Raw genomic sequence first — 144,179 nt, forward strand, 5'->3', positions numbered from 1 at the left:
CGTGGGTTCGAGTCCTGCCGTGGGCGAAAGATTTTAATTTATTTATGTTCGAATTCAATTTGATTTTATATTAAAACAAACTCAGTGCTTATTTAAAATGTAATATTAACATTAAATGTTAAAATATAAATTATTTCTTTTACTTTTTAATTGAGCACTAAAACAAGCAATATGGCCATTTAGGAGGATAAAGACATAAGTGCGAGAGTGGCAACACTTTGAGCCTTTGTCTTTGAAAATTTTGCAATTTTGTCGGGGTTCGATTCCGGGAACAACTTTTCAGCTGAATTTAAGCTTTTTTTTAATTTTACAATTTATTGAAATTGTTATTTATGAATGTTATACTGACATTTAATATTGAATACATGTTTAAAAATTTCATTTAAATAATTTTACATTGGTAAATTTTCATGTTTATTATAAATTTACTGTGTAAATTTATGTTTTTAGTAAATTTGTCTTTTTTTGGTTTTCAATTATTTTACTATTTGATTTAACATTTAGCATGTTTAACATGCAGTTTTAATTTATTCTCTGTTAAGGTTTCACTTATGCTTAACATAGCCAAATATGCATAAACGCATGTTTATATATATGAATGCTTAGCTAGAAACTTCTTTTGTTTTGGCGCGTGCCAACATATGTATGTATGTGCATAACAGATCTTGAATTGCACATATGGATGTCCTGCTCTTCCTAATGATTAATGCATATGTATGTCTATTTGACTTTAAACTGACTCTTTTCAACTCTTTTGTGCGCTGTGTACAAGTGATTTTGAAATTTGATTTTGTTGTGCTACCAAGTGTTCCATTTTAAGATAATTAGTGTGACTAGTGTTATTAAATAGTGTTAAACATAAGACTCTAAGGCATATATACTTATAGTAATGGCCTCCACGTGGTGTTCCTGGGTGCCGATAAAATTTTAATTATATCGGAAGCAAATTCGAGCGGCGACAAATTTAATATATAAGAGTTTATGGTAATCTTAAATATTATTTAGTTTTAGAAGTGACTGATTTTGGATAGTATGTACAGGGTCTCCGACAGTCGAGTATGCTCGACTGTAGCACCAACCGACTAGTTTTATTAATTTATTTTTATTTAAAATTTTTTAGATTAAACTGAATTTTGTTCGTCACAAAATTGGATATCAGAAATTTTTGGGCTAGAAATTGCTTTCGTCACTAGACTTTTTTTACGTCGTGTAGGTTTTTTTTTTTGTAGGATTTTCTTCACATTGAACACCATTTAATTAATAGTTAATTTAATATTGCTTTTTTTAAATATGCACATATTTTAAAACAACATTAAAATAAATTTGAAAAAGCTTAAATTAACAGATTTAAACATTGATCCAAATATTTTGTATGTAAACTACAATGTTTAAATCTAAGTGTTCTATATTTGTTTCAAATATGAAAGTGGTAGTTTCAAGAGTTAGTATGAAAATATTTAATTTTACACGCAACTTTATTTATCAGTGTGAACAACTTTTTTTCGAGTTTCTTCATGAAACCTTAAGGAGCTATAAATTTGAGGTCGATAGAAAATACGAATATTTGCGAAAAGACTAATAAACACAACTTTATCGAACATTAAATAGTAATGAAAATTGCAGCAAAATCATATTTGATATTGAATATACCCAAGGAGTAATAAAAAAAATCTTTATAAATCCGCTATGATAACTATATTGGAGGGATTTGAAAATGCCCAATCAATATGGGTATTACCATTTGTTGTAGATGTAGCTAGGTCTAACAATGAAGTTTAGAGTTTCACTAAGAAATTAAAAATCCTTCCCCCAACAACCTGTCCTCAAGTGAAGACATAAATTGAAATCTCCTAACACAAATAAGTTTGTATGTTATAGTGATATCACTTAAAATACCCATTTAAACTCTGTTTAGTACTTTACCATTTTTTTTAGAATAGCACTAGCAGATTAGCAACTGTCTTAAGTTCAAATGGCATTATTTTAAATCAAGTTAACAATATAATGCAATTTTTATATGTCAAGTCTGTATAAATTTGGTCTGAAATCTGCAATACACGTAAATGTGAGAATTCCTTTCATAACCATTCGGGAAAGAATATTAATAAATTTTTGTTAAGTCCAACGATATAAAAACTATTGCGTGCATTTCGGAGGTCATTACTGCCGTTCTACTCGTCTGATCATGCTGCAATTTACTGCATTATAACGGTTATTACCACAAGAAACCTATTATCTTAAAAACTGTGGCGTGTCTTAAATTTGAAACAATCTTGAGCTGCGTGGGGCTTATAGAAATCTGTGTTCCAAATTTGGTTACTCTACCTCTTTTAGTCTCTAAAATCCTTTTGTTTATACAGACGAACAGACGGCTTTTTGCGATTTGCGGGGGCGGAAGGGGGCGTGACAAAGATTTCAAACAAACTTGACCAGTTCCAACGCCATTGGGATCTTCGTGCGAAATTTGGAATCTCTATCTCAAATTAACTGAGATCTAGACAGACACACATGGCCAAATCGACTCGGCTGTTGATGCTGATCAAGAATATATATACTCTATAGGGTCAGAGATGCCTCCTTCTTCCTGTTACATACATTCCAACGAACACAATATACCCTTTTACATATTTTTAAGTAACGGGTACAAAAAGCAAAGCAGATGACAACGAGGACTTTCAAGTGGGCTGCAACTAGCTCGAATCGGTTAAGTTCGACTTACGACTGAAGATTATTCAACGACTTGCCTAGCTGCAAGTTTTCGAAATAATATATAAGATCACTGTGCGGCGGCGGCGATAAAAGCTATTTTAAAAGTAATAAATGTAATCGATAGAGAAATGTTTAAAGATTACAAACCCCAAAGGTTTTTGAAATCAGGCTTAAATTGTGGGCGTGACAGCTTTTCAAAGTTGACCAATTTTTCACAGCGCTCACAAATGTTCGAATTTTACAAAAAATTGAAAATTTAAAAGTGGTTGGTTGACAAGTTATAAAACCGATCTTTATGTTTTTGGTTTTATAGAAAAAGTAGGTTAATTTTTAATGAAATATCGGACCAATAAGTTTTTTCACTTGTTTACTTTTTGTATTAGCAATGGTATTAAAAATCACTGTAATTAGGGTATTTTCAACTTTGATGGAATATAACTGAAATTGGACTTATTTGGACTTCATCCACTACTTCAGGAGTCTTTGCTAATCAATTCTCTAACAAAATTATCCCAGTCTTTCATGCATCTGGGTGCGCCTAAGCACACTAACAGTCAAAAGCTGAAGCAGCCTCGCAATAAAATGGTAATAGAAGAAAGAGCGCAGTGCAATTTCATACGTTTTCGCTATGGCAGGAATCATGCAAAATTTAAAAAAAAAAAAAAATGTTATTGTATTTTTTTGTAATAAACTTTTTTAAAAAGATTAAAATTTATATTTCGGACAAAAAAAAAAGGTTTTTTTTTTACATTTTACAATGTAAATATGAAATGAAAATATATTTCAACTTTAACCGAAAACTCTGAATTAACCAGTGGGCCAGTGGAAACTGTATATTAATTTTTTTTTTTTTTTTTTTATTACTTTGTCTTTATTTATTGAATCTTTTCTAAGGGAGACTTACAATAAGTTTATCAAATCTTATATTTAAAGCCTAACTAACAGTCATGTTGACTTAATATGAACTTCGGTGCCCCAAGGGCTTATTGCTGGGCTAGAAGGTCGTTTCGTTTAAGGTGGGTTCGACTGCAAACCCGAGTTAACCGTTAAGCAAGAGGATTTGGGTGCAAAGATAGCTTAATGTTGTAGCTCGCCTTTTGTCTTGCTATCTCATCTTTGACGTATATAACGTTTAAATCTCTATGAATGTTCTCGTTTCGAACATACCATGGTGCCCCAGTGATAGTCCTCAAGATTTTTCATTGTACTCGCTGGATGATATCAATATTGCTACTGCACGCGTTTCCCCACAGCTGCGAGCCGTAGGTCCACACTGGTTTTATGGTGGAATTGTAAAGTAGGACCTTGTAGTCCAAGATAAAAGGAGATCGGGGGTTCAAAAGCCAATAGAGATTGTTGGCTTTCAGTTTAATCTGCGTTTTTTTTGCTTCAAGGTGACGACGCCAGGTGAGCCGCCTATCAAGATGAACGCCAAGGTACGCTACTTCTTTGGCTTGTGGGAGTTGCGTATTAGACATTGCTATCGGAGGACATGATTGAATGTTGAGAGTAAACGTGATGTGTTTACACTTTTGTTCATATATTTTAATACGCCAGTCGGCTAGCCAATTCTCTACTTCCGCCAAATTTTCAGCTAGACGTGCTGTTGCTTTAATGGGGCATCTGGAACGACTAAGAATTGCGGTGTCGTCGGCAAACGTAGATGTTGTTAGCCGCTCGTTTTTGGGGATGTCCGCTGTGTAAATTACGTATAATGTTGGTCCCAATACACTTCCTTGGGGAACTCCAGCTTTTATAATATGATCATCAGATTTAGTAGTGTTGCATCTCACTGCGAAGACTCCATTATAGAGGTACGACTCGAGAAGCTTATGAGTGTACACTGGGAGCGTCGTTTTGATTTTATGCATGAGACCTTCAAGCCACACTCGATCGAAGGCCTGGGAGACGTCGAGGAATATTGCGCTGCAGTATTCCCGATGTTTGTATGCTGTACGTATTTCTGATGTTATTCGGTTAACTTGCTCGATAGCTCCATGCTTTTCTCCGAAGCCAAATTGATGTGTTGGGATTGTGTTGTGTGTTCTCAGATGAGGAATTATGCGCGTCAAGAGGCATTTTTCAAAAAGCTTAGACAAGCACGGTAGTAGGCTAATTGGTCTGTACGATGATGGTATTGTATGATCTTTTCCAGGTTTGGGAATTCCATTTTTTTGGGAAGTAGCCGAGTGTTGTAATCGCGTTGAAAAGTTTACAGTTGAGGGAAATAGCACAGTTTGGAAGTTCAATAATCATTTTTTGAGCTATTAGATCGCAGCCTGGAGCTTTCTTTGGTTTCATCTGTTCTTTCATGACTTTTACAATTTCATTTGGACGAAATTCAGGTGGTTCAGGTTCGCCAGAACTATCAGATACACAGGATGATAGTAAAAACGAATTTGTTGCGGGATTTGGTTGGAATACATTACGTAGGTGAGCAGCAAATGTGTTGGCTCTGTCTTTGTCGCTACGGGCCCAGCAGCCTGAGGAGTTTCTTATAGGCGTTACTGTTTCGATCGGCGCACTTAGCGTAGGGTGAGCCCTCCACAAAGGATGCTTGGTACTGGTTGGTGATAATTGCTCTATGTAGCGGCGTTGGGCATCTGCTTTTTCATGCTTAAGAGCTTTGCTGAGTCTGCGTGAAGCATCTTTAAAGCGTTGTTTTGTAGATGGCGACCGGTGAGACTGCCATTCACGTCCCAATCGTCGCTTTTCCAGAACAAGTTGTTCTATTTGAAGATTAGTTCTACGTTTATTGGTCTGCACATGCGCGCGTTGTGGAGTAGAGATCTTAGCTGCTGCAACAAGTACTGATTCTAATAAGTCCGCAGAGCAGTCGATGTCCGCTTCGATGTTGAACTGCGGGGCAGTATCGAGGTGAGAGCTAACGTATTTCTTGTACTTGAGCCAGTTGGTTCTGTGTGCTGTAAGTCTATTAGAATTTTCTACATATTCCGGGTATTGTAGTAGATTTCATAACACGGGGAAGTGGTCGGATGAAAGATTGCGTGGGATGTTTTTTGTCTTAGCAAAATCTATTAAGTCTGGTTGTTTGTTGGGGTCTGCTGGCCAGTATGTAGGACTACCCGGGGAAACATAGTTGAGTTTGTTGCTTGGTTTTATGATTGCGTTGTATAACTGCCTTCCTTTTATGGTCACAAGGCGAGAGCCCCAGTGCGTGTGTTGTAGTCTCCTGCTGCTATAAATCGCTGTCCCAGTGAATTGCTAAATTGCATGAATTGATCTTCAGAGATTGTAAAGCGGGGAGGACAGTATACAGCGGCAATAGTAAGATAGATGATGTCCGATTGTACAATTATAGAAGTGGCGTATAGATAGTTTGCCATAAACCTTTTGTGGATTTAATGCTTGATGCGGTTTCTTATTAGAGTACCGGTTCCGCCATGTGCTTTTCCATCCGGATGATCTGCGCCGTAGAATATGTAGCCGCGTATTTGAAAGTTCTATTTGTCAGTAATGTGCGTCTCAGAAAGCAGCATTACATCAATGTGATTGTCGTTAAGGAATTGGGTAAGTTCAAGTTTATGCCGTGAAACACCGTTTCAACGCACTTGCGACCTTTTAACGCACTTGCGACCTCGGGAGGGGTTACATCCGGTTCAATACCTTTAGGTACCACCTGCAGGCCCTTCCTGCTTTTTAGTTGGTAAGTGTAGAAGTTTTTCTTAGCTTCATTTAGATACTTGGAGATATTACGGAAATGCTCCTCGTCGTTTGATTGAAGCTTGATTTCGTGAATATTCCCTTTAATTTAAGGAACTACATGAAAATTGTTGTTTCCAGCGAGATCAACAATCTTGTTCACCAATGCGATGGATATCTTTTCCCGAATGTATATAGGTGGGGGCTTGAGTTTCTTTGGTCCATTTGCTTTTGACGCTGCGCTTGCAATCGAAGCAGTAGTTGAAAGAGCTTCTGCTTGGTCAGCAGAAGATGGTACGACGACTGTTGACACAGTTAATGTTGTTGTTGCCGTAGCGTTAACTGCAGCGACTTGTGAGGTCAAGCTTGGTGGAGAGGCACACTCTTCGCTCCAGGTTTTTGAAGTTGAAGTTGGTAAAATCGGAGACCAAGAACGCGCTCTCACATCTTCTACGGCTAAGAGGTTCTGCTTTGATTTATCGGACGTTTGTGGTGTTGCGTCGGAGACATAGCTAAAGTAAGCGTTATTTTTGGCCAAAGAGAGTTTACTTTCCTGAAAGCTTATGAATCTGTAATTCATCCATACACAGTCTAAGATTGAAATTAGTAGTTACACAGCTATTAATTTTTGAATTAAGAAAATGTTGTTTTTTTTTAGCTTTTTTTCTTTAAAATTCAAGGAAAACTCGAAAAAAAAGTTCTGAACTTCGGTTTAAATTTTTTTTTGCAAAGCTGCATTAATATAATTCATCTATGGAGAAACGGCGATATAATACAATTTTATATCTATGATTTTTATGACTTCCTTTTAGAGCGGCATGTCCTTTAGTATGAAATTTTTTTGTGTGCTTTGAGATATCCTAACCAAGCTCACAGAATTTGAATTTGTTATTGTCTTACATTTCACCACATTTGGTTAAAATCGGATTACTATATCATATAGCTGCCATAGGAACGATCGGTCGAAAATACAATCTTAGTAAGAAAAGTTGTGTTATTTCTTTAGATATATCAACCAATCGCACAGGTTGTATATCTGGTAATGTTTTATATATTTCTACCAAATTTGGTTCAAATCGGATCACTATTCAATATAGCTGCCATAGGAACGATTGGTCGAAAATTAAGTTTTAGTATGAAAACCTTTTTTACTTTTTGAGAAATTTTAGCTTAACTGACAGAATATGCATTTATGATAGTCATTCGAACTATAAAATTTGTTTCTATATAGATATTTATATGAATTACCCATCGTTATGTATGTTTGCCGTTAAAATCTATGGTAAGACGGCTAAGTTATTAACATATAAGCAATGAAACAAGTCTTTCGGAAGGGTTGATTTTCGACTGATCGGTCCCATGGCAGCTATATGTTATAGTTTCCCGATCCGAATTTGGACAGGTTGTATAAGACGATACGACATTCTTAATTTTTAAGTTTGGTAGAGATAACTTAAAAAAAAAAAAAAATGGTTTTCGTATTAAGGTTTGCTTATCGACCTTATTTTTCTTTGGAGCCAGATAGTAAGGCTCCAGCTCAACTTTGAAGAGAGGTTGCGGTATTTTTAAAATATTTGTGACTCTCTTAGCGAGAATATCTTTAACTAACTTGCGACCTCGGAAGGGTTACATCAGTTCAATACCTTTAGGTACCACCTGCAGGCCCTTGCTGCTTTTAGTTGGTAAGTGTATAAGTTTTCTTAGCTGCATTTAGATACTTGGATTTTACGGAAATGCTCCTCGTCGATTGATTGAGTTTGATTTCGTGAATATTCCCTTTAATTTAAGGAACGACATGAAAATTGTTGTTTCCAACGAGATCAACAATTTTGTTCACCAATGCGTTGGATATCTTCTCCCGAATGTATATAGGTGGGGGCTTTAGTTTCTTTGGTCCATTTGCTTTTGACGCTGCGCTTGCAATCGAAGCAGTAGTTGAAAGAGCTTCTGCTTGGTCAGCAGAAGATGGTACGACGACTGTTGACACATTTAATGTTGTTGTTGCCGTAGCGGTAACTGCAGCGACTTGTGAGGTCAAGCTTGGTGGAGAGGCACACTCTTCGCTCCAGGTTTTTGAAGTTGAAGTTGGTAAAATCGGAGACCAAGAACGCGCTCTCACATCTTCTACGGCTAAGAGGTTCTGCTTTGATTTATCGGATGTTTGTGGTGTTGCGTCGGAGACATAGCTAAAGTAAGCGTTATTTTTGGCCAAAGAGAGTCGCCGTTCGTCTTGCTCGCGCTGACGTTGGGCACGGGTATCGTAGTGACTCATCGGAGTTAACACTTGCTCAACTCAAATTCTATTTGATTTGCTTATAGTTTATATATTTGTTTAATTACACTTTCAAAACTAAGTGGATGATCGTGCGCATCGCACTAGGGTGCTCTTGGCCTAATTTTAGATTTTTACCGCACTTGGGTACTATTTAATTTTGATTAATTCGGAGCGCTTTAAAGAAACACGACTGCACGGTCCGAAGGTAGGTATTTTATTCATTTTAAAGCTTAAGAAGTTTTTTATCAAATGGTTTTTAAATTTTTGAAATGTCTTTGTTGGTTCAAAAGATATGATTTTTGTACAGCAAAATCCCAAATTTCCCACTGTGCGGCGCGTCAGAAAAGGCAAATATCGGCGGCGGCGTAAACGCACGCCGAAGACTTTACGCTCTTGCAGAGCGCTATATTAAATTTTCGACTGATTCTCTTAATGACACCTGTACAATATAGTAAACCGATTTATTTAATCAAAATTCAGCCAGGAAATTCAAAATCTGCTAGTTTTATTATCTCCAGAAACAACAAAAAATTCCATACTCATTATATTTAACTTTACTTTGTTCGTCACAAAATTGCATTTTGGGGCTGAAATATGCTTTCGTCACTTGACTTGTATCAGAGAACTGCAACGGGTATGAAATGTTCGATCCGACTCGAACATTGACTCGAACTCGTTATGATTTTTTAGTATTGGTTGAGCGATCGGAGCGGACCGTTCGAACTAAGCGTTCGATCACATCGCCCGTTTGTGTTCATAACCGTTTGTGTTCGTTTGTTTTTGTTCTATCACGAGTATAAATCGAACCTGCTGACTTGATTTGATGCATAGTCGTTTTGTTCAAACGATCAGATCGTTCATGGTACACGAGGCTTGAGCCTGTTTTGAATATGCGAACGAGTGACGGCTTTTGGATATGCAATCGGGTATGGGTATGGGTATGAGCATGGGTATCGGTTTTGGGTATCTAAATGGGTATGGGTGTGGATATGAGCTCGAGTGCCTGTGTTTAAGAAATGTGCGACAGAGCGCGCAATAGCGAGCACGCGCACTGTTTACTCTTACACTGATATGTGTATGTAATTGAAATAGTATGTCTACTCGTACTTACATTTCAATATTAAGTCGATCCACGCATTTTTACGTATTAATACATAAATCATATATTTGACTCCTAAATAAATAAATAAAATGTAATAATATAAATATAAAAAAAAATAAGTATTTATTTAAATTACAAATAAGTGCAATGTATAAATGCAAAAGAAGTTACTATATATTTATACTTACACGATGTAAAAATAATATTTTTCCAAGTTTTCATATTTCACAATCACTTTGCAAAGGCGTGCGCACTCGACGGCAGCTTCTTCTTTTTTGCGATAGAAAAATTAAAAGTATTTGAAGATCATCCACAAAAGAATAAAAGAAACTAAAAGAAAAAAAAAACAGTAAAAATTGCGCAAATTATGCTATGCCCGCTCTTTCGTGGTAGTTAACAGAGTTTGTGCCTGTTTTTGCGAAGACAACGGCGTGACAAAATGCATAGCAGAGCAGCCAACGTTTTGAAAGGCCTGGCCTTTTGCAAGGATATTTTGAGCTCTTTTAGCACCCTGTCAAGCCATGTACTACTCATTTTGCATGAATCATAAGGTTGTCAGAAGGAATTGCTTGGCGGAACACGTTGCTCCGGGTTTTACTGGGTAGCCATGCGCATACCCATACCCATACTTATACGTATACCCATACTCATACCCATACTTATACCATTACCCATTTAAATACCCAAAACCTGACACTCGTTCGCATTCCCATACCCATACCAATTAAGATACCTAAAACCGACACTTGTTTGCATACCCATACCAGAGAACTGCAACGGGTATGTTCGAGTATGATTGAGCACCAGAGCGACAAGTTCGATCAAATCAACTCAGAGACTCGGTCGCAACGGGTTCGATCGAGTCACGGGTCTCTTTGTTTACGATAGAGTCGCGGGTATGATTTTTTTTGCTTTCGAACAATTCGGGTCGAGTGGCGTTCGAGTCATACGATCTGATTTGATTGTGATTGTTTGTGAGCGTTCGTTTCGATCAATCACGTTCAGTAGCAATGAACGAAATGATTTTTGAGCGTTTGTGAGCGTTCGTTTCGATCGAGTCACGAGTCATGATCGAACTTGCTGACTGATTTGATTTGATTGTGATTGTTCGAGTACGATCGAAAACGACACTGTTGATTTTGTATTTTTTTTCCGGCTTCTTCTTCTAAGTAAATGTGCGCACACATGTACGTACATTTATATTTATGTAATTATATTATATTTATGTAAATGCATATTTATATGAACGCAATTATGTACACACATTTTATTAAAACTATTATTTATAATTTATTTATTTATTATTAATTATTTATTTAGTCTTAAATATTTTTTTATTTATTTAATGTCAACTTAGAATAGTTTATAAAATATAAAATAAAATGATGAAAAATGTCTGCTAAAAATTTATATTTTAAATTAAAAGTAAAATGAAAAAATTAAATTAATTAATATTATAAAAGTATAATTTATTTTAAATAATTTAAAGTTTGATAGTTTTTCCAGTCTTTAAAAAAATTACAACACTATTATTTTATTATGGGCATGTGTAATTGCATGTATGTATGTATATGCATATGTATGTACGTATGTATACGCAGCCCGTAATAAATTTTACTATAAACTTCTTAAGCATAAATACTATTGCATTTATATATGTACATATTTACGCGCATAAATACATATCATTGCAAGCGCAAACGCTGCCACGTGCGCGCTCTGCCTCGCACATTTTCTAAACGAGTCAACTCGAGTATGACTCGATGATTGATCCGATCGTTTGAACAAAACGGGTATGAATCAAATCAAATCAACCAGCAAGTTCGATCATGACTCGTGACTCGATCGAAACGAACGCTCACAAACGCTCAAAAATCATTTCGAACTGACCGTTCGAATCAAACGCTCAGTTCGAACGATCCGCTCCGATCGGTTGAACAAAGTGAAAAAATCACAACGAGTACGAGTCAATGTTCGAGTCTGATCGAACATCTCTTACCCGTTGCAGTTCTCTGATACACACCAAGTTTTGTGTCTCTAGCTTTTATAGTCTCTGATATCTCAGTGTTCATACAGACGTCAGGACAAACTGACAGACGGACATGGCTATATCGACTCGGCTGATCAATAATATATATACTTTATAGGGTCTGCCACTCCTCCTTCTGCCTGTTACGCACAAGTTAATAGACCTCTGTACTTTTTCTTAAGTACGGGGTCTAAGCAAGAAATAAAAAACAAAGGAAAAAGAAAAATTAAATAAAAAACAATGTAAAGAAAGCAATAATATAAAAAAAGCAATATATTTGTTTTTGCAATTTATTGCAAATACAACAGGTACTCTGTACTGAATGTTGATTTTCGACTGATTGTTCCTTTGGCAGCTATATTATATATGAAACTGAATTAGTTAAACCAAATTTAGTCAGAATGTACAAAACCAACTTAAATGCATATTCTATCACTTTGGTTAAGATATCTCAAAAACAAAAAAATTTTTTTATACTAAAAGTTGATTTTTGACCAATCGGTCCTATGACAACTATTTGATATAGTCGAGCGACTTGAATGAACTTCGGACAGGATGGACAAAACCAAGTTAAATGCATATTTTATTAGTTTGGTTAAGATGTCTTAAAAAACAAATGACTTTTCAATACTAAGACTTAATTTTCGATTGAGCGTGTCTATTGCAGCTATATGATATAGTGGACCGATTTGGTCAGATTGTATAATACCAGCCCAGATGCATATTCTATCAATTTGGTTAAGATACCTCTACAATCAAAAAACTTTTTTACTTTGTACTTTTTTTGTACTTTAGGTAATTTGCTTGTGCTACAAACTTAACCGTTGCAACTTATGGAAATGTTTTTGGTTGGCATTCTTCTGTACTCGTATGTATGCAAAAATAAACAAGTTTTGTCATAAATATGCATAAGCCGATATCAAGTGTCCTGCCCAAATAGAAAATGCCATAAATGCCCCGCATGTGTCCATCAACATCAATGTGTGTTCTGCACTGTATGCCCAGTTTCAAAAAATTACTATTTTCATTTGTTAGGACTCTGCTGCTGCTACTTGGCCATTTGACTAATCACAAATGGCCACTCATAGATACACACGCCCACACATACATGTAAATGCAGAAGGCGTCCAGGATACACTTGTGCATTTATCGTTTTGCATTCGCATTATTTATGAATGCCGAGAGCAAAGGATGATTTGCATGCAGAATTAAGTTGACCTGTAGACTGAGCGTCCTGTCAAACAACGACAAGCTTTAGTTCTATGCCTCTCTTTCTCTCTCTCCTTCCTACTAGAACAGTAGTGAAGCAGTTGGAGAAACTTCTATGAGTGATTAGCATGCAAAATGTTTGGGTTTATTGTTTAAGCAAAACTAATTAGTTTGAGCAGTAATTGAAACTTGAATGCAACCCCGGTATAAGTATATTTCATTTGCGGAATCTCAAATGATTTTCATGAGTTTTGCAACAATTTACATTTCTTTTTGTGATGGCCTAAGCTTTGATTTACTTGCCTTTCCAATTTAAGCTATTTAACCCACTTAAAATACAATTGTTGTAAAGCTGCCAATGACGACATACACCTTGACGTACATGTAAATGTAAATAATTGCCTCACAGATATCGACAGCTTCAATGTAAAGGCTACAAGGACCCCAACTTAGCTAAGACTGCCAACTAAAAGCCTTCTGGTGTTTTGGTCAACTTGGACAAAATCAAATCTATTTTCAGGATCTGGCAAACACTGTGAGCTGACGCAATGAGAAATGGCAAACAATAGATGTTTCTACTAAGCTTATACTATACGGAATAGAAACATTGGGCACGTTCACCAGGCTGAATTGCTCTCCGATAATTAATACGATTGCTCTGTTCTGATTGAAAAATTTTACAGCATGTAAATTGTACATATCATAGAAATACAATGCTACTTAAATGTGATTCTGCTACGTTCAGTTGCTTTCATATAAAAACTTCATAAAAAGTAGACAATGAAAGAAAAATGTATCAGAGCTTCCACCAGAAGGTAACATTTTTGACATACTGGATCAGGGAGCATGTTTATGGTGAGCGTGCCCATTAAAACTCATCTAATCAATTTACTTACTATAATATCTGATGTACACAAATACCATCAGTGTGCTCTTTTATAGAAAGCTGTTTCCCGGATGCATTGTTGAATCCACAACGTCAAATGAGATATTCGTGCCCATACCAAAACCTATTTTTAAGGCCGTTCCCAGCTCAAGCCCTGTTTTTTAAATGATTTTGTTTTAATTCAAAATTTTGTAACAAAAAAGCTCAAGGGTCTATTAACTAAAATACAGGCAGAAGGAGGCGTGTCTGTTCGAACACCTAGATCTCAGAGACTATAGGAAATAGATATACCAGACTTGGTATGTTGGTTTCTCTTAATGCAGATCAAGTTTTAATAATTATTTTTAGACCCCATAATTAAGTAAAGTACAGGGGTCCATATAGTTTGCTTTAAAGAATATATGCGTAACAAGCAGAAGGAGGCGTGGCAGACCCTATAAAGTATATATATCCTGGATCAGCATCAATAGCCGAGTCGATATAGGAATGTCCGTCTGTCTGTCTGTCTGTATGAACAACGAGATTATAGTCTTATAGCTGGAGACACCAAACTTGGCATCGTGTTTTTTACATCGTGTAGAGGTTTTTTTTGTGGGATATCAGATATTTTTGGACGCTCGACAGTAGGATACTCTGAGCCCAGGCACTCTTTTATAAAAGTTGATTTTCGACCAATTGTTCCTATGGCAGCTATATGATATATGGAACTGATTTGAACCAAATCTGGTCAGAATGTACAAAACCAACATAAATACGTATTCTATCAGTTTGATTAAGAGATCTCAAAAAACAAAAAAATTTTTCATACTAAGACTTAACTTTCGATTGAGCGTCTCTATTGCAGCTTTATGATACAGTGGACCGATTTTAACCAAATTTGGTCGGGCTGTATAATACAAGTGCAGATGCATATTCTATTAGTTTGGTTCCGATATCTCAGCAAACAAAAAACTTTTTCACACTAAAACTTTATTTTCGATGTATCGTTCATATGGCAGCTATATGATATAGTGGTCCGATCCAAAAATAATAACAAAACTTGATCTGCAGACATGACTCAATCGACTCGGCTGTTGATCCTGATCAAGAATATATTTACTTTGGGGGGTCTACCACGCCCCCTTCTGCCTGTTACATACATTCTGCCAAACACATTATACCCTTTTTTTCCCCATTTTCATGGGCTCAGGGTATAAAAAGAACAAATAAATTGAATATGAGTTGCAGAAAGACACAACAAGTTTAGGTCAATGAATCTAGTTTAAGCCCGAATAGTCAAAAAACGGAACTAAACTATCTGGCAACACTGACTTTTCTGCAACACAAAACAAAATTTTCTGGCGCAAAAGCTGTCTGCTACATAGGTTTGCTGATACGCCACTTTATTGCTGATGTCATCTTTGAACTCATAGTAATATGTATATATATACACTTAATCAATAATATCTTGCCGAAACAAATTTTTACAGATAAGTGTGATATACCAAAAATTTGACTATAATGAATAATAATAAATAATTAATATTTAATAAAGATGTCATGTGTCAATTCAAAAAAAATCGGTATAATGTAATCTAAAAAACTTTATTTTACCTGTAATATGTTAACTGAGTACTTAAGAAAAAAAAAGTTTAAATGAACGCCCAAAAGTCCTAAAACGCACCTTTTCCAATGATATATAGGACACATCTGTAGCTTCTATGGCTTGGATTACAGATACTATTAGGGCTTAAATTTTAGCGGGATTAAGCGTTTTCCCGCTAAACTAGAGGTTTTTTCAAAATGCCGTGAAACAAACTTTTCTAGATTCTCGAAAAGAAATAAATCCCCATCATTACATCTAAGGTTTCTTAGCGCTTTGATGCAAACATACAAACAAACAAACAAACTGATTTTTCATCTCATTTTGAGAAGGCCACTAAAAATTTCAAATATATATATATTTTGAACCAATTGTCGGATTTGGGTGATCGAGGTATCAATCGACGCGTATTTTTGATAAAAATTTAAAAAAATATAAAAAATTTTGCACAAAAAGCCCCAACGGCCCCATTAGCTGCGATCTTTTAAATGTTGACCCTGCCACTAACACCCCCGTACCTCATGAACCAGGTGAGCTAGAAGAAGTTTTAGTATGCCATCTTGTACCGACCTTTAGATCGGTGTATAATTCGATCTGACCGGACAGTCATAACAAATTTTGGTCCGCAGGAATACATCAAGCAGATCAAGGCCACGCCCCCTTAAACCAAAGTTTGTTCAAATCGGTCCACTATATCATATAGCTACCGTAGGACCGATCCTTATCGAAGTTAGTTTAAAACGGTCTACTATATAATATAGCTACCGTAGGACCGATCCGGCTAAATTAAAGTTTTAGTATGAAAAACTTTTATGTTTTATGAGACATCGTAACCAAACTATTTTTTAATTTTTTCCTGTCCTAGCTTTTGCCATAGTAAGTACGGGTAGCACCGCTAGCGAGGCGAGCAATCGAAGCAAGCAGGGGCCGGAGCCCCATTTTTGTTTGGTTGGACCACAGAAAATTATTTATAAATCTAGATTTTATATAAGATATTTTAAATATATGTAACTGGATTGTTGTTTATAACGATGCCAAATTTGGTTCGGTTGACTATATCATATACCCATTGGAATAAATAGTCAAAAACAGAACATAAGTGCTTGTGTTTAGGACATCCTTTGCTTTTGGCATTGTTAGTACGGGTTCAACAAAAGTCGAGTGTACTGGGCTGAAGAACTGCAAGCGAATACAGCAGGAGGCGAAGTTGGATTAAATCTAAAAAAAACTTTATACTATCGTATTTAACAAATGATTTACAACAAATTCATACTTTTTATTTTAACGCCTCACTTTTTCTTCATCCTATTCACGCATTTTTTAGGTATGTAAAATTTAGCTTGATAAACATATCGATGCATATCGATAGAAGATCAATATGGAGCAGCTGTAAGGGGCTGATCGCTAATTCCAAATTATTTTCAAAAATCTTATAAAGTGCAAAATTGCTTATATTATTAATGACAAAGTGTTCTCTTCTTTTTACAGGATCTTCATCACTTAGAAACAACAATAGCTAAGGCTACAAGGCACTGCCATATAGAGCTGCATACAAATATAATTGAACAATTCCAGCAACAACAAGAGGAACTATCACTTATATTGCAAATATAAATAAATAATATAATCATAACATTAAACAACAATAGAAAAGCAAATTTTACAAAAATCTAACTTTGCGGCAAATCATCGTTGCAACTGAGTACTTGGTAAAAGACTTTAGTTTAACTAATTTTTAAATGAATAAAATAATAAAAATGATTTACAAGTCGCTCTAACTAGTGGAAAGTGGAAACTTAAATTATAAGACAAAAATAAAAAGAATAAAACTCTTTGGGTTGTAAATGCAAACGCAAATAAACCAAAGTAAGAAGGAAAACAAAATAAAGCAAAAACCATAATAATATTGCAGCTAAAGGCACAAAAAAACATATACTCGCCATATTGAATAAAAGAAAATAAAAGCAAAATAAGCAGAAAAAGTTGAACATTATTGTTAAATTGAGAGCAATTACGAAAAGTTGTCGAAGCATAAAAAAAACTAAGGGAGCGAGTGAGACAGAGAGTGAGAGAAAGACAATGTAAGTCACAAAGAAAATTGAGAAAAAGGGAAAACAGACAAAAGAAATTAACAGCAGCTCCAGCAGGAAAGGTGAATTTAAAACAGATATACGCAACGTCAGCAGCAAGCACCGAAGAGACTATGAAAAATGCGCAACAGAAGCTGAGTGAAGTTGATGATGATGAGCTATGGCTGCAACAACAATATCAACAACAACAACATCAGAACCAACAACTCCAAAAGCAACAACCAGCGATTAGATTAGCACACAACAGAAACAAGAGCAACCAACCAACTCAACAGCAACAAAAGAGCTTAAGTACAAAATACCACAGCAATAATTCAGTAGGAGCATTAACAACAGCAACAACAGCAACTATAAAAAGAAGAAGAACAAAAACAACAGATCATGTAGTCTGTGTGTCAAGCAATAGCGGCCAGCAATATGTTGAACGAGCCTTGCAGCCAAAGCGACAGGAACAGCAACAGCATTTAGACAGCAACATGTTGAGCCCGGCCGAGACAGCCGGTGGCAATCAAGCAACACAAACAAACATAAGACTGTGCGTACGCAAGCGACAAAGATTACGTCGGCGACGAAAAAGAAAACTAATAGCATCAGCACCAGCAGCAACAACATTTAGCAATAGCAACATCAGCAACAGCAATCAAATCACCAGCACAACAGCAACAACAACAACAGAAACATATTGCTTAGCTCGCAGCAATGACAACAGCTTCAACACATTTAATGGCATTTTGTCTATAAGTGCTGGTATTGTTCTGCATATGTTGCTGACGGCACTGAGGTTGTGGCAATTGCAGCTGCAACTACAACAGCAAGCAGTAACAGTGATCAGAGCTTTTGGTAATAGCACCACCGCTATCATTTCCTACGCAAATGCAATTGCACTACAACTGCAAAGTTGTAAGCGCAGAAGCAGCAGCAACAGTTGCAGCAGCAGCAGTACCCAAATAATCAACGGACTTAATAAACATTCATGGATATTTTTATTGATTTATTTAAATTTATCTGCTAAAGGTAAGTGGTGCCCATAATTATGCGATTATCAGATCTACAGAAAGTGCAACACTTGAGTGGCAGCAACAGCAACTCAAACACCGTCTATCGGTGTGGTGAGTGTTGCAATTGTTGTTGGTACAACCACTTGGCAGCAACAGTTGCTTCACAAGTCCTCATATTGTTTAGCTGCACGCCAACAGCAACTTTATAATGCACGCCGCCAACATATTGTCACTTTGACACATAAAACCACTTAAGGGTGGGACAATATTCTTTTCTTTATTTTTCTACCCGTTACTTAATAAACAAGTAAAAGGGTATATTGTGTTTGTTGGAATATATGTAACAGGGAGAAGGAGGCTTCTCCGGCCCCATAAGATATATATATTTTTGATCAGCATCAACAGCCGAGTCGATATAGCCCTGTGTGTCTGTCCGTCCGTCCGTCTGTGTGAGACAGATAAAAGATAGAGATACCAAACTTTTACCCACAGACTCCAAAAGCGTTGGAGCAGGTCAAGTTTGTTTTAAATTTTTGACCCGCCCCCTTCGGACCCCGAAAATCGCGAAAGCCCGTCTGTTCTCAGGGACTAAAAGAGAAGAGTTACCAAATTTGGCACACTGATTTCTATAAGCGCCATGCAGATCAATTTTGTTTCAAATTTAAGCCATACCTCCCTTCTGCCCCCGCAAAGTGCGAAAAACCACGTTTTTTATGGTTATTAACGTTATCTATTAGTATTATCTCTTGTCCTACTAGATCGCATCAAGATCGGACAAGTAGAACGGTCATTTGGTGATTTAATGTTTTTAAAGTAATACCTGTAATTTCTTTAAAGTACTGTTATATATATTAAAATAAGTAGCGGGTATCCTATGGTCGGGATCTCGACTATAGCCTTTCCCACTTGTTTTTTTTTTTTTTTTGTTTGTCAGTTGTGGCATTTACGACAGCTTCAAGTGAAGCATGTCGACAACTACAACAGACACGACAACAGCAACAGCAACAATCCCGACCTCACTCTCAAAGGCAACCTCAGCCGCAACCTCTGTCTCTGTCTCTGCCTGGCTGTCTATGGCACTTGAAAGCGTCTACTCCTAGGGTTGGTTTTTTGTAGGCATAGTTGTTGTTCCTGCAGTCATTTTTGTTGTTGTTATGTTTATGGTGGGAACTAAATCGAGGCAAGCCGCATAAAAGCCACGTTGGGGCGACTGCCATCTGAATGAATTGTGTAGACAATTTAAAGCCTCTTAAAAGTTAAAGATAATGTACTTTATATAAGACAATTTTTGCCAAGACGGTGTCATCCCTGCGGACGGCAGTCTGCGCTAGTGACGAAAGCAGCACGAAGGGTGCGAAAGGCGACTAGCAAAATATACAGCTCATATGGAAAATATGCTATGACTTTCCGATCAGATCGAGTTATATATCAATCTGACATCTAGTTCAAAAGATAAATAAACTTGAAAATGTTAGTGGACTTCTCAAAATGAAATGAAAAGTCAGTTTGTTTGTTTGTTTGTCTGTGTGCATCAAAGCGCTAAAAAAAAACCTTAGATGTAATGATGGGGATTTATTCCTTTTCGAAAATCTAGCTTAATCAAGTTAATTAATAAAGCTTAATTTGACATGCCTATTACAAGAAGAAAATCTAAATTGCTAAAATTAGCACAGTAAAATCATGTTTTTACAGATTAACAAGTATATATAAAATTGGTTAAATTGGTAAATTTAAAATTTAAAAAAAATAAGGAGATTGAAAAAATCATTTAAAAATGTATTATTTTATTCATTTTGAGCAAAGCTTGGGCCGGCCTGCCCATTTAAAAAATTTGACCGGGCCGGGTTTTATAAATTAATTTTGTGACCGTGCCGGGCCGATCCTCAAAAAGAAGGTCCGTGCCATTTAACGCCTTGGAGCTTCCGAGCCTAATTCATATTTGTTGCTACGAGAATATATTAGATGTGTATCTCCATATGAATTAAGCTCGTGCTGCCTTCATCTGTGGGTTCTGGAGAAAGGGCTTTCAGCAAATTAGCTCTAATAAATAAATAAATAAAGAACTACGATGAGCGACGACAGGCTAAATTATTTAATGACTGCCTCCATAGAGCACGAGAAAGCCAGCACAATTAGCTACGAGGAGATCCCTAAAAAATTAAGTTCCATGAAGGTCAGAAGTCCATTATTTTGAGATTTTGTAGTTAATTTAAGAGAGGGAGTAAACAAATAAAGAAAAAAGGGCCCCCAATATTTTTATGACCCGGGCCCCGAAATGGCTAGCTGCGCCCCGAGTAAAAGGGTATATTGCGTTCGTTAGAATGTATGTAACAGGGAGAAGGAGGCTTCTCCGACTTTTTAAAGTATATATATTCTTGATGAGCATCAACATGTGTCTGTCCGTTCGTCTGTGTGAGATATATAAAAGATAGAGATACCAAACTTTTACCCACAGACTCTAAAAGAGTTGGAGTAGGTCAATTTTGTTCTAAATTTTTGAAACGCCCCCTTCCGCCACCACAAATTGCGAAAAATCACCCCATCCACAGTTTTAAAGATTATACGTTTTTTATGGTAATTAACGTTATATATTAGTTTTATCTCTTGTCCCACTGAATCGCCTCAAGATCGGACAAGTAGAATGGTAATTTGGTGATTTAATGTTTCCAAAGTAATACCTGTAATTCCTTTTACCCGAATAGCCCCAGCGTTATCATATGGTAACACGCAATATACAACTACTACAGCTTAATTTTTAGACAACATATTAACATTAAACTAACATTAAACAATCTCTTGAAGCTAGCTAATCGAAAAATGGGCATTAAGTTGCTCACTATATTCTGCAGTGCAAAACACGGCATTTAGCAATTCGTCGCAAGTAAATTTAAATCGCTTAACTAATTTTAGTACTGAAAAATGCACACATCATTAAAAAGGTAAGAGAGTGCTCTTTTTAATTATGAAAAAAATCAGAATAATAAAACACTTTTTCTCGGTAAATTTACGCTTTTCGATTTTTTGTTACCATACGGTAACGCTAGTTCCGACAGGGTACAGGATTTTTCCCATACAATTTGTTAGCATTTGGGTATTGTTTTGTTCACAAAATATGATTGTTCCTATGGCAGCTATATGATATAGTTAACTGATTGGAACCAAATTTGGTCAGGTTGTACAGAACCTATACTTATATGCATATTTTGTGAGTTTAATTAAGATATCTCAGAAAACAAAGAGATTTAAATACTAAAGGTGAATTTGACCCCGATAGTTCCTATGACAGATATATGATATAATGCGCCGATTTTAAATTTAGTCACATATACCAAGGAGTAGCCCCCCTGATGGATAAAGCTTTGTTCATTAGACTTTTTCTCAAATATTTGTATTTTGTAGTATTAAGAAAACCTGTTCCCTGTTGGTAAACATATGGAAACAGCCGATGGTCCTGTCTATTATCCTGACAAGGACGAACAAAAATAATGTTTTTTTCGGATTCAGTGACCTCAAAGTTATCAGTCCTGAAAGTTTCATAAAGAAACTTGAAAAAAATTTCCTCAGGGCTATTCGGGCTAAAGTACTTTTATGTATATTGAAATAAGTAACGTGTTTCCTATGGTCGGGATCTCGACTATAGCCTTTCCCACTTGTTTATTTTCAATATGTTGGAATAAGTAAAATTTCGCGTTTTTTGGTACATTTTTTGATCGGTCGAAAATCACGTTTTTTTTTTTGTTTTTTGGGATATCTAAACCAATTTGACAGATAGTGCATTTAAGTTGTTCTTAAGCTTCCCGATCAGATTTGGTTCAAATCGGTTCACTATATAACTTCTGTTGGCCGCTGTATCGGCCAGTAAAATTGCTGCCGATCAAATTCAATAAATCCAGCACAGCCCAATCAGTTGGATACCAAGATAAAAATTAGCTCCAAAATATTCTTGCGTTTATTCGCTTCGTATGCTTGAGTAGCACTGACTTTCAATTTTTACATAGCATGGCTCTCTGGCCAGATAGAAAACAAGAATGAGAATACAAAGGTAGTACAATTAGAGAGAGAGATGCTGGCGTTGCCAGACTATTGATTTGCGTTACGTTAAAGGCAGTTACGTTTGAATTGATTTTAAGTGATTAATACTGCTAACATGAGCTTGTCCTCCAACAGCTTCCATAAGAACTATCGGTAAAAAATCACTATTTAGTATGACCACCTTTTTTTGTTTTTTGAGATATCCCAACCACTCTTTACGATAATGCATTTAAGTCAGTTGTATAATCTTGGTCAGGACAATGAGCTGAGTCAATATAATCATGTTAACGTCCGTATGTCCGTCTGTCATTCTGTTCGCATGCTTATATGCAAACTAATCGCTCAGTTTTGAAGCTGCTTTTTTTTAGAGATCTAAGCCAATCTCATGAAATATATATTTGGTACACTCAGAAAATACGCCATCTTAAAATAAGGTACGAGTAAGAACATATAAGACCTTGGCAAATACAGGGTGGCCCATGAAAAAGTTGCGTTTTAAAATAGCTATAAAACAAAAACTAACATTGCGGTTTATTTGTGGAAGGTCTTGCAGTAGGCCATCGACAATTTCAATAGTGGCAATGGCAATGTCAATGTCAATGGCCTCAATGGCAACTTCAATCTCGTGCTTAAGGTCGTCAATCGTCTCTGAATGGTTGGCTTAACACTTATCCTTATTATAGTCCAACGGGGTCGAATCGAGGCGCCCAGTTGACATCGCCTTTTCGGCTGATTATTCGATTTTTGAACGGACCGCGCAAAATTTACACTGTAGCGTTGGGTGTGTGGCACGTAGCGCCGTCCTGCTGAAACCATATGTCGTCGATGTATTCATCTTCCATTCGGGTGAAGAAAAAGTCTTTTAACATGCCGCGATAGCGGTCCCTATTGACGGTTACGGCGGCTCCTGATTCGTTTTCGAAGAAAAACGGGCCAGTAATGCTGCCTGACCACATACCGCACAGAACAGTCACTCGATGTGGATGCTTTGGCTTCTCCAAGACGACGTGCGGGTTTTAGGAGCCTCGAATGCGGCTATTCTGCTTATTGACGTCACCGAGGAAATGAGTTTCATCTGAAAAGATAGTTTTTCGATAAAAAATGCTCATCTTCCACCAAGCGTTTTTGGCCCGTTGCACGAGCTGAATACTTAATCATCACTGCGGACGGCAGTTCGCGTTAGTGACGAAAGCAGCACGAAGGGTGCGAAAGGCGACTAACAATATATACAGCTAAGTTGGAAAATTTGCTACGACTGTCCGATCAGATCGTGTTATATACCGATCGAAAGGTTTAGTTCTAACTTACAAAATGGCGTACTACAACTTTTTCTAACCAACCTGGGTCATGAGATACGGGGGTGTAAGTGGGAGGGGAAAAATTTAGATGATTGCAGCTTATGGGGCCGTTGGGGCTTTTCGGTAAAATTTTTTATTTTTTAAAAATTCTACTTAAAAATACGCGTCGATTGATAACTCAATCACCCAAATCCGATAACTTGTTCAAAAGATAAATAAATTTGAAAATTTTAGTGGACTTCTCAAAATGAAATGAAAAGTCAGTTTGTTTGTCTGTTTGTATCAAAGCGCTAAAGAAGCTTAAATGTAATGATGGGGATTTATTCCTTTTCGAAAATCTAGAAATGTTTGTTCTACGACTTTTTGAAAAAACCTCTAGTTTGGCGGGATAACGCTAAATCCCGCTAAAATTGAAACCTCAACAGTTTCCAAACCATAAAAGCTACCGATATTCTATTGGATTGGAAAGGTGTGATTGAGGGCTCTTATGCGTACCTTTAAACTTTATTTCCAAAGTACTCAGGTAACATTTTACAGGTGAAATAAAGTTTTTTGGCTTACATTTTGGCGATTTATGACAAAACGGCTCTAACGATTTCTGTTAAATTAATAATTATTAATTAATTAATATGTTGTAATACGTACAATTTCGCGTTTTTCGGTATATGAAACATACATTTTGGTTGAGGGGCTTGGAAGATATTACCTGTTAAGTGAATAAATACATTTTTCCATCGGTCGAAAATCACGTTTTAGTACGAAAAACTTTTTGGTTTTATGAGATATCTCAACCAAACTGATACAATATGCATTAAACTTGGTTTTATATATCCTGACCAAAGTTGGTTCAAATCGGACCACTATATCATATAGCTGTCATAGGACCGATCGGGTCAAAATTAGGTTTTAGTATGAAAAACTTTTTTGTTTTACTAGATATCGTAACCAAACTAATAGAACATGCATTTAATTTAGACTTATATATTCTAACCAAAGTTGGTTCTAATCGAACCACTATATCATATAGCTGTCATAGCACCGATCGGGCGAAATTCAAATCTTAGTATGAAAAACTTTTTTTTCATAGTAAGTACGAGGTCTCCGGCAGTAGAGTATGCTCGGCTGTAGCAACACGAGCAGGGGGCGGAGCCCACTAGTTTTCTTTATAATTAAAGAAACAAATTTTTTTAAATATGAAATACGTTCAACAACTAAATTTTTATATTTTACTATTTGCCTGCATTAATGATAAAGTTACATTGTCAAAAGCAAAAGCAATTGCAAAAATTTCTGATATCCCACAAAAAAAAACCTGTAAACGAGGTAAAAGCTTAGTGACAAAAGCAATTTCTAGCCTTAAAATTTCTGATATTTAATTTTGTGACGAACAAAATTCAGTTTAATCTAAAAATTTTAAATAAAAATATAAATTAATATAAAAAAAGCGAAAATTGGCATTCGGCACTGCGCAAAAAGTAATTTGTATGTACAAAGAAGCTCACCTTTTTGCTCACAGTGCACAATGCCAATTTTCACTTATATTATATTTTATTTCAAATAGATTAAACTGAATTTCGTCATAAATTGATATCAGAAATTTTGAACTAGAAATTGCTCTCTAGACTTTACCTCGTTTAGAAATTTTTGAGATCAAACCAAACCTTTACTAAATATTTGCCATTCGAGCTGTCAAAGTCGAAATAATATTTAGTTCAAAAAGCAACCGCTAGATGGCCACCCTGTAAATAATACGTGAGTGGTTTCCAGAAACCACTGAGTTATTTGTACATACCTAGTTTAAGATTTTTTTACTAAAAATAGTTTTTTTCGCGATTGAAAGGAAGTTAAAAATAAGAACGTTTCGTACTAATAACAAGAACATTTTGGAATAATTATTTTTCACTGTCGCACCTTAGAATTCTGCAGTGGTTCTATCGACGCAAAGATGACGTTAAGCTTGGATCGCTAGTAAACTCAGCACCTATTCCGATAGGTCGCTTGCCAACAAAATACACCATTATTTAATAAAATTTAATTTTGGTATTTCTTAGAATACATACTAGTGTATGTTTAAGGACTACAATTAATTAATTATGACAATGTTTTATACTAAAAACAAGTACATTTTGGATTTATTTCAAGATTTTTGTGTGCTTAAAGTAGTATGTTTTCAATTTTTACATTGTAAGATTTCCGTACTTGCGAAAACCGATCTTGAAATAAGATTTTTGTTCTCAACTTTGGAAATTCCGAACTTGGACAGTTTTTGAGATCGTTTAGGGTTTTCGAATATTTTTAAAATATTGTATTGATAATATTTTTTGTTTTTAAAAAATATCAAAATGATAGTTAATATTTTGCTTTGAAATAATGATATATTTGATATAATTGATATTTTAAATTTTTAAAATTTTTTTTTCTTTTTTCTAACAAAAAGTGATACTCTGCCCCACAATAAAAGATGAAAAAATTAACGAGCTTTTAATTCTAATATTTAGATTTAACAGACTTTAAAAATATGCGTTGCGTTATGTTTAAATCTGAAGAGTTGTGTCGTTTCGTTCTGAAAAGTTCAAATGAATGGGTCATTAATATGAAAGAGTATCATGAATAGTCCATTTTGTTCAGTGGACCGTTGTTTGTCAAATATTTTGTTTAATCTGTTTTAACGGTGGAATCGTTGAATTCGAAGCAACATTTTCTTAGATATAAACATTGTATTTATATTAAAATGAATGAAAAGGCAGGAAAGACCGCTCACTGCAAGGCTAGTTTGAGTGTTGCAGGGGGCTCTCAGGGCAATTGGGCGCATCACATAAAGCTTAAGTTCCTTTTTTGAATTCGATCTCATCTAAGAGTTACAAACATATGATTTATTTTCCAATTAAAGGCTTTAAAAAAAACTTTACAATAAAGGAATGGTTGTAATATTATCTCAATGAATGAAATTGACCGGTGTTAACAACCGATTTGCAACGTTCAAAATTCATTAGCAACTGACTAACCTAGCAGAATGACTTATTCATCTTTCATCTTCCATGACAACTGAATAGAAACCAAATCGTTCTAAGTTCATGAAAACTGACCAACTGAATAATGAACTAAATGACAGCTGAATAATGAACTTTATGACAACTGAATAGAAACCAAACCGATCTTAGTTCATGACAACTGAACAATAAACTAAATGACTGATTTAGTTCACGACTGAAAAATGACCGAGTGAACATATTCAGCAAATTGAACTAGTAATGCCAACTCTAAAAATCTGTAATTCAGCTACGGGAGTCACAAATGACACATTTTATAGCGGACGCTAGCCGCTCCGAAGCCACTGAGCTACCAGGGCTGATGAGATATCATAAGGCTATTTTATAAAGTCCCGGCATGGACACCTAATGCGAATTCCAGAATTTCAAGGGATCACTTTTCCACTTTTTATTCCACTGTAATTAGATTTAACTTATTTTTGATCCATTTTGCTCGACTTTCCGCTCGCTACACAGATTACAAAATGACCAACGCACAAATATCATAAAATATCCCAAAAAAATATCGCAATTTCGATATCACGATATAAATAAATCAGTTTTTTTTAAATAATATCTATATTTTGATATATTATCAACAACCCTATTTATTTGTCCCTGTGTAAATATGAACAATGCGATCAAATTTTCGGGGTACCTAAAATATCCTGTTCTTAAAATTCTAACCAGTTGAAATACTTCCCATGACTTCTTAGCAGTTTAAGAATTCTTTTCCTTGACAACGATATTGTGCCGCGAGTCTTGTGAAATAGAATATAAATATAATGGCCACGAACAAACCTGTCGACGATGTCGCCCGTCACTTACACGAATTGGGGTTAGTTATGGACATGTACTATATAGGCGGCACAAGGATGGAGACTAAATGGAAGAGGCAGCAGTTGCAAAGTGCTGCCTTGTTGATTTACCTTCCCCTCTCTTCTGCAACTACTGTGCATTGGCGTTGAATAAGTCGGTGGGCTTTGCGTGTCGTGGTTGTTGCCAGCAATGAAAATACATACAAACTTATTATACACACATATGTACATAGGTGAGAGGGAGCAATATCTATGTCTCTGCAGTCGAAGTCGTCGTCCTTTCGTCCTGGCCTCCATTTCTACAACCGCTTACTGTGTCTGTCGCTTTGTTCAGTTCATATTTCATGCAGGCAACGCGTTGCAACGTCGCTGTCCATGTGCGTGTGTGCATGTTTATGATTTTATGGCAACACTTCCGTTTCCGCTATGCAATATTGCACTGTATATGTAACTACCCGTGTAACTACACACCCCTACCGCATTCTGCTTTTCCAACGATAATCAGATTTAAACTTTACACAACGTCGCTGCATATGCAGCTGTATGCATGTGTGTGTGTGTGTGTGTGTGTGTGTGTGTGTGTGTGTGTGTGTGTGTGTGTGTGTCATGCGATTGTGTTATAGCTGCCCTATAACATCGCTCATACGCCCCGTTGGCCAGCCAAGTGCCCCTGTTATGACGTTTATTGCTTCGGAAAGCTTTTTAGAATGCTTAAAGACATGAAGACTTCAAGACTTTGGCCATTTGACAGCCAAATAAAGCGACGAAGTTTAATGCTTTTTGTTTGTGCTTGTGTCAAAGGAGCAAGTCAATTGTGGATGTGAAGGAAATTGCTTGCTTTCAAATAATATTTTCTGATGTACATCAGAGTTGTGCCTTAAAGCAATATCATTAAAATTTCATTATCATTAAAAAAAAGAATGATAATGAAATCAGATTTCACTGGAATTGAAAATTCTACTGCTAAATGAAATGTTATTTTAGTAGCATTGAAATATTTACTACCAATAAAATTTTTTTTCACTAGCATTGAAAATAGTAGCTAATGAAATTTTATTTTACTACAGTTAAAATTTGAAAGAAAATTTAAATAGAATTGAAATAATGACAAATAATGATAATTTTTGTTTAGCCATTAAATAGTTTTAATTACAAGTCAATTAAATAGCATTGATATTTATTTGTAAATTAAAAATTATATTTATTAAATATTTGCTTGATGCAAACTCAATATAGGGTCCACATTGGTGTCTATAGTTCATTTAATAGAAAAGTCCATTCTGAGACTTAACAGAGTTGACTACAATATTTCAACTGGACGCACAAGCTCCAATATCATTCAAATAATGATGAACGACTATATTCGCATGCTTTCTACAAGAGCAAGTGGCCAGAAAAGCAATGTCGCGACAAGTCATGTCTTCGGCGAATGCAGTGGTATTCCCGAAGTTTTTACTCTTCTGCTATAAGGCTGAACAATTGACCTTGCCAACGGAATGGCCCACGTCCAATTTCTTTTGCTGCTTACAGAAGTCATAAACTCATGGGCTATACCACCGTGCCCAATGGATTCTCGATTAATTCTGTTATGTTGTAAAAAGGAACACCAGTTTGGCTCTAAGAAGCCATTGTATTTTAAGAAATCTATAAGAAAGTATAGATTTTAGGAATTAGGGTTATGAAATTATGAATATGCTTTCGTCACTAGACTTTTACCTCGTGTAGAGGTTTTTTGTGTAATATCAGAAATTTTATAATTGATTTTTCTTTTGACATTGTAACTTTATCATTAATGCATTCAGATAGTAAAATATGTAAATTTATAAGTATGTTGAATTTCTTTCAGATTTAAATAAAAGAGAAAATAACACATAAATTTAATGTGCTTTGCTGAAAGGCTCAACTAGTTTAATTTATTTAAACTATTTAAGTCCCGAAGTGTCAAAAAACAAAACTCAACTGTGTGGCAACACAGGATATTTCTGCAACGAAAAAAAACTCTCTGGAAACACTGGTTACTCTGCTGCGCAAAAGCTGTCTGCTACAAAGGTTTGCTGATATGACACTTTATTGTTGCAGTCATCTTTGAAGTCTAAGTAACATATATACCATATATACACTGAATTGGTAATCTCTTGCCAAAACGAATGTTTACAGACATATGTGCCATACCAATAAAACGCGGAATTTTATTGACAGTAACATACTGAAATTTGATAAGCTTGTTGGCTGTCAATTTTTCAAATATCGCCGAAATGTAAGCTACAAAACGCTCTTTTTCATCTAAAATCTTACCCGAGTCTTTTAGAAAAAATATTTACAGGAACGCCTAAAAACCCTCAATCATATCTTTTCAAGATGTATGGTAAGAAAACTGTTGGGGCTTAAATTTAAGAGGAATTTAGCGTTTTCCCGCTAAACTAGTGGTTTTTTTTTTTAAAGTCGTAGAACAAACATTTCTATAGTTTTTTAGCGCTTTGATGCTAGTGCTGCTTTCGTCACTAGCGCAAACTCCCGTCCGCACTAAATGTCCGTACACTTTCTCCCACTTGGTTGTTGGTGCCTCTATTACATAACCTAGCAATTTCTGGGTTTTCTGGCATATGCTCACTAAGCCACATATATTTTTCCAATACCATTGAATTTGGCTCTCTATTAATCTATATTCGTACTGTCTCTCCCTCTAAATGTCATATGTCTTTTCATCATTAGCTAAAGGGTTACACAAGAAAGAAAAACAGAATGTCATGGCTGCCAATTGCATTAGTCGACACAGATATACACACACACAGCAGATATCTGCTGCATAAACAACCTACACATACTCCTATTCGCTTCACTTCACTCATTCACTTCCAACTGCCATATAATGAAAACAGCAGCAGCAACTTTTCTGTGCTGAAATCAATCACTAAATATGATAGCATTCATATTTTTCAATAGTGGACATAGGCATTTGATTGATAGCCTGCCCAGGAAGTTGCCAGCCTTCAGGTGATCTACCCATTACTTGGCAGCTTCCAAGCTCCCATCCTCATCGAGGTTTAGTCTTCCTACTCCCCCTGCTGTTTAGTTTTTTGTTTCCATTAAAGAGTAGCATAAGATATATCGCAAAATAAAACAAGTGGGCAATTACAGTCGAGCACGCTCGATAGTAGGATACCCTGTACCCATGTACTCTGTGCTGAGGTTGATTTTAGACCAATTGCTATATGATATATGGAACCAAATTTAGTCAGAATGTACAAAACAAACTTAAATGCATATTTTAACAGTTTGGTTAGATATCTACAAACTACAACTTTGCTCAGACTGCATTCTAGCAGAACTTATTTTCCTCTCTCACTCTCTTTTTCTCTCTCTCCCTCTCACGCAACGAATCCGAGCCTGCCAAAGGCTGCTGCAGTGCGCGCGGAATTTGAAATAAAAGACAATGTCTAATTTTATGAAATTTTTAAAGCGGAAAATGTTAAGTTTTTTTAACAATGATAATAAGCAGAACCTCTTGAATATATGTGTGAGGAATCGGAATTATTAATAATTAAAATTATTAATTTGCAGCTTTAGTGCTTGGCTACGTAAAAGTAGTGCAAAAGTACTGCAAAATGATCGCTTGTCCTCTCATGCAATTTTATGCATAGCAATCATCTTTTTTCCGACTTTATTGAAAAATGTGACGTCATATGGAATTTTGCCATGAAAAAATACATATTTATATATTTACACAATTATATTTTAATCTAATTCTATATTTGTATGTACATAAGGTTTACATCAACATTTTCATTACATGATATCGATAGTACTTTTGTTCGATCTTTAGCTTGGTACTCAAAAAAAGGGATACTAGTTCGAACTCTCTTTGTGAGCTTACTTTGCGCGTGCCCTGCATATAAACGTATGTATGCTGTCTATTAGGCTTACTTCTCAATTGATTGTTCAGTTAGGGATTACTACCATAAAAATTTCTCCTATGAATCCTTTTGTGCGATTTGTGGGCGAATGGGGCGTGACATCCAAATTTGGAAACAAACTTGACCTGCGTATGGTATCCAGGAGCCTGCATAACAAATTCGAAGTCTCTAGCTCTTATGGTCTCTGAAATCGACGCGTTTAATCAGACGGACAGCCAGACGGACAGCGCTAAATCGACTTGGCTGTTAATCCTGATCAAAAATATATATACTTTACGGGGTCTGCCAGCCCCCTTCTGCCTGTTACATTCTTTCTGGCAAACACTTTATACCCTTTTTTGTCCATTTTCAATAAGCTCAGGGTATAAATATCGAAAATTATACAGAGGTGGTCAAAAGTACACTCAGAAAAATATGCCATCCTAAAATTGGGTACGACCGTACATGAATTTATACCGTTTCGTTCTTAAAATTTTAAGATTGCTGTATACTAAAAATCTTGAATTAAGTATGAATCGAGCAAATATATAATCAACGCAAACAACTCAGTTATTTGTACTAAACTAGTTTGAGATTTTTTTGTACTTGAAACAGTTTTTTTTCAAGATTGAAAGGAAGTTAAAATTATTTTTATTATTTTATGATCCTTTTGTACTAAAAACAAGTACGTTTTGGATATTTCTCTTTCATTGTCGTACCTTAGAATTCTCAACTGGTTCTAGCGACGCAAATATGACGTTAAGGTTGGATCGCTGGTAAAAAAAAACCAAGAAAATACACCATTATTAAATGGTATTTAATTTTGGTATTTTGCTGAATTTTAGTACACATACTAGTGTATGTTTTAAGATTAAAATTAATAAATTATGACAATGTTTTGTACTAGAAACAAGTACATTTCGGGATTAGCTCAAGATTTGTTGTGTACTTAAAGTAGTATGGTTTCAATTTTTTTAGACTTGATCCTAAGACTAAATCCAATCCTAGACTAAAATCCAAACGTACTTAAAGTATCCCCGATAGTTCTCATTTTAAGATTTCCGTACTTGCGAGAACCGAAATTGAAATAAGATTTTTGTTCTCAACTTTAGAAATTCCGAACTAAGACAGCTATTTAAAGTTACTCCATTTATATTTTGGTATCAATGGAAAGGTCTTCGAAATGCCGTTTGAATGATACAAAACTTTCCTTTTTCCATTAGGTACCCATTAAAGTTTTTAATTTTTTGTAAAAATCTACTTATTTGACTTTTTTCCCAGGGCTTAAGCAAAAAATGTTTTGATGCAAAAAGTTTTTCTAAGCAATTCTAATAGTGACTGCAAAAAATTTATTTGAAACTTGCTAAAAATTACCTATGTTATTTTGCACATTTTCCTCATTTTTCTACAAAATTTTTTTTGAGATCATCCCATACAAAAATCTTAAAAAATATAAGCGAATATATTTTTGAAACATTTTTTTTGCAGTCACTTTTTAAATTGTTTGGACAAACATTTTGCATCAAAACATTTTTTGTTTAAAAATCAAAAAAGTAGATTTTAAAATAAGTAATAATAAAAAATTTCAATGGGTACTTAATGGGTTAACTAAAGTTTTGTATCAGTCAAACGGCATTTCGAAGATATTTCCATTGATACCAAAATGTAAATGGAGTCACTTTAAATAGCGATGAGATTAAACTTTAGTTTTGTGTAAATACTTTTGACTACTCCTGTATAGTATGTATACTAAGCGAATCTTTATCACAAGTTTAAGCGCCTTGACTCGAAGCTGAGCATTTGCTATACACTTTTTTTTTTTTTTATCGTCATAAACTACTTTTATATATATTTCGGTGCGATCCCGATGATGTTATTGAAAAGGCAACATTGTGTCACCAATTTGAAAAACGGTTTGAGCCTGGTGAGTAAATTGAGCCGTTGACTGCTCACCACTGCTAAACCAGTTAGGGTACATATTTTTGTACGATCTCTTGAAATATTTTGTGCATCCCTTAGATAGCTATTCGTATTTTTATTGCATAAATTATGCTTTAAATGTTTAAGCGTCATCTTGACGCTATTAAAATTCTGAGCTTCATCTTGCCCTCTCCCATTCCCATTTCCACTTCCAATCACTCCCACTTTCTCGTCGCAGCCATTAGCAGGTGCTCCTCGCCGAGCTAAGTTGAGGTCAGCAGCCACATGGCCTCTCAGACAGCCCATCAACTTCAACGAGCCTAGCTGTGACCATCCCCAACCACCCTCCCTTACGTTTTATAACCCTGTCCACTCCGTTGTATCGGTTTTAGCCGCTTAAGTGGTTTGGCGCCGCGTCAGTTTTTATTTCGCTTTCAATTTTTAATATCGACGGACAGAACGAGTGCCAACTGGCGGAGCTGTCAGAGCTTTCTCGATGAAGAGTATTTAGATGGGCATTTCTCCTGAATTTTCGTGCATGTCAAAGAGTCAAATATGTTATGCTTATTTTTTTTTTTTTTTGTCTATTTTGTATAGTATATGTCAAATGTGCTTACTTATTTTTTAAGGCTATCACAAAATTCACAGTCATCTATAGTGTATTTTTTCGTAGGACTTAAAATTTAACGGTTTAATGATAACATATGTATATGTATAATAAAATCATCAGTATTTTCTTCATATACGTGTTAGAGTACTCGAAGTTCGACTTTTATGAGTTGTTGTGCTTTATCCTTCCTTGCTATTTAGTTGTTGCTGTTGCTTAAGCTGTTGTTCCTATAATTGCTTCTGCCTTTTGTAGTAGGCTGAATTTCAAACCAAATGTGTTTCTTTTTATTTTGGGCTTATTAAATTGTCTTCTGCTATGTGGTCGCTCCATGTAACTGACTTTGTCTCCTCATCCTCCTCCTTATGCAAAGGCACGGTCACGGTCTGGCTATTGTCTTGCTGTCGCAGCTGTTGCCGAATTTTGTTAGTTTGTTGTTGTGGTTGTTGGTGCAGTGTGAGGCAGCGCTGACTTTGTGAAATAGCAATTACTTTTTCATGCTTTACTGCAATAAAATTGCAATTTTTTGCGGCCTGCCGCAAAACAAGCGAAGCCAAACAACACGAAAAAAGAAAAAGATTTGGGGAATAAGTATAGACGGCGAACGGAAGTGGAGCCATTGAATAGGCATTTAAAATGAACGCAATTTATGGTGGCTGCTACCAAAATTTAAGGCCGCAAAACAGGTCATGACTACAGCAGTTAAATGTCTCTTCATGTGAGTCGTTACTGAGTGTCGACTCTAAGGTGAATAAAGCTTAGTGAATAAATTTATCAGCTTTATAGAGGGTACATTTCAATTACATCTACATTTCAGTTCAAGTAAAGTTATTTGCATTCAAGCGTCAGTTTCTGCATATTCATTAGTCAAGTTTTTTGCTATAACAATGCGAATAAAAGAATAACAAACAAAAGTTTTAGCAGTAAAAGTGTATGATTTTTTTGTAAATTGAAATACAAAATATTGTTATCCATCTACCTCTCTTTGTGACTATCTCTTTTCACAGCTTGAAGTATTTGTTTTATTATTTCATTCATTTTGACACTTCATCAGACGTTGGCCCTGTTTTTTGTTTTTGTTTTTATTTTTATTCTATTTTTTTTTTGTTTTTTTGCTGCTCTTGTTTGCTTTGTACTCTGATGTCAATGCTTTGCCTTAAAGGCTTACTGCTGTTGCTCCTCTCCCTCAGTACCGGAGCCTCCATCCATTGTCAGCCAACTCTGCTCGTTAGTTGCCACGCTTGAGTCCCCTGCATTGTGTTTAAGAATTTTTAATTTTTAATGCAACTGAAACTCGCGAGAACAGAATAAAATATGCAATCGTGCAAGAAATTCAAATACAAGAATTTTCCTCATCTTGCACAACCTTTTAGCGCGCACACAAAACGTCTGCGAGCTGCCTGGAAAAGGACTAAATGCGAATTAAAACTAAGTAAAAAATTTATGCGCATAATTTTTGAGATGTTCACTTTGTATGTTAATCGTGTGGCATAACATTTATCAAGTACAAAAACACAAAAACACGAATGTAGGTTTTTATCTTTACTATAAGAGTACAAGAATTTTTTTATTTATTTTTTAATTAATAGTCGGGTTAAGTTGACTTAATAAATGAAAGTACATTTAAATTGTCATTTTTATGCTAGTCTCTGATCGAGCTCTCGGGCAAAAACAAATCTTACAGTTAAAAGGCTTTCTTTAAGAGTAATAGAAGTCTACAAATATGTCATCCGCAGCCAAAAAACTACGAATTGATCAAAAGCCAACCGACTGCATCTTTAAATAAAATAAGTTTTACTTTATTTTTGTTATAAATTACTAGGGGGCTCTGCCCCCTGATCGGGGGCTTTGTTCGCTCGCTCCGTTTAGCTGGCTCGCTTTGTTCGCTGTTTTGACAAGCAATTTATAATTTTTCCCTTTTTCCCCCTATTTTTGTATTACTCTCATTTCATTTTGTAATTTTTGTCATGGGAATAAAGTCTAATTTGACCTGAAAATAATCTTAGTTTTTCGTGATAGTCCACAGTTTAGAAAATCTATTACCAATGCTATTGATTTTTAAAGACGATTCGATGTAGCCCCATCTGTCTGTCCGCCTGTTTAAACGCTTCGATCTCGGAGACTATAAGACCTAGGGACTTCAAACTTGGTATGTACTTTCCTGGATACTGTACGCAGATAAAGATTGTTTTTTTTTTTTTTGTATCTGACCTCCAGATTATAAATCTGCCATTGGATCGATAGATCAAAAACTATCATTTAGTATGATAAACTTCTTGGTCTTTTATATTTCTCAACCAATCTGACACAATATACATTGGGCTGGTATTATACATTCTGAGCAGATTTTCTTTAAATCAGACCACTATGTTATACAGTTGCCATAGTAACAATCGCTAATAATTCAATTTTTTGTATACAATATTTGTTTTAAATTTTTTTTTTATATATTTTACCCAAATTTATAGAATATGCATTAAGGTTGTTCTAATATATCCATATCAAAGTTGGTTCAAATCCTCCTCCGAACCTCACTGCGAGCAAGGGACCCCTGTTTGTCAAATTTATTTCTGTCTGTATGTATGAATTTGTGTATGTATGTGTGTATGAGTGAAGTTAAATTTAGATAGTTTTCATTTTGCAAGGATTTAAGTGATGAGCCCGTGTACTTTTCTTAGTGGAGTTTTGGAGAAGGATCTCTGATGGTTTGGCCGCAGGTCGTTTTCAAGCACATATTGAAAATGAACGTATTGCATTTGCATTGCGATTAAAGTTGCAAAAGATTCATTTTTTAATAGAGCATAAATAAAAATAAATAAATTTGTTAACATTTTTAAACATATTATTTAATAATGTGAAGTGCGGCTATAATATTTTGAATGGTCTTTCAAACTCTAATCTTAAAATTTTTCTAGCTCCACTCTTTCTATGCATACACTGAAAAAACTGGGTGCGGCCATGTATTTACAACAAAGTTTATATAGATAAAGGGCCCTTTTTTTATCTTGCTGTCAACCTGACAGTCTAGACAAATTTACCGATAAGGGCAATTTGTTGATAATAAAAAAACAATTATAATCAGGTGTGTTCTACAAATCTCTAAACTTACGCAGCGTACGGATTAATAGTGGTCAATTTTTTGTTATCAGTTAAGCGAAGCATTTGAATAAATTATTGTTTCTATCTTAAAGAGAATAAAATTTTCTTTTAGGGAAAAATAGTTATGAATAGTCAGTTATGAAACTGCATGATAATCAAAAGCAAATAAAGTGCATTTGTTAAGCAAAATACTTCATCAATGAAATTAATAGCAATTAATCTTAATTGCTGCTGCAAATAATCGCTGGAAATGCATTAGAGAATTGACCTACTCACTATGGCGTATCTGTCTCTCTCGTGCTTTCTCCATCATTTTATGAAAGTGCTGCACAGAAGAGTTGGAAAATTTTCGAGCTTCACTGTTACGCCCTTATTTTTTTTACCCATTTTCGCATTAAGCAGCCACAAGTGGCGAATTATTAATAGTGAATCCTTGTACACTTTTCTTGAATTTTTCGTGCCACCACTCGCCGCACTCTACTTCCGGAATAAATCCGACACTTACTGCTACTTACAGCTAGATTTTTGCTATTCTTATAATAGATTGTGGCATGCCACAAAAGAAACTTGCCGCACTAAAGCACACTCTTGACTCTGGCATGAATTGTCTGCCCCAATTCTGGCGACTCTCAAGAAATTATCAAACTGTTCAAGATATATATATAGAGAGAGTGAGAGAAAAAGAGACAAAGAGAAAGAAGAGTAGAGACTGTGCCCCAAATCGTTACCATTCTTAGTTTTCTTTGGCATTTTCGTTGCATGCATAAATAATTCGACGATGACGATTCAGCCTTCGGCAGACAAATTACGAGGCGTATGAGCGTTTTCTGCTCCCTCTCCACTATAAGGTGTTTGTGCGAGTGTGCGTGTGCTTGTCTGTGAAAGAGACAATTTATTATCTCCAAGAAAACGAGCAGTCCAACCCTAGAAGAAAACCAGAAAATGTGTGTGTTATAAACTTTTGGCTCAATAAAAGTTTTCCTTTGTTAGTTGCAAGTCAGAACAATAGAGAGACAGAGGTCGACAGGAAGATAGAAGGGCAAAATGACACGAAGTAGCATAGAAACATATGGTGAATAAAAAGACCAAAACCAGAAAGTAAAAGTTTTTCAGCATGCTCAGATAGAAATAGAAACAGGAACAGAATCAGTTGGCCAAGTTGCCAAACCAAAAAAAAAAATTTAAACTTTAGCATATCATTAAACTTCCAGTCACTTCCCTCTCTCTGTCTCTCAGCATCGGCCCCACCCACTCACCCTGTACTTTTGTCTCTTGTTCCATTTGACACACAAATTATTGGTGTTGATTTGCGGTGCTATTGTTAAATTACAAACACTTGCAGCGACCCTCTATACTCATTTTCACATCCCCTCAATCCCTATTATAAATACAGTCTGATCTTTACAAGTGCTGCATGCAAAGTTCTACAAGCTAATTTAAATTTTATCTTTTGTTTTCTATCCATTGCAGTTTGCTTAGCTGGGTATCATGAAAAGAGACTGTTACATGATCTATTGGATCCTTATAATACACTAGAACGTCCGGTTCTCAACGAATCGGACCCGTTACAATTAAGTTTTGGGTTAACTTTAATGCAAATAATCGATGTGGTAAGTACAAACAAATCAATCCAATTCTAAACAATTTAAATTTATTATTAATTGACAATAAATAGATTAAATTTAGAACTAAGAATAAAGTCTCATGCAATGTTATTTTTAAGTTTCTCTTATATCTCTAAACCCTTTTGAAAGCTTAAACTTTCTTTAATTTGGTTTCATTGACATATTTTTGTAGGCACTGTGTCACTAAGTGCTGAACCACAATTTGTAAATGCAAAGACTTTTTAGCCATTTATTAAGAAGCTACCATTTAAATGAATAAAATACCTTAAATTTCTTAAAGAATCTTAAACTTTAACGTAAAAGTAAGTCTTCATTCAGACCTAAACAGAAAGAAGGTGACAAAAACCGATGACACCATTTCGTGCACTGTGCAGGAAAAGTGAATTGCCAAGAAAGTGAAATTTTAATTATTTGCTTATGTGTGCGAATGTGTGTGCTCATGTGATTGTGAGTGTTCCCTGAATGACAGGTTGACTTGAGTTCTCCTCTGGCTGACTGACTGACTGGCCTGGATGCAGACAAGACGCACACAACGTGAATGCCAGGCAGTGTCGAGTAAATTACATGCAACGTCATGTGGCGTGTGGCATTTGGCTCATTCTCACCTTTAGTCAACGGGAAGCGGGGTCTTGATGGTACTACGGAATTGCATGTTGCATTCATTGGGGCAAAGTTTGTAATTTTTATCTTTCTTCTTCACCTTTTTGAAGCGTAGAGGGCATCAAAAGGTGGTGGCAACATTTGTTATACATCAGCTTTTGCGTAGCGTTTGCTTTTGTTAGTGAGACAACCTCAATTCATATTAGATTTCTATGTGTATGTGTATGTATGTGTGTTTGTGCGTGTGTGTGTGTGTGGGAGAGTTTTTGTTGCTGCCTGCCAGCCAGTGTCCCGGCCAAAGTTGGGATTCAGCAAAATGGAGCGCACAAATAAAAGACTCCGCAGCAGGGACTAGAAGTGGGAGGTATATGAAGGTGGAAAAACCCCTGTAGGATCCGATGGCATGCAGTACCGAAATAACGGGGAAATGTTCATGTAATTGGAATCAGCTACATCTTCTGTATGAAAGATCTTCACTCTTCATTACTACAAAATACTCACCCTTTTTGATTATTTTGATTTTGATTTCATAATGAAATAACACACCAATTTCAACAATGAAAAAACACCCCAATTTTGGTTGTTTTTTTTTTTATATTTCATTATTTTTTATTTAATATCTAATATATATAATTCGGGTGTTCTGTTTTATAACCAAAGGTAAAAAAAAAACTCGAAGTAGAGGGCGATTTATCATGAATTTAGAGGTCAAAATAAGTTTCGGGACTCGACGAGATTTTTTTAAATTGATTATTAAAGTTTCAAAAAAGAAATTAACTTATTTATTGTTGCTTTGTGCAACTTTTCACTATTATGGCCCGTTTACCATCACAACTTTTCTATCTGATGCGTCAATAAGTGGGCCGTAGGCTCACTAATTCCATTAATTATACTTACCCAAAAATTAGTTTTGGGGCCTTATTTCATTTCGAAATGCGTTCACAATGAAACAAGACCCCAATTTTTTTTTGGGAAATAAGGCCCTATAAAAGGAAATAACACCCCAAATGCTATTAAAGATCGTTGTTGTTTCTTCCTGTATAATATTTTATGGCCTTAATTCGTTCTTTTTTTTTTTTGGGGCGGTATTTCATTGGGGCCTTATTTCAGAAGAATTCGTTATTGGTCGATCCTGCATATAATACAACTTCAATGTTTTACATCAGGGAAGGATCTGTCTTATTTGTAGAAAAGCGAGGAGCGTCGCTGTACTTGCTGCAGGTATTTCGTTAATCCCATACCAATAATCTTCGGCTGCCCGCGGGTAAAAGTGTCTGGCTTTAAATATGTTGGCTGCTAAGTGCTGCAGATCGCTCCTCGCCAAATATGACAGTTTTCTGTATAAAATGTCTGACGGGGTCCCAGTAATAATTTTGAGAATGTGTGCCCGTGCAATTCCTTCTATTAAGTCTGCTATTTCCTGCAAAATGAGTAGTAGTAGTAATAGTATATGCTTTTGTTGTGTGCAAAACATACAAATAATGACAGGAAAGGGAACACATTGCCAGTTCGAAATTTGGAAGGCTAAATGTCTGCACTTTTAAGAGCAGAAAGTCTGTTAACGACTTTGAAAAAGCAACACAGCGTAGTAGGCTCTGTTTTTTTTTGCAATTATTAAAGCGAAAGAAGCAGAACTGTACGTATGCCAGCAAGCATTACTGATATAGCAGGAAAGTTTAAAGTTTAAGTCGGTTGCGGATGCCAAGGAATTATTCGCAGAAATTTGTAAGTTACAATGAAAACTTATTTTCAGTACATCTACTTATGTTTCTACAACTATCAGAATATCCTTCTGATGGCCGTTCTTATGGACGATGTCATCTCATCATGGAAATTAACTATGGCGGATCAGTTTCAGAGAAACAATTTTAACGTATTATTTTCACATTAGCAACCAAGAGGGAGGGGGTTAATTTTAAAGAGCTGCACAAAATATTTTGAAATTCTACTTCACTACTGTACAGTACTTCCAAACACTTTGTTCTAGTGCAGCTTTGGCAGCAAACTTCTAAGCTCAAATATTTTGTTTTAAAATAGAACAAGCACAACAGAATATGAAAATTCTCATTACAGTGCTTGACAGTGCTTGGTTTGCCATTTTATCATGAACAGGCTGACAAAAGAACAACGATGGTAAATTGTGCAAATTTATTTCGAAACTAATGGTTCAGTTCGCGAAGTTTACCGCAAGCTCCGTCCATTTTATGGTCGACATAATCGTCCATCAGAGCAATTAATTCCGTTAACCATGGATCGCACTACGTTTACTTTATGTGATAACACGCATCCGCAGAGACCTCGAACAGTGCGCACCGAAGAAACAATTGTCGCTGTAGAGAAAAGTGCTGAAGAGGACCCGAATGAATCGATTCGCCACCGTGCACAGCAATTGGAGCTTTGTCCAAAAACTTTATGGAAGAACAAGCTTTTTCAAGAATTAAAGCCGCGAGACCATGCAATGCGTCGTGATTTTGGTGTATGGGCCGAAAATGAGATTGATCTCGATGCTGATTTTCAAAGCAAAGTTTTGTTCAGTGATAAGGCTCATTTTTGGTTGAATGGCTACGACAACAAGCAGAATTGCCACATTGGAGTGAAGATAATCCACATGAGACCCTTGAGACGCCATTATATCCACACATGCCGGAAATCATATTTAAATATTAATAGCATAAAATTATCATTCCAATAAAGCCAAATTGATGGACATTTTAACGATTTTCATGTGTTTGATTTAAATTCGAAGCTCTATATACCCCTAAAAAAAACACCCTTTACATGGTACAAAGTATAAAATAAACGTATATAAATATATATGATACAAACTCAAAGGTTTTCATTTCTTTGTAAAAGATTTTTAAAAGTACTGCGATATACTTTTTTCCGAATGCCATGCGATTCTGCCTTCTACTTTCCACATTCTAAAAGGTGGTATTTGTAAATGAGAAATGGAACGGGAAACGAACAGAAGTACGTTTTGGAAGTAAAAGTTTTTACTGGGGTAGGCTTTCTGGGGGCACTGTTGAGCAGGTAGGAAGGAAGGCAGGCGTTGGGGCAGGCTGGGGATTTGCTTCTGGCTCGAAACAGGCCTAGAACTGCGCATTCACTGGCGCGTAACACTGCGAAAAACTTAAAAGAATTCACAATACATACACAACATTCACACACACACAAACACATACACATGGAGACATGCTAATAAAATGAATACATAAAATTTGCCTATGTGTTGTTCACACCTGCCGCTACAATACATAAAAGTTGAACGCAGAAATGAAGTACGAGTTGCTGCTTTTAATATTGCTGTTGTTATTGCAGCTGTTTGTTGTTGCTTTTACTGTTTTTGTTGCTGCTTCTGCCACAGCTCGTGCAGTATGAAGTTGAAAACAAATGGGGCACAATGCGTTAGCCAAAGTTGTTTGTTGTTTCTGGCGCTGCGCTAAAATTGTTGGCAGTAAGACTGCAGCTTGCACACTCGAAACGCAGCAGCAATAACGCACAGTGTGCGATTTTGACGATCTGGCGTAACGATATTAAATTTTTCGATCGTTGGAATCTACCAAAATGTTATATCCGTCGATAATTTTAATAAAAATGTTATCTAAATATTTTTAATCGATATTTTTGATCAGTTGTGAGCTTTTAAAGTCTTGTGAATAAAGCAATTTCTAGCCGCAAAATTTCTGATATCCAATTTTGTGACGAACAAAATTCATTTTAATCTGAAATTTTAAATAAAAATATAAATTAACAAAAAAAAAGCGAAAATTGTGCAAGAAAGCTCACCATTTATGCGCACAGTGCCGAATGCCAATTTTCGCTTGCTTTTTATTTATTTATATTTTTATTTAAAATTTTTAGATTAAACTGAATTTTGTTCGTCACAAAATTGGATATCAGAAATTTTGGGACTAGAAATTGCTTTCGTCACTAGACTCTTACCTCGTGTAGGATATTAACAGCGTTACCATACCAATTCGGAATGAAAAACCCTTTTTTTCGACAAATTTACGTTTTTATTTTCGTTTTACCATAACGTAACGCTTGGACGAACAGGGTACAGTTATTTTTAATTTTTTTTTTTAATAAACCAACAAATTTATTTAGGAAAATCCGTCCAAGAAGTGGCTGAGTACTTAGATTAGCTAATTGAGGAGGAAGAAAGCTTTGGGAAACACATTGACTTTATTTACCTTCTTCCACCTGCCAAAAGTGGAAATGAAAGTGGCGAAGATAATGCCACATAAGATATATGATATAGTGCACCGATTAGATCCAAATTTGGTCATATATATCAAGGCGGTGCCCCCTTGTTGGATAAAGCTGTGATTATTTGATGGATAATGCTGTGTTTATTTGACTTTTTCTTAAATATTAGTGTTTTTTAGTATTAAGAATACCTGTACCCCTTTGGTCCTAGCGTTACCATATGACAACAGCCGAAAAAAAGTTCCTGTCGATTATCCTGGACGAAAAAAATAATGTTCTTTTCGGATTTATCGACCTCAAATTTACCTCTCCTGAAAGTTTTATGAAGAAACTCGAAGAAAAGTTGCTCAGGACGATTCGGGTTAAACTTAATTTTGTTCGTCACAAAATTAGATTTTTGAAATTTGGGCGTTAGAAAATGCTTTTGTCACTGGTCACTGGCTTAAAAGATAATTAAACTTGAAATTTTTAGTGGATTTCTAAAAATGAAATGTAAAGTCAGTTTGTTTGTCTGTTTGCATCAAAGCGCTAGAATACCTTAGATGTAATGATTGGGATTTATTCCTCTCAAAAAAATCAAGGTTTGTTTGTTTTACGACTTTTGGAAAAGCCCTATAGTTTATCGGGAAACGGTAAGTCCCGCTAAATCCCCCGCAGTTTACAAACTATAGAAGCTACAGATATGTGCTATATGTCTGTAGAAAGGTAAGTTTGAGGGGTGTTAGGCGCACCTTTAAACTTTTTTTCTAAAGCAAGGGTGCTCAAAGCTGCCTTATGGATGTGCGCACACCAATACAAATAAAATAAATCGCACGCACACATGAAACTTTTTTTTTTTTTTGCTTCAATATGTACACTGGAAAAAAATAGGAGCATGTTTTTTCAAGTCAAAAAATGAAATTAAGAAAAATCCAAACAAAGTGAAGTTTTTCGTTTTCGGTGTATACGAAACAATATGGCAACAACAAATTACATTCGGACTAGCGACAAGTCACTCTTTCAACAACAAAGTCTATGAAATTGTTTTTGCTGAGCTCGGCGACATGTCCGAAAATGAAAAGAGAGCGAATGCGTAAAATTGTTTTTGTTTTGTTTTGAAATGCGAATGCGTAAAATTGTTTTTGTTCTGTTTTGTTTTGAAAGGATCGAAAGGAACGGAAAACGAAAAGTCAAAAATTGTTTGTGTAATTTTTCTATGTGCACTAGGAGCCTACTAATGTGTAAGCTCACACACTTCCATATGCTATGTGCACAACAAAAACAAACGTGCGTCGTGTGTATAGGCACTGAGCACCCCTGAAAAATAAGCTACAGATATGTCCTATATATCACTGGAAAGGTATTTTAAGGACTTTTATCTTTACATCCAAGCTATTTTTCTAAAGTACTCAGGTAACATTTTACAGGTTAAATAGGGTTTTTTTAGCTTAACTTTTGGCGGTTTCTGACTAAACGACTTTCTGTTTATTTTCAATATATAGTAATACGTAAAAATTCGCGTTTTTTTGTATATGATATATACATTTTGACTGAGGGGTTTGGAAGATATTACCTGTTAACTGAATATATACATTTTTTGATCGCTCGATAATCACGTTCTGGTATGAAATTTTTTTTCTTTTTTTTGAGATATTTAAACCAATCTGACAGATAATGCATTTAAGTCAGATTTATACGTCCTGACCAAAATTGGTTCAAATCGGTCCACTATATCATATAGCTGCCATAGGAACGATCGGTCAAAAATCACGTTTTAGTACCAAAAACTTTTTTGTTTTTTGAGATATCTCAATCTGACAGAATATTCATTAAAGTAGGTCTTTTACACTCCGACCAAACTTTATTCAAATCGGCTGACTATATTATATAACTTAAAACTATGAATCAAAAATGTAACGCCTTAAATCTTCGGCGTGCCAAACGGCTTCAAACTGCCTAAGCACAGGACATCCTGCTTTGATGTATTTGTAAATTGATTTTTAAATTTGGAGTAAGCAAATTAATAACCTTAATTCAAAGAATAAAAAATTTCTGATATCTTATATATTTTATATATTTTGTATATTTTATATATTTTTATTTTAAATTTATTAATTAAATTAAGTATTGTTCGTCACGAAATTGGGTAACAGAAATTTTGGGGCATGAAAAGGCTTTCGTCACTAGACTTTTACCTCGTAAAGATGTTTTTTTTGAGGATAAGACATTGTCGTATATTATTAATTTTAATCTTAAAGCATACACTAGTATGTATACTAAAATTAAGCCAAATGTCATTCAATAATGGTGTATTTTGTTGATAAGCGACCTTTCAGAATAGGTGCTGATTTAACCAGCGATCCAAGCTTAACGTCATCTTTGCGTCGCTAGATCCAGTTGAAAATTTTGAAGTGCGACAATGAAAAATAATTATCCCAAAATGTACTTGTACTTGTATAGTAATAGTTTCGTACTAAAAACGTTCTTTATTTAACTTCCTTTCAATTTTGAAAAAACTATTTTAAATACAAAAAAAAACTATTTTAGTACAAATAGCTCAGTTGTTTCTGGAGGTATCTTCACGAGAGTCCCGTAGTATATATTTGCCATGGTCTTATATATTTTGACTAAGTTTGGTTAAAATCTGACTACTATTTCGGACAGCTGTCATAGAAATGTGAATTCGAAATTCTAAATTTCAGATCGCATCATACTTAATTCAAGATTTTTAGTACACAGCAATCTTTGATTTTAAAAGCGAAACGGTATAAATTCAAATACGGTCGTATTTTATTTTAGAATGGCATATTTTTCTGAGTGTACGTCCGTCCGTCCGTATAAACAAACTGAAAGTTCCAAATTTGGCACAAAAACATCCGTATACCCCATGCAGATCGAGTTTGTTTTTAATATTAGCTACCCCCCTCCGTCCCGCAAATCGCGAAAAACCAGCACGCCCAGAACTTTTAAGATAATATGTTTTTTTTTGTGGTAATTAACACTATCGTTTATTATTAACTATTATCCCACTGAATCGCAGCAAGGTCGGACAAGTAGAACGGCAGTAATGGCGAATTAATGTTTTCAAAGCAGTTCATGTACATATTTTTTTACTTGTACTTGTGGAATGCTTCTAAATGCATTGAGAGATGGCTTAATCTTACTTATTCTGCAACGATAGGGAATCGTTATAGTGTTAATCTGAAATACTATAAATCTTCAAATTTTCACAAATTTGCACCCATTTCGGACACATTACACTTATTTACACCTAAGAAAAAAATATTTATGCGCATATTTTTAATTTTTAAGTTTGCATCTCTCTCTCTCCTTCCCATTATATTTCCCCCGGGATATTGAGGCGTTTGACACTGGCAATATTTTAACTGCCAACTGCACTAGTGCTTGCAGTTGCATTTGCATATTTTACGTGTTCGCTGAATGCAGGAAGAGGCAAAGGAAGATCAAAAAGGAGAGGAGGGGTTGGTCTCAAAGCAATTTGAAGATTTAACACCTGACAGCTGCTTCAGCTGCTGTTGGCAGTTGGGATTGGGGCGTGCCAAGGACATGAAGCAGCTTGCAAAGGCCAAGCAATGTTGTCTCAAGAGCAGCAATTCAATTTAAGGCAGCTACAAAACTGGAACACCCATAACGAGTGTGTGCGTGTATATGTACATATGTACGCTCGCAAGTGTAAAGCATCATCAATTCAGCTGCTTATCAGTGAGACAGTCAACGTCTCTTATCTGTCAAGTTGCCAAGTGATTAAGCTTTAAGCATGCCAAATGGAACTGGGATCTGGTAAAGCGAGCGTGGCGAGCCATGGCATCAGGACCTCGTTCGAATCGCAAAGATAATCGCTGCTCTGCTATTTGATATGCCGTTTTATCACTACTGATTTAAACTGACGGCTGCAAGTAGGCAAGAATATGACCTATGTAATCGCACTCCCGGGAGGTCAACTGTTAAAGGACACACGGCAAGAGCGAAATGAAAAGTGCAACAATAAACGAGCTACTCGTACAAAACAGAATGAATCCTGCTAACAATGCTGTGTGAGGTGCAGCGTGAAATTGCATTTGAATAAGTCACAAGTTATGTGTCACATTGTATCACTTACATTCACATATACACGTATATACAAACACATAGTCAGAAGGCGAACAATGAAATGCGGCGTCACAACGCAGCTGCCCTGAAAAGTATGCTATGAATTATATGTTGCCCACCTTTGTTTACCTGTTGGCATAGTAAAAATTAAAAATTGCTCAATTTAGAATGTTATCATGCTACTGCAACTGGCTCCAGTTTCTACTCCTATTTTTGTTGTATCTGGGTCCATGATGTGTCCTTTTCAGTGGTCACCTACTAGTTACATATTCAAGTCAATTTAGACATCGTTCCTGCTGTCACTTTCTGCTTTGCAGTCCGGACATAAAGGAACCACAGAAATTTATTTTCTTAGCTCCATGCAAGTATTGCGTCAAATTAAAAAGGCAAACTTATACACACACTAACAGACTCGCACAATCTATCCAACACTTCCAACATGCTGGCATACTTTCGACGTTTTCAATGCATTTGGCTTTGGATTTTACTTGGATAGGAGTGCTACAGTTGTTCTTTAGTCACTCGCCCTTTGATTAATGCTGCTGAATGTGCAAATGACTACGATATGTGTGTGTGTGTGTGCTATTTCTTTCTAATGTAAAAGTTTGTCAAAGCATATGTTTTTGCAGGAATGTTGTTATGTTTCTGTATAGAGCATTGCTCAATGGCCTGTATAAGTGTTTTCTCAAACTGTGACAGAACTTCGACAACAAATGACACAGCTCCTCTCAACAAGCGAGCGCAGATGAAATGGCCATCAACTTTCCAGCTTTTATCATACACGCAGTATCTTTTAAATTAATTCAGCAATTATATTAAATTCGTGTAGCAAAAATTTAAAGAATTTAGCACATTTTACATTGATCGTGATATTAAATTCAATCAATTCCTTCTACAATGAGGATAACTATCTCATCATAAAACAATCATAACCAACTACTTTGAAGGGCTATAGTTGAGTGCGGCTCGAGGGAGGCTAAAATTGACACACAATTTTAAGCTTTACTTATACCTTATAAGCTTTACTTATACTATATTACCCTATGTTGATGTCGCATTCGTTTATGTAGTTCTTCACCTAATTAGCTCGGTACCCAAAGAAATGGGTACTAGAGCCTATTAGATTCGTGACAATTATGGTACACTACTTTGAACACCTTTATCTCCGAGACAATACAAGTTAGAGCAACCAAATTTGGTGACAATACTCCGAGGATGTTGACCTATATCAAGTTTATTTTAAAATTTGGTCACTACTACTTCCACCCACGTAAATGATATAAAATCTAATCGCAAGAGCCAGCGCCGTTTCGAGGATAAGATATGATATTAGGGGCGCCGATATTTCAAAAAGAGTTTGAACCTAGAAAAAATTTGAGGGGTTGAGTCTGAAAATGAATCAGAAAACGAAAAGTGCGAAAACAATTTTAATATGTGGCTGCAGATGTGAATTTCGAATTCCATTTTTAGAATCAATCGAACCCATCATTTAGCAACTAAAATTGAGATTTGAGGCACTTTTTATTGTTTCTGATGATTTGAATTTATAAACAGAACTTTAACACTAAATCCAAATTGGACAGTGAACTTGAAAAGCATACAATGAATTTGACAACCATTTTTTAACGATTCACATCACATCCTTCACATCACATCAGCATTAGCACATCGTTTATTTAGCAAACTTCAAATAAATTTGAACCACCTACGATTATCAATTGGACAAGATAACTTAGCAGTCTCCGTTTGTTATCAATCGAATATCTCCAAATATGGGTAAGGTAATTTATGATTTTGCTTTCATAAAAGCTAACAATTAATACCTCAATTTGGGGGACCTTAAATCAATTTTACAATTTTAGAAATAACAAACCATTATAAAATTAAAGTTTAAAGCTCTTAATTTTATCATGTATTTTTAAAGTATGTATTCAGGATGTTATTGTCAAGTTCAGACAATATGCGGATAAAATGGCAACGACTCAGCATTATAAAAGTCAAAGAAGTCTCAAATATTTGATTAAACTAAAAAAAAACAAGGGCTGACGTTGTCCTGGCCAAGTTTTAAAATTAAATTCCGATAGGTCAACATCCTAAAAGTATTGTCACCCAATTTGGTTCCTCTAACTCGAATAGTCTCGGAGATAAAAGTGTTCAAACTGCTTACTAGCTAATTATCATGTTATAAATTTTTATTGTAGTAACATTTAATTAATTTTAGCAAAAATTTTTGACACTGGAGTTGTCAATTTAATATGTTTTTAAAGAAATTATCTGTGTTTTGTTTATTTGCTTAAAAAATGTGTTGCTAAAAAGAAATTGTAGGGAGTGGAGGGGGCGCCAACAAAATCTTTGTCCCGGGGGAAACTTTTCGTCGCAACGGCGCTGGCAAGAGCACTTTTAAAGCTACAGCCTTGAGACACACAGGATGGGGGGACGAGTCCTCAAGTTTGCTGCTAATAAATAGAGAAGATATTTGAGAAAATATGATATATGGAGGACATATATTCAGCTGGATCTCAGAGACTATAAGAGCTAGAGCTACCGAATTCGGTGACAATACTGCTATGTTGCGCACGCAGTTCAAATTTGCTTTAGAATTTTGCCACGCCCCCCAATTTTCTTGTAATCGACAAAATAGTAAAGTATCCAATTAAATGGCCATTTTAATAGGTAGAGATTTCAAGTTCAGCACACGTATAGATTACCATATATATGATGTATTTTAAAAATTTCATCGAGATCGGCTTATAAACAGAGAATATATTTGAGGAAATATGATATATAGAGGACATGTAATCACCTGGATCTCAGATACTTTAACAGCTAGAGCTACCGAATTCGGTGGCAATACTGCTATGTTGCGCACGCAGATCAAGTTTGCTTTAGAATTTGTTATATGAATGTTATGTTAATTAATTTTATGTTAATATAAATTTCTTCTGTTAATTCAATATCAATTATGTTAATCTATAAATATTTATGTATGTTTGATGGTGAGTATGTTAAATTTTATTTTATTTTATCTTTTTTAAAGTTAAAAGTGTCAGTTAAATTAAGCCTCTGTACGAATAGAAGTTGATTAAGTATTTATTTATTTAATTAATGGTCATTAATGTTTTAAATTGCATTGATGGCTGTCAAGCTGGTGATATACTATATTGTCTGAGTTAATCATATTATTTAAGATTCTAGTTTTCGGAGTTTACAACAAAGATAATAAGATGTAGAAAAAGGTGTATAGTTTGAACCCCTTTGTTGGTTTTTATGGGCCAAACAAGTTATTTTATTTGGTTCAGTAGATTTCCTAAGAAATTTACGGAATGCGAACGCTGCGCGCTTGAGACACAAATACAGATCACTGCGGACAGCAGTTCGCGTTAGTGACGAAAGCATCACGAAGGGTGCGAAAGGCGACTAACAATATATACAGCTAAGCTGGAAAACTTTCTACGACTGTCTGATCAGATCAAGTTATATATCGATCGAAAGGTTTAGTCCTAACTTACAAAATGGCATACTAAAACTTTTTCTTATTCACCTGGGTCATGAGATACGGGGGTGTAAGTGGGAGGGCAAAAATGTAAATGATTGCAGCTAATGGGGCTAATGAGGCCTTTGCACAATGCCAAATTTCGTTTTTTTTATTAATTTATATTTTTATTTAAAATTTTTAGATTAAACTGAATTTTGTTCGTCACAAAATTGGATATCAGAAATTTTGGGGCTAGAAATTGCTTTCGTCACTAGGCTTTTACCTCGTGTAGAGGTTTTTTTTGTGGGTATATTATGCAGCAACTTATTGAGGTCAGAGCAAATTCATAGATCATTGCATTTACAAGTATATAGTATATGTATGTACGTACTATGTATATATGTATATGTTGTGTACTTACATATTGGCATATTGCCGCCTTGCAAATATTTGCCGAAAGCTATCATTTTGATAATGGAGTTTCAAGTGCTTATAAACACAAGTTGGTAAGTCTAACATCCGAGCTTAAGCCGCTCACCTCCCCACCCACCCATTCCCGTCCTTCTTTAACATGCCCCATCACGTGGCCACTGCCTGTCGGCCACAATGTTTGTCTACGATGAGAAAAACAACAGGCACACATCCCCTTATCCGACATCTTACTCACATATAGGGCACGTTCGAAGTTTAAAATATGTAAATAGAGCGACAAGGACGTAGGCAGCTTTAGAGAAGGGGGGCGAAAGTTTTTTATTCATAATATCACCACAAACCTCTAGAGGTTTTAAAAACAATTAATTTTGAAACAACCGTTCTTAAATTTCCGAGTAATCTAAATGTAATTTTAGGTCTGTAAATACTTTAATTTAATTCAACAATTTTTTTTAGATCAAATTGTATATTTGTATATACATAAATTATACATCATCATTTTCATTACATTGTAATAATAATATTTTTTCTTATCGCTTGATTCTTATTTGGTACCCAAAAAAAAGATGGGTACTATTTAGTACTGTCTTTGTGCGCGCCTTGCATATAAACGTATAAATGCTGTCTCGCTCGCACGTTCGACTTGCCATGCAAATGTAATTATTGAATTAAATGTAATATCGAAATAACTTCTCTAATTATGGGTCAATCGCTTTGAAATTTTTAGGGTCGTTTAATATGCATACTTCTCAACTGATTGTTCAGTGAGGGAGTGCTATGTTATAAATTGCGCCTGTAAATCGTTTTGTGCAATTTGTGGGCGAAAGGGGCGTGGCATTCAAAATTGGAAACAAACTTGACCTTGACCTACACGAGGTAAAAGTCTAGTGACGAAAGCAATTTCTAGCCCCAAAATTTCTGATATCCAATTTTGTGACAAACAAAATTCAGTTTAATCTAAAAATTTTAAATAAAAATATAAATTAATAATAACGAAACAAAGAAACTGACTTTTCATTTCATTTTGAGAAGTCCACCAAAATTTTTTAATTTTTTTATATTTTGAACCAGCTATTGGATTTGGGTGATTGAAGTATCAATCAACGCGTATTTTTAAAAAAAAAATTAGCTGTAACGCCTTAGCGCAATTCGTGTCTCATGGCCCAGGTTTCGTCCACTAACGATCGGTATATAACTCGATCTGTCCGTCAGTGATAGTATCTGAGATGACGCGTTTAAACAGACGGACAGACAGACAGACAGACGGACAGAGCTAGATCGACTCGGCTGTTGATCCTGATCAAGAATATATATACTTTATGGGGTCTGCCACCCCTCCTTCTGCCTGTTACAGACATTCTGCCAAACACATTATACCCTTTTTTGCCCATTTTCAATGGGTTCAGGGTATAAAAAGTACAGGGGTTTATTGGGTTTGTTTTAACGAATATGAGCGTAACAGGCAGAAGGAGGCGTGGCAGACCCTATAAAGTATATATATTCTTGATCAACATCAATAGCCAAGTCGATATAGCAATGTCCGTCTGTCTGTCCGTCTAAACACCTAGATTTCAGAGACTATAAGAGCTTAAGACACCAAACTTGGTATGAAAATTCCTCTATATTGCAAGCAGATCCTTTATCGCCCACAAATCGAAAAAAAAATTTCATATCCAAATTATAAGAACAATTTAAAAGCTAGTGACACCAAATTTGGTATGTAGATTCCTCCATCTTGCAGGCAGGTCAAGTTTGTTTCTTTTTTAAATCGGACCAATATATCAAATAGCGCCCTTAGGAACAATCTGTCGAAAATCAAGTCTTAGTATGAAAAACTTTTTAGTTTTATGAGATATCGTAACCAAACTTATAGAATATACATAAAGGTTGGTATTATACCTTACCTGCCTTATCCTTACCAAAGTTGGTTCAAATCGGTCCACTATATCACATAGCTGTCATGGGACCGATCGGGCGAAAATCAAGTCTTAGTATGAAAAACTTTTTTGTTTAATGAGATATCGCAACCAAACTGATTAAAAATGCATAAAGCTTGGTTTTATATATCCTGTCCAAAGTTGGTTCAAATCAGACCACTATATCATTATAGATGTAGTATGTGTGAAAATCTTTTATGTCTTATGAGACATTGTGACCAATATGATAGAATATGCATTTAAGTTAACTAAATATTTTTTAATTTCATCCATTATTAGTTTTTGCCATAGTAAGTACGGGGTCACCGACAGTCGAGTATGGTCGACTGTAGCACCGGCCGACTAGTTATATTTAAAATAAGTTTTTTTTTTTTAATTTTGACTTTCATACATTTTATTCTGTTTTGGTAATTTTATAAATGTTATTTTAATTTTTTTCGAGTGGGGCTCGAACCGGCGCCTACAGCTTAATAACTGAAGCGGTTTCTCTAACCACAGCGCCACGGGGCCACCATTTGTTTCATATGAAATAGCACATATTTAAACTTTACGAACAATTTAAGTATTTATTTTTGCATTAAGAACTTTGATTTTTTAGATTAATATTCTTCAAATTAATAATATGACCTTAAAATGTTCTTATTTTAAGAACAAAATATTAAAGATGAATGTTCTTTATTTTTGAAGTCAGTCTTTTTGTTCAGTGTAATATAAAATTGAGAATAAAGGTCTGACTCCAGCAGGCCCGGAAATAAAATTTAAGTGAAACTTTATATAAAATCAAGGGGGCTCCGGCGGTTTAAATCGGACCACTATATCATATAGCTGTCATAGGACCGAAAATCAAGTCTTAAAATAAAAAACTTTTTTTTAGATATCTTAACAAAATGTAAAGAATATGCATCTGTGTGTGTCTTTTATATATCCTTACCAAAGCTGGTTCAAATCGGTGAACTATATTATAAAGCTGTCGTACAGAATCTTAGTGCCTGAGCCCAGGGTATCCTAACGTCGAGTATACTATAAGGATAAACCGAACAATTTTTGTTAAGCAATTTCCAAATTACCGGATTGTCCGCATTAGAGGGTAAAAAAAATTGTCATATAACACATCATTATATAACACATCATTATCAAACATCTGATTTAAGCTGTTGTACAAATTTCTTTTGTAATGTTTTCATTTCGCTGCAAGTCTAAAAGGGACTAGATCAAAAATCGATTGTCCAACATACGATATGTTATAATCAAAATACTTTTTTACTGACACCGGGACAGGATATGATTCTGTAACGTGCACTTGGTTTTAGACTTACCAACTTAATTTTGTGTGTTACGCTTCGCTTTTAAAATTCCCGAACGCTCAGCATGTCAATGAACTGCAGCAGTGTGTCTGTGTGCCTCTGTCTGTGTGTTTGTGTTTTATAAGTGTGGGAATATATGTATGTATGCAAACTATACGCCAGGCATAACTTGTCTTTGGGCAGCGGGCGCCAAGCAACGCAAACTTGGCTGTAATAATTTTGCCGTTTGCTTTTTTCTGCTCATTTAAAATTCAACAACTGCCGCTGCTGCCATTTTTACCTCTAGAGCAAAAGTAGGAATGAGATAGTGAAAAAAGGAGAGAGAGGCAGGTGATAGAGAAAGAGAGGGAGAGCGAACTCTATGCACACTCGCACTTTTTGAATGGAAGTAAGTCTCGTTTATGTTACGTCTGTCGCTCCACTAACAAAAAAAATGGCAAAGGAGCAGCAAACATATATTTAACATGCTCCTTTTTCTTTCCCTGCGTCGCCCCTGTCGGCTGCTTTGCATGCATGCAACAGCAGCAACCATAATAATAGCAACGCCGACGACGACGACGACGACGAAAACAACAACAACAACAGCTTCAGAGGGCACCGAAGGCGACGACAAATAAGAACCACAATTTGTGCGGTTTCCATTTTGCCATTCGTCTGGTTTTGCAACATTCCCCCGCAATGCCTACATTTTTGGTTTTTATTTTAATTAAACTTCAAGTAGTTTTTCCTCTTTTATTTCTTACCAGCTTTTTTGTTTTTCATATTCAACGATTTTTGTTGAATTTTTTATAGTTTCATAATTGTGTTGAAAGTACCGCTAAAAATGCAAATGAACATGTTCAAATACAACTATGAATGGGGAGTACGATCACAGAGGAATTAAGGGACTTGATAATGCAAAGAATGTTGTCAACTGAATCAATGACAATTAGTCAATGGCGTAGGCAGCTTTGAGCGAAGGGGGGAGAAAAAAATACTTAGACCCCGTACTTAAAAAAAGTACAGGGGTCTATTGGGTTTGTTTTAACGAATATGTTATGTGCATAACAGGCGGAAGGAGGCGTGGCAGACCCTATAAAGTATATATATTCTTGATCAGCTTCAACAGCCGAGTCGATATAGCAATGTCCGTCTGTCCGTCTGTCTGTCCGTCTGTATGAGCGCCTAGATCTCAGAGACTATAAGAGATAGAGACACCAAACTTGGTATGTAGGTTCCTCTATATTGCAAGCAGATCAAGTTTGTTTCAAAATTCGGCTATCCCCCCTTTATCGCCCACAAATCGAAAAAAAAATTTCATATCCAAATTATAAGAACAATTTAAAAGCTAGTGACACCAAATTTGGAATGTAGATTCCTCTATCTTGCAGGCAGGTCATGTTTGTTTTTTTTTTAAATCGGACCAATATATCATATAGCGCCCTTAGGAACAATCGGTCGAAAATCAAGATTTAGTATGAAAAACTTTTTTGTTTTATGAGATATCTAAAGCAAACTAATACAATAAGCATATGACTTGGTTTTATATATCCTGTTAAACAACTTTTTTGTTTTTTGAGATATCGTAACCAAAATTATAGAATATACATAAAACTTGGTTTTATATATCCTGTTTAAAGTTGGTAAAATCGGACCACTATATCATATAGCTGTCATAGGACCGATCGGGCGAAAATCAAGTCTTAGTATGAAAAACTTTTTAGTGTTATGAGATATCATAACCAAACTTATAGAATATTCATTTAAGTTATTTTTATACATCCTTACCGAAGTTGGTTCAAATCGGTCCACTATATCATATAGCTGTCATCGGACCGATCGGGTGAAAATTAAGTCTTAGTATGAAAAACTTTTTTGTTTTATGAGAAACCGTAACCAAACTTATAGAATATTTTTTTAAGTTAGTCTTATACATCCTTACCGAAGTTGGTTCAAGTCGGTCCACTATATTATATAGCTGTCATAGGACCGATCGGGTGAAAATTAAGTCTTAGTGTGAAAATCTTTTATGTTTTATGAGACATTGTTACAAAAAATTTCTGATATCCCACAAAAAAAACCTCTAAACGAGGTAAAAGTCAAGTGACGAAAGCATTTTCTAGCCCCAAAATTTCTGATATCCAATTTTGTGACTAACAAAATTCAGTTTAATCTAAAAATTTTAAATAAAAATATAAATTAATATAGAAAAAAACGAAAATTAGCATTCGGCACTGCGCAAAAAGTAATTACTATGTACAAAGAAGCTCACCCTTTTTGCTCACAGTGCACAATACCAATTTTCGCTTTTTTTTATTAATTTATATTTTTTTTTTAAATTTTTAGATTAAACTGAATTTTGTTCGTCACAAAATTGGATATCAGAAATTTTGGGGCTAGAAATTGCTTTCGTCACTAGACATTTACCTCGTTTAGAGGTTTTTTTTGTGGGATACCCTAATACATGCATGTAGGAATTTTAAAAATACTCATAATATCAGTATAGTATTAAGCTACGGCGTAGGTAGCTTTAAGCGAAGGGAAGAACAAAAATGAAAGTTTGTTGACCGAGGTTATCGGTTACCCAAATCCATATCGTCACATTTGCCGGTTACTTGTATGTTACGGCTTCGAATTAACAGAACAAAAAAATTTCGGACTCATAGCTGCTAAAGATATCAACAATGTCTAATTTAAAATAAATAAATTCTTAAGGACTCAATTCTTGTACTTGTCACACTCTATAACCCAAACAGTAGCCAATAACACTTTGCAAAAACTGCAACAATTTTGGGAAAATAACCATCCAAACGAGTTATGCTACGGAAAACGTCCAAAAATAACTTACCCAACGCACAAAATCCAATTTTCAATTTAATTTGTTGAAAACGAATTTGATTAGGTTGACGTTGCACACACAGGAAAATAGACACTGGAAGCGAATAGCGTACTTTTTATTGTTCAATATGCTAGTGCTGCGGTTAGAGAGTCACAAATGCATTCCAAAGCATGCGACCAGAGCATGAGAGATGAGGGAACGTGAGACAAATTGTAGCTGCAAACAACTGGAATAATGTAATAGCTACAGTTAGAGAGTGAGCCTGAGAGAAAGGGATCGAGGAAAAAACGAAAAAAAAAATGAGTGTGGTGAAGTGATGTTGTTGTTATGTTATGACTGCAGAGCTACGTGCCCTGTGTACCAGGGGTGGCGGGTGACTTGCACCCCTTCACTCTGGCTAACAAATTTGTAACTTCCAAAATCTACTTAGATTGGTATCACATAACATAATATAACAAAATAAAATTTAAACTCGGGACCCTTATATTTTTTACAAAAAAAAAATTAATTTAAAATATATTTAATGACCCCTTTGTTTAATTTAAAAAACAATTTAATTTAATTTTTTAATTTAAAAGCAACCATTATTAACTTCTAGGGCCTCAAAAACGGATTTTTTGTCCTTCTGGGTTGTAAAAAATTTGTAAAACATACCTGTAAAATAGAGTCGTTCAATTCGAATAGAGTAAAAATAATTGATTTCATATCAAGGGCTCCATTTTGATTTTAGACCGATGATTTGTTGGGCAAACCTTCTAAGAATTCGTCGTAGATTACGATTTTGACAACCGCTTTGTCGCAAAAAAATATGACCCACTCTACTGTATAATCTTTTTTTTAATGATCTTGTATGGTGAGTGCGCAAGGCTTGTCTCTGAAATAATTTTAGCTTATATAAAGTTTCGAAATGACCACAAAGACTTATTTAACTTCGAAGTTATATTGCTCATAGGAATGTGTTCTACAATTCTCTAAAAGCAACCCAAATGGTAGTGTTTCTGAAACTAAGCAAGCAATGCTTACAAATAACAAAAATATTTTGGAGAGGTTAAATTTTAAATGTATAGAAGTAATTTAAAGTATTTTTCAAAACTGAATGAAGTGTATTTTGAATTGATTTATTAATTATATAAAACATTCCTAAAATTACATTTAAATAACTAGGAAATTTTCGAACGATTGTTTCAAAATTAATTCTTTTAAAAATCTGTAGAGGTTTTTGTTGCCCTCCCCACTTCTCTCATAGTTACCTACGCCCTTGCTGTGTACACTTATTTCTGCACCTTGAATTGAAGGAAACTCTGTTAGCCACATCTTTCTTTTATTTTCCATCAGCTCGATTTTGTTAGTCAAAAAAAAGAAGCTTATTGACGGCTTTAGTGCGACCCGATGGTAGGCTAGCACTGTCCGGGCTGCATGACCTTTTGACCTGGCCATTGCCCTCTTTAATTTTACCGCATTTCTGTCGCAATTTGGCTGCCACTTTTGTTGTTTGTTTATTGCTGCTGCTTCTTGGTGCATTTTATGATTGCACTTGCAACTTACACACTGTTCATACCCGGAAATTGTTTGGCCAAAAATTGTTTGGTTATTGGTATTTTTCTGGCCTGGGCGCCCATGAATTTTTCAGGCATTTAATTGTATATTACACATACGCCCTGTGGGCACTTCATGAATCTTTTACAATTGTTTTTTAGTTGCTCCCGATATCCCTGTTGTTGTAGTAGTTGTTTGTGTTGCTTTTATTGTAGTGCGCGGATTTGGCCATTGGGCCACTAGGGAATAACTTTTACTGGGTTTTGAGTAGGACGCATTTAAAAATTAAACTCTCTTGATTAAAGTGCGCGTAAAATGGTTTCACTTGTCGCTTGTGATGAAAAATTCTGTGGAGTTCAATAAGCCTTAGGGATTATATTTATAAATGTCCTATCCGAACTCTCCTGTAAGCCGAGAAGAGCTTTAATAAATAAATATTCCTAATTTTAATATAATTTGAGTTAAAAAAGTTACAATTATTTAAACTTTGATGCGGGTGCTTTTTTTTCGAGTATCTTTTAAAGAAAACTGAAATTTTTGTAAAATTTTTATACCATGCGGCCATTTTAAATGGAAAAATGATCAAATTCCTTATGTTTCTAATTCAAATACATAATAATGTTAGTAAGTATGTTGAAGTGATTTACCAATCTTTGTTTTTGTTTTCTATTTGGAAGGATGAGAAAAACCAGTTGCTGGTTACGAATGTGTGGCTAAAATTGGAGTGGAACGATATGAACCTTCGCTGGAATACATCAGACTATGGTGGCGTTAAGGATCTGCGCATACCACCGCATCGCATCTGGAAACCAGACGTCCTTATGTACAACAGCGCCGACGAGGGATTCGATGGCACCTACCAAACAAATGTTGTGGTGCGGAACAATGGCTCCTGCCTTTACGTCCCGCCGGGTATCTTCAAATCGACGTGCAAAATAGACATCACATGGTTCCCATTTGATGATCAGCGCTGCGAGATGAAATTTGGTAGCTGGACATATGATGGATTTCAGGTTTGGTTCAGTCGGCCGAGTATGCTAAAAGCAAGGCAACCAGGGAGTACACTGCTCGTAGTTGTTATGCTTATATAAATATTTGCGAATTTGTATGATTTCTTCAGTTGATTTATTTAGAACATTAAAATTATGATAACGAAAGAGAAATTTAGAAAGAGGAGAAGGCGGAGCGATATATATTTATATTATTCTACCCTCTCCCTATTGTAACTAAAGCTGGATTTGCAATTACAAGATGAAACTGGCGGTGATATCAGCAGTTACGTGCTCAACGGCGAGTGGGAACTACTGGGTGAGTAAGCCAATGCCAGAACCAAAAGAAAAACCATCTGGATCTAAAGGCAGTCGTTGCTTACTTAAAGTAACTTACGTTCTCAGACAAATGAAACGAAAACATACACGTTAGAACAATTTAAAAATGACTGCCAAAACATTGGCGTTGTCATTGCATACTACTCTGTACTCATATATATATATGTTTATTTTATATATGTTAATGTGCGTGTGTGTGCGTATCTGTGCTAAGCTCGTTTACACAGGCATAATAAATTAAAACCAAAAAACAAAAAATTTTCAAATATAAAAACACAAAATTAGTTTTTCATCTCACTCTGAGATGTTTCCCTAATTTTCTAAAGAACACACAATGGCTTAGCTGAGCCTTAAGACCCTCAAGTACGAGTACTCGTGCAAGTTCTCATCTTTTGAAGTCCCTTTTAATTCAAAAACAAGGCATAAATATTTCTCACTCAACTCTCTAACTGGGTTCAGGTTGCGAGCTGAAGTTCCGAGCTCGATCCGTTCGAAACTCATACTGTTTTAAAAAGTGCGTTTTGCTCGACAATTGATTGAATACTTTGCGTCAGTGTTGGTTAAGCTATCAACTAACAGGAAGCAATTTCAACTTCAATCATTTATCTGCTATGAACGCTCTCCATCACTGTTGCTCACATCTTAATCATCAAAATAACCTACGTTTTTCGGAGCCTTTAAATACGAAATGAAATATGGCATCTATTGAACCCTGTTATACCCCTACTACTCTTCTTATCTATCTTCTGTACTTTACTACTGTTTTCCTTCAAGTACACTCAAACACCACACGCTTATCCAGTGTTTTCCCATTCACTCACTACAATAAAATAAAAATAAAAACAATGAAAATACCATTTAAAAATAGAAAAAATCATTCAACTTGGGCGCTTTAACTATTTAAGACCGAAATAGCCGCGTAAACGTTTCGTTTACCATAGATCAAATTGAAAACTGTGATCAAGTACTTGTCAGTGGTGTAGCATACTTTTAGACTAAATACAGTTTAGAATATGCTACTCCGACTGCTGGTATTTCAATTATAATACCCCTAAGCAAGAGGTAAGGTCTGGTCAGTTTATGCAATCCCTTAGAAATTTTCCAATCTCTTGCCGCCTAATATTTTTTTAAAGCTCTTCTGGCATGATCAAGTTCAGAACTGAACTGTACTTTAAGATTATAATGAATGCCGCTTAGAATAATATTGTACATGTACGATAAAATACAAATGTCTACGACATTTTTTTTTAGCAATAAGTAAGCTAGAGAAAAAATTACAATACAGCAAGAACAGTGTCCTTTAAATGCTTAATTGGGATTTCGATTAAACTTTGTTATAGTTTCTGAATAATACAGGCAAAGTTGTCTTTTAATTAGTTTATGATTAACATTCTGATTTTCCTAAAAGATTAATTACACTAAGCAACAAATTTTGACTTTTTTCTTCTGAACTGAACCAAAACCACTTTTTTTTTAAAGCCCTAAACAAACAACAACATTTTTAGACCCCGTACTTAAAGAAAGTACAGGGGTCTATTAAGTTTGTTCTAAAAAAAATGTGCGTAACAGGCAGAAGGAGGCGCGGCAGACCCTATAAAGTATATATATTCTTGATCAGCATCAATAGCCGAGTCGATATAGCAATGTCCGTCTGTCCTGACGTCCTGACGTCTGTATGAACACCTAGATCTCAGAGACTATTAGAGCTAGAGACACCAAACTTGGTATGTAGGTTCCTCTACACTGCAAGCAGATCAAGTTTGTTTTAGAATGCGGCTACGTCCTCTTTACCGACCAAAAATCGACATAGAAAATTTCATATCCAAATTATAAAAACAATTTAAAAGCTAGAGAGACCAAACTTGGTATGGAGAACAATTGGCGTCCGTTCAGTCATGTGCTTCTGTGGCGTAGTTTGCTAAGAGGCGGGGAGTCAGAAATTCTTCGTGGGTTCGAGTACTGCCGTGGGCGAAAGACATCTAACTTTTATTCGTTTTTCTTTTTCATTTAAAATAAATAAATGTATTATTAAGATGATTAAAGGCTAAAATAAATTTTTATGATTTTGTAATTGAGTAATAAAGGAAGTAATATGGCAAATTGGGAAGCTAAACGGATATGTGCAAGTGTGGCCCAATATGTTAAGCCTCTGTCTTTCAATATTTTTTGGAGTTTTGTTGCGGGTTCGATTTCCGCCGGGGGCAACTTTTTTTTACCTGATTTTTTAGCTATTATTAATTTTTTTTTTTCAAATTATTATTTAATTTCAAAATTTTTTTAAATTATTATTTTTGAATGTTATATTGACATATTATATTGAATTTATATTTAATAATTTTATTTAATTTATTTTATATTGACATTTATATAAATGTTATGTGAAAATTCTATGTAAATTTAATGTTTTATAAATTTAGTTTGTAAATTAATGTTTTTAATAAATTTATCTGCTAACTTTTTTTGATTCAAATATATTATTTGATTTAATTTTTAGCTTCAATAATGTTACTATATGAATTAAAAGTTGTTTAGTTTATTTATAACAACATTTTGCATGTTGAACATGTAGTTTTAATTTTATCTCTGTTAGAGATTTACATTTATGTAGGCTTATACATAAGAATTTAAGTTTATCGTAAATGTTATTTAATTTTTAGAAGTGGCTGCTTTTGAATAGTAAGTACGGGGTCTCCGACAGTCGAGTATGCTCGACTGTAGCACCGGCCGAATAGTTTTTTTCTATGACAGAGTTTTTTTTTAGAATTTTTTAAAATTTTGCTTTTTTTCTCGACGTTTTTTAGAATTGGGCCAACTTTTGTCATCATTACTTGAGAATGCCAAAAAAAAGTGGGTTTAGTTCAGTTCAGATTTGGGCTCTTGCCTAGTGTTATTATTCATTAATTTCGACAAAAAAATAATTGATTATTTTATATTTCATTTTATATTATATTTTGAGAGTCTTTAAGTGCAAGTTTTTTTATTACATTTACAATTTACAAAATGGTCAATCGATTTCTTATAGTACCGTTTAAGAACTTTCTTAGCTCATGTTTATTTTAAAAATTTGTATTCAAACTCTTAAAAAGTAATGGAGAGAATAATTAAAAAATGCAAAGACAGCTAAATGCTCATGCTCATATGGTAAAGCCGTTGAAAGAAGAGATGTGGTCTTTAGTTTGCTTCGAGAACGCATCAACCCAATTAAGAAATTAAAAGACAAATACAAAGATATTCTCTTATGATACGTACGTACATTCACATACACCCACACAAAAACAATCACATACACACACAAACATCGAGAAAGCAAAAATAGAACCATAAAAAATTGTCTACCCAACAGTAGCCAGAAAAGTTCACAACACACAAAAGTGCTGAGAAAGTTTGCGCAACAAATTTTATTTTACTCCTTTAATTTTATCGTTCCTATTTTGCTTCTGTGCATTTCTCTGCTACTTATTAGATTTGCTTTCTCTTGATTTCGTTTTGTTTTTGTTTTATTTGTTTCAAAATTTTTTAAGGAGATGCGTTTAAGTTGTTGGCTCCCTTTTTTATCGTTGTGCATCATTTTCCATGCACATTTGCGAAATTTGTCTTTAGCAGCCAGTTTTGCAAATAATTTGTTAGCTTTTATTTTGAAACTCTTAAAAAGTAATGTAACCAAATAGGTTATTATCAGGATGCAATGTTAGGCTAATTTAAGTAGGTAAAATTTAAACTTGAAGACTTGCCGCAAAGTTATTGCTTATAAATGCGATTCGCAGAACAAATTTTTTCAAGTACATAGTCGAATGGGGATGCTAGTTTAATTTGTTGATCACTTCCTACAACATAATCTTCAAAACCTACTAAGAAATCAACAATGTACCACTGTATTTAAGTGCTTATGTTACTTTAATCAACTTGCTAATATTTTAGCTCAAGTTAAGTATGTGCTAAAACTTTTGAAATGGATTTGTCGAAAAAATACTCAGTCAACGCTTTCTTCAAATTAGTTGCTGGTATGCAAATAAAACTTTTGCTGAATCTGCATAATTTTAGACATAGTCGTATCTACACTCCACACACCACAATCACCATATACATTCTACCTTCTACACACACTCTCCCAACTTTTTAACTACACTTGTGGTTTCTTAAATGCATGCCTCGAAAACCACAGTTACGTGTATATTGCTACAAGTATATCATACTCTCTACCTACTCATATGCTCTATTAAATCTATAAATTTAGAATGAATACACAGTATTAAACTGCAAACACTTCTTATTAGTCAACGCTTCATTTTACTCAACTTTCTTAACGCATTTCAAGACCCTTAAAACACCTTAATTTATACATTCAAACTATCTCTCTACTTACTTACTTTGCCTGTATGCCATGCTCGAATCATATACTATAGACAAAAATCTCAGACAAAGGCCCAAGTAAAAGCTGACACATAAACAGATTTTAATCATTAATCAAAAGCAATCATGAATTTTTCTTACTAATTTCAACGGTATTTTATACAATGACCCAACTCGCAGGTGTGCCTGGGAAACGCAATGAAATATACTACAACTGCTGTCCGGAACCATATATCGACATCACATTTGCCATTATCATACGACGACGCACTCTCTACTATTTTTTTAATCTGATTATACCCTGTGTACTGATTGCATCAATGGCCCTACTCGGCTTCACACTACCACCGGACTCGGGTGAAAAACTATCGCTTGGTAAGATGTCTCTGATTAAAATTAAAAGTTATATTTATATGCGTCTCATTCGAGTAAAGAGATAAGATTTGAAACTTGTTTTGAAAAGATATTTTTTTATTGGAAAAAATATTTATGTTCGAATAGCGGCTATCAATTTTCACTTACGTGATACAAATACTTGCCAGCAGCTTAAAAAACGCTTCGAAAAGTATTGGCTAAGTATATTTTATAATAATGACAGCCCCTAGCCTCGAATAAAGCTCATAAGGCTCTTCACAATGGCATTGACGAGTGTTTCAAGAGCATTCTGACGAGCCTCAAACCTCGAGCCTCTAGCCTGGAACCTTGAGCCTGGCTGACGTCGAACATTAGCCGTTATTGCCAGACCGATGATGGGTGATGATGATGCCACTGCTGAGCTCCTTGGCTGGTAAACAAACTATTAAACTTTGAATATTACGATGACTGGATAGTCAAGCAGGTTCAAGTATCTAAGTTATGCTCATTATTGCTCCAAAATATCCTATAAATATCAGGATCTACACAATGGGAGCAAAAATATAATTAACAATTTAGGATGAAGAGCTCTTACACGTCTAATTAATCTTGCCTATATGAGAAATTTGGCTTTCATATCTAATAGTTAGTTTCAACCAATTGCAGTGCAGAACATCCGCCCTGTATGTACCTAACACCATGTTGGCATTCGACTACTCAGTTTAAGTTTTCTCGCTCTCTGAAGTTCGGCATGTGATGGTTCACATAAATTTATAATGGAAAGCCCTAGGCAACATATTTGAACTTTTTGGCTATTACACAAACGAAACCCTCTTTTACATATTTAATACATTTGGCATTTGACAGAACACATGTTTATATTTATTTTTATTTTAGAAAATTGATTTTTTTTTGCGGTTTGTAAAGGTGCTCACATTTATTATTATTACTCGATTTAACGTTTTCAGAAAGCTAATGAATATATGTGTAACTCATTTAAACATATATTTTATTATAGACTTAAATCATTTTTTAAATTAAGAAAATTATGTTAATTTTTCTTTTACGATTGTTTGATTTTAAAATTCTAAAAAACTAGGAGAAAAAATAATTACATAAGGCTTAACCCTTTTTTTATACAACTCGTTTAATTGGGCGTCGTTGAAGATATAATTTATTAAAATCGATGGAGGAACAGCATTAAAGCTAAACTTGGTATGTAGGTTCCTCTATATTGCAAGCAAATTAAGTTTGTTTCAAAATTCGGCCACGCCCCCTTTATCGCAAAAAAATTGGTAAAGTCAAAATTATAAGAGCATATTTTCTGAAAATGTTATTCCGATCAGACAGGAGATGGTTGGTCAGCCGGTCGTAAGTTCAAACCCTGGTGTGGACGTATGTTTTTTAATTTAATAATTTTGCATTGACATTCAATGTGAATTTATTAATGTTATGAAGACATATAAAATTAACATTTAATGTTAATAAACATTTTTGAAATTTTAATAACAAATTTTAATAACAAACAATATGGCAATTTGGCAAGTTGTATGCATCACCCTGTGTGGCTCAATTGGTTGAGCCACCGAAGTTTTAAACTTTCTTTTAAAATTGAATTAAAATTCCCGGCTCCGTCAACTATTTTTTTAATTTTATGGATTTAAACAAATTTTTTTTTTGTTTTGTTGATAACTTTTTTTTGTCATGTACATTAACATTTGTAGCACACATATATGTGTTTTATATGTATATGTGTTCTTGACAAATTTCGAAAATGCAAATTTCGCTTCGAAAAACTCACATCTTTAAAATATGTATCTTAACCAAACTAGCAGCATATGCATCTGGGTTATTCTTTAAATTCATAACCAAAGTTGATGCAAATCAGACCACCATATCATATGGCTGCCATATGACCCATCAAGCGAAAATCAAGTCTTAGTATAAAAATCTTTTATGTTTTATTAGATAGAATATGCATTTGAGTTAACTTAAATTTTTTTAATTTTTTCCATTCTTAGTTTTTGCCTTAGGAAGTACGGGGTCTCCGACAGTCGAATATGTTCGACTGTAGCACCGCGAGCGAAGGGAGCAATGGGCGGAGCCCCCCAGTTTTTTACAAAAAATATTATATTATATAAACTTGTTTCTACTCCTTGCAATCGGCAGGAAATTTCCAACAACAACAAAGTTAAATTTTTTTTCAAAATGTATGATCATAAATGTTTCGTTCGAACTGTGAAATAATGAAGTAGGCTGATTTGTACATGAACGTTGCATGTTACTCAGCTGGTACTGATTAGTGATCCATCGGGATTAAGATACATAATTTACGTTTACTGCAGCTAAAATGCATTTTAATTTTATTTATTATTTTTTGTGTACATATAAACACGCCAATGTGATCGGATTTCAGAAAAACAAATTTTGTGTGGTGCACGGGCCACAGAATATTTAATAGAAATTTTTTGAGAGTCCGACTTATCGGGTTGTCCGAATTAACAAGTGTCCGAATTATTGATATTGTACAGTATTTTTCATGCTTCAATTCCGCAAGCGAAGCGAGCCGGGGGCTGGCGAGAAAATCGAGCAGGGGGCGGAGACCTCCTAGTTGTCTTATAAGTCTTAACCAATTTTGGTTCGCATCGGTCTACTATATCATACAGCTGCCATAGTAACGATAGCTCAAAAATTAAGCTTTTTTATGAAAAACTTCTTGGTTTTTTGACATATTTTTGATGTTACACACCCTAACCAAATTTGGTTCAAATAGGTCCACTGTATCATTTAGCTGCCATACAGACGCTCAGTCAAAAGTCAAGCTTTAGTAAAAAAAAACTTTTTTTGTTAAAATTAGCTTTGGAATTCTTAAGAACTCATAAAGTATGCAAACTCCCCTTACGAAGTGCTGCCGATAAAAAAAAAATGCTGGCAATTTTTGAAAAGTATAAACCGTTCTGCGGCCAACTTTGATGTGAAAACGGCCTTAAGAATATAAAGAATGCAGATAGTAAAAAATTTCACAAAATAAAATATACTCGTAAAATCAATTTTTAACCACAAATCGATTCTTTATAGCGTTATGTTATGTACAATAAATGCACAACTGACCATATCATTTTCGATATCTAGGCGTCACAATCCTGCTCTCGCTGACCGTGTTCCTCAATATGGTTGCTGAGACAATGCCGGCTACATCAGATGCGGTACCTCTCCTAGGTAAGATGATTTTGTTTACCACATTTTCTGCTGGTAATGCTCGTAATCCTAGTTGTATTTTCGTGTATATATTTGTATTTGTATTCACTGTGTCCAGGTTGGACTTTGTTTTTGAGTTAGTGTGTTCATTTATTTCAGCTTAAAAAACCATATTAAAAATAATATCATGAATCAAAAGTTGCAATTACAGTTCCATTCATATTCATATTCATGCATTTCTAAAATGATTTTAATAACCAAATGAAATCTGATGATTTTATAATATTAAAACTTTGACACACAATTAATAAATGAACATGCATCAGCAAATATTTTGATCTATCGATTGCAGTTTCTTTGGCTTTAAACCCAAACCATATTGTATGTGTTTAAAGCCACAAAAGAAACTGCATGCTGATGCTAAAATAAAATCTCAAAATCCGTAGAGAAAGAAAAAATTTAATAACAATTTAAAAGGCATATGGATTATGCAATAAAACTGAAACCTATTTCAGAAACTAAAAAAAAAACGAAGTAAACTTTTAAAAATCCCAGATATGATATACACGTGTTGGTTTAATAAATGCACACACATTTGAAAACGAGTTACTTGCACGCTATAATATTATACTTTGGGCTATAAAGATCAATATTAAGTAAACAAAAAATTGATTAGGGGTGGCACACAAATCAAAACCAACCGAAAATCTCTCAAAAATGTATGCAGATTTAGAAGGTTTTCAGTTGGTTTCGCTTTCTGTAGCACCCCTGTATGTATTTTACTAGAAGGATATAGGTTTTTTCATAAAAAATAAATAGTTATGTATAACCATCGACTTTTTATAAATTTGTATTTATGCATTCCACAATAATCGTAAGATTCGAAAAATTAAGTACTATCCTGCAAGCATTATTTTAAAGTTGCAAAAAAATTGTTCCAGAACTATTTATATAAACAACCTTTTTCAATATGATATTTTAATTAATTAAAATTTGACAATTTTAATTGTTACAGTTTTTTTAAATAAATGTGAAAAATTCTTTGAAATCAAGTACTTAACTCTATTATTAATCTTAATCTATCTAATTCAGTTTCTGTCATACATCTTTTGAGTGTCTAATTCTTTATCATATAACCACTAAACAGACTATGCATTTTAAAGCTACAGTTAACTATGTGTGTGTTTTTAAGCGATTTTTTTCAAGTCAAATACATAAAAATTAATGTTGTTATTTAACTTTGAAAGAAAAGCAGATAAATGATAAAATATAAAAAAAGACTTTCAATTAATATGAATATTAACTAAAATATTGTATATATCTCTGCCTTTTTTCTTTCCTTCAAAAATTTTACATCTTTTACCAACCTACTCCTAATAAAAAAAAAAAAAATGTCAAACACTGAATGAATTGTGAACGAAATATGCTACCCTGAACTATGCTCGACAAACTAATCTAACCAAAAAACTAATACAATAATAAAAAAAAAATCGATCGAAACCAATCCAAAAACAAACTAATTAACAATTTGTCCTACAAAAATCACTATAACCACAACAATCATACTGATAAACACTGTCAAAAACTCCCATCGAAACTATTTACTATTTTATATAATGACAACACGCCCAACCAACCAACAGGTACATATTTCAATTGCATAATGTTTATGGTAGCTTCATCCGTTGTGTCAACGATTTTAATATTAAATTATCATCATCGAAATGCTGATACGCACGAAATGTCCGAATGGGTAAGTTTCAAATGGGTTATTCAAACAATCCACTTAAAAAAATCAACTAAAAATAAATCAACCAAACAACCAACCAAATCAAGAAACAACTTACAACTCGTATCCAAATTTACAAACAAACAACAAACAACTGCAAAAAGCGACCATCACTTATCATAACCTCCAGCAATAGCAACGGGAGCAATCTCCATTCCTGGACAGAGTCCTGGTACCGGACTTGCTCGCCTACTGCTCCGCTGTCCACAGTCGCATAGCATAAGCATATTTTCATATGATTTATCTCTCTAGCCACAAACAAACTGAGACAACTGCATATATATTTTTGAGAAATGCGCAAAATAATTTATGTGTTAGTTAGAGAAATGTTTTTGTGTTTACTCGTTTTTTGTTATTCTCGTTATTTACTTACCGTTGTACCTTGTGTTACATTACTCATTCTATATTATTGTTCCAAGAATTAAGTGTATGTATTTATTTATGTTAGTGCAAATTAAAGTCACATCTTGATCAGAAATTATAAGTATATATGTACGAGTAGTTTCCCTAAACACAGCAAATTTAGTTGCAATAAGCCTTTAAGATCGCGGCATTTGCCGCGAATTTTGGAGTGTTTCGGGATGTGCGGACCACTAAATATATAGTAATATACTCGTACAAAAGAAGGGTCCGAAAATATAAACTTTATAAAGCTTCCAAAGTAAGACCACCTTGTTGCTGTAGAAAATGTAAAGCATATTAACAGTTGTAAATTTTGCAGACTATAATTTAAAAAAATATATTCATGCAATTAGTCGGTGTAAAAAGATTATTATTATTGTCCGCAGAACCTCGTTAAAACTTCCAAAAACAAAAAATAATTTAACAAAATGCAATTTTCGCTAGCTTCTGCACTACAAATATGTACTATAATTTTTTATTTCCATTGTGCTATTATTATTGCTCTTCTGTCCCGATTGTTGTCGTTGTTGTTGTGTTGCTGTAACAACATTTTCATTTACAATTTCGTTACTTGTGTTTTTCGTTTGTCATTGTGTTAATTTAAAGCCTACTTAGAGGCGCCTATGCAAGCAAGTTTCTTTGTTTATAGTAATTAGCAAACAATGTCAGTCGTTTTAGTCCATGTATGTGTGACCCAAGAAAAAATCAATATTAAATCAAATGCAAAAAAAAAAAGGAAAAAAAATAACAATTTAATGCAATGCCGAGCAAAAATGTGACGGACGGATGTACAGAGTTCAAAACAAATGTTGTAACTAAGTTATAAATTAGCCAACATGTCTGATACGACGTGTACTGAACATTTCTACTATAAAATAATTTATGTAATGAAAAATATCGTAATGTTGATGTTGGGCCCATAATTTCTTTTTATATAAGCTGTGTCACTCTGTACAATGATCCATCACAGCCTTAAAATTTACTGAAATACCTACCCACAAACCAACTAGCTAACTAATTTACTAACCTATCACTCTGAGCATCTTGCTCTCACCATTTGCACAATGCTTTTCTATTAGCAATTCATATTTCTATAAATCGAAAGTGCAGCCCAGTTTATTGAATAGTCAACATGCTGTCAAATTATAAATGAATTATATATGGTGAATGGTGAACTATAAATAAACACCCGCATTTATTTGTATAAATATCTTTGTGCTATAATAATATGTATGAATTTTGTATGAGCAAATATTATTACTACTGAATATTTACTTTAGAAACTTATAATGGTGTATCTTCAACATATCTGTGTCTTCCTAATAATTTAAAATTGTAATAACTTTTTTATCTTATCCCTATCAAAATTAAAAGATTAAACATAATGAATGCATGTGCTAGAACTATACCTATCACTTCCAAGTGAATTGCAATTTCCCAAGATGCCAAGTGGAAAGCAAATTATTGCAATTGCATGAAGAGCATAAAGAAAGTTAACAGAAATTTATTCGTAAGTTGGGTAAGAAACGGCGCTTAACTCAATGCAGCTCAGTGGAAGTCGATTGGCTTTTAAGAAGTCAGTCACATGAAAGTTTGGCATGGTTTTCGTCCAAGAATATGGACAGGCACTTGAACTGCCTCGACATGCAATTGCATTTGAAGCAATTGAAGAAAAGACCCAAATAAAGCACACAAATACACATATTCTCGTACTCGTACAATTTTACACACTCAAAATGTGGCAGCTAGGCGACAGTTGGCCCAGTTGCAAGTTGTCGTGACACAGGCATGAAAATTGAGCCAATTGGCAACGCAGGTGCATTAGAAATGTGCAGCTTAGGGCTGACATCTACAACAGTTGCTGCATACTCCCTTCAATTTACCCTACGAATTCGCCTCCCTTCGTCTTATACTTGGCACTCGCCACTCTGCGCTTCTGTGATAACAACAAATCAATTTGCACAACATTTGCACAAAGCGGGAGGCGAAAAAAAGAACGCAAAAAAGAAACAAACCAAATAAAGAATATATGGAAATGGCGAATGGCGAATGGAACACAGCTGGGCTCTTTGGTGACTAGTCGATGTGATATGGATACTCGTATGCCAATGCCAGAGTGCTCCATCGAGCTTCATTCGATCGAAGTCGAAAATTTGCATTTGGTTTGCATGCCACGTCCTCGAGCGCAATTCCATGTTACCAACGCTTGTTAGCGAAACCGCCAACCGACAAAGTAGTACATCCAGAGGGAGGAAAAAGGGCGGTTGGAGTCACTGCACCAGATGTCAACGTGGCCCGAGTTTTAACCAACTGAAGTTGAGGCAACATTTTGCCCAGAATGAAATGCATTTTTTCATTTTTTGGTTTATCTTTCAATCCCTTATTCAGTCCACTGCTTTTTTAAGTTTAATCAAAAATAAACAGCGTTATGGAATTCTAAATAAAAGAAATAGCAGCAGTTAGATAGAAAATAGAAGAATAATAAAATTATTTAAAATTGAATTTTATGATACTTAACTTGCAGTTGAGATGTTAAACAGATTTACATAGTGGCTGAAAACTTATCTCATGAAAAAGATAGTTATATTTATAATCTGGCTTTGTTCGCTTGATTTCAACACCCGGAAATAATTTAATCGCTCTCGAAACAACTTAGACTCTGAAGAAGTGCATTTTAATTCAATAAGAATATTGTCATTTTTTACTTGTATTTTACCTTTCCTCATTTCTCTACTAATTTAGGTAGTGGTTGTAATCAAACCTTTTCGCTACATCGCTCAAGCCGACAGCATTTCCTTCTTTATGGTTTGTACCTTCGAGCCGATCGTCTTTCAATATTTACATTTTGATGAAATGAATTTCATTGTTTCGTAAATGTTACCGGTTTCTTGTATATTTCGGTTTCGAAGTACCGGTATAATTTCAGTTAGGAATTCAGTTACGGTTACCAATTTTAATCGGTTAATACCGGTTAAAGGTTATGGTTTTGATTACGGTTTTAATCCCTAGATAGTAATAATTGTAAGCTATATTCAACAGAGTGAATAAACATGAGTTTAAGCTCGAGTAGAAGTGTGAGTGTTCTTGATTGCAATCAAAATAAAAATAAATAAAATAAATATACATGTATGGGCATTTCTAGAAAAAGGTCTACCACGACCAAAATCTTAAAATTGATCAAAAACTCACATCTTGTAAAATGTTCTTCCGGAAACGAACTAAAGTTACTTGTCTTAAGAATTTCCACATCAATTAACACACTATACCGCACATACCGATTGCAAATTTAAATAAACTGAGCTTTTCTATATTTTTGACTGTTTTCTGAAAAATTGACTTCCAAAAAGAAGTGCATGCATTTTATCGATTACACTAGGCAACAAATTTTGATTTTTTTCTTCTGAATTGAACCAAACCCACTTTTTTTGTATAGATATGGGACCCCAAACGACGAAAACCATTTTTTGTTTTTTTCTACGGCAGAGTTTTTTTTATTAAATTTTTTTTAAATTTTTTTTATTTTTTCTTACTTTAAAATTCGAGGAAAACTCGAAAGTGTTTCTAAACTGCGGCTTTAACCCCCTGTTGTATAGCTGCATTTATTGAGCGTTATTACAAATCACATTTTTTAAAATCTATGTTGAAACGGTGATATAATAACATTTTATATCTATGCATGTTTTTATTGATTTTTATGACTTCCTTGTGGAGCGGAATTTACTTTAGTATAAGAAATGATTGTGTTTTTTGAGATATCTTAACCAATCTCACAGAACATGAACTTGTTGTTATCTTACACATTATGACCAAAGTTTGTCCAAATCGGACCACTATATCATATAGCTGTCATAGGTACGATCGCTCAAAAATCCATTTTTGGTATGAAAAACTCTCTTATTTTCTTAGATATTTCTTACAAAATATGTATTCTATGTTGTCTTTACATCTTATCCAAAATCGGTTCAAATCCACTGTATCATGTATCTGTCATAGGACTGATCTGTAGAAAATCAAGTTGTAGTATAAAAAACATTTTTTTTTTTTAGATATCTCAATAAAATCATATAATGGGTATCTTCAATTGCCTATTACATCCCAACCAAATTTGTTTGGAATTGGACTACATATAGCTGCCATAGGAACGATCTGTCGAAAATCAACTTTTTCTTAAAATTTTTTTGTTTGTTTGTATGCTAATAATTTAGCCGTCTCGAGTTATTCTCAAAATTTAAAGTAAAAAAAGCTAAAAAAAGAGCTTTAAAAAATAATAATATTCTAAATTCAAAATATAGCTTTTTAACTACTGGTTTAAATCCTTGACTGTGGATAAATTACAGATATATTCATTACCTATCAGGAAAATCAAAGTTTTTGACTATCGGTTTTGGCATTCTCAAGTAATGATGATTATAGTGGGCGCACGTCGAAAAACAGCGAGAAAAATAAAGACAAGTTTTGAAAAATTCTAAAAAAAAGTCTGCCATAGAAAAAAAAAATGTTTTTTGTCGTATATCAATCAAAAAAAGTCGGTTTGGTTCAATTCAGATTTGGGCTGATGCCTAGTCTTATTTGACAAAATCTCTCTTCCATTATCAAAAAGTTAATCAAAATGCAAAGAAAACAATTACATTTAGATATATTTTTAAGTTTTGAAAATATTTTCATTGTTTTTGTAAATAAAATTTGAGAAAAATTCTTGTCAAAAACTAGGTGAAAATCTTGTCACGATTACGATGGAAAACTACATTATTTTATTATGGATGGAAAATATTTTCATCCAAATTACTCGCCACATTTCGCAGACTTTCGCATTTTTCAAGATGAAGTCAAAAGTGATATCCGTTTTCCGTCGCGATCTCGATGCAATCTTTTCTATAACTAATTAGAAAACTACTAGTTTTCAAAGCTTGTCTTTTATAATAATAATAGTGTTGCTAAAATGCATTAAAAACGTAAGAAAACATTATTGAAAATGTAAATTTTTTACATATTTTTTTTTATTTAAAGACGTACACTCAGAAAAATATGGCATCCTAAAATTAGGTACGACCGTACTTGAATATATACCGTTTCGTTCTTTAAATTTTAAGATTGCTGTGTACTAAAAATCTTGAATTTAGTATAAATCGATCTTAAATTTAGAATTCTGGCTTCACATTTCTATGGCAGCAATCCGAAATAGTACTCCGATTTTAACCAAACTTAGTCAGGATATATAAGACCATGGCTAATATATAAACCGTGAGTCTCGTAAAGATACTTAAAGATACCTGAGTTATTTGTACTAAACTAGTTTACGATTTTTTTGTACCTAAAATAGATTTTTCCTGGATTTAAAGGAAGTTAAAAACAAGAACGTTTCGTACTAAAAATAAGTGAGTTTTGGGATATTTTTTTTTCATTGTCGAACCTAATAATTCTCAACTGGTTCAGTCTTGAATTAAATCCAAAACGTACTTAAAGTATCCCCGAAAAATCTTATTTTAAGATTTCCATACTTCTGAAATTCTGAACTTAGAAAGCTTTTGAGATCGTTTGTACTGGAAAATGGCCTGCTTAAGTACCTTCTTGACTTTTTTTCGGAGTGTACAATGTCGTATTCTTGATCCTGGAAATGCCCATTTATATATATATATATTTATTTATAGCCCGAAAATAATCGGTAGGGGGTAAAAGAAGAAGTACTTTAAGTGTGTGTGCGTAGTACTTTGTGTGTCTCAATGATAATACGAAATTGTTATGCTGTGTAATTGTTGTACTCGTATATTGTTGTCGTACTATGTTGTAAATAATAAATTTTGCATGCCCATTAGCTTTAAATAAACAGCAACCCGCCATGGCGCAAAGCGGATCAACACCGAGAAGCGCACCAAAATATTATTATAGCTAAATTTAATAGTATTGAATATCATACAGTGAATATCATACCAAATACAAAAACGACACTACCCAACACTAATCGACACATCTGACAGGCAACACCAACCACTAAACGACGACAACAATAATAACAACCCTAATATGTGTGCCTTATCTCTCGATAGGGGCATATTGTTGCTTCAGTTATAATCAAAATCATATATAAATCGTATTTGTGGGGTGTGCCTGTGTGTGTGTGGCTCAATGTATCTGTTCATGTAAAAGCGCAATAAATCGTTGCCAGTGCAGTTAAGTACGCCACACATTTGGCCAGACACACACTCACACACACACAGAGTGAGAGAGAGAGAGAGAGAGAGAAAGAGAGAGAGAGAGAGAGAAAGACTGACAAACAGACGGGCTCCCATATACAAAGCACACAAGAAACTTAAAAAAAAGCTTTTAATACACGCCTTTGGAGTCTAGTCAGCCTACAGTTCGTCTACTAAACGTTTCAATTTCCATCTGCCACATGCCACAACATTAGATTCGCATCGTATTTTTATGCTGGCTACCATGGATATTGCGCATGAGTCGACCGGGACGACCGCTGATATTGGAATTCCCGACAACGCCCTGTTCGGATACCTCATCCGAGCGCAAGCATCAGATACTATCCGATGTTGAGCTGAAAGAGCGGTATATTATGCAATGAATGATCTGTTGATATGCTAAGTAATCCTTTTCTTGCCTGCTATCCTACCCCAATTGAAGCTCCTCGAAGTCGCTGCTGGCCAATGTGCTCGACATTGATGATGATTTTAGGCACAACTGTCGTCCCATGACGCCCGGCGGAACACTGCCACACAATCCAGCATTTTATCGCACTGTTTATGGGTAACAATAACAACACACAGGCTAATCTTACTTCAGTGATATACTTGTACCAAAATACCTATTCCACTCACACCTTCCCCCTTCCTCGCTTCCATTTGCAGACAAGGCGACGATGGCAGTATTGGGCCAATTGGCAGCACACGAATGCCCGATGCGGTTACACATCACACATGCATCAAATCATCAACTGAATATGAATTAGGTTTAATCTTAAAGGAAATTCGCTTTATTACTGATCAGGTAAGTGCTTTCGTTGCCATTCAAAGCTATAATATATTGTATATTAGAACATACTATAACTATGCTTGTAAAGTTTGAATAAATTATAACTATTTTCAAGTTTAAGTGTGTTCAATTGTGAATGGCAGCAAACTTTTAGGAAATGAATAGATAAAGCAGATATTGTTTTTATATATATTATATTTACATTACTTTGTACATAGTGGTATATACTGGAGATGGGGCTTCCATGGGCTTCATTAAAACTGTTGTTTGCATTAATTGACATTGTCTGAGCAACAAATTTATTTCTAATTTTAAAGTAATCAAAAATTCATTATTTTAGGTCTTGTATTTCAATTGTACTACGATATACATAAAGACATTGTTTTACCATGTGTTGACAAACATTATTTGTGCTTCGTCATGCGTGATTTTTTGGGCCAAAAGTGAACAACAAAACACGTACAAACCTAACATTAATTCAACCCGAAATCCTTGGCACCTACAGTGTCACACCAAGAAATCGACTCGTGTCTATCTCTGGTATCTTCGCCTTAGAACCGATTATATAGAGTTCAGAAGAACTGATGCCCTTTTCTGTCTAAGTTAATATATGATTTGCAAGACAATTTGAATCATAATAGATACACATATTTTATAAATCCATCCCTCACCATCATCCACCAATTTTGAGATTCTTCGACCATGAGAAACCTAATATATTTAAATTAATGTTAATGAAAAATAATAAAATATTTGCAGTTGTACACTGATAAAAAAATAAAATACAAAAAAAGATTCTTTGATTTACATGTAAATTTTACTATGTTTTTAAAAACTAAGAATATTTGTAACAATTTCATTTTCAAGCATGCTGTTTTGTAAGTTGCACTTTAAAAATTTTTTATTTAAATTAAACTGCGACCAGAATTAGTTAATACTCATATGAATATTATGTACAACTTTCTTTGTTGATTAGAAAATATCAATATATTAGTAAAAACCAAATCCCAAAATATTTTTGCTTCTTTCTCTCCAAAAATCTAAAAATTAAAAAAAAAAAATATATAAATAATAACAATAATTAAAAATTAATAAAAATATAACTTAATTTGAATGATATAGCTACGTAAAGATGACGAGGACAATGACATTGCCAATGATTGGAAATTTGCAGCTATGGTCGTTGACAGACTGTGCCTTATCATATTCACAATGTTCACAATATTAGCCACAATAGCTGTACTACTATCAGCACCACATATTATTGTCTCGTAGCCATATGGGCGAGGTGGTTATTGTTATTGGTTTTATTATAAAATCAATTTGTTAATTATTAAATTAATAACAAAACTTTTTAAGTAAATTTAAAAACGTTCAACAACAAAAAAAAACAACAAAAAAAGAGAAAAACATTTAAATAAAAACCATTGACTAAATAATACCAATGGAAAATCCAAAAAAACCTATAAAACACAATAATTTAAACATAAAATAAAAATTAATTTAAACAAGTCTTTAATATATTATTAAAGAAGACTTTAAAAACCAGCTTAATATGATTCCAAGTTTTTAATTTCAAGAAAACTATAAATCTTTATAAAAAAAAAAACCCTTTGAAGCTAACATAAAAAATTGCAAAGTCAGTAATTAAGTTTCTTCCAATTTAGAAACGAGAATGATACGGGTATACTTTCTTAATATATTTGTATACTTTACAATTTATGAGCAATTTTTTCTCGAAAAAGACAAGCATTTTCAACATTCTTTTTGTACATTTTTAAGAAATGACAGTATAACTGGTATATAAATATATTTAGAACACTTCATTGTATACGCTCAATTTCGTTTAGGTTGATATTGAGCTTTGTAAGGGAATTAAATACTAGAAATTATAGAGATCAAAATCTTTGACGAAACCCAACGTTTTTATTCTGGCTCTGAAGAAAGATTCTTAGAGCTACTGAATTCTCTGATAAATCTTCTCGATCATTTCAAGTCAGTTAATACATGTAGAATTTCCAATTTTCGTAGCATTTTGTCAATTCATTGATCTCAATCATTCTTTAAAGGAATTGGACTAGACATTTAACATTAAAGTTCCATCAGCATTTCTAAACAGAACCAATATTGACGATCTACATATCCAAACTATTGTACGTAATACTCTCTAAATCCTTAGTATTATTTTTATTTAAACTAAACAACACAGTAAAGAAATACCTATCCCAAAGCTTAATGCATATACAAAACCAATAAAATAACTCATCAATCGAACTGAAAAATTAATCAATTGGAATTACAAAATTATTGCAAGATACAAATGAAATAACGAATAAATAAATAAAAAAGGAATTCAATCTGTTCTAGATAAAATCTTCGAATCGATTCCTTTGTTATGTTACTTTTGCACTTTTTGGGTAATTAAAAAAAAAAATTAATATTCCCGAAGGTGTGAAATTTATCATATATTTATGGAATTGATTCGAAACCGTAGCTCAAAAAAAAATCTGAATACTACAAAGGAACAATGAATAAATATGAAAATAAATCACTTAAGCTGATGGTTACTCCGGAGATTTAGTAAGAAACCAAGCCCAAGAAGGTGTGCACGACAAGTGAAGTGCAAATCATTGAATTTCATTTGATTGTGAGTGATCGAAATACGAAATACAAATTGATAAATTAAATGGTTGCGAGCAATAATATCTGCGTGTTGATGCAATGCATGATTTTTTGGTGATGCAAACAATGATCGATCGATCCATTGCGTGGATATAGATATAATATACATATACAGATATCTAAGCAAAAGTTCGCTTCTTCATTGCATTCAGAACAGCGAAATGTATCTAATGGTATTCAAACTTACAGTTATTGGTATTTCTTATTATTTTAATATTTTTTTCATTAATAAATATATATCAAACTATAAATAATTTTATTATTCTAAGTAAAACGAATACTCCATCTTGATACAACACCAATATGCATGCAACATGATTCAACACACTCCAAAGATGAATATACTCACAAGATATCAAACACAAAAAAAAAATACCAATAACAATGAACATCATATTGAACACAAAACATGTTCGGTGCAGTGAAAATTATGTGCTTTGCTTTAGTATTGAGATCAAAACTATATGAACACAAATCACTTACCAAGAGAGAGCTTTATACACTTAGAGAAGATCACTGAAAAATAAAAATAATAAATAGATTAATGTGGTAATTAATCTCTTTGTCATATGTGAATTCTGTCAAACTGATTCACATACTCTATTACTAGAAGATCTTGTCACAGAAGGTCCATAAAATAATAATCATACTGTACGTAACTGTCCACAAACAAGCCAAGCACACAATTTCTATAAACATATATGTATGTGGGTCTATTTCGAACTCCACTTCAGAATGAATTCCGCAATAATGTGTATTGCATACTTTTAAAGCAGCTTAGGACTTGCACCTTCTTTTAGTTTTAGATGTATGCAAATGATTGTGAAATTTATACGAAAGTGGAATTTGAAATTACGGTCATACCAGCCAAACACGCATAGGAAACGAAAATCTTAAAAATTACAACTACATATAAGTCATTCGAGTAACTGTGTGAATATGATAAACCCAAATACTTCAGGTAATCAGATCCATCAGTTTTCTAGTGATTTAACATGTCTCCAAACATAAACTAAACCAAATATGTTCTATTTTTACAAAATAGCATTATTTTTATAATTTTTAAGTTACAGCAATTCTGCTTCTAATTGTAAATCTTGTGCAATGAAAACAATCAGAATTTTTCTTTGAATATATTAATAAACCAAACCACAACAACAAATAATAAAAATTAAAGACACAAAAGTATTAATCATAGATATATGATTCCCATACCAAAATGAATGTCATTCAATTAAACTAAACTTAACATACGTGTATTACATTCATAGATATCTCGTTATTAAGATTCAAGAGCTGTAAACAATAGTAACAAAAATATTAGCAATAGTTTTTCAAAAAAGAAAACAAGCATACAAAAAAAAACACGAAGAAAAAAACTCCTTCTTCTCGTATATTATGATGGAGCAGAAACGGAGAATAATGATCGAAAATATCGCAAATTCTATTTATTTTTACTATTTTTAATATTGTTTTCCATTTGAGGAACTTGATAAATATTTTTATTAGGCGCAAATTTTATACAATTTTTAAACAAGTGCAATTTTTTTAATTTTTGGATTACAACAAATTTTATTTTGGAATCAATTTTAAAGTCGTAGAGTTTTTTAAAAGTGTAAAAATTTGTGAGTCAGTTAATTAAAGTTAAGATTTAGCTTTTGATAAAAGACAAAATCTTTCAGAAACAAAAATTTATCTGAAATCATTGCAAGAGTATTTATTTATCTAATGAAAGGTGAAATCCTATTTGCTTAAATTTCTTCATTTGTCAATAATTGAAAAATTTCAAAAATTTTAATTCGTACTTTTATATTTCGATCCTAATACAATAAGGAATATTTACAGTAAAAATAAAATAACATAACTGAAAATAGCAAGCAAGCTGCCAGCATTGAAAAATAATAACAATAATTAAGTTTAACACTGTATACACTTTTTTTCATTACAAACAACAACAAAGGATTCGACAATTGATGACAGTGTAATTGAGAATTTTAAGTACAGCAACAAAGTAAGGTTTAGCAATCGATAAAAGGATTACCTTCAAATCTCATCAATTGAAATACAGATTATACATAAGCAATTTTTAAACAACAGTCACAAAAAAAAAAAAAAAACACAGAATATAGATTTAAAATTAAAGAAAATAATGTGGATGAGATCTACGGACAGAAGAACCAAAAATAACTGCACCCAAAATGATAATTAACTGAACGAAAAAGTTAATAAGATTATACAAAAATACTAATAATTTTTAGAACATAAAAAAACGTTTCTTTCATCATACATATATAAACATAAACATACACATACATATACATATATATCGATAAAATTATACTATGTGTATACAAACATATACATATATATCTATATATGTGTATTGAATATATTTCTTTTTTACACTGAAAACAAATAAATATAAATATACCTAGCATACTATGTAATAACATAAAAAATATTTAAAAGCAAATGATGAAACTTTTTCCTAAAAAATAGTTGCATTTAAATGAATTTTAAAAAATATACATAAAAGTATATATTTATTAAATAAAACATAAAAGAAAAACCATGCTCCCTTATCTACTTAAAGCAAAAGAAAACAAACTTTAAAATAATATTTAATTAGTCATTAATAATAATCAAAGAGGAAACCAAAAATATGCAAAGGAAGACAAAACCATATAAATGAGAACATGAAATCGCAAACTAGAAAATATTTAAATTAAATTAATTTTTAAAAATGAGAAAACAAAAAAAATGAAAATGCGCTGATTTTTTATGTCGTTATTAGAATTTAAATTAAAAAAATTGCATAAAACCCATAAACGTTGAAAAAAAAAAACACAAGCAACAAGAAAAACGTAAATATAATATTAAAAAAATTAGTAAAATTGAAACTGGTCATTTTGACCTGAATAGTAAAATATAGAAAACAAAAACAAATTGAAAGACAAACCCCGAGAAAATACAATTGTAAAATTTTAATTATTATTATTCAATAATAAAAATACAAATGGACACGATTTGACATAAATTCCGAACATGCTGATGACCAGGCAGTTTTATTGTAAATACTTTAATTTCTGAATTTGTGGATTGTTAACAACATGAAGAGAATGGCCAGGATAGAAAGCCACATCCAGATGGGGGCCCATGCTGTAGTCCGGACTCAGATCGATTCATTTAGTCGTATGGACAGGTAAATCTACTGAAGTTATTCATACTCAACGATTGTAAGAGACTAAGTCAATGTATTATAAACACTTTGCAGGAAATCTTTACTGTAAATATTATTTAGCTAATTATCATTCATAAACAGTAATCATTCATGAACAATGCAAGAGCTCGATCACATCGCAAGTTATATGTGATGAGTTTTGACATAACAGACATCTTTTCTTTGACATTCAATCATTCTAAAAATTACGTGAATCACAAATACACTGTTAAAAATTAAGACATTAGTTATAATAATATTAACCAATGCAAAAAAAAAAACAAAAAGAACCAAGTATTATGGTTCGAAATCTATTTAAATATTTATATTCAAAGTGGTAAAATTTCAGATCAGGCCACGTCCTGATTCATTCAAAGAACATTTTACTTAAAAATTCTGATGTCACGCGCAGTTTGTCAACAATACCAGCTGAAATAAAATTAAAACAAGTCATTTCTTTACAAGTCTCTTTAATATCAGCGATCTATAATCATCAAATATCACTTACTGGCAAATTATAATCAAATATACCAAGCAAGCCTCACTACAGAATCGACCTTAGAGTTAAATAAAATAAGTCGGACTATAAGTGTAGGTATACAAGTTATTTTATCTATATCTCCAGATAACACTACGCCCAATTGTTGACAATCGGTTTAAATAACAAATTTTCCTATTCAATCCTATAACGGCATGCTTTCTACATTTACTTACTCCTGAAAATTTCATCCAATTCGACTAAAAATTAGAAATTACTTGTAAATTACCAATTTAACATTAAAAACAAAAATTGTTGATTACCCTGCACTTCTGTAGATTTGATTTTGTCATTAATTTGATGTGCATGCGTAAACGCCACACATTAGATATTTTGATATAATCTTTTAACATTGCTAATTTTAAAAAATTTCTCTATTCCTTTATTCAACATGAATCGCGGTGGCTGGGAGAGTTGACGAAATTGATTAAGTAATGAATTCATTTTAACTTTTTATATTCAAAATTTTATCTTAAGCATTTATTAACAGTGAAGAGACTTGTGGACTCATCATAGCAGAAACTGTTTGGAATCAAATACTGTAAAACTATAAATAAATATTTGTAACACACAATTAAAAATAACTTTCTTGTATGACTCTGACAAATAAATTTTGTAACGTTTAAAAAGAATTATGTTTTGGTTGTGTTTTAATTACAATTTAGACGCGATTAAGAAAAAAAAAAAACACCAGCTTCTATCATAACACATCACTCAATGTGTCCCAGGCCTAGCACATAATTGGTGCCACTAATAAAAAATCCATATTTTTTTTCTTTCGAAACTTTTATCCCTTATAAGTACTGTCTACAAATTTGAGCTTAATTTAATTATTAGTTTGCAAGTAACCGTCACTTGAAAAAATTATTTTTGAAATTTTCAAACAATGAAAAAATCTGAATTCCTGCATTGAAAAAAAATTTTTTTATGAAAAAAATACTTTTGAACCAAAAACATTGCATTATAAATATTATTCAGACTCTGTTCTGTTAAAAACAACGGTTAATGATAAGGTTAAACGTGGGCAATAAACGATAAAGAATTTTTTAATCGTTCAAATTAGGCAGTTGCTCCGGAGAATATAAAAAAAATCTATAAAATATTTTTCATTAAGTTGAGGTAGGTAGGCAAGGATTTAAAAGTTTGCAGATTAAAGTATTTTCAAAATCTAGTAAAAACATTTGTCTATGAGAAAGCTGTTCTGGGTGTAGCGTTTGCTTAAAATCGGTAAAACAAAAAAAAAGTACACTTCTTTAGTAAAGAGATATTTCAAAAATGGCATCGCATTGATAAAGAAGCGATGGAATCAGGGTATTGAATTTTGTATAAAAATTGTTGTTTTATTAGTTAGGCCCGGGACTTATTGAGTGAGGTGTTACATTTACTAATATGTGACGGCGTTTCGTGATGACTAAGTACACTGGTAAAAAGATGTAAGTTCAGTTTCATAAGCGTAAATTGATTAAACAAGTATGTTAAGAACGCAGTAGTCGAGTCTGTGAGATACCCGCTATTGTATTTAGATATACATTAATTTTATCTTCCATTTCTGATAAAGAACTGTATACTTAAAAGTCTGCATCTGATCCTGATGCTAGGACAATAAGTAGGACAATTAAATGACATTTGTTCAGATCTCGAACAGGGCATCTGCCAAAATCAAGCAAAACAGCCTGGGGGTACATTAACATATCTCAATACCTACTTATATTTTACTTACGAGCATATATAAAAAAATTTGATTATTCTGTATGCTAATAGAGAGATAAAGATAAAAGAGGGGATATTCACAAGATATTTAATTAATACAAAGACAGATAGAGACATTTGATGTTAGCGGTGCTCTGCGTCTTTACCCACCCTGCCTATGGGTTTCGTTGACGCATTGAAAAAACTCCCTAATTTGGTGTTATACAGGGGTTGTCAAAAGTATTTACACAAAACTAAAGTTAAATCTACTCACTATTTAAATTTATTTATATAAATTTGAATTTATTTAAATATCTACTCTTTTGTCTTTTTTCCTAGGACTTAAATAAAAAATGTTCAGATGCAAAAAGTTTTTCCAAACAATTCTAATAGTGACTGCAAGAAAATTGATTCAAAAATATCTCCTCACATATTTTTTTTATGATTTTTTGAAACTTTTAAAATTTTTTTTTTTTTTTGCACATTTTCCTCCTATTCATACAACATTTTTTTGAGATCATCGCATACAAAAAATTTAAAAAAATATAAGCGAAGATATTTTTGAAAGTTTTTCTTGCAGTCACTATTAGAATTGTTTCTTAAACGCTTTTTGCATAAAAACATTTTTTGTGTAAGCCCTAGGAAAAAGGTCAAAAATGTAGATTTTTACACGCTCGCAGTAGGATACCCTGTGCCCAGGTACTCTGTACTAAAAGTTAATTTTTGACCGAATTTTGCTATGGCAGCTATATGATATAAAAAATTTGGCCAGGATGTATAAAAACAAACTAAATGCATATTCTATCAGTTCAGTTAAGATATCTCAAAAAACAAATAGCTTTTTCATACTGAAACTTGATTTCGACTGACCGTCTCTATGGTAGCTCTATGCTATAGTGGTCCGTTTTACACCAAATTTGGTCAGGATGTATAATACCAGCCAGATGTATATTGTGTCAGATTGGTCGAGATAAAAAACCAAGAAGTTTTCTTACTAAAACTTAATTTTCGATCTATCTATCTGTCTTTCTATCTATCTATCTATCTTAAAAAAATCTTCGTACGGTATCCAGGAACCTACTTACCACGATTGAAGTCTCTAGCTTTTATTGTCCCTGAGATCGACGCGTTCAAGCAGACGGAGCTCAACTATATGTTTTGTTTATTTGAACCTATAGAATTTTATTGGTCAAGTCGAGAAGATGATATCAGCCAAATGGGCGCCGTCACAATTGGTTGCCATACGGGATCGTTTTATAGAATTTTTCATCACTTCGGCGAGAACTTCGGGCGACAAATTCTCGCACTGGTGTCGAATAGTGTCTTTGATGGCTTCCAAAAAAAGTTTGGAACGGTTAAATCGGCCGATCTTGCAGGCCAGTGCAAATCGCCAAAGCGAGAGATGAGGTGCGTTAGCTTAGCTTAGAATTGAAAGAAGATCTAAACAAAAGCAAAATAACAATAACAACTAACTATCTACTCATAATCTGGAAACAGTTATGCAATGCATAATGTAGGAAATCTGTTATTGCTTCAATTTATGCAAAGTTTAGCAACGATGACACGTGTTAAGCCGATTTGCAAAGAAATAAGAAGTTAAGTCCTAGATTATCTGGGAAATCTTTTGGTGAAATAGACAAGGAATTAAATCTGGCTAAGTCGTCCGTTCAAGGAATAATAAATTTTTTTAAGAAAATGGCAATATTGAAAATAATATAGCAAGTAGAGGCCGAACATCGGAGTTAACAGCTCGTTAACAGCTCGCTGATCGTCGCCGAGGTCTACGAAATTTAGCATCACAATGGTCACATTAAATCGGAAAAAGTGTTAAGCGTGAGTGGACGCGCCTGCAGTTGCGAGATATTAGATATAAGTTCCATAAAGTATGTATTTAGATTGTCTATAGTACATACTCTATATCTTAAATTACTCTGAGGCCAAGGAAAACCATTGCTTACGCTTCGCCAAAAGAAAAAGCGTTTACAATGGTTTCGGGAACGGAGGTCTTGGACTCAAAGGCAATGGAACTCCATCATATTTAACGATGAAGCTAAATTTGATGTGAGTGTCGGTGATGCGAAGGAGAGTTATCCGTAACAAAACTGAAGCGTACCATAAAGACTGCCTTAAAATGACAGTTAAGTTTCCAGCCAGCATAATGGTGTGGGGTTGTATGTTTGCCAAAGGGGTAGGAAAACTGCACTTTATTGATGGATGGTCAATGCTGAGAAGTACATTAACATACTAGAAGAAAGTTTACTGCCATAAAAACCAAAACTGACTGACTGTGGTGAATACACGTTTCACGAGGATGCAGCATCATCTCATACTGCCAAACCAACCAAATCATGGCTGCAGTATTGGGGAAATTGGGGTCTTAGATTGGCCATCAAATAGTACAGACCTAATCCCAATCGAAAATATATAGGATATAATGAAAAGAAACCTAAAAAATGAGCCTCAAAGAACCCTTTCTGGTTTAAAAACAAAATTTCAAGAGATGTGGGACTCTATTTCAACAGAACAATGCCAGAATTTATTTAAACTAGGGGCTCCGCCCCCTGCTCGCTTTGCTCGCGGTACTACAGTCGAGCATACTCGAATTTATATTTATATATTTTTTGCTCACTTGACGCTACTGCAGAGCGTTGCATTACTTTTTCGACTACTTGTTTAAATGACAATTATATGATACTGTGGGCCGATTTCCACCAACTTCAATCAGGATATATTAGAATAATTTAAATGCATATTCTATAAGTTTGGTAATGATATCTCATAAAACAAAAAAGTTTTTCATACTAAAATTTGATTTTCGCCCGATCGGTCCTATGTCAGCTATATGAAATTGTATCGAAGCTTTTCCAGCCGAGGTCGACGTCTCAGTTCGGCCAGGGCCATTTACAGAAAATTTGTAAATACTGGGACAACTGGAGGTTAGAGCTACGGGGGCGCAAGAGGGTATACGTGCGCTCTCGTAAGGATCGGTTGAGTTTACTATATTGTTGTATAGATAACTGGTCGACCCAGGCAGGCATGGCACCCTACCGTCGGGTGCAAGGGAGGATCCCCCGGACCGAGTCCGTGGAGACACTCCATTGAGCCTTCCGGATTGGTGCGCACGCTGCATCCGGGCTAGGTCCCAGCCCGACAGTTACCAAAAGTGACCGCAGGGAGGCGTAGGGGCGGAGCCCTTTATTGTCCCGGCAACGACATCCTTGGCGCCGTGTCGGACTGAGCCCTGGACCGGACTCCTCCAAAGGCTGGCCAAGATCTTGCAAGATGTCAGAGCTATCACAGGAGACGTAGGGGACTGCGCCCTTAACAGTCTCGCCATGATGCTCCAGCCACCCTGCCAGATCCAGGCCAGACCACACCCAGTTATCCTGCCACCTGAAAAACACCTTTAAAACCTAAGGAAAGTAAAATATTTACACGCATCGTTATAAATTTATTGTATCAGAGAGGAGATCGCAGCGCATGGAGGTTTCCTTTATTTGTTGCTTCAGATGCGAAAGACCATGTTTTCGAACAATATATAAATGCACAACGCTTACCGAAGTTCAATGTTTACAGTAGGGGGGGCTTACAAAAACTTCTTCTCCTTGGCAGCACCAGCCACTCTGCCTTTCCTTAGACCACTCCCAACAGATGCGGGCGCCGTATGTAGCGTCGCGCGTTGCCTCGCCGCGGGTTGTGGCGTCGTCGCCGTAGATGCATTTGTTGTTGTTGCCGTTGGCGGCGGAATGCCCTCCGAGGCTGTGCGGGGGTTGCTATTGCTGTTGCAGGTGGAGCTGCAGCGACGGCTTACACCAAGCACACACACACACGCTTTCGCTGTTGTGGCGGGCAGCGGCGCACAGTGGGACATTCTCTGATTTGCTGTACAAAAATCATATCTTTTGAACCAATAAAGATATTTCAAAAATTTAAGAAGCATTTGATAAACAACTTTTTGAGCTTTAAAATGAGGGTTTGCACTGCGTGATAGGCCCTCTGGTTGATTTAGGGCTTTCGGTCAGAGTCTAAAAATATTTTCAGCGCATATTTTACATGGAATATTAAAAACAAATCAATTTTTTGTTGCCAAAATATACATTTTATTCTTTTTTTATCTTTTAACAACATTTATTAGTATTTAAAATAGTATTCTTACGCAATTTAAAAAAAAAAGAAAAAAGGCTGTCACGCCCACAATTTTTACCTGATTTCAAACATTTTTGGATTTGTAATCCTTAAAGATTTCTCTATCGAATGCATTTATTACATTTAAAATCGCTTTCATCGAAAAAATGATTTAAATACAGTTCCCACCCCCTTCTGTCCCACTGTGCGGCGTCTCGGCGAACACACACACGCACTGTCCCTCGAAGAAGTCGTTGTTGTTGCTGTTGTTGTTGCAGGTGGAGCCCGAAGGGGGCAGCCCACACACCCCCACGGGTGGAGACAGCGACGCTTGGTTTTGGCGCGCAGCGGCGCACACTGGGACAGGAGGCCGAAAAGCGTGGCAAAAATCAAAATTTATTAAAAAAAAATCAATTTTTGTTTGCCCAAAATATACGTTTCAATCTTTTTTCGTATTTTTAACAACATTAATAAGTATTTAAAATAGTTTTGTTATGCTAGTTAAAAAAAAAAAAAAAATTTTTTTTTAAATCTTGTATGATGCCTGGCATAGCGAAAGCGTATGTAATTGTACTGCGCTCTTCCTCTTCTATCACCATTTTTTTTTTTTGCGAGGTTGCATCAGTTTTTGTCCTATAACTTCCCCAGACGCAGCTGGACGCATAAAAGACCGGAATATTTCGTTAGAGAATTGATTAACACCGACTCCTGTGGTAGTGGGATCGAGTCCAAATGAGTCCAATTTTAGTTCTATTCCAGCAAAGTCAAAAATATCCTAATTTTAGTGCTTATTTTAAACATCGCTGGGATAAAAGGTCAACAAGTGAAGAAACAAAATTCTGCGGCATTTAATTAGAAATAAATGTACTTTTCATATGAAAACAAAAACATAAAGATCGGTCATATAAATTGTCATCAAATCAGTTTTAAGGTTTGCATTTTTTATAAAATTTTCACATTTTTGCGCGCTGTGAAAAATGGGTCAACTTTGAGAGGCTGTCACGCCCACAATATTTACCTGATTTCAAAAATCTTTTGGATTCGTAATCTTTCAAGCTTTCTCTATCGAATGCTTTTATTACTTTTTACGAACGCTTTCGTCAAAAAAATGATTTTTGCCACAACAAACAACAACACACACTTTCACTAAAATACTGGCGGACGTCGTTTGGCTGCTCACTGTTGTTTTTCACCTTCGTGTCGTATTGTCTTTTTCGGGTCTCCTTGCCGTTTCACTTGTATCCTGCTGCACCTTTGTTTTTCCGCTCGCACGTCTGTACACTTGAAGCTCACCAGAAAAGTGACGCTCCGCCGCATAATGGCCGCCGATCGCCGATATCGATATCCTCGGTATTGCCTCAAGATTGCCACCCTTGGCAAGGAGCTAAAAATAGATCATCGTCCTAAATGGGGGCGTGGATCTAAAAATGAACTATTGGCTCCGTGCCAAACAAACTTCCCAAATGCGATGTGCATTTTCGAGATTTGATAAGAACACACAACACATATATGTGTGTTACAAATGTTAATGTACATAAAAAAAAAAATTATAAACAAAACAAAAAAACAAAATTTAAAAAACCATAAAGAAAACAAATAGTTAAAGCTTCCGGGAATCGAACCATCGACTCAATTTTAAAAGAAAGTTCAAAACCGCACAGGGTTTTGCGTACAACTTGCCAAATTGACATATTGGTTTTACAGTACTCTGTTTCATAATTTCAAAAATGTTTATTAACATTCAATGTTAATATTATATATAACTTGGAACTCACGACCGGCTGACCAACCATCTCCTGAGCTCTGCGACTCAGCACTAGGGTAGCCTTTTTAAAAAAAATTAGTAAAATATTAGTTTTTACCCCTAGAATACACTTCCAAAATTTGAGCACGATCGGAGATCATTTAATGGACCCAAAAACGGGTCAAAGGTCACCTTACGACAATTGTATGGAGAAATATAGTTATTGTATGGAAAACTTTTTTGTTTCTAAAGATATCTTAACCAAACTCAAAGATTGTATATTGGGACAACCTGTTACACCCTGACCAAAATTGGTCAAAATCGCACTGTTATATCATATAGCTGTCATGGGAACAATCGGGTTCACTTAACCTTTAGTATGATAAACTTTTTGGTTTCTAACGATATCTTAACCAAACTCACAGATTGTATATTTGGGACTGTCTGTTACACCCTGACCAAAGCTGGTTAATTTATTCAAAATCGAACTACTATATCTTAAAGCTTCCATAACAGCAATCGGTCAAAAATTGAGCTTGAGATTTCTTAAAAGATTTTTTACACAAACTTTAAAAATATTTTTAAATAACTATATTTCTCCACACAAATGCCACACAATTTTCATGTGGTCAAGTTTTAATAACTGCCAGCGGTCCATCATCGAATCAAACAGCAAAATTTCTAATTTGAATATCTTGGATATTTACTGTCCGAAATTTTCAGCAAAAATCTAGGACACGTTTCTCTTCGTGTATGCAAAATCTTGAATCTCTAGCTTTTAAATTGCTCTTCTTATTTGGATATGAAATTTTCTATGTCGACTTGTAGGCGGTTAAGGGGGCGTGGCCATATTTTCAAACAAACTTGATCTGCTTGCAGTAGGAACCTACATACCAAGTTTGGTGTCTCTAGCTCCTATAGTCTCTGAAATCTCATACAGACGGACAGACAGACGGACATTACTAAATCGACTTGGCTATTGATGCTGATCAAGGATATGTATATACTTTATATGGTCTCCCACGCCTCCTTCTGCCTGTTTAGCAAATTTTTTTTAAAACAAACCCAATAGACCCCTGTACTTTTTTTCAGTACGGGGTCTAAGAACGGTGGCGTAAAGAGAAGCAGAAGAAGTTGACAAGTGTGTCCGCTAGCCGATATGGTGTTCCGAAGAAAAACAGTTGCCAGACTGTTGTTTAACAGGGATTTAACAGTTTGGGCAACAGCTGTTTGGGCTACCGGAACATCGAACTGTTCAGAGTTTCGATAGGTATAGAGCAGTGAAATGACCGGCACGCAAGCGAGAAGTTTGAATTTGATCAAAAATTACTATAATATTGATGAGCAGCAACATAAAATAAAATAAAATGTGCACATTAAGTAAAAACTTTATATATTTTTGTTGTTAATATATGGAAGAGCAGCATTTCAAAATGTAAGAAAACTATTACGGACGCAACAGTCAGTGTTGCCATTTTTGCAATTTTATTGCTAGATTTAGAACTTTTTTAATTGCAAAAGCTAGAAAAATTGTTGAATTGCTATAAGCTATAAATCTTGCAATTTTAGAAATTGATTTAGTTGCTTCAATCTATTCTTTTTATTGCTAGATTTAGAATTTTTATAATTACAAAAGAGAAATTGGGATGAAATGCTATGAGAAAATCAAAAAGCATGTCGGACTTCAGATTTCAGAGCTCGACATTGTCAAAGTATCATTTCTGTTGAAAAAAATAAGTTAAAACCAAAAAATTATGCATTTTTATAGGTATATATAATTTTTTTTTAGCTATTTTAAGAAATTTTTTTTTTTTATTTTGCAATTATAGCCCACAATATTCTGGCAGCACTGGCAACAGTGCTACCACCCAACTGTTATTTCTGTTACTTTATTGTGTTTCATTGGCATCACTGTCTCTTTGCTTGTTGTCAGCGCAATATAGAACATTTTCCGCCGGCGGAATGCTTTGTCATACTTCACACGGGGCTTTAGCTACTTGGTTAATTGCTATCGTCAATATGTACCCAACCGCAAACTCGTATTGTGTCCTTGCTGCTGTAGCTAGCTTCGTTCAATTCATGTGCATCCAGCTGTGTGGGAGTCTGCAAATGAACGAAGACAACTTCACGTATGCTGTACGCAACAGCAGCCAACTTCACTTGACACCCAGTTCTCACGAGTCAAGTTGGCAGCGGAACATTTTGAGGCATGCGTGATGTTGTCTACCTTGCAATGGTTTTGATACATGCTAACTCGAGACACACACTTTCAACTGAAATGTAGCCAAGTAACACACCCTGCATATTTATAGCAGCTGCTGTCAAAATGTATAAATCAAACGTAACCTATATAAGTCATAAGCTGAACTAATTGAAAGTGAAAGTGTTTCAGAAATCTCTAGAGATTTTGAAAATAAATGTTTTTATAAAATCTGTGACTAAATCTGTGCTTGCAATGAAAGTTCTCTTCACATTAATATTTAGTTATTATTTATTTTTAAAAAATTCTCAACAAAATACGGTTTGCACTGCGTGATAGGCCCTCTGGTTGATTCAGGGCTTTCGGTCAGAGTCTAAAAATATGTTCAGTGCATATTTTACATGTAATATTAAAAACAAATCAATTTTTTGTTGCCCAAAATATACATTTTATTCTTTTTTTTTATCTTTTTAACAACATTTATTAGTATTTAAAATAGTATTCTTACGCAATTTAAAAAAAAAAGAAAAAAAGTCTGTCACGCCCACAATTTTAACCTGATTTCAAAAATCTTTTGGATTTGTAATCCTTAAAGATTTCTCTATCGAATGCATTTATTACATTTAAAATCGCTTTCATCGAAAAAATGATTTAAATACAGTTCCCACCCCCTTCTGTCCCACTGTGCGGCGTCTCGGCGAACACACACACGCACTGTCCCTCGAAGAAGTCGTTGTTGTTGATAACGCCAACTTGAAAAAACTCCATGCAAGCCGCGTCCAGCCTACTCAACACACTACGCAACAGAAGCCCACGCCTCATCGAACGCCAATTTGTTATATAATATGATAACACAATTTTCATGTGATCAAGTTTTAATAACTGCCAGCGCTCCATCGTCGAATCAAACAGCAAAATTTATAATTTGAATATCTTGGATATTTACTGTCCAAAATTTTCAGCAAAAATCTAGGACACGTTTCTCTTCGTGTATGCAAAATCTTGAATCTCTAGCTTTTAAATTGCTCTTCTTATTTGGATATGAAATTTTCTATGTCGACTTGTAGGCGGTTAAGGGGGGCGTGGCCATATTTTCAAACAAACTTGATCTGCTTGCAGTAGGAACCTACATACCAAGTTTGGTGTCTCTAGCTCCTATAGTCTCTGAAATCTCATACAGACGGACAGACAGACGGACATTACTAAATCGACTTGGCTATTGATGCTGATCAAGGATATGTATATACTTTATATGGTCTCCCACGCCTCCTTCTGCCTGTTTAGCAAATTTTTTTTAAAACAAACCCAATAGACCCCTGTACTTTTTTTTCAGTACGGGGTCTAAAAACGGTGGCGTAAAGAGAAGCAGAAGAAGTTGACAAGTGTGTCCGCTAGCCGATATGGTGTTCCGAAGATAAACAGTTGCCAGACTGTTGTTAAACAGGGATTTAACAGTTTGGGCAACAGCTGTTTGGGCTACCGGAACATCGAACTGTTCAGAGTTTCGATAGGTATAGAGCAGTGAAATGACCGGCACGCAAGCGAGAAGTTTGAATTTGATCAAAAATTACTATAATATTGATGAGCAGCAACATAAAATAAAATAAAATGTGCACATTAAGTAAAAACTTTATATATTTTTGTTGTTAATATATGGAAGAGCACATTCCTTTCCCATTGCATTTCAGCATTTTCAAAATGTAAGAAAACTATTACGGACGCAACAGTCAGTGTTGCCATTTTTGCAATTTTATTGCTAGATTTAGAACTTTTTTAATTGCAAAAGCTGGAAAAATTGTTGAATTACTATTAGCTATAAATCTTGCAATTTTAGAAATTGATTAAGTTGCTTCAATCTATTCTTTTTATTGCTAGATATAGAATTTTTATAATTACAAAAGAGAAATTGGGATGAAATGCTATGAGAAAATCAAAAAGCATGTCGGACTTCAGATTTCAGAGCTCGACATTGTCAAAGTATCATTTCTGTTGAAAAAAATAAGTTAAAACCAAAAAATTATGCATTTTTATAGGTATATATAATTTTTTTTTAGCTATTTTAAGAAATTTTTTTTTTTAATTTTGCAATTATAGCCCACAATATTCTGGCAGCACTGGCAACAGTGCTACCACCCAACTGTTATTTCTGTTACTTTATTGTGTTTCATTGGCATCACTGTCTCTTTGCTTGTTGTCAGCGCAATATAGAACATTTTCCGCCGGCGGAATGCTTTGTCATACTTCACACGGGGCTTTAGCTACTTGGTTAATTGCTATCGTCAATATGTACCCAACCGCAAACTCGTATTGTGTCCTTGCTGCTGTAGCTAGCTTCGTTCAATTCATGTGCATCCAGCTGTGTGGGAGTCTGCAAATGAACGAAGACAACTTCACGTATGCTGTACGCAACAGCAGCCAACTTCACTTGACACCCAGTTCTCACGAGTCAAGTTGGCAGCGGAACATTTTGAGGCATGCGTGATGTTGTCTACCTTGCAATGGTTTTGATACATGCTAACTCGAGACACACACTTTCAACTGAAATGTAGCCAAGTAACACACCCTGCATATTTATAGCAGCTGCTGTCAAAATGTATAAATCAAACGTAACCTATATAAGTCATAAGCTGAACTAATTGAAAGTGAAAGTGTTTCAGAAATCTCTAGAGATTTTGAAAATAAATGTTTTTATAAAATCTGTGACTAAATCTGTGCTTGCAATGAAAGTTCTCTTCACATTAATATTTAGTTATTATTTATTTTTAAAAAATTCTCAACAAAAATACGCGTCGATTAATACCTCGGTGACGAAAGCATATTTCAGCCCCAAAATTTCTGATATCCAATTTTTTGACGAGCAAAATAAAGTAACAGGCAGAAGGGGGCGTGGCAGACCCCCAAAGTATACATATTCTTGATCAGGGTCAACAGCCGAGTCGAGTCCGTCTGTTTGAACGGGTCGATCTCAGAAACCATAAGAGCTAGAGACTTCAAACTTGGTAAATAGGTTCCTGGATACCGAACGCAGATTAGATTAATTTTTTTTTTTTTGGATCGAACTTCTATATCATATAGCTGCCTTAGGAACGATAATTTGAAAATTAAGTTTTTGTTTCATACTTGGTTTTTTGAGATATCTCAACCAATCTGACACAATATACATTTGGGCTGGTATTATCTATCCGACCAAATTTGGTTCAAATCGGACCACTATATCATATAGCTACCATAGAGACGCTCAGTCGAAAATCAAGCTTTAGTATGAAAAAGTTTTTTAAGATATTTAATCCAAACAGATAGAATAGGCATTTAAGTTGGTGTTATACATCCTGACCGATTTTGGTTCAGCTCTGTTTCCTATATCATATAGGTGCCATAGGAACAATCGGTCAAAAATCAACTTTTCATACAGAGTACCTGGGCATCTACTGTCGAGCTTGCTGAAAATTTCAAACCGATTGACCCATAATTAGAGAAGTTATTTCGAAATTACATTTAATTCAATAACTACATTTGCATGGCAAATCAAACGTGCGAGCGAGACAGCATGAACCCTTTTTTTTGGGTACCAAATAAGAATCATCGATAAGCAAAAATATTATCGATATCATGTAATGAAAATGTCAATGTATAATTTATGTATATACAATTTGATTAAAATATAATTGTGTTAATATATAAATATGTAATTATGCATGGCAAAAATCAGCAGAAGCTGATAGCTATGCATGAAATTGCATGAGAGAATAAACGATTATTTTGCAGCACTACTTTTACATCTTTGCCGAGCACTGAATGCTACAAAATAATAATTTTAATTATTAATAGTTCCGATTCCTTACACATATATATAATAAGTATCTGCTTATTATCGTTGTAAAAAAAAACTTAGCATTTGCCGCTTTAAAAATCTCATAAAATTAGACATTGTCTTTTATTTCAAATTTCGCGCGCACTACAGCATCCTTTGGCAGGCTCGAATGTGTTGCGTGAGAGGGAGAGAGTAAGAGAGGAAAATGGGTGCTGCCAAAATGCAGGCTGAGCAAAGTTGTAGTTAGTGGCTACTCTTGACACACTCAACATCGATTGCAAGCGATTACGATTACGACTTATGATTTACCAATTTATCAATTTCTAATTAATTTTAAATACGTTTAATATAATACCGAGTGATATATTAGTTCAGTGGGGCATTAATAACGTAGTCTGCAGTGATAAACACAGTGATTTAAGAAAACCGAAAGTTGTTCATAGTTTCGCGTGTGTTATTTTTATACCCTGAGCCTATTGAAAATGGGCAACAATCAACTTTTATAAAAGAGTACATGGGCTCAGGGTATCCTACTGTCGAGCGTGCTCGACTGTAGCCGCGAGAAGCGAGAGGTGCCGAAGCCCCCTTGTTTTACTTTAAAATTCAAGGAAAGCTTGAAAAAAATTAATTAAATTTTCGATTCTATTTTATTGACATAGCTGCATTAATCGCGCGTCTTTTAAGATTTGATTTAAAAATCTATGGCGAACCGGCTATAAAATTTTTTTTATCTGTATCGATGTTTTTTTAAATTTTCATGACTTATTTTTATTTAAGTAAGAAAGTTGTTTGTATTTTTTAAGATACCCTAACCAATCTCACAGAATATCAATTTGTTGTTGTCTTTCCATTACGACCATATTTTGTTTGAATCAGATTACTATATCACATAGCTGGCCTAGGAGGGATCGGTTTAGTATCAGCCTTTAGTATGAAAACTTCTACTGTTTCTTAAAATATATCAACCAATCTCGCAGCCAAATCCATCTTTAGTATGAAAACCTTTCTTATTTTCTAAGATATTTCAACCAAACTCACAAATTGTGTATTTTATGTTGATTTATATATCTTCACCAATACCTGTTGAAATCGGTCTTCTATATCATATAGCTACCATACGAACGATCGGTAGAAAGTCAAGTTTTAATATGAAAACTTTTTTGTTTTTGGAGATATCTCAATTAAACTAATAAATTGGGTATATTTAATTGCCCATTACATCCCAACCAAATTTGGTAGAAATCGGACCACTTTCACTGCGGAGGGCAGTTCGCGCTGCTGACGAAAGCAGCACGAAGGGTGCGAAAGGCGACTAGCAATATATACAGCTAATTTGAAATATTTGGTATGACTGTCCGATCAGATCGAGTTATATACCGATCGAAAGGTTCAGTCCTAACTTACAAAATGGCATACTGAAACTTTTTCTAACTCACCTAGCTCATGAGATAATGGGGTGTAAGTGGGTGGGGAAAAATTTTAATGATTGAGCTAATGGGGCTGTTGGGGCCTTTTGGTAAAATTTTTTATTTTTCAAAAATTTAAATCAAAAATACTCGTCGATTAATACCTCGATCACCCAAGTTCGATAACTGGTTCAAAAAATAAATAAATTTAAATTTTTTAGTGGACTTGTTTGTCTGTTTGCATCTAAGCTCTAAAATACCTTGGATGTAATGATGGGAATTTATTTGAAAAAACCGCTAGTTTAGCGGAAAATAGTATTTCCCGCTAAAATTGAAACGCCAACAGTTTCCAAACTATAGGTGCTACAGGTATGTTCTGTATAGGGCTTTGAGGGCTTTTATGCGTACCTTTAAACTTTCTTTCTAAAGTACTCAGGGAACATTTTACAGGTGAAATTAGGTTTTGTAGCTTACGTGTTTGCGATTTTTGACAAAACGGCACTAACAATTTTTATTAAATTTGAGTATGTTGTAGTACGTAAAAATTGTTGAAAAATATTTTAAGTGCATATTTTACATGCAAAGTTTAAAAAAAAATTATTTATTTTTTGTTCGATATATAAATTTCAATCTTTTTTATTCTTTAAACAGCATCGTTTAATATATAAAAAAGTTTTATTACGTTAATTTCCAAAAAAAAAAATGTTTGTTTTTTTGATAAAATTGTATGATGCCTGGCATAACGAAAACGTATGAAATTGCACTGCGCTCTTCTTCTTCTCACACTAGTAAATTGAGGGGTTGCTTCAGTTTTTCGACTAAAAGTGTGCTTAGGCGCACCCAGATGCATGAAAGACCGGGGTTATTTCGTTAGAGAATTGATTAACAAAGACTCCTGTGGTAGTGGGATCGAGTCCAAATGACTCCAATTTTTGTTCTATTCCATCAAAGTAAAAAAATAGCCCAATTTTTGTGCTTTTTTTAAACATCGCTGGGATAAAAGGTCAACAAGTGAAGAAACAAAATTCTATGGCATTTAAAAGGAAATGAATGTACTTTTCATATGAAAGCAAAAACATAAAGACCGGATCTTGAAATCAGCTTTAAAGTTTGCATTTTTTTATAAAATTTTCACATTTTTGCGCGCACTGAAAAATGGGTCAACTTTGAGAGGCTGTCACGCCCACAATTTTTACCTGATTTCAAAAATCTTTTGGATTCGTAATCTTTCAAGTTTTCTCTATCGAATGCCTTTGTTACTTTTTACGAACGCTTTCGTCAAAAAAATGATTTTTGACACGCTTTTCGGCCTCCTGCCCCAGTGTGCAACGTCTCAAGCATTGCAAGCGCAAGCGCATTGGTTTTGTTCGTGCGTTAAGCCTATTTCTCCGTTAGCTAGCTCTCTTACTCTATCTTTGTGTTGCTTTTTGTTTACATTCTGCATTTTTGCGTCGGTTTGAAACCAAGCATTGTTTTTGTCGTTTTCTGTGATCTTGTTTTGCATTGGCATTTCGATTTGCATTCCCTTTTGAGCTTTTGCACCGACTAGAAAATACCCTATATTAGAATGCCATTAGATTTGGTCTGTTATTTTAACAAGTGTCATGTTACTGATTTCAGGCAAGAGTTTACTGCTTGCTACTTCTGTGACCGGACTTACCAATTAAAGTGTGTTGGTTTAACAACTAAAGTCAAAGTTTATCTTGAGAAAAACATTGGTTTGAGATGGCGTTGTGAAACTTGCCGGGACATTGAGGTGCAAGCTCGCAAATATATAGAGCGAACCAGAGAAAGTTTTAAGGAGCTTTTTCATAAATCAAATGTCGCTTTTCGGATATGGAGAACTTGTTTAGTAATTCGTCATTATTTAATAAGCAACCTAAACGGAAAAAGAGTAGCTCTGCTTCGCGACATGCGCAGACTTCCCTTTCGATCCCGTAATTATGCCTGGATCTGCAGCAATCAAATACAAATTCCATATTTCAATCAACCAATTTACTACCTCAACATGCTAGTACCCACCATAACGCACATGTTTATGAAATATCTGCCTCATGTCCAAAACAAAATACAAGATGCTTATATTTCGGTAGATAAATTTAATTTTAATTACCCCAGGGAAATATCGTCATTTAAAATATCGTGCTCAGAAAGTGTTTTTGCTAATATTTGTCAAACACACTTTTGGCCTGAACATATCTTTGTGGCTGAGTACAATGGAAATGCAAATCGAAAGAGAGATCGGAACCCGATAACAGGTGATGGCTCCTCTTTACCTGTTATATATTTAAACGTAGTCTCAAAAAACTAATTTCCTCTATCTCTGTAGCTTACCAAAATGTACGAGGCCTTAATAGTAAGCTATCTAGCCTATTTCTTTGTCTTGGGTGATTTTGATCTGCCCGATGTTGAATGGATCGCCTCCAATGACTCGGATTTACTTATTAATGATAATTCTGATAGCTTTATTGATGGTCTCTCAGAGCTATTGTTGGTTCAAATCAATCCAGTTCGAAATTCTATTAACAGGACACTCGACCTGCTATTTGTATCTAGGATTGACCCATTGGTTATGCCAGAAGACCCATACCATCCAACTCTTAATACATGCATCCATTTACCATTGCGTTCAGATGTATTATCATCTGATACCGCTGTGCGCAGTCGGTGTTTTAGCAAAACAGATTTTAATAAGCTAAACAATCTGATTCGTGTGATCGTGTATGGATTGGTCTGAACTATACGAATGTTCTGATTCGGAGAATGTCATTAAGCTTTTTAATAGTACCCTAAATTCTTAACTTGATATCTGCGTTCCGCTTGTATCTCCTATCAGTTCTGTTAGACCTCCTTGGTTCTCTAGAGAATAATCAAATTTAAAAAATGTAAAATCCAAGCTATTAAAAAAATATAAAGAGTCGGGAAATCCTTACGATTTCTCTCCAATTTTCTGTTACTTAACTCTCAGTGCTACAACAATTACTTACAACGTTGTAAAGTTGAATTCTTTAGAGATCTTAAACAGCTCTATAAATTTGTAAACTCTAAACGCAAAACTGTATCATTTCCATCATCTCTCACCTTTAATAACGTTGAAGCTAATTCTGACCAATCCATAGCCGATTTGTTTGTCGACTTTTCCAAACTACATACTCTACGAGTAGTCCCCATGTTGGTCACTCTTACCCTTACAGTGTAAACTGTATGTACAGTTCCGCAATCACAGAGAGCTCGCTTCTTTGTGAGCTAAAATTAATTAGGCCAGCACATACACCAGGTCCCGATTGTGTGCCTGGTTCCGTATTAAAGTACTGTGCGGATTCTTTGTGTAGACCGCTACATAAGTTATTTTCTTTGTCAATTGAGTCTTCATCTTTTCCAAATCTACGTAAAGACTCTTATATTATCCCTCTTCACAAAAAGAGTATTAAGTGCGACGTTCAGAATTATAGGGGTATTGGTAAGCTTTCTGCAATTCCGAAGTTGCTTGAGAGAATAATAACTTCTCATCTTCATCGTTTATGTGGTTCTATTATCTCCCCTACTCAGCATGGGCTTATGAGATGTAAATCGACAACCACTAACTTTCTTGAGTTTACTTCTCTTGTGATTAAGTGTTTAAGAAAAAGATGCAAACTGACGTTATTTATACGGATTTAAGTAAAGCTTTCAATTCTGTAAATCAGTCAATAATAATTCCTAAGCTTGATCTTCTCGGGTTTCCGAATAATCTTCTTCTTTGGATATCCAATTATTTAAGTAATAGAACGCAAAGAGTTAGATTCAAAACTTCATTTTCAAAATCCATCAAAGCTACGTCTGGAGTACCGCAAGGTAGTCATCTTGGCCCACTTCTATTTAAGTTATTTATAAACGATCTTCCAACTGTTCTATTTCATTCACGTGCACTCATGTATGCGGATGACGTCAAGCTTTGTTTAACCTATAGTGAATCTTTCTCTGATAGGTTTTTGCAAGCGGACTTAATCGCACTGTTTCTTTGGTGTCTAGCTAATTTTCTAAATTTAAATAGCTCAAAATGTAAAGTAATGACTTTCTACAGATCCTTTCGGCATATTTGTCAGTATTCACTTAATGACATAATGTTGGAATGCTTAAATGATTCCGAAAATGATTCTAAACGCTAAGTAAATGATTTGGGTATAATTCTAGATCATAAACTGAAGCTCGATGAACATATTACATCGTGCCAGGAAAGAATCGGTTCAAAAACAATTCTTAATATTTGCTCTTCGCGGCTTGAGCTGGAACTCAGAAATTCAGATGCCCTCATACTCTAGAAGACTTCTCTTAATCAATCTTCCCTCTCTTACTAATCGTAGAATTATGCTTGGAGTAATGTTCGTCCATAAATTACTACAGGGTCAAGTTAACTCATTTAGTTTGATGGAAATTACTTTCCACATACCTTTTAGATTAACTCGTAGCTTTAATCCTCTGTATCTTCAGCATTGTAACTGGGCTGCTGATTATTATAACAATCTATACCGTACTATTAAAGCCTCTATATAAGTATTTCTAACTAACCTTACTAACTAACTAATCACTAATTTTTATATTGGTCTGATTGGGTTTACCCCAATCCTTGCAACAAATGTTGGACCAATCGTTTTCTTTTTCATTTTAGATACTCCCAGAATATTTATATTCATATTTACATTTACATTGCACAGCAATATTTTAATTTATTTGATAATTTAAATGTATATTTAAGTGTCGGGTACTTATAGCTTGACAATAAATAAAAATAAATAAATAAAGAGGACCGATCGGTCCAATATTAAGTCTAAGTATGAAAAACTTTGTTTTACGAGATATCGTAACCAAACTAGTAGAATATGCATTTAAGTTAAACTTATAGATCCAAACCAAATTTGGTTCTTATCGAACCACTTTATCATATAGCTGTCATAGGACCGATCTGGCGAAGTCCAAGTCTTAGTATGAAAAACTTTTTTTTTTCATAGTAAGTACGGGGTCTCCGACAGAAAAGTATGCTCGACTGTAGCGAGCGAAGCGAACAGGGGGCGGAGCCCCCTAGTTTTCTTTATAGTTAAAGAAAATTTTTTTTTCATATATGAAAAAATTTAACAACTAAATTTATATATTTTACTATCTGCCTGCATTAATGATAAATTTACAATGTCAAAAGCAAAAGCAAATGCAAAAATTTCTGATATCCCACAAAAAAACTCTACATGAGGTAAAAGTCTAGTGACGAAAGTAATTTCGAGCCCCAATATTTCTGATATACAATTTTGTGACGAACAAAATTAAGTTTAATATAAAAATTTTAAATAAAAATATAAATTAATAAAAAAAAACAAAAATTGGCATTCGGCACTGCGAAAAAAGTAATTATTATGTCCGTGGTAGATTACCCTTTTTGAGCAGAGTGCAGAATGCCAATTGTTTATCTTGTATTAATTTATATTAATGTTTGAAATTTTTATATTAAACGTTTGTTCGTCACAAAATTGGATATCAGATATTTTGGGGCTAGAATTTGCTTTCGTCACTAGACTTTTACATCGTATTGATTTTTTGTTGTGGGATATCATATAGATGCCATAGGAACGATCGATACGAACGATCGATTAGCAACCTTTAGTATGAACAACTTTTTTATTTTTTATCAATCAATCGAAAATCAACATTTGCTTGAAACTTGTTTTTTTGTTTATATGCTAATAACTTAGCCGTAGATAGATTTTAATGAATCATAGATTTTAATGAATCATATAAATAAAATAAATAAACTATGGCAGCTATATGATATAGTGGTTCGATTTCAACCAAATCTATCAGATTAGTTAACATAACTCAACAAACAAAAAAATGTTTATACCAAAGGCTGATTCTGAATCGATTCTTCCTATGGCAGCTATTTGATATAGTAATCTGATATAAACCAAATATAGTCATGCTGCTCCACAAGGAAGTCATAAAAATCAAAAAAAAAACATCGATTTAGATAAACAAATGTGTATCGCCGTTTGGCCATGCATTTTTATAAATAATTTTTAATGACGCGTAATTAATGCAGCTTATTCGACTTTTCCTAGAATTTTAACCCGAATAGCCCTGAGCAACTTTTTTTAAAGTTTTTTAATGAGACTTTCAGGACTGATAAATTTAAGGTCGCTGAATTCTAAAAAAACATTATTTTTGTACCATCCTTGTCAGGATAATCGACAGGACCATTTTGCTGTTACCATATGGGGGGCTCCTCCTTGATATATATGACCAAATTTGATTCAATCGGTGCAGTATGTCGAAAATATAACATAGCTGCCATAGGAAAATCGGGGTCAAATTTACCTTTTGTATGGAAAACTCTATTATTTTCTGAGATATCTCAACCAAACTCACACAATATGCATTTAAGTTGGTTTTATACATCCTGACCAAATTTGGTTTAAATCGGTTTACTATATCACATAGCTGTCATAGGAACAATCATATTTTATGAACAAAACAGCACCAAAACGCGAGTAAAATGTATGGAAAAAACCTGTACCCTGTCGGTACTAGCATTACCATATGGTTACAAGAAAAAGAAAAGCGTAAATTTACCGGGAAAAAGCGTTTTTTATTCCGAATATTTTTCATAATTAAAAAGAACATTCTTTTACTTTTCTAGTGCGCATTTTTCGATTAGCTAGCTTCAAGAGATTGTTTTAATCAACTTTTTATTTGTAAGGGACAACAATTTACTCTTAGAATATCTTATTAAACTTAGTCTAATGTTAATATGTTGTCTAAAAATTAATTTAAGCAAATGTCTATTGCGTGTTACCATATGGTAACGCTGGGGCTATTCGGGTTAAACCAAAAAAAAACTAAAAAAAAAATCATAATTTTCTTTATTCGAAAATGTATATCTTTTAGACTACTGGTTAAATCTTAAACTTTATTAATGAATTATAGATATATTCATTAGCTTTCAGAAAAAGTAAGGCTTTTGAAAATTGGTTATGGCATTATCGAGTAGTGATGACAAATGTTGGCGCACCTCTAAAAAAATCGTATGAAAAAAAGGTGAGATTTTTAAAAAATTATAAAAAACTAGTCGGAGACCCCGTACTTACTATCCGAGGCAGCCACTTCTAAGAAATAAATAATATTTAAGATAAACTTAAATTCTGGGTGGTCCATTTAAAAATTGGAATTTAATTTTGATAAAAAAAAAAAAACGGGTCGGTTTTTTTCAAAGGTGGAACATTTATTGGAAAGGTTGGTTCATGTCATTTATTTATGAAAAACAATGTCGGTCAAATGACCACCACGGCTGACTTGGCAGTAGCCTATTCGATCAACCCATTTTTTGAGAACATTTTCAATTGTTTCGGCACGTATGTCAGCAATAGCAACACGAATCTCGTTCTTCAACACATCAATTGATTCAGGATTGTTTGCATAACATTTGTCCTTGACCGCTCCCCACAGATAATAGTCTAACGGTGTCAGATCACAGCTTCTTGGCGGCCAATTCACATCTCCATATTTGCTGATTATTCGATTTTCGAAGATAGGGCGCAGTTTGAGTCGAGGACTCACCACTTTGGAAATATGTTTTTAATATTTCCCAACTTTCTTCAAGCGAATAGCGACCCATTTCGAAAATGTCAAAGTTTTTACTAAATACTAGTCACTTTCCGAATGACATTTGACGTTTTTAAAGTCAAATTATGAATATTTCAAATTCCAAACACTAGATAGACCACCCTTTATAAGCCTACATAAATGTAAATCCTAAACAGAGATTAAGTTAATAGTAAATGTTCAACATTCAAAATGTTGTAATAAATAAACTAACCAACACATAATTCATATAGTAACATAATTGAAGCTTAAAATTTAATTAAATAATATATTTGAATCAAAAAATATAACAGACAATTTTTTAAAACATTAAATTTACTTAGAATTTTAACATAACATTTATATAATTGTCAATATAAAATAATTTAAATAAAATGATTAATCATGTATTCAATATTATATGTCAATATAACATTCATAAATAATAAATTAAAAAAATTTTGAAATTAAATAATAAAAAAAGTTGTTCCCGGCGGGAATCGAGCCCACAACAAAACTCCAAAGAATTTTAAATGACATAGGCTTAACATATTGAGCCATTTTGAAAACTTGCACATATCAGTTTAGCCTCCCAAATTGCCATATTACTTCTTTTATTACTCAATTACAGAATTAAAAATTTGTATTTTAGCCTTTAATCATCTTAATAGCACATTTATAAATAAACACTGAATTTTAATTGAAAAAGAATAAAAATTGAATGTCTTTCGCCCACGGCAGGACTCGAACACACGAACATTTTCTGACTTTCCGCCTCTTATCACACTACGCCACAGAAGCTCATGACTGATCGGACACCAATTTGTTATATAATATGTTAACTCAATTTTCATGTTATCAAGATATTCAAGATTTAATTACTTGCCAACACTCCCTTATCAAATCAAACAGTAAAATTTGTTGTTTGAATATCTTCCCTAGAATCTAGAACACTTTTCGCTTCGTCTAACTAAAATCTGGCATCTCCAGCTATTAGATTGTTCTTATAATATGGATATCAAAATTTCTATGTCGATTTTTAGGCGGTAAAGAGGGCGTGGCCATTTTCTAAAACAAACTTTGTCTGCTTGTAATATAGTGGAACCTTCATACCAAGTTTGGTGTCTCTAGCTTTTAAATTGCTCTTATAATATGGATATCAAAATTTCTTAGTTGATTTTTGGGCGGTAAGGGGGGCGTGGCCAAATTTTGAAACAAACTTGATCTGCTTGCAATATAGAGGAACTTACATACCAAGTTACTCTAGCTCTTATAGTCTCTGAGATCTAGGTGTTTATACAGACGTCAGGACAGACGGACATTGTCATATCGACTCGGTTATTGATGCTGATCAAGAATATATATACTTTATAGGGTCTGCCACGCCTCCTTCTGCCTGTTACGCACATATTCTTTAAAACAAACCCAATAGACCCCTGTACTTTTTTTAAGTACGGGGTCTAAAAATCTCACCAAAAGAAAAAAGTTTTTCGTCATATGGGGTCCAAAAGCTATCCAAAATAGTGGGTTTGGTTCTTGTAATTTTTTGGCTGTTGCCTAGTGTTATCAATAAATCGCATATAGTACACGATCATCATCGCACACATTCATCTAGCATGTTTTTCATTTAAGCTGCGACCACGGTTGCCACTTAATTATAATAAAAAAAAAACCGACAAAAAAATGTTTAAAAAGAGCCAACTTCACTAAAAAGATCCAATTTCAATAAAAAAAAGCCAATTTCATGAAAACGACCCAATTCTTATGAAACAACCTAATTAATTGCAAAACGGAATTTTTTTAACACATGCATGTAAAAAATTTCTTTAACAATTTAAATATACTTTGATATGAAACTAATATCAAAATGCACATTTTTTTAAATTAACATTAATATTGAGAATTTCAGTACAATGGTACAATACATTTATATTTAATTAATTAACATTAATATTGAGAATTTCAGTACAATGGTACAATACATTTATATTGTTGGGAGCGAAAAAATTAAGATCTAAATTACATACTTAATAGTTTTCAAGAAACTCTTGATTAAATAAGCCAAAAAAGAGCCAATTCCAATAAAAAAGTTTTGTCGTAACAACGCCAAGTGTGACAGCCGTGGTTGCGACACACAGCGGCCCCTAGTGCAGTGTTGCCAATTTAGCTATTCCCCCGCTAGATTTAGCGGGTTGCAATTTTCAAATAGCAGCTAGCGGGAATTATAGCTATTTTCCAAACAAGGTGGAATCAACCAATATTGAAGAGATTGTTCGCGTTCACCAGGCACCTGAAAATTTTTGTGATACCTATAATACTTCTGGTGAACGGGACTGATACCGTATCATGTTACCATATTTTGTGTACCTGAGAGTGTATTATAAAAAAAGGCTGCCAAAAATTTTTTTTCGAAATACATGAAATGTTTATCGAAAGATTTCTTTGTTATCAAGTCTTAGTACGAACAACTTTTTTGTTTTTTGAGATATCGTAACCAAACTGATAGAATATTCATTTAAGTTAGTCTTATAACAAAAAATTGCTAATTTTCGTGTTTTTTTTTTTTTTATTTTTCTTTAAAATTTTTATATTAAACGTTTTTTGTTCGTCTCGTACGAACTCTCGCCGAGTAAAGCGTGCCTACAAAACCGCGGAACTTTATCTTATAAAGTGCCGTTATCTGCTTTCGACAGCTGCCCTCTGATTGGTCAGGCCAATACGCGTTGGACTTCGACACAATATTACACTCACACACGCGCTGGTTGCGTGTACGTGTGCCTGCACGTGTTCATTTACCGTTGTTTCTACTAATTGTAAACAAACAGTGCTGCACTTTCCGCCGCTGTCGCTGCCCGCCTCATCAGGCATCATGGCTACCTCAGCCTCATTTTCTTATGCTGCTCCCCAGATCCCGCTGCCTCCGCAGTGCCCAAGCCCGAATTGCAGCTCACGCCAGCGAAGCTCTACTTGAGGAGCTCCCAAGTCGGCCATGGCGCCTAAGACGCTAATGCGTCCTGAAACGCGACCGCAGTGGAAGCGACGGAGACCAGCTCGTCCAGCTTGGAGCCGGGCGAAATCAAACGGGCCCCGACCAGAAATCCCCGCCAGCTGACGCCCACCCCTCTGACCACCAGGAGCTCCAATAGATTTGCCGCTCTCATCGACGCCATGGACGCTGACGAAGCAGAGGAGGAGACCCTCGTCGATCCCGACCCCGTCCCCACTGCCCCCGTGAAGACCATAAAGCCACCGCCAATCTTCGTCCCTGATGTCTCCGACATCAAGGGATTCATCACTGACGTCGTTATGGCCATCGAAAACCTCAGGTTCGATTACAAGTCCGGCAGGGATGGAAGTGTCCGAGTCAACGTGGATGATAAGACTAGCTTCACCAAGCTGAAGGAATATCTCAACGCGAATGAGATTCGCTACCAGACATTCCAGGCGAAGGATGAGCGAGCCTACAGGATAGTCGTCAAGGGCCTCCACTACTCCACGGAGATTGACGAAATTAAGGAATCACTCGCCGCACATGGGCACATTGTACGTGGTCGCGAGATTAAGAACGCCATCAGCCGCACCACCAAGAAGCCGATGTCGCTCTTCTTTGTGAGCCTGGAGTCTTCCAGCAGCAACAAAGAAGTGTTCGCAATAAAACGTCTCTGCCGGTGCGTCGTCACCATTGAGCCCCCGCTCAAGAGCAAGGATGTTCTCCAGTGCTACCGCTGCCAGGGTTTCGGACACTCCCAGTATTGCCGGCTCCCACCTAAGTGCGTCAAGTGCGGAGATGACCATCACTCCAACGAGTGCACCAAGTCCAAGGAGCTACCTGCTTGCTGTGTCCTGTGCAAGGGAATCCATCCCGCCTCCTACAAAGGCTGCAAGGTGTACCAAAAGGTCAAGGAGCAACATACACCAAAGCCAAGGTCAATGGCACCGCCCACCAGCAGAGCAGCACCGACAGTCACCCCTGGACTCAGCTACGCTAGTTCACTTCGAGGTGCCCAGCAACCGCAGCAGCAGTTCGACCCTGCTCCCTCCGCCCCAAGCCAAACCAACACCAGACAGACAGCAGCTGTCATTATCAGGAGCGGGATAAAGTATATCGAGCTCCCACCACTTCAGGAGACATGGGTCCAATGTGCCAAGATCAGGGTACTCAGCCCTTCTGGCGACACTACAGTTGCAGCAGTCTACTGCCCACCGCGACACATCGTAGGAGTCGACCTATTTTGCGAACTAATGGATAGCCTAGGCCCGAGGTTCATCGCCGGAGGTGACTATAATGCCAAGCACAACTGGTGGGGATCACGCATCAATAACCCTAAAGGTACAGCCCTCTACAACTGCATCTCTGAGAGAAGACTCGACTGCCACTCATCAGGCGAACCCACATACTGGCCCACTGACGCCACCAAGATCCCCGATGTACTCGACATCGCCGTCTCCAAAGGGATAGAAAGGCACAAGTTCGTCACCAGCAACTCACTTGAACTGTGCTCGGATCACTGCGCTGTCAGGCTCCTGGTCAATATCCCAGCCAGCACCAACTCTGCCAGGGGCAGACTGTTCAGGAGGAACACGAATATCCAGCGATATCAACAATGGCTGCAGCACAATCTGGGCCCTACGGTGGAGATCACAACAGGGGAAGACTTGGATGACGTCATTGAGCACTTCAATGTACAAGTCCACAACGCAGTTTCGCACGCCACTCCGCCAACCGACCCCAACACGACTCCCACAGAGACGTCCACCTTTGGTCACCAGAAGTTGCTGCTCTGGTCACAGAGAAAAGGCGACTACGCCGAGTATGGCACAACTCTCGGAACCCCAGCGACAAAACCGAGTTCAACAGAGCTGCCAAAGAACTCAAGGAGCTTTTGGCAAATCTCCGTAAGCATTCCCTGGAGCAGTACCTGGCTGGCGTGGAACCAGGCGACGCACAACACAGCCTGTGGCGGCTCACAAAATCAATAAAGAGACCTGCGTGCAGAAAGGAGCCAGTAAAGAATGCCAATGGAGACTAATGTCGTTCCGATAAAGAGAGGTCAAAAGCATTCGCTGAACATCTCCACGAGGCTTTCACCCCATTCTCAAGGTGCTCGCAGCAAGAAGACGACGAAACTGCCGAATTTTTAGACCCGTCGAGCAGGACGAGCTAGTCTGCGAGATCAGCAACCTCAAGGCGTCGAAGTCTCCGGGATACGACGGAATTGATGTGCCAGTCGTCAAAGCTCTCCCGCCGAATGGAGTCCAGCTTCTCCTAAACATTGCCAACAAATGCTTCGAGCTAGGACACTTCCCCACCCAGTGGAAGTGCGCCGATATAATCCTGATACGAAAACCTGGGAAACCTGCAGCCAATCTCACCTCATACAGACCGATCAGCTTATTGGCGGTTCTCTCCAAAGTAGTCGAAAGACTACTTTTGCGTAGAGTCCGCCCAGTACTGGACGAGGCCGGTTTGATCCCTGATCACCAGTTTGGCTTCAGGGAAAGTCATGGCACACCGGAGCAATGCCATCGTATTGTCGGCAAAATAGTTGAAGCCTTCGAGGAGAAGAAATACTGCTCTGCAGTGTTTCTGGATGTGAAACAGGCCTTCGTCAGGGTTTGGCACACCGGACTGCTCTATAAGCTAAAGAATGCGCTTCCTTCACCATTCTACCTGCTCTTCAAATCCTACCTCGAACGGAGAAGCTTCTTTGTGAAGTGTGGCGACGAGAGCTCTGATATCATGGAGGTCAGAGCTGGAGTTCCCCAAGGAAATGTACTGGGACCAATCCTGTACACCCTATACACAGCCGACATGCCTACACTCTCGGACCCTCGCCTGCTGGTTGCCATCTACCTACGCCGACGACACAGCTTTCATAGCCACCGACCCATCTCCCCAGACCGCCACGGACATCATACAAATCCAGCTAGACAGCATCAACACCTGGCTAAAGCGCTGGAACATAACGGTCAACTCTGAGAAGTCCACACACTCAACATTCACACTCAGAAGAGGAGACTGTCCCCCAGTTCAACTAGACGGCACAACTATCCCGACAAGCAACACAGCCAAGTACCTGGGGCTAATCCTAGACAGGAGACTGACTTGGAGGGCCCATCTAGTCAACATAAGAGCACAGCTTAATGAACGCCTAAAGAAGCACTACTGGATCATCGGTAAAAGGTCAACCCTGAGGCTAAAAGTGAAGCTGCTTATTTACAAAGCTATCATGAAGCCCATGTGGACTTACGGGATATCCATCTGGGGCATCACCAGCCGCATGAACTACTCCACCATCCAGAAGTTCCAGAACAGGCCCTGAGAACGCTGTCTAGCAACCTCCTCACATCTAATGCTGAAATTTATCAAGAGCTCGGGGTCCCATGGGTCCACAGGAGATCGCCCCCTCAGTAAAGCCCATATGGCCCGACTGGACAGGCACACTAACCCACTAGCGATCAATCTGTTCGACAACAGTACAGCCACCCGCCGCCTGAAGAGATATCACCTGCTGGACCTACCTCATCGGACAAGCTGATTCCTCCCAGCGTTGCGGAAAGTCACAACTAATTTAAAAATTTAACCTAATTTAACCGCGAATTTAAAAAACAATAAAAGCTAAACTCTCTGGCAACCCTAGCTATTTCTGAAACGCAAAAAAAACATGCTGGCAACACTGGTTATTTATGCCGCTCAAAAGCTGTCTGCCACATAGGCTTTTTACTGTATCACGTTCTTGCTCCTGTCATATATCAACTCTACGTCATATGTATATCTTTAGCTTCTATAGTTTGGAAACTGCGGGGGTTTTAAATTTAGCGGGATTAAGCGGTTTCCCACTAAACTAGCGGTTTTTCCAAAAGTCGTAGAACAAACATTTCTAGATTTTCGAAAAGTCCCCTTTATTACATCTAAGGTATTTTAGCGCAAATAGACAAACAAACTGACTTTTCATTTCATTTCGAGAAGTCCACTAAAAATTTTAAATTTAATTATCTTTTGAACCAGTTGTGGGATTTGGGTGATCGAGGTATCAATCGACGTACCAAAAGGCCTCACTAGCTGCAATCATTTAAATTTTGCCACTCCCACTTACACCTGAACCAGGCGAGTTAGCAAAAGTTTTAGTGTGCCATTATGTAAGTTAGGACTAAACCTTTCGATCGGTATATAACTCGATCTGATCGGACAGTCATAGCGAATTTCCTTATTAGCTGTATATATTGTTAGTCGCCTTTCGACTTTTCTCCCGATCGGTCCTATCACAGCTATATAAAATAGTGGACCGATTTGAACCAACTTTGGACAGAATATATAAAACCAAGTCATACACTTATTGTATCAGTATGCTTTAGATATTTCATAAAACAAAGTTTTTCATACTAAATCTTGATTTTCGACCGATTGTTCCTATGGGCGCTATATGATATAGTGGTCCGATTCAAAAAAGAAACAAACTTGACCTGCCTGCAACATAGATATGATATGGATATGAAATTTTTTTTTCGATTTGTGGGCGATAAATGGGGCGTGGACGAATTTTGAAACAAACTTGATCTGGTCTGGTGTCTCTATCTCTTATAGTCTCTGAGATCTAGGCGCTCATACGGACGGACAGACAGACGGACATTGCTATATCGACTCGGCTATTGATGCTGATCAAGAATATGTATACTTTATAGGGTCTGCCACGCCGCTTTCTGCCTGTTACGCACATATTCGTTAAGCCAAACTTTTTTAAAGTACGGGGTCTAAAGAGCGAAAATTGGCATTGTGCACTGTGAGCAAAAAGGGGGAGCTTCTTTGTACATAAAAATTACTTTGTGCGCAGTGCCGAATGCCAATTTTCGCTTATATTTTATTAATTTTATTTTTATTTAAAATTTTTAGATTTAACTGAGTTTTGTTCGTCACAAAATTGGATATCAGAAATTTTGGGGCTAGAAATTGCTTTCGTCACTAGACTTTAACCTCGTGTAGAGTCTTTTTTGTGGGATATCAGAAATTTTTGCAATTGCTTTTGCCTTTGACATTGTAATTAATGCAGGAAAATTATAAAATATATTAATTTTCTTGTTGAACGTATTTCATATATTAAAAAAAAAATTTTTTTAATTATAAAGAAAACTAGGGTGCTCCGCCCCCTGCTCTCTTCGATCGCGTTGCTACAGCCGAGCATACTCTACTGTCGGAGACCCCGTACTTACTATGAAAAAAGTTTTTCATACTAAGATTTCGATTTTGCTCGATAATAAGTCTTTCATACTAAGACTTAATATTGGACCGATCGGTCCTATGACAGCTATATGATATAGTGGTCCGATTTGAACCAACTTTGGTCAGGATATATAAAACCATGTTAAACGCATATTGAATCAGTTTGGTTGAGATATCTCATGAAACCAAAAAGTTTTTCGTACTAATACGTGATTTTTGACCGATAGAAAAATATATATATTCAGTTAACAGGTAATATCTGCCAAGCCCCTCAACTGAAATTTATGTCTCATATACCAAAAAACGCAAAATTTTACGATCCACAACATACTCAAATTTAACAAATATCGTTCGAGCCGTTTTGTCATAAATCGGTAAAATGTAAAATGTTACTTGAGTACTTTAGAAAAAAATGTACGCATTAAAGCCCTTTATCACATCTTTCCAATGATATACAGGACATATCTGTAGCTTCAATGGTTTCGAAACTGTTGAGATTTAATTTTAGCGGGATTTAGAGTTTTCCCGCTAAACTGGCGGTTTTTTCAAAATGTCGTAGAACAAACATTTCTAGATTTTCGAAATGTAATAAATCCTCATCATAACATCTAAGCTTTTTCAGCGCTTTGATACAAACAAACAAACAGACAAATAAACAAACGGACTTTTTATTTCATTTTGAGATGACCAATAAAAATTTAAAATTTAGTTATCCTTTGAACCAGTTGTCGGATTTTTGTCATCAAGGTATATATCGACGCGTATTTTTTGATAAGAATTTTCAAAAATTAAAAAATTTTACAAAAAAAGCTTGCGATCATTTAAATTTTTACCCTCCCACTTACAGTATGCCATTTTGTAAGTTAGGACTAAACCTTTCGATCGGTATATAACTCGATCTGATCAGACAGTCGTAGCGAATTTTCCAACTTTGCTGTATATATTGCTAGTCGCCTTTCGCACCCTTCGTGATGCTTTCGTCACTAACGCGAACTTCTGTCCGCAGTGATAGTGAACCGATTTGAGCCAAATTTGGAATGAACATATAAAACATTACCAAATACACAACCTACGAGATTGGATGAATTATCTTAAGAAACAGTAGAAGCTTTCGCACTAAAGGCTGATACTGAACCTCCTATTCCTATCCCTCCTATCCCTCCCATGGCTGCTATATGATATAGTAATCCGATTTAAACCAAATATGGTCATAATGTGTAGGACAACAACAAATTTATATTCTGTGAGATTGATTAAGGTATCTCAAAAAATACAAAGCATTTTCATACTTAAGGTCATGCTGCTCCAAAAGGAATCATAATAATCGAAAAAAAAAGCACCAATACAAATAAAACAAGTGGGAAAGGTTATAGTCGAGATCCCGACTATAGTATACCCGTTACTTAACTTAAATATGTATAAAAGTATTTTTTTAAGAATTTTTTTTTAAGAAAAAAGGATTTTGTTATTATTAATTTTTGTTATTTTATATTGCCTGAATCCAGTTGAGAATTCTTAGGCACAAGAATGACAGAAAAGTTTGCTTGGCATATTGTGTTGCTGTTGTTACTTATTTGTCGATTCAAAAAATTTTAAATTAGCAACTTTTTCAGGTTTATAATTTTGCTAAATGTCAATCCCTTGGTTAGCGACCTCTATATGGTACCGGTGACTTGACACGCTCAACAACATACTACACTTGCATAAATGCAAGGAGTATGCTCAATACGATTCGATAGATGCCAGTTCCATCATCATTGAAGATTCATCGGTACCATTTGGGTTGAGTCGAGTAGCGATTCAAGCCGAATGTCATATTTGCGTCGTCAGAACCAGTTGAGAATTATTTAATGCATTTTGTTAAGTCTAATAATATTAAAACTATTGCATACTCTAAGGAGCTAATTTTGCTTCAAGAGCTTCGGCATGTTAATACTGCTGTTCTACTTGTCCGATCTTGCTGCGATTTTATAGTATAATAGAAATTGCAACTTGCAACTCTAATACCCACAAAACGTATTATCTTAAATACTGTGGGTGTGGTGGTTTTCGCGATTTGCGAGGGCGGAGGGGCGTGATAAAATGTAAGACAAACTTGTCCTGCGTGGTGTGAGAAATCTGCGAGCCAAATTTGGTTATTCTATCTCTTTTAGACTCTGAGATCCTTTTGTTTAAAGAAATTACTTTGAAAACATTAAATCGCCATAACTGCCGTTCTACTTGTCCGATCTTGATGCAATTCAGTGGGATAATAGATAATGTTTATTTTCACAAAAAATGAATTATCATAAAAACTGTGGGTGTGGTGGTTTTTCGCGATTTTCGGGGGCGAAGGGGGGCGTGGCTTAAATTTGAAACAAACTTGATCTGCGTAAGGTATATAGAAATCTGTCTGTCAAATTTGGTTACGTTTTCTCTTATAGTCTCTGAGATCCTTTTGTTCATACGGACGGACGGACGGACAGACGGACAGACACACATGGCTATATCGACTCGGCTATTGATGCTGATCAAGAATATATATACTATATAGTGTCGGAGATGCCTCCTTCTCCCTGTTACATACATTCCAACGAACACAATATACCCTTTTACTTATTTTTTAAGTAACGGGTATAAAAAAAAATGTATATCGCCGTTTCGGTATAGATTTTTATAATTCATATCTTTATTTTTATTTTTTTTATTTATGCACGACTAAAAGCAGTCGGCAAAGAAAAAATTACCAAGTATTATAATTAAGTTAAAGATTACAAATACAAATACAATAAAATATAAATTATGAACTGTAAAGATAAAAAAATTTATAAATGATCCAACATTTGTTGCTAGGATTGGGGAAAACCCAGAAAAGCCCAATCAGATCAATAAAGATTAGTATTGTTAGTAATAATGGAATGAATGTTAGACAAGTATAAAGTAGCATAACAAGTTAATAGTATTAGTAAGGTCAGGGATTTAACGATAGGTATTGGAAAATTGCGGATTTTAGGGAAGGGAGAGGGAGAGAGAGGTCTGCGGAGAAAACGTGAAAGAGGCTATTATAGGTAGTGTATAAAACACGAAACGAATCATGTGAAGCGTAATCAGTTGTGCATGTAGATAAAAATAAAGGCTTGTAATTTCTAGTAGACCGGCGGGGGACCGAAAGGGTGAGGCGGGCCAGAAGGGAACTAGAATCAATCTCGCCAATAATCAATTTGTGAAGAAAAACAACACCAAGAGTTTTCCTACGATTAATTAAAAACGGAAGATTGAGAAGACGAAGCCTATGGGAGTACGGTGGTAAACGAAGGTTGAGATCCCAGTTAAAACCACGTAAGGTGAAAAGCAAAAATTGCTTTTGAACTGATTCAATTCGATTCTGGTTTATTTGATATTGTGGGCTCCAAATGCATGAACAGTATTCCAGGAAGGGACGAACTAAAGAAACGTAAAGGAGTTTAGTGGTGAAAGTATCATTAAAGTCATTAACTATAGTGGAGATGTGCAAATTGAAGCATAATTTGCAATCAAATAAAACTACAAGATCCTTTACAGATTTTATACGTTGCATAGGGGTATTGTCAATCGTATAAGAACCTAAATAGGGCCTCTTACGACTAAATGTCATGAACATACACTTTGAACAATTGAGATACAACTTATTGCCCGAGTTAATGAACAGAGTAAAAAATGAAGGCCCTAAGTGACTACCTTGAGGTATACCAGAAGTAACGTGAACCAAACTCGAAATGGTTGATCTAAGAAGCACTTTTTGGGTCCTACCTTTTAAGTAGGTGGAAACCCAACGTACAAAGGCGGGAGGGAAGCCTATGCAATTAAGTTTGTAAAGTAAGAGGTCATGGTTCACAGAGACAAAGGCTTTACTGAAGTCAGTGTATATGACATCAGTTTGCTTTTTCTCTGAAAATGCATCATTTACCAAGGAGGTAAATTCAAGCAAGTTGGTCGTAGTGGACCGACCCTTAATAAAGCCGTGTTGTGCAGGGGAAATAATCGATTTACAGAGATGCTGCAAAGAAGAAACAAGGATTTTTAGCTGATAGCTTTGCAATGCCTCTGTAGTTCGAAATATCAGACCTACCACCTTTTTTGTGGACGGGAATGATATAAGATTCTTTCCAAACATATGGAAAGATTGAAGATTCAAGGGATAGATTAAAAAGCTTATGCAACGGAGCAGCTTAAGAAGAACAGCATTCCTTAAGAAGACAACTAGGAATGTTGTCTGGCCCAGGAATGAAAGAAGATTTTAAAGAGCTAATAGAAGAGATTATAGTGTTAAAAGAAATAGAGGGAGCAAACATAGTGTTTGATTGAAAAGTAGAATAAGGATAAGATGAGTTGGAAGTGGAGAATAAGTGGATAAAGTGGAAAACTGTCTTTTGCATCGAGTTAGATAATTCTCGTAGCATAGCGAGTTTAAATTGGCGAAGTCCGACTTGGCTACTGTGTACTTAGACCAGTCAAGACTCGATCCAGACTTCTTATATTTTTTAAAATATTTAGATTTAATATTCTTTAAATAAGAAATAGGTGGTGTAAACCAAGGAGGCTTTATAGAACCAGACGGTGGAACATAATTTGGAATGCACACATCTAAGAGTGCATTTAGGGTCTCATAGAAAGACCTAAGGGAAATATCAATGTCAGTAGCTTTCTCTAAAAAGCACCAGTCGGTAGCAAGGATAAGTTCATTAAGCAATGAACAATTTCCCTTGCGAAAACAACGACGAGGTGATTGCTGACATAATAGAGGTGGACTAAAAGGTTTTGAGATTGAGGTAGAAATTTCTATAGTAGGGTGATGTAAGTCTTCAGCGATACTTAATGGTGATACCCTAGAGACGGCAGTATTTGCAAAATCATTAATAAAAACCAGATCAAGAATTCGATCATTATGATTTCTTATCGAATTCATTTGAAACAATGAGAGATTAAGCAAGTTATCGAATAAAGTATCTTGGTTTAAGGGAACAAGGTAATTTGTGCTACTGAAAAATGACCAAGAAATTTTAGGCAAATAAAAATCACCCAGCACAATAAATAAGTCATTGTCTTTGACTTGAAGATTAATTTCTTCAATACAGGTGAAATGTTGCAAGTAAACTGCCGGAGAAGCTTTTGGAGGGATATAAGAGCAGGTGATAAAATTGATCGAGTTGAAAAAGTCACTTTGACAGCAACAATTTCAATATCAGTAGTCACATTAAAAGTAATGCGCTCTGACTGAAGTGGCAATAAGTACACCACCACTTCGAGTCGGTCAATCAATTCTATATAAAAGATAATTATTTGACATAACTTCAGAATCAGATACTGTAGGATTTAACCAAGTTTCTGACAAAGCAATTATATCAGAATCAAGGAATATACTACTCAAATATAGATTCTTGAGCTTAGTAAGTAGCTCCCTAACATTTTGATAATGAATACAGGCTAAATCGGGGCACAGGTCTAGTTTTTTGAAGACGTATTGGCGGGCTCCAGTATGTTGGAGCTGTCGGCTGTAAGAGAAACAGGCAAGGATTCACTACGCCTTTTGGGCTTAAACTCATGAACAATCATATTTGGATCACAAATGACAGTAAATGATTGAGACATTAGCAGAGACTTTGCTAGAAATGTATGCCTCTACATTTTCACAAGTAGTGTCCGAGGATAGCCTAGACACAAATACTTGCTTACGAGGAGCAAAAACATTTAAAATATGGATCTCAAATGTAGGGGCAGCTACGTTATCAGTTTTATTGCTAGGCGCTGCAGTACGAGGAGGTCTACACTTCCGACCAGATCCAGCCCGCACCGAAGACCCGATGACTTGGGCTGATTCAGTTGTCTGAGTGATAGAATCACCTGCAGAAGGTGTAGGACAGTTGAATAGGTTAACAATACCCGGAAAGGCCGATAAAGACAAAGTTGGCGAAGCGTCTTGATTGTGACAAGATGGCAATGGAGTCACGGGAGGCTGAGTAACCGGTATAATAGGGGGAACTGCTAAAAATTCCGAATCAGGTGGTGAGCTAAATTTATATTGGCAAAGCAACTCTAGACTAGCGTTAAAATCACTCGAAAGAAGCTTAGCCATTTTATTAAGTTTTGCGAATTGGTTTCTCACAGAAATCAATTTGTATGTCGATGCATACTGGACAAGACCATTTCACTGCACCCCATTCCTTTTTAGAAACGGCAATGATCTTATCACATTGTCGACCTGTAAGACCAGCACACTTTGCATGCATGATATTCTCACACAACCAACAATAAATAAATCTTGGTTGCTCAGAATCATCAGCACACTTGATAGTGCAGTTTTTCTTGCAGCACGACATATTTCCAACAGGTGTTAAACAGATAAATAAATAGGCAGAAAAGGCAGAATTGCTCCCGTAAATAGAGCGGCAGGCACTCAAATGATGCTCTAAACAAGAGAGCAGAACACAAAAACAATTTGCTTGTGAGAGCGCGCTGCTAAACAAAAACAAAATGCAACAGCGAGCACACACACAAACAAATGTTTTAAGATGTGCGAACGGCCGAAACTAAGATAAAGAGATGTGCACACAAACAAAAGCAATCGCTAAGCTTACATTAACAATAATCTTATGTGAGCGAGGTGTAAAGCAAAAGCCGAAATACTCAAACAAACACACGCACAAGAATGTAATTATTTAAGGGAAACTGCAAAACTAAGTTTAGCAAAAATAGAATGCTATATATTAGGACCACAATGCACAAATGATTACAACTTACACAGCAAGTCGATAGCTCGTCACTTATGCACAATTTTAGATCAACAAATATAAAAACGGTGTGTTATAATTCAAAGAAACAGATTAAAATTTAGGAACCAAATAAAACACGTCTGATTCGCTCAAACAAAGAACTCTCTCTCGCGAAGCGTAATTAATGCAGCTATGTAAATAAAATAGAATCGAAAATTTAATTAATTATTTTCGAGATTTCCTTGATAGATATATTCATTGCCCTTTAGAAAAATAAAGCTTTTGAAAATCGGTCTTGGCATTCACAAGTAATGATGACAAAAGTGGGCGCACCTCTAAAAAAAGTAAGAAAAAAAAGTATTTTTAATAATTCAAAAAAAAAAAACTCTGCCGAAGAAAAAAAAAATATTTTTATATTTGCCTAGTGTCATCTGTTGCAGATTTTCATCGATTACTTGCCAGCAAATAAAATGTGCTGCTTCTATGTTAGTTCTGTTTGAACTGGACCATGTATTACCCAACCTAACTTGGTTTTGGATAACATCGGGCGGTGTTCATATCCGTTAATAACAGCACGTGTTGTAATCAGATTGGCATGTCGTTGTCCAATCAATAGCATTGGTTTCTCATCCTGTAACTTCTTGATGTTTACCAATATTTTTGGTACAAGCTCCGTCAGCGTATTGTAGTCATATTGTTGAGATGGCAAGCTTAAATCGCTTATAAGCCAAACATCGTTGAGTTCATGTATTACGCCGTTTTTTCCACTAAGATATGTATCTAATGATTCCTTATCTGCTTCAAATCTGTAGATTCCTTTTGTCCAAATAAAGCAGAAGGGTTTTACTTTTAATCGTATGCCTACTTCTTATGCCAAACTCATATCCATGATTGTAGATGTGCTATCTTCTTCTAAGAATGCGACGATTTCTTTAGACCCTTTTTCGCCGTGTAGTATGATTGCTACCATTTTTAGAAAAGATTTGTTTTTGGTTTCTGAGACGCATCCGCTGTAGCTCAAAGGTGGTGCGACGCTTGGCTGTGTGAGACGTTTGTGTAGCAGAGAGTTATGAAATTTCTCGCAGTTGTCAATTTTGCACGTCTGTCTTTCGTTGCATTGACCCTTTTGAAATTTGAAGCAACAGTAGCATGCTTTGGGGCGATTGGTAATTCCCATATTTTCTTGACATCCGCTTTTAAGAACATATTGCATTTACTCAGAGAATGCTTCTCCTCACTGCAAATCGAACAAGTTGTTTTGAGTTTAGGCTTTGGTTGATGTGCCGCCTCATCCTCTTGGTTATGTAGCTGATGTACCCTTGGCTGCTCTGTAGCTGATGACTGCTGGTTGATTGTCATTGCCTTCTTGAAAAATGAGACATCTTAAATTAAATCTGCTTGGTTTTGAGACGATTCCGCCAATTTCTCAAAGGCTCAATAAGATGCATTCAGATTTTCAGCTCTTAAGAATGCACCCCATTCTAGAAGAAAATCTTCGGACAATTTGCCGATCATCGTAGCTTATAGCCTCTGTGTATCGATTAACATGTTGTCAGTGTATTCCAAAACAGAGCTTATATTTTCTGGTCCACCATAAGTCTTTTTTAAAAACGATATTATTTTATAAGGCTCCCTTGCGGAAATCAAATGCATCCGTCGCAGCTCCTTTGAGCGCTTTTAAAAGACGTCGAACGTTTTCCTCTTTGAAAATCCGCACTATGCACTTGTTGCCTTGAACTCACTGGAAAAATGTCTCCTGATGTACCATCAAACTCCAAATGTTTGCCGTGAAAACTTGCATCCTGGCCATGTTCATTGTTGGATTACTTGAATAGTTGATTCCTTAGGCATTGTTTTCAGGATTTTCCTGTCTTTGGTTGCGTACCCACTCTAGAGTTCGATTGGTTTCATCCCGTTCAGAGCTAGCTTGTTACGACTGTCCGATCACTAACAAAATGGCTTACTACAACTTTTGCTAACTCACCTGGTTCATGAAATAAGCGGGTGTAAGTAGGTGATTTTGGTCAAATTTTTAATTTTTAAAAAATTCTTAACAAAAATACCCGTCGATTGACACCTCGATGACGAAAGCATACTTCAGCCCCAAAATTTCTGATATCCAATTTTTTTACGAGCAAAATAAAGTAACAAGCAGAAAAGGGCGTGGCAGACCCCCCAAAGTATATATATTCTTAATCAGGATCAACAGCCGAGTCCATTGAGCCATGTTTTTTTTTGTTTTTTTAATATCTTAATCATTTAACTTGGTTTTGTCCACCCTGGCCGAGTTCGTTCAAATCGGGCGACTTTATCATATAGCTTATCATCAACTTTTATAAAATGGTACCTGGGCTCAGGGTATCCTACTGTCGAGCGTGCTCTACTGTAGCCGCACCCCACCGCGAGCGATGCGATCCGGGGGTAGGCGATCGAAGCGAGCAGAAGGCGGAGCCTCCTTGTTTTTTATTAATTTATATTTTTATATTAAACTTTATTAAATTCGTCACAAATATGCTTTCGTCACTAGATTTTTACCTCGTGTAGAGGTTATTAGACCCAGTACATAAAAAAAAATACCCTATAAAGTATATATATTCTTGATCAGCATTAATAGCCGAGTCGATATAGCAATGTCCGTCTGTCCTGACGTCTGTACGAACACCTAGATCTCAGAGACTATAAGAGCTAGAGACACCAAACTTGGTATGTAGGTTCCTCTATATTGCAAGCAGATCAAATTTGCTTCAGAATTTGGCCATGCCCCCCCTAACCGCCTAAAAATCGACATAAAAAATTTCATATCTAAATTATAAAAGCAATTTAAAAGCTAGTGACACCAAACTTGGTATGTTGATTCCTCTATATTGCAGGCAGATCAAGCTTGTTTTTTTTTTAGATCGGACCACTATATCGCTCGCGATTTGAAACGTGAAAAAGGGAAGTACCTCTTATATTTTCCTTGAATAAACTTCTTTTACGCAAATTTAAACTACTGTTCTATTTCAATAATTCGGACACTTGTTAATAAGGACAACCTGTTATCTCGAACACTTAACTTTTATCTATAAAATATTCTGTAACCCGGGCACCACAAAAATAAAATGATTCTGAAATCCGATCATATTAACGTGTTTATATGTAATAATAGAATAATAGTTAAAAAATTGCAAGTAAAAACATTTTAACTGTAGTTTCTGTCATTTAAGAACAAAGGGTCGTTATTTCAACGTTGTGTTTATTCGGCAGGTTATTTAATCAGTAATCCCTTCTTTACTTCTGATGGATCAGTAATCAGTACCTGCTAAATGATACCTTCTTATACAAAGTACGAAGCAATTATTATCAGTTATCAGTTATTTAAGAAAAATTTAAAAATTTTTGTTGTTGAAAATTTCGTGACAAATTTTATAAGTAGAAGCTAATTTTATGGTATAACATTCTTAGAAGGAGAAACGAAAAATTATGTTCACGCTGCCAGCTGCCCCAGTAATTGGACTTTGGGAAAATCACCAGATTTGGCAGGAAAAAGCCAGATTTTGAGGGAAAATTCTAGATTGGCAGAAAAGTTCGAGTCTGGGCGTGCAAAAGCGAATCTGTAATTTTGGTTAAGATAACTTAAAAAACGAAAAAGTTTTTCATACTAAAGCTTAATGTGAACCCGATTGTTCCTACGGCAGCTGTATTAAATAGTATCCCGATTTCGACCAAATTGTAAAAAAACGTTAAATTTAAAAAAATATTAATAAAAATAAATAAAAAAAATAAAAATAAAATCTTGCCTCTACTAGGACTCGAACCGCGGTCCTCTTGGGCTCAAGTCTACGCACCATCCTCTGCGCCACCTAGGTACTTTACTCGCTGGCTGACCAAACGCGTCTCTGTTTAAATCAAAATAAATGCGAACTTTGACCTTGATTTTGACGCTCTTGCACGTGAATATTTCCAAAAACACCGTCTTATCACCCGATGAAATTGTCAAAACTTTGATGTGTCCAAATTTCAAACATGTAACTTCAGCGGTTTGGCCTGTACAATGCTAAATCAGTGAATGAGGTCAAACAATTTTATATATATACATGCATTTAAGTTAGTCTTATACATCCTTACCGAAGTTGGTTTAAATCGGACAACTATATCAACTAGCTGAGATATCATAACACAAAAAAGAAACCTCTACACGATGTAAAAGTCTAGTGACGACAGCATACCCCAGCTCCAAAATTTCAGATATCCAATTTTGTGACGAAATAAATAAAGTTTAATATAAAAATTTTAAATATTAATATAAATTAATAAAAAAAATCAATCACGAAAATTGGCATTCTGCACTGTGCGCAAAAAGGGTGAGCTACCACGAACATAACAATTAATTTTTGCGCAGTGCCGAATGTCAATATTCGTGTTTTTTAATACCCAATTGAAAATGGGCAAAAAAGGGTATAATGTGTTTGGCAGAGTGTATGTAACAGGCAGAAGGGGCGTGGCAGAGTATACATATTCTTGATCAGGATCACCAGCCGAGTCGATTGAGCCATGTCCGTCTGTTAGTACGTCTGTCTGAAAGCGTCGATTTAGAAACCATAAGAGTTAGAGTCTTCAAACTTGGTATGTAGGCTCCTGTATCCAATATATCATATAACTACAATAGGAACGATACATCGAAAATAAAGTTTAAGTATGAAAAAGTTTTTTGTTTGGTGTTCTATAAGTTTGGGTACGATATCTTATAAAACAACTAAGTTTTTAATACTAAGACTTGAATTTCTCCCGATCGGTCCTATGACAGCTATATGATATAGTGGACCGATTTAAACGAATTTCGGGCAGGATGTACAAATCTAATTTAAATGCATATTTAATTGGGTTAAGATATCTCAAAAATTAAAAAACTTTTTCATACTAAGACTTAATTTTTGATTGAGTGTCTCTATTGCAGCTATATAATATAGAGGACCGATTCTAACCAAACTTGGTCAGGATGTATAATACCAGCCCAGATGCATATTATATCAGTTTGGTTAAGATATCTCAACAAACAAAAAACTTTTTCATACTAAAACATCATTTACGATGTATCGTTTCTATGGCAGCTATATTATATAGTGGTCCGATCCAAAAATAAAAACAAAACTTGATCTGCCTATGTTATCCAAGAACCTACATACCAAGTTTGAAGTCTCTAGCTCTTATGGTCTCTGAAATCGACGCTTTCAGACAGACGGACAGACAGATGGACATGGCTCAATCGACTCGGCTGTTGATCCCGATCAAGAATATATATACTTTGGGGAGTCTGCCACGCCCACTTCTGCCTGTAACATACAGTCTGCCAAACACGTTATACCCTTTTTTGCCCATTTTCAATGCCTCCAAATAGAGGAGGGCTTTAGAGATCAAAGTTAACTCCGGGGCTAAACTAATTTTAGACCCCTTACTTAAAAAAAGCACAGGGTCTATTGCGTTTGTTTTAACGAAAATGTGCGTAACAGGCAGAAGGAGACGTGGCAGACCCTATGAAGTATATATATTCTTTATCAGCATTAATAGCCGAGTCGATATAGCAATGTTCGTCTGTCCATACGTCTGTATGAACACCTAGATCTCAGAGACTATAAGAGACAAGTGACGAAAACAATTTCTAGCCCCAAAATTACTGATACCCAATTTTGTGACGAACAAAAATTCAGTTTAATCTAAAAATTTTAAATAAAAATATAAATTAATAAAAAAAAAAGCGAAAATTGGCATTGTGCACTGTGAGTAAAAAGGGTGATCTTCTTTGTACATAAAAATAACTTTTTGCGCAGTGCCGAATGCCAATTTTCGTTTTTTTATATTAATTTATATTTTTATTTAAAATTTTTAGATTAAACTGAATTTTGTTCGTCACAAAATTGGATATCAGAAATTTTGGGTCTAGAAATTGCTTTCGTCACTAGACTTTTACCTCGTTTAGAGGTTTTTTTTGTGGGATATCAGAAATTTTTGCAATTGCTTTTGCTTTTGACATTGTAACTTTATCATTAATGCAGGCAAATAGTAAAATATAAAAATTTAGTTGTTAAACGTATTTTATATTTAAAAAATTTTTTTTTTTTTAATTATAAAGAAAAACTAGGGGGCCACGCCCCCTGCTTGCTTTGCTCGCGTTGCTACAGTCGAGCATACTATACTGTCGGAGACCTCGTACTTACTATGAAAAAAAGTTTTTCATACTAAGACTTGGATTTCACCCGATCGGTCCTATGACAGCTATATGATATAGTGGTTCCGATTAGAACCAACTTTGTTCAGGATATATAAGTCTTAAATAAATGCATATTCTATTAGTTTGGTTACGATATCTAGTAAAACAAAAAAGTTTTTCATACTAAGACTTAATATTGGACCGATCGGTCCTAAGACAGCTATATGATATAGTGGTCCGATTTGAACCAACTTTGGTCAGAATAAATAAAACCAAGTTAAATGCATATTGTATCATTTTGGTTGAGATATCTCATAAAACCTCGTACTCTCGTACTAAAACGTGATTTTCGACCGATAGAAAAATGTATTTATTCACTTAACAGGTAATATCTTCCGAACCCCTCAACCAAAATTTATGTTTCATATACCAAATATATATACCATATACCAAACGCGAAATTGTACGTATTACAACATATTAAAATTTAACAAAAATCGTTAGAGCCGTTTTGTCAGAAATCGCCAAAATGTAAGCTAAAAAACTTTATTTCACCTGTAAAATGTTACCTGGAACTTTAGAAAAAAAGTTTAAAGGTACGCCTAAAAGCCCCCAAACACACCTTTCTAATAATATATAGAACATATCTGTAGCTTCTATGGTTTGGAAACTGTTGAGGTTTCAATTTTGGCGGGATTTAGCGTTTTCCCGCTAAACTAGCGGGAAATTGAAAAAGTCGTAGAACAAACATTTCTAGATTTTTGAAAAGGAATCAATCCCCATCATTACATTTAAGCTTCTTTAGCGCTTTGATGCAAACAGACAAACAAACTGACTTTTCATTTCCTTTTGAGAAGTCCACTAAAATTTTCAAATTTATTTATCTTTTGAACCAGTTATCGGATTTGGGTGATTGAGGTATCAATCGACGCGTTTTAGAATTAATTTAAAACAATTTTACCAAATGGCCCCAACAGCCCCATTATCTGCAATCATTTAAATTTTTCCCCTCCCACTTACACCCCCATATCTCATGACCCAGGTTGGTTAGAAAAAGTTGTAGTATGCCATTTTGTAAGTTAGAACTAAACCTGTCGATCGGTATATAGCTCGATCCGATAGGACAGTCGTAGCAAATTTTCCAACTTAGCTGTATATATAGTTAGTCGCCTTTCGCACCCTTCGTGCTGCTTTCGTCACTAACGCGAACTGCCGTCCGCAGTGATGATAAAGTATGCATTTAAGTTAACTAAATGTTTTTTAACTTTATTAGTTTTTTCATAGTGAGTACGGGGTCTCCGACAGTCGAGTATGCTCGACTGTAGCACCGGCCGACTTGTTTGTATTGCATTGGCAACACTGCTTTCGCTCGCCGACAGCTAAATATTGAGCACTTTCGCGTCGCTAGTGTCAAATCTTATGTCCATACTCAGCTTTAATCGGTAATATATTGCCGAAACGAATTTTTTAGAGTTAAATGTGATATACCAAAAAACGCTGAATTTTATTGACTAAAACCTATTGAAATTTGATAAAGATGTCATGTGTCAATTTTTCAAAAATCGCTAAAATGTAAGCTATAATACCTTATTACACCTGTAAAATGTTACCTTTCCAATAATATATAGCACATATCTGTTGCTTCTATGATTTGGAAACTATTGAGGCTTAAATTTTAGCGGGATTTAGCGTTTTCCCGCTAATTTAGCTGTTTTTTTTTCAAAAAGTCGTTAAACAAACTTTTCTAGTTTTTTATTACATCTAAGGTATTTAAGCAAACAGACAAACAAACTGGCTTTTCATCTCATTTTGAGAAGTCCACTAAAAATTTCACATTTAATTATCTTTTGAACTGGTTGTCGGATTTGGGGTATCGAGATATCAAAAAATTTTACCAAAAGGCCCCAACGGCCCCATTAGCTGTGATCCTTTAAATTTTGACCCTCCCACTTACACCTCCGTATCTCATGAACCAGGTGAGTAAGAAGAAGTTTTAGTACGCCATTTTGTATGTTAGGACTAAACCTTTCTATGGGTTTATAACTGATCTGATCGGACAGTCATAGCAAATTTTCCAACTTAGATGTATATATTGCTAGTCGCCTATCTCACCCATCGTGCTGCTTTCGTCACTAGCGCGAACTTCCGTCCGCAGTGACCAAACTTAAAGAATATTAATTGAGTCTTATACATCCTTAACGAAGTTGGTTCAAATCGGACCACTATATCATATGCAAGGCCGTCAAGTGAGCACCACATTTCTGAATATTAAGCAGTTTTGGCTTTTTAATTAGAAAATATATAATTAGAAAAAGTATAAATACACTTGATACTCAGTTGTCCAGTGCGCACGTGTAGAAACTGTCGTAGAACATTTCAGTAGCTACATTTCAATAGCTCATATCAATTATGTGGCAGTCCCCTGTTTACATTTCTAATTTTTCTCAAAAGAATTACTTCTTTCCCACCTACATATGTCCCTATCCCTCAATGGCAAATGTTTACACTTGCATTTTGTTTAAGCAAGTTGCGATTTTTTCGCACTTGTAACTCAAAGAGCAAATCAGATATACAGATATACTCGTACATAAATATGTACACTTGCATACATGTGTATATATCTGTGTACATATACATATGAACGCACACTGCTCTGTTGTGAGTATATGAAGAATACGATTCGACTGTAATCGGACAACAACAACATCTGCCCAAACAAAGTGATTTTTTTATTTATATTTATTTCTTGTTGCATGCTGTGGCATGTTGCGAAAATTTGCAAAGCAAATACACAAAGCCAGAGCTTACAGAAAAGGGGGGACAGATGCAAGAGAAAAATGGTGGGAGCTGCTGCCGTTAATAATGCTAAGAATGATGGTGAGGGGGGCCAAATACGGTGGGGACAATAATAACCCAATCTATGACCGCTATTGCCTATGAGTTGCCTTTTGCCTTTTTTCATTGCATACTTTTGTGCGTGTAAAAAATAATATGCACCTTTTTTACCAATAGTTACATACGCACACATGCAAGTGGCAACAACAAAAGCGGTTTAAGCGTGTTGTATTTATATATATAAACTATGTATTGTGTACTTATGTACTGGACCCCCCACCCCCACCAGAACTCCCGCCGCACTCTTGTATTGTAGTTGTTGGTTATGTAAATGAAATTCTATGTACGCAATATCCACCAACAATTTTACCAGCAGAACAACAACAATGGAAAATGTAACGCGCTTTTGTTGTACATTAAAATTGCCGCCTGTCTTACTCTCAGCATGGGTGTGTGTGTGTGTGTGTGTAAATTGGTGTGTGTATATGTCACGTAGGCTAGAGTTAAGTATATAATTAACGGCATTTCACATATGTACAATGAGAGCGGGCAAACGTATCGCGTATATAAGCCACACTTCTACCTCTCAGCTGCCTATACCCCCTCGCCAGGCCCCTCCCTTACACTTTGCCATCTCTGCACCGCTGATTATATGCAATACATAAAGTAAATGTCAAAAGCGACCAAATCACACACACACACATACAAATGCACCACGATGTTGTTGTTGTTTTTGCTGATTGAGTTTGAGTTGATGATGAGCTGAGTTCAACTGGCGACCCCAATGAAAACCTGTCTCCAACCCAACCTCGAACCTCGAATCTCGAGCCTCAGCGCCTGTTGTTGAGCCTACCCCAATATGAATATTAGCAGAGACAACTTCCACAGTGTGTGTGGGTTTGTGTGTGTGTGAGTATATGGGTGTGTGCATGTGTTTTTGTTCTTGTAGTTGTCATTGCTCTCAGGAGCACACCCGCTGACCGCTTCTTTTGTATCTTGGGTGTGTGCTCTTGGGCACAGTCTCTGTCACATCGTCCACATTGAACTGAATCCACTCCTCTCCTTGTCCATCCCACTGCTCTAACTCGCACCACCGACCAAGATTCTGGACTGCACAATAATTTCAAACTACGAGTACACATTTGACTAAATCTTGGCGTGGGACTTACACACTCGATTGTCCTCCATGGGGGTCAACGTTGTGGTTGTTGTTGTTCTTGATATTGTCAGTCGTTGTCTTTGCAGTCGTTTCTTATGGCAAAATTGATGTTCACTCTTAATTTATGAATTGGACATCACAGTAAGGTAATGTGTTCTGAGTTAAGCACGCTTAAGAAATTTAATAAATGTAGAACGTATCATTCTCGTATAACCAAGCATGTAATTCCTTTAAAAATGTATAACCTAGAGGTTTTAAATAAAAACTAGTCGGCCGGTGCTACAGTCGAGCATACTCGACTGTGGGAGACCCCGTACATACTAAGGCAAAAACTAATAATGGAAAAAATTAAACAATATTTAGTTAACTTAAATGCATATTCTATCATATTGGTTACAATGTCTCATAAAACATAAAGGATTTTCATACTAAGACTTGATTTTCGCCCGATCGGTCCTATGACAGCTATATGATATAGTGCTCCGATTTCAACCAACTTTGGACAGGATATATAAAACCAAGTCATATGCTTATTGTATCAGTTTGCTTTAGATATCTCATAAAACAAAAAAATTTTTCATACTTAAACTTGATTTTCGACCGATTGTTCCTATGGGCGCTATATGATATAGTGGTCTGATTCAAAAAAGAAACAAACTTGACCTGCCTGCAAGATAGAGGAATCTACATACCAAATTTGGTGTCACTAGCTTTTAAATTGTTCTTATAATTTGGATATGAAATTTTTTTTTCGATTTGTGGGCGATAAAGGGGGCGTGGCCGAATTTTCAAACAAACTTGATCTGCTTGCAATATAGAGGAACCTGCATACCAAGTTTGGTGTCTCTATCTCTTATAGTCTCTGAGATCTAGGCGCTCATACAGACGGCCAGACAGACGGACATTGCTATATCGACTCGACTGTTGATGCTGATAAAGAATATATACACTTTATAGGGTCTGCCACGCCTCCTTCTGCCTGTTACGCACATTTTCGTTAAAACAAACCCAGTAGAACCCTGTACTTTTTTTAAGTACGGGGTCTAAATATGTATTGATTTCCGGATGACTTCGGCTTGTTTTAAACCAATCGCTATCTGTTGTTAAAGAAAAACTTTGTTGTAAACAAACTTAATTGAATTAATCAAAATTCTTAGAACGATGCCATTCTTTTTTGAGAATCCGGTGTTCCGGTGTGTTCCAGAAATGTAAAACAACTGAAAACCAATCAAAATCGTATGAGATTTTGGTTGGTTTTCGGTTGCTGGAACACCGCTGAATACATTCTAAAAATCACTTTGAGTTGCGGGCTGAAAATATGCAATCGTTATATTTATTATTAAAGTGGGGAAACCTGCACTGCAACGCCCTGGATTTATTGTGCCCCCTTCTGAGCCTATGGCTCGTTCGGCAATCCTATTTCTCGCACGAAGTCGAAAATTTTAGCTGGATTGAGATCTGCAATGTCCTCTAACGGTAGCACAGTGGTCGATTTGGCCGATTAAACGTAGCGAAATAAAATTTTTCGTTCTTTGAAATCTACAAATTTGATTTTCCGCCGATACCAAAATGTCCAATTAGCATAAAAATGTTATTTTTATATTTTTGATCGATATTTTTGATCAGTTGTGAACTTTCAAAGTCAACATAAATAAACACAGCTGTGACAAAAAGCATTTCTTTATAGCTGCACACATTGTCGTGAAAAAATGGTTGAATTTCATTATACGCAACTTGTTTTTAGTTTTCATAAAGATATGTAATTAAAGAAAACAAGCGGGAAGGGCTAAAGTCGAAATCCCGACCATAGGAAACCCGTTACTTATTTCAATATATATAAAAGTACTTTTAAGAAATTACTTGTATTTCTTTGAAAACTTTAATTCAACATAACTGCCATTCTACTTGTCCGATCTTGCTGCGATTCAATGAAATAATAGATAATAATAGATAACGTTAATGACCACAAAAAACGTACTATCTTAAAAACTGTGGGTGGGGGGGCGTGGTTTAAATTTTAAACAAATTTGATCTTCGTGGGGTACACAGAAATCTGTGTGCCAAATTTGGTTACTCTATATCTTTAAGTCTCTGAGTTCCTTTTGTTTATTCAGACGAACAGACAGTTTTTCGCGATTTGCGGACGCCATTGGAGTCTGTGGGTGAAAGTTTGGTATCTCTATCTCTTATAGTCTCTGAGATCTAGGCGCTCACACAGACAGAAAGACGGACAGGCGAACGGACGGACATGGCTATATCGACTCGGCTGTCGATGCTGATCAAGAATATATATACTTTATAGGGTCGGAGGTGCCTCCTTCTCCCTGTTACATTCATTCCAATGAACACAATATACCCTTTTACCTATTTTTAAGTAGCGGGTATAAAAATTGTTTTGTGACCTGTGCATATGTTTTATGTTGTTCATTTGTGTCTTAAAATAGCAACCTTTGTAACAAGCTTTTTGTGAGTAAGTCTTAACTTTGGTGGAGTAAAACTTAGTAAGACTATCGCAGACTACAGCAATATTGAGTTTATCTGAAAGTATGGATCGTCTTCTGCGTAAATTAAACAACATTAGCTGCAGCAGTCTGCAGCTCTTAAAACTGTAACCATGTTTAGGTGAAAAACCCTGAAACTTAGGTAAAAATCGTCAATTAAAGTTTTCTAATAAGCCGAATAGCTCGGATTCAAATTTGAGCACAGACTCTGAGTAAATTTTATTATATATAAAACTTGTTAAATTTTCAACAATTAAACAAAGAAAAATTTGTTCATCTTAAATCAAAAACTTTTTTTATTTTTAAAAATAAAAAAAAAATTTAAAAAATAATAATTTGGTCTTTATGGGCCCAGTGCGACTACTGTAGTCGCCTCTCCTCTTTACGTAGGTACTTCCGGATTGTGTGTCTTCCTATTTCGTTGCCTGCTATATTCCTGTGACCTGGGATCAATCTTAGGGTTAGCCTATTGAGCGATCCCAGTTGGTGCACTACTATAGACGTTACTTTCGCCTTGTCTAATGCATTTAGGGCAGCTTGACTATCGGATAGAATAGCTAGTCTCTATTCCGATAGTAATGTTTGAGGTTAGGGTCGACACACCTCCCTATTGCACATACTTCAACTTGAAAGATGCTGATGTATGCTCCTAGAGATTCATGGTATGATATCCGAGGGCCCACAACACCAAGGCCTGTGCCCTGGTCTGTAAGAGATCCGTCGGTGTACTATGGTGTGTTCTCTCAGGGGGTGGACCTCACCGAGTGTTGTCCATTTCTTCTTATTGCTTAGGTTTACTTCAAATTTTTCTCGAAAACATGTTCGGCTGTCATTTCGTCCCTTGGTTGTACTAGTATTGGGATATCATTTGATAGCAATTCTGCCTCTCTGTAAGGATGCTATCCTTAACAGGGTTGCTTTTTGTTGCAGTTTTGTGAATACATGGAGTGGCGTGAGCTCCATTAGTAATTCTATGGCCGTTTTCGGACAGCTTTCTTACTTGTTTCTATTGTGCTACTTGATAGTCTTATTTGCCTTATCTTTGCAACTTGTATCTTTTGGTAAAGGGATCGATGACTGTTTTGGCGGGGTTAAGATTGAGGCCCACCTCTCCACACCAATCACTCGTTATCCATAGACCTAACTGAACAATATCGCAAAGTGTTTCTTCAAATTTGCCTCGCGCTATGATGACAATGTCGTCAGCGTAGCCTTGACATTGATTTCCATTGCTGGGAAGTCTCCTAAGTAGTTCATCTACTAGCAGGCTCCAAAGTAGTGGACACAAAACACCAGCTTGACGACATCCTTTTGTGGTTGTGACTGTAACAGTACTGTCTTGAAGTGTTGCCATGGCTTGTTTAGATGCAAGCAGTGAGGAAATCCAACTGATTGTGGTTGTGTCCAGGCCCCTCCTGGTCAGGGCTGCCTGGAAAGCGTCATGAGACGTGTTGTCGAAGGCACCTTCTTTGTCCAGGAAGGCGCATACTGCCACCTCCATTGTTGTCAATTGCCAACTGCTGTGCTTAAAGAGCGGTGTAGTTGATATAGTGCCGTATCTGTAGATCGACCTGCTCTGTATGCGTGCTGCGTTGATTGCAGTGGAGTTTGCATCAGAAGAGTGTTTATTATCTTATAGTCCACCAGCTTTTCCAACGTTTTCAACAAAAACGATGTTAAACTGATGGGTCTGAACGACTTGATGAAGACCACCCTCGCTCTACGCCATGCACGAGTGCGAGGCTGTTAATCATGATCATCTTCAGGAAGGGGAGGAATATGTCCTGCCCCAGTTGGAGGAAGGACTGTGATATCATGTCCAGGCCCGGCGATTTATAGGCTTGGAAGGCTCCAAGTGCCCATTGTAATCGATCCGGTGTAATTGTCAACTTGGCAATATGCCATTCGGCAAACGTTGGCTTGACCATGTTCCTTATTTCGACTGTATCTTTTTGTACCGGGATATTTCCTGGGAAGTGGGTCTCAAATAGAAGCTCTAGCTTCGCTATGCTACTGCTAGTGAGGGTGCCACACATTCGTTTCAAAGCTAAGTTTGCTTCCGGTGTACGTTTTGAAAGTGCCCTGTGAAATCGTGCGGCTTCAGTTATACTATACATTCTACACATTCGCAGAAATCGTGTTGTAGAAGGTAAGGCCTTCTCGGTATGAGTCCCATATTCCTCTCTTCGCTCTGTTGAAGAGGCGGCGGGTGGTGAGTCGTAACCTTTCGAGGCTGTCGATCCACCATTGGCGTTGGTTATGCTACTGCTTAAGTTGCCTACCACTCTCTCTAGTTCCAGTGGCCCGGGGTGTGCCCGTCCTTTCATTGGATAGATTCAGTTGCAGGGACTTTTTGTACTTCTCCGAGTTTGTTTTCTTGGGATTACGAGTTGGTTGGCTGCGTTCCATATTGACTTGCAGTTCAAATAAAATGATTCTATGATCAGACATAGACTCATCCGAAGAGACATGCTAGTTTTTTAGGTGCGGCTTGAGACCCTTACTGATCATGGTGATGTCTTAGACTTTTTCCCTTATTCTAGTTAGTATGTTAGTATGTCGGTGTGCTTCCGACATTACTAATTTCTAAGTTAAATCTAAAAATAAAGTCAAGAAGCTACTCACCTCTTGTGTTGGTGTCAGTGCTACCCCATACCTCATGATGCGAAAGGCATCGGACGCGATGATAAGGGGGAGTTTCTCCCGAGCGCAGAGTTCTGCCAGTCTGATGACTTCCGGTGGCGGGCAGGCTTTGTCGCTGGCAAAGTACGATGATGCCACCACAGTGGTGCGCAGTGTTGTGCCTATAAGCATTACCATTATTTTTTAATTACCATTGAAAAAAAATAGTTATAATGAAATATCATTTCACTAGCATTAAAAAAAATAATGCTACTTAAAATTTTTTAATTAGTAATGCTTATAAAATCAATTAATTACACTTGGCAGCAGCCCAATTCTGAATTTAACCAGGCCGATTTTTAAAAGCTTTCCTAAAAGCTAATGAATATATCTGTAATTCATTTATACACAGTCTAAGGTTTTAGCCAGCAGTTTAAGAGCTATCAATTTTTGAATTAAGAAAATTTAAATTTTTTTAAGACTTGTTTTAGCCTTTTTTACTTTGAAACTCGAGAAAAACTTGAAAACCTTTTAACCTTTTGTTGTATAGCTGCATTAATTAAGCGTCGTTATATGATATGGCTCATTAAAATCTATGGTGAAACGGCGATACAATAACATTTTATATCTATGCATGTTTTTATTGATTTTTATGACTTCCTTGTGGAGCGGCATTGACTATGGTATAAGAAATGATTGTGTTTTTTGAGATATTTTGTTGTAGTGTTACACATTATGACCAAAGTTTGTTCAAATCGGACCACTATCACTGCGGACGGTAGTTCGCGTTAGTGACGAAAGCATCACGAAGGGTGCGAAAGGCGACTAACACTATATACAGCTAAGTTGGAAAATTAGCTACGACTGTTCGATCAGATCGAGTTATATACCGATCGAAAGGTTTAGTCCTAACTTACAAAATGGCATACTACAACTTTTTCTAAACAACCTGGGTCATGGGATATGGGGGTGTAAGTGGGAAGGGGAAAATTTAAATAATTGCAGCTAATGGGGCTGTTAAGGCCTTTTGGTAAAATTTTGTATTAAAAATTCTACTTAAAAATACGCGTCGATTGATACCTCAATCACCCAAATCCGATAACTGGTTCAAAAGATAAATAAATTTGAAAATTTTAGTGGACTTCTCAAAATGAAATGAAAATTCAGTTTGTTTTTCTGTTTGTCAGTTTGTCTGTTTACATCAAAGCGCTAAAAAAAGCTAAAATGAAATGATGGGGATTGATTCCTTTTCGAAAATCTAGAAATGTTTGTTCTACGACTTTTTGAAAAAACCGCTAGTTTAGCGGGAACACGCTAAATCCCGGTAAAATTGAAACCTCAACACCAAAGAAGCTACAGATATGTTTTATATATCATTGGAAAGGTGTGTATGCGAACTTTTAGGCCTTTAAACTTTTTTCCTAAAGTACTCAGGTAACATTTTACAGGTAAAAAAAGTTTTTTGGCTCACATTTTGGAGACTTTTGACAAAACGGCTCTAACGATTTCTGTTTAATTTCAATATGTTGTAAAACGTACAATTTTTTTGGTATATGAAACATAAATTTTGGTTGAGGGGTTTGGAAGATATTACCTGTTAAGTGAATAAATACATTTTTTTATCGGTCGAAAATCACGTTTTAGTAGGAAAAACTTTTTGGTTTTATGAGATATCTCAACCAAACTGATACAATATGCATTTAACTTGGTTTTATATATCCTGACCAAAGTTGGTTTAAATCGGACCACTATATCATATAGCTGTCATAGGACCGATCGGGTCAAAATTATGTTTTAGTATGAAAAACTTTTTTGTTTAGTGAGATATTTGACCGAAGTTAGTTCTTATCGGACCACTATATCATATAGCTGTCATAGGACCAATCGGGCGAAAATCAAGTTCTACTGTGAAAAACTTTATTGTTTAATGAGAAATCTTAACCAAACTATTACAATATGCATTTAACTTGGTTTTATATATCCTGACCAAAGTTGGTTCAAATCGGACCACTATATCATATAGCTGTCATAGGACCGATCGGTCCAATATTAAGTCTTAGTATGAAAAACTTTTTTGTTTTACGAGATATCGTAACCAAACTAATAGAATATGCATTTAAGTTAGACTTATATATCCTGACTGAAGTTGGTTCTAATCGAGCCACTATATCATATTGTCATAGGACCGATCGGGCGAAATCCGAGACTTAGTATAAAAAACTTTTTTTTTCATAGTAAGTACGGGGTCTCCGACAGTAGAGTATGCTCGGCTGTAGCATCGCGAGCAGGGTGTGCAGCCTCCTTGTTTTTCTTTATAATAAAAAAAAAAATTTTTTTAAATATGAAATACGTTCAACAACTAAATTTATATATTTTACTATTTGCCTGCAATAATGATAAAGTTACAATGTCAAAAGCAAAAGCAACTGCAAAAATTTCTGATATCCCACAAAAAAAACCTCTACACGAGGTAAAAGTCTAGTGACGAAAGCAATTTCTAGCCCCAAAATTTCTGATATCCAATTTTGTGACGAACAAAATTCAGTTTAATCTAAAAATTTTAAATAAAAATAAAAATTAATAAAAAAAAAAGGCGAAAATTGGCATTTCGTCACTAGACTTTAACCTCGTGTAGAGGTTTTTTTGTGGGATATCATATAGCTGTCATTTGAACAATCGGTCGAAAATCAATCTTTAGTATGAAAAGTTGGGTTATTTCTTAAGATATATCAACCAATCGTGCAGGTTATATATCTGGTAATGTATTATGTATTCCTCGCGGGTACGCTCTGCTCGGTTGGAGCGGGCGCTGCCTTCATGCCAACTTTCTCTGCCAGCTTCTTCAGTCCGCTTACGATTCGAAGAGTTGGTACCATCTCAAACCAAATGTCGGCCATCTCATCGATGCCAAGTATTATCTGGGCTCCTCCTCCTTCATTCTTCCCTGATATAGTCCTTCATGCGTCGGTCTCGATCTTGTTCTGATTTCTCATCATAATCAACAAGGATTCGGTTGAGCGATCCGCACTTCTCTGGGATGTCATCCCCCATTCTACTATCAAGAGGTACGCCCTTCCATGACCGTAGTCTCGACGCAACACTCATCAGCCAGTCTGCCGAATGCAGCTGTTTTAAATTCCTTGTTTTTAATGCTAAATGAAGAATTTACTGGTTGAATTATTCACGAAACTTCGGGACACTCTTCCCCTTATAACCGATTAGTTGAAGTTAATTAGCAATGGAGAGAACCTATTGCAACAATCGTTGGTAAAATATGGAAAATTACGATCATTACTCGAGTGATGCTGTTAATTACGTCGGCGGCACACGTAAACATAAAGAAGGCACAGATTCAGTGCAAAACCACAAGCAAAAACCGTGCACCAGATGTGGATGGCGAAACCACTCCAAGAATGAATGTAAATACAAAGACAGTAAATGTCATACATGTAGCAAAGTGGCAAAGAACAAAATTGCCAAATCAAATGCCAAGTCAAATTTAAATTATATTGAAATTAGTAATGTAAATCAAATCACTGATAAAGAAGTTTTCAGTATTAAAGGTAACGCTCCAGAAGGAGCATAAACACTACCAATTCACATGGAAGGCCTAAAAGTGAAAGCAGCTTGTGACACTGGCGCACCATGTACCTTGATCCCTGTTGGTCTGTTTCGTCAAATTAATGTATTCAAATTGAGAAAATGCAAAACACCGTATGTGAATAATAATGGTGATCCTATCAAAATTGTTGGTGAATTTGATGCATTGATTTCGTTTCGAAATACCTGTGAAAGTGTTATTGTACACTGAAAAAAAGAACAAGTTCTAAAATCAAGAACATTCATCTTAAATATTTTGTTCTTAAAGTAAGATTATTTTAAGACCAAATTACTGAAACTAAGATTATTAATCTAAAAAATGTTAAAATCTGAATATACGATTAAAAATCTTAGATTGTTAGGAAAGTATAAATAGATACTATTTCGTATTAAACAAAAGGTGGCACCGTGGCGCTCTGGTTAGAGAGGCCGCTTCAGTTGTGAAGCAGAAGGCGGCGATTCGAATCCCCCTCGTAGCAAATTAAAATAACATTTATAAAATTACTAAAACAGAATAAAATGTAAATAAATCAAAATTATAAATATAAAAAATTAGTTTTATTTATTTTATTTTTTGATTTTAATTTTAAGAACATTTATTCGTAAAATAAGATCTTGGTCTTATTTAAAATGTTCTTAAAATCAAGATGTGTTCTCTTAATTTAAGAATTTTATGTTCTCGACGCATTTTTTAGACCAAAAATCTTAGTTCTGAGACCAAAATCTTGATTTTAGAACATTTTTTTTATCTGTGTAGCTGTGACCAAGTCTGAAAATCCGCTGTTATTAGGAAGATCGTTTTACGAGCGTTTAATTTTGAGCTATGCCAGGTAAATTCTATAACGCAAAATGATCATAAGATATTGTATGATCAAATCCAAAATGAATTTGGATCAGTATTTACTAACGATTAGGTTCGTTTGTTGGTGATAAAATTCGTTTAAAATTTAGTAGCAAGGTCAACCCTATTTTCCACAAGTCAAGACCGGTACCACTTGTTTGGAAAGCCAAGATTGAGCAGAAAATTCGAGACTTAGTAAAGCAGGGTATGCTTGAGCAAGTAAACAACTCGGAATGGGGAACTCCTTTAGTACCTGTTTTAAAGCCCAATGGCGAATTGTGCGTATGTGCTGAATATAAGGTTACATTAAACAAGTTTCTCTGCGATTTTAGATATCCATTACCTCGAATTGATGAGATTTTTGCTGGGGAATTGTTCACTAAATTGGGTTTATCTCAAGCTTACAATCAGTTAGTATTGGACGATGAGTCACAAGAGCTATGCACTTGGAGTACTCATGTAGGGATTTTTAGGGTTAAACGGTTACCTTTTGGTACTAAGACAGCAGCAGCTATCTTTCAAAAAACCATAGAATACCTGCTTCAAGGAATTCCGTATGTAGTTACATACCAAGATGATATATCTGTAACAGGTCCAAATATGGGAATTCACATAAAAACCCTAAGGACTGTTCTCCAGAAGCTGAAATCAGCAGGGTTAGAGCTGAACAAAGAAAAATGTAAATTCTTTCAGCAATAGATTCAATATCTAGGGTTCATAATCGACATGGAAGGTCTTAGTAAAAGCAACGAACGCATTGCCAGCGTTATTAATGCGCCTGCCCCAACTAATGTATCTGAAGTTAGAGCGTTTGAGGGTATGGTAAACTATTATTCCAAATTTGTAGATTAATTTGCATAAAAAAAAAAATGAATCCATTGTATGATCTATTAAAGAAAGGCACCGAATTTAAATGGACTTCAGAGTGCGCAAAGGCATATCAGCTAATCAAGTATGACCTATCATCTACGGGTGTTCTCGTTCATTTTAATCCAGATCTTGAAATAGTCTTAACGACTGACGCCTGTAATACAGCTGTGGCTGGAATTCTATCTTACAAGTTGCAAGACGGCACGATAAAGCCAATTGCTTTTGTATCAAGAGCACTACAAGAGAGCGAGAAGCGCTATAGCACAATTGAAAAGGAAGCGGTAGCAATTAAGTTTTCGGTTTCCAAGCTTCGACAGTATTTACTGGGCCAAAAATTCACCTTGCGGACTGACCACAAACCACTTATTACCTTATTCGGTGAACATAAAGTGTTACCATTGATGGTTTCAGCCAGACTACAAAGATGGGCGATACTTCTGTCAGGTTTTAATTATGCGGTAGAGTACGTACAAGGTTCCTTGAACGAAGCCGATCATCTTTCAAGAATACCTCTATGTGAAGACAATATTGAAGAGACTTATACCCAATTTATACTGACCGCATTATTGATGATATCGCATCATTTCGAAGGTGCCAGAATTTTCCAATATGAAACCTGTAGATAGAAGAAAAGTCACATTTGTCAAGATGCGACGAATGTTCCGAAAGTGTGACCGTTTTCGACAAGTATTTCATAGAAATGTAGAATTTTTTCGTGATAAAAATCGAAAGAGTTGATAAACAACAGAAAAATTCATGCCAGGAAAACAAAAATAATTTAAAAAAAAAACATGATTTTTGAAAAAATAGAAAAGGAAGTGAAAAGAAGCACCAAAGAGTACTCGAGGTCCGTGAACATTCTGGATCACACATAAGAAATTTAATTTAAATTATTTTTAAAAACAACTTTTATTTATGGGCTAATTCACACACCATCCTTTCTCTGTATTGACGAGGCCAGATATTCATCAACGTCGGCAGTAGAGGAACAAACAGCACAAAAAAGACAAACGTTGACCTCGCAGGCCGAGTTCTAGAGCATTTGAAGTGGACGAGCAATAACTGCAGAGAGCCTGGTAGAAACTGCTTGAAATCGAGGCGCCGTGGATAAAGAGTAGATCCTGCCAAAATCAATTTTAAGAAATGTCAAAAAAATAAAAACTTATAAATGCAAAGATATCGAATCTCTTATAAATTGCGCATACTTTCTCCCTCAGTGAAATCCAAGCATAGCTTATTCCTGACTTTGGTAAGAACCTCTGCGGCAACTCCCGCGTAAAGCGTTGTTCACAAGCCTTCAATCCTTTCGTGCACATTTTATTCTTTCTTTACGAGCTCCATTATCATATTGGTAAAGGCATTGTAATTACCGAATGCACCGTTTAAGAGATTTTCGCTCATTTTAAATCTATTTAATTTTTAGGAATATTTGTTTTGTTTACGTCTCGAATTGTTTTTGACACTGACAGCAGTTCTGAATGATGCGACTTCAATGTAAGCACTTGCATCATTTTTTCGCACCTTCGACAATGATGCGGCCAGTATAAAATGGGTATAATGAATGTAATTATATAAATTTTATCGAAAAACAAAACCATTTAAGTTTGAATTTTAAGTCCATACACTCAGAAAAATATGCCATCCCAAAATTCGGTACGACCGTTCTTGAATTTATACCGTTTCGTTTTTAAAATTTTAAAATTGCTTTGTACTTAAAATCTTGAATTAAGTATGAATCGATCTTAATCTTAGAATTCTGACTTCTCATTCCTATGGCAGCTATCCGAAATAGTAGTCCAATTTTATAGAAACTTATTCAGAATATATAAGACCTTGGAAAATATATAATCCGTGAGTCTCGTAAATATACCTCCAGAAACAACGGAATTATTTGTAATAAACTTGTTTAAGATTTTTTTGTACTTAAAATAG

General features: G+C 35.3%; 1 protein-coding gene and 1 long non-coding RNA gene across 2 annotated transcripts; both read left to right on the plus strand.

The window, feature by feature from the left end:
- The first annotated feature begins 17,504 nt into the window (after nucleotides 1–17,504).
- LOC117782602 (neuronal acetylcholine receptor subunit alpha-7) lies at nucleotides 17,505–79,030 on the plus strand. Its single transcript, XM_034619621.1, is given in 14 exon segments — nucleotides 17,505–17,864; nucleotides 17,866–17,935; nucleotides 17,995–18,159; nucleotides 18,238–18,559; nucleotides 38,710–38,849; nucleotides 59,942–60,277; nucleotides 60,497–60,572; nucleotides 65,123–65,317; nucleotides 68,429–68,515; nucleotides 70,138–70,247; nucleotides 77,092–77,243; nucleotides 77,319–77,441; nucleotides 77,543–77,681; nucleotides 78,789–79,030. Coding segments are annotated over 14 exon segments (2,274 nt in total). The 5' UTR covers nucleotides 17,505–17,658; the 3' UTR covers nucleotides 78,942–79,030.
- Nucleotides 79,031–83,884: 4,854 nt separating this feature from the next.
- Nucleotides 83,885–84,648, plus strand: LOC117782588. The gene is made up of 2 exons (XR_004617299.1): nucleotides 83,885–84,537; nucleotides 84,597–84,648. It is a non-coding gene; the product is annotated as an uncharacterized LOC117782588 (long non-coding RNA).
- Nucleotides 84,649–144,179: the final 59,531 nt, after the last annotated feature.

The sequence above is a fragment of the Drosophila innubila genome, assembly GCF_004354385.1.
Source record: "Drosophila innubila isolate TH190305 chromosome 2L unlocalized genomic scaffold, UK_Dinn_1.0 5_B_2L, whole genome shotgun sequence".
Taxonomy (NCBI): Eukaryota; Metazoa; Arthropoda; class Insecta; order Diptera; family Drosophilidae; genus Drosophila; species Drosophila innubila.